Here is a 130,747-nt window from a genome sequence, read left to right on the forward strand (position 1 = left end):
AAGTACCTAAGGATCACCATCCAACTACAGGGCCAGGTAAGACACTTGCAATTCAGAGTTTTCCCATTTGGGATAACCTCTGCTCCCTTCATCTTTACAAAGATAGTGTCAGCCATGATGGTTCTATTCCGGTTACAGGGGATAAAGATCATCCCATACCTCGACGACTGGTTGATTATGGCTCAGACTCAGAATCTTCTGAATCATCAGTAGAATTATGTCCAGGACATACTTCAACAGTTAGGTTGGCTCATCAACCACGAAAAATCGGACCTAGTCCCATCCAGAACCAAGGTGTTCCTGGGATTTCTAATAGATTCTGCACAAATGAAATTATTTCTATCAACTCCCAGGGTGGAACGTATCCAGGCAGGTGCTCAATTTCTTATTCCTCCTCGTCAGGTCTCCATAAGAACCTTAATGAGATTCCTAGGACTCCTCGCTTCAGCAGCGGATGCAGTTCCTTGGGCAATGTGGCACATAAGATTCTTACAGACGGAAGTCCTATCTGCCTGGAATCGGAGACTGGTGGATCTGGACACAGTCCATTCCCTGTCTACACGAACAAGACAGTCCCTGATGTGGTGGAGGCAAGTCAAACATGGAGTTTTGATTTCAGAGCCACACTGGATCACCATAACGACGGATGCTTCAGGCACAGGATAGGGAGCCCACCTATTAGACAAGACAGTCTCTGGAGTTTGGAGCCCGCTAGAGTCCAGTCTTCCTTCCAACGTAAGAGAGCTGAGAGCAATTTATCTTGCTCTTCTCCATTTCTGTCCGATTATAATGCACAAAGCTGTAAGAATCAGGACAGACAACATTGCCTGCGTTGCCTACCTGAACAAGCAGGGAGGTACCAAATCCCCCTTGCTTCTCAAGGAAGTGGAGAAGATTTTCACATGGGCAGAAACAAGGGTGACCAGGCTATCTGCCATTCACATCAGAGGTATGCATAACACTCTGGCGGATCGACTAAGTCGAGGACTTACGGTCCCAGGGGAGTGGTCTCTCTTGAGGAGAGTGTTCACTCAAATAACACTCAGATAGGGACTTCCTCAAATCGATCTTATGGCATCAGCAAGCAATGCCAAACTGAGGAGGTTTTGCTCCCTGTATACGTCGGACAACCCGACCGTAGTCGATGCGATGACCATATCGTGGACGTTTCGACTAGCCTACATCTTTCCACCGATCGCCATGATCCCCAGGGTTCTGACGAAGATTCGGTTGGATCAAGCGACAGTAATAATTGTGACACCCTTCTGACCGAAGAGGTCGTGGTTCACACTGCTCATGAATATGAGCAGCGGAGAATTTTGGAAGCTCCCTCTGTATCCAGATCTGATATCCCAGGGACATCATCTGTGCAGGGATCTAGCCAGCCTCAGCTTAACAGCTTGGAGGCTAGAGGGACCATACTAAATACAGGGTTCTCTGAGAAAGTTTTGCAGACTCTTTCTCATGCACATAGTGGTGCTACAAATAAATCCTACCTCCGAATTTGGAAATTTTTTCAGAACTGGTGTTCTAAGGAGATTGATCCAATTAAACCATCTACTCCACAATTATTAGAATTCCTGCAGGAGGGATTCGATAAAGGTCTTAAACCCAGTTCTATTAAGGTGCAAATTGCAGCTTTATCTGCTCACCTAAATTGGCGTCTCTTTCAGATCCTGGAAATAAAAAGCTTTGTTAAGGCCGTGACCAGACTAAGACCTAATCTAGTCAAACAGGTAGACACTTGGGACTTGTCCCTAGTGTTGAGACGGTTATGCCTTCCGCCATTTGAGCCACTGGAAGAAACAGACTTCAAGTTCCTTTCATTTAAAGTTTCCTTTTTGTTGGCAATTACTTCTGCCAAGAGGGTAGGGGAGCTCCAAGCACTTGGTTCTGCCCCTCCTTATGTTGTATTTTCTCAGGATAAAGTCATTCTGAAATTTCTTCCAGGGTTCCTTCCTAAAGTGGCGTCTCACTCCAACATTAACCAGTCGGTGGTTCTTCCTGTCTTCTCTCCTACGTCTTCGACTGAAGAGGACTTAGATCTCTCGTTGTTGGACGTTTCCAGGTCTATCAGGCTATACCTGGAGTAAGTCCATTCCGTAAGGAAGAAAATTTTTTCGTTCTTTTTGCTGGAAAGAACAAAGGTAAAAAAGCCTCTAAACCTACAATATCGCGTTGGATCTGCGACTCTATTGCCCTGCGCTATACTTCAGCTGAGTTATCTCCACCTGAGTTCACTAGAGCTCATTCAACTAGGGCAGTGGCCTCTAGTTGGGCAGAACGGGCATCTGTACCCTTTGAGGACATATGCCAGGCGGCTACCTGGTCTTCAATATCCACTTTTGTCAACCACTATAGGTTGGAATCTATATGTTCAGCAAGAACTGTATTTGCGAAGTCTGTACTCTCTGCTGCTGTGATTGTTAACCCACCCAATGAGGATCATGCGTGCTAGTTCCCCATATGTTGTGATGCCAATGGGACGATAGGGAAGTGAAAATTATTATGTTAATTTGTTTTCCCTGAGACCCATTGGCATCACAAGACACCCGCCCTATTTTTTTGTATTTGTTATAATTTGACTGAGGTGTGTGGGGAGGTGGGGCTTTTTATACTTCCTGGAGGAGGGGAATAAAAGCTCTTTACTTATTTTTTCATTAAAAGTCCTTCGTCCCAGGGGCTCGCAGGGGCGATAATACCCCATATGTTGTGATGCCAATGGGTCTCAGGGAAAACAAATTAACATAATAATTTTCACTTGTCTGTGGAATTGCTCATATGAACCACTCCACCAGCAACTTGTCAGAAAAACCTGTTAGATCACTGACATAAAGAACAAAAAATGTGTGAAAACAATAGCAAGGATTTATTTACTGCAGATTTTAAAATTCACAGAATGCCCTATTTGATTTTGCTTTGCAGAGCTTGAAATTCCCCCCCTCAAAAAAAAAAAATTGCCATTCACAGAAAAATGCATATGCAAGGCTGGAGCTACACAGCAATTTTGGTCGCACAGCATTTCACCTAATGATGTGAATGATATTGTACTGCGATTGTCACATAGCGTGACTGTGACACAACTGTCCCAAAAATCCATCCTTTTTTTTTTTTTGGTCGCAGGTCGCAAGCAGACTGACTTTTTGCGAACTGGCTATTTTATTAAAGGGAATCTGTCAGCTCCCGGGCCCTACCTAAGGTGCTGACAGTGTGCTGAAGCTGCCAGTCCCCTAGTTAGCATGGTGCCTTTGGGTAAATTTCTGTGCAGTGGATTATGCACAATCTCGCATCTCCTACTGTACTGAAGAGGCAAAGAGTAATTGTATGTGCCACACTCTGGCACACCTCTCCACTCCTCCCTCCTCTTCATTAATAATCAATGCTGCCCAGCCTCCTGCTCGCGCAGCTGTAAGCCAGTGTCTCTGATTGCAGATCAGTCCTCTGTAGGCAGGTTATGTCAGAAAGAAACTGTGTAGGGGTTCTGGTCTAGGGGTAACTCACCTGTCTAGTGACATGCCAGCAGTTAGGTCTCTGGTTCTAATGCCCTGATGGACATGAAATAGAGGTCTTTGTTTTTTTCTTCTTCTCATTATTGTATCATTGTTAAGGCTATGTTCACAAACAGTATTTTTGCTCAGTATTTTGCAACCATAACCAGTAGTGGAATGAAAGCACAGAGAGGCTATGTTCACATGCTGTTGAAATTGAGTGGATGGCAGCCACTTAATGGCAAATAATTACTGTTATTTTGAAACAACGGACGATATTTGCCATTAAATTATGTCCATCTGCTCAATTTCAACAGTGTTTCTATAGCCTTTCTATGTTTTCAATCCACTCCTGGTTTTGGTTGCAAAATACTGACCAAAATACTAAACAAAAATACTGTATGTGAACATAGGCTTAACCCCTTAGTGACCGGCGCACGCATATTCACGGCGGTCACTAATGGGCTTTATTCCGATGTGTACGCCTTTTAACGGCGGCGCATCGGAATAAAGCTACGGCGCCACGGGGGTTAAAATCTCCCTGCTCTCAGCTGCCGGCGGTAGCTGAGAGCTGGGAGAAGGCATGGGGGGCCGCGGTGAGCGGTCCTCGGCAATGCGATCGCCGTTATTCACAGAATAACAGCGATCGCATTGAAATGAATGGTGGCTGTGCCATACAGCATTTTTATCGCCACTGACCGGCTATTTTCGGTCAGTGGCGATAAAAATGTCAGTCGTCCGTTGTCGGTGTCTGATATCTCCTGTCAGTCACTCCTGTCCGTTGTCAGTGTCTGATCGCCCCTGTCAGTCACTCCTGTCCGTCGCCGTCCATTGTCAGTGTCTGATAGCCCCTGTCAGTCACTCCTGTCCACCGTCACTGTCAGATCCCTCCCTGTGTGTGAAGAACCCCCACTTCACATATATATTTTATTTTATAGTTTTTTTTCTGTTGCTGGTAAAAGTAAAATGTCCAGCTCCAGATCATACAGTGCAGAGCAGGCGTACGCCATGCTATGCTCTGGGAGTGGGACTGCGTCAGATCCAGAATTTTTTCCGGATTCTGACGCCAGTGGCAGCAGTTCAGAGGAGTCTGTCCCTGCTAGACCCCGTATGGCGGCCACAGCTGCAGTGGAGGTGTCGCAGCCTGGCCCCAGTCGTGTCCCTAGGGAAAGGGGTGTCCCTAGAGCAAGTGGCGTACCTGTGAGTTTTTGGGATCCTGCCACCTCTTTCTCTCCCCAATTCCCCCCATTCACTGCCACACCTGGGATCAACAGGGATGTCGGCAATTACAACCCTGTTGATTTTTTTTATTTATTTGTGGGTGATGAGGTCCTAGGACTTATTGTCGAGCAGACAAATTTATATGCTCGGCAATACATCACCCAAAAGCCCACCTGCACCTATGCAACATCCTGGAGGCCCACAAGTGTCATTGAAATTAAACATTTTCTGGCCCTGACACTTCTGATGGGTGTAGTGAAAAAGCCCTCCATACGCAGCTACTGGAGTGGCCGGGCTGTCCAAAGCACCCCTGTATTCGCAGCAATCATGTCCTGCACCCGCTACGAGACCCTTCTGCGTTTCATGCACTTTAATGACAACGCACAGTGCCCCCCAAGAAATAACCCAAATTTTGACCGTCTCTACAAATTAAGACCCCTATTATCCCTCCTCCAACAAACCTTCCTCAGTGTATACACCCCTGACAAGCAGCTGGCAGTGGATGAGTCCCTTATGAACTTCAAAGGCCGTCTTTCCTTCCGCCAGTTCATACCATCTAAGCGGGCGCGCTATGGCATGAAGGTGTATAAGGTGTGCGAGAGCCCCACTGGCTACACCTGCAATTTTTTTATTTATGAGGGCAGGGACCGCCAGCTAAACCCCCCAGGCTGCCCAGACACAGTTGGCATCAGTGGGAAAATTGTGTGGGAGCTGATGGTGCCTTTTCTGCACAAAGGCTACCATCTCTACACTGACAATTTTTATTCTAGTGTCCCACTCTATAAATTGCTGCACGCTGCGAATACAGGGGCCTGTGGGACAGTCCGAAAAAGCAGGGTAGGACTCCCACCTGAATTGCTCTCCAGGCAGGTAGAAAGGGGGGCATCATTTGCGCTGGCAAGTAAAAACCTGCTCGCTGTCAAGTGGCATGACAGAAAAGCAGGTCTTCATGATCACCACCCTGCACGCAGACACCTCAGTGGTGGGAGGGGAGAGGGGGGCCACCACTGACAGCACTAAACCTGCCTGTGTCTGCGAGTATAATAGATTTATGGGTGTTGTGGACTTGTCAGACCAGGCGCTGCAACCATACCTGGTGAAGCGCAAAACCAGGACCTGGTATAAGAAGGTGGCAGTCTACCTTATTCAGACTGCCACCTACAACGCCTTTGTGGTATATCAGAAGGCACAGGGGGCGCTCACATTTCTGCAATTCCAGGAGGAGGTGATTGAGCGTCTCCTGTTTGATTCTCCTGCCCCTCAGCCGTCCCTAGAATGTGAGGATGCACGCAGACTCACAGAGCGCCACTTTCCACACCCTCTCCCTGCCACCCGAAGGTACCCCCCAAAATTATTGCCCCATGTGTCCATCCCACCCAGGCCTCTGTATTCACCCTTGCTTTGAAATTTACCATACTGTGTCCCAATACTAAATTTATTTCTGATGCAAAAAAGGGTGGGTGGGGGGTGATTCTTTGTACGGACAAAATTTCCTTATAAATTGTATTTCATTTTGTGGTTCATTATTTCTGGAGAGGCATTCTTTTTAAAATTTACTGTACTGGGGATAAAAAAACACCAAGAAGGTTGGGAGGGAGGGCTTCTTTCAGGGAGTCAATTTCTTTATCATTTCTGTTTTATTTTGTGGTTTATAACTTATGGAGAGGTATTCATTTTACAATTTATTCCACTTGGAAAAAATACGCCAAGAAGATTGGGAGGGAGGGCTTCTTTCAGGGAGTCAATTTCTTTATAATTTCTGTTTTATTTTGTGGTGTATTATTTCAGTAGAGGTATTATATTTTTATTGTGAATTGTAAAAAAAAAAAAAATCTATCCACTTCTACTAGACTACAAGTGCTGTCCACACAATCCTTGTACTGTCATCAGTAATCTGATCCCACGCTTTTTTTCTTTTTTAATGTACTTTAGTAATAGCTCATAGGGACCCCCAAAAAGTGACCCTGGCTATGATTGCCTACAAAAATGAAACCATTGATCACACTCTTAAATTCCTTAATTCTTACACCCCTAATGTCAGGGCACCTTTTTCATGGCACAGCCAATTATGCATATTTTATTTTTAAAATTAAAGGCAACATTACTTTGGAAAAGTAGCATTTGTGATCATTTGATCATCTTTCAACGGTTCTTATGACTATGTCCACCCACAGAAGTCTGTTATTTCCATTCCTAATACTGTATTCTCATAAGGGCATTTTTTTTTCTTTTTTTGAAGGATATCCAATAATAAAGCTGTTCAATATCAATACACTATGGGCTTAAATATAAATTCTTCACTATGGGTACTAGTGACACTTTACTGTTCAGACGAATGGTAATGGACACGGTCTCTATATATTTTGAAGGTGATTGGTTGTTTTGTGCGCCTAACGGTTCCTACTTTCCCGGGCAGGGACCTGTTACCACATTCGTTCCTCATATAGGGATTGATGTGGCTACAGAGGTGTTGTATGACCAGTCGCTATAAAATAATAAACTTGTCTTCATAGCCCTACAAGTGGTCTTTCATATTTTTTAAAAAAAGTCCAGTTTTCCACACAGTTGGATCTTCCTCAATTTTTTTATATATTGCCCTTCACTACAGAACTTTTTTTTTTCCTGCTACATTTCAGACCAGAATGTTGTTCTTGATGTCATCAAAGTGACACAAATGCGAGATATCTGCTTCTGTGGCAAGACATAGTCATATTTACAGGTAGTTACTGTTTTAGGAACATACACGATAAAATTATGGGCATAAGTTCTGAATCATTACCAAAAATATTTTATTTACCATGATTGTATTAATAACATGATAAGAACAATATAAAAAACACTTAAAAAATATATATATTTAAAAACAACCAAATCCTAATACAATTCCATATATTACTGACAACAACATAGAATGAATGGATTAACACTGGGTGCCTCACAAGGGATAGTCTAGAAAGAATGCCACTGTATTTGTTACCATGGATTAAATAAAGTGAACTACTATTAATGGTGCGTTCACACCTACAGAATCTGCAGCTGATTTTCTGCAGCAGATTTCATTTAAATAACTGAACACAGCATCAAATCTGCTGCAGATCCTGTAGGTGTGAACGCACCCTAAAGCAATATTGTAAAAAAGACAAACCACAAACCCTAATGCCCCTATTCCACGAGTCGTTTGAAGGAGCAAACGAGCGCTATTAGCGCTCGTTTGCTCCTCGTTCCCCGCTCGCTGCCGCCGCTATTCAACGCGGCGTCAGCGAGCGGGTGAGTGCGGGAGGGGCGGCGGGGAGATGCTGGGGGGGCTGCCCGGGGGATCGCTGATCGTCCGGGCAGCCCATAGAATATAGCAGCGTCTGCTGCCGATGCTCCTATTCAACGGAGCGACGGCAGCAGATCGCTGCTATATCAGTCGCTTGTTTTTCAACATGTTGAAAAACAAGCGACTGCAACGATCAGCCGACATGAACGATGTCGGCTGATCGTTGCACTCTATTCCACAGGACGAATATCGTTCGTAGCGGTCGATATCAGCCGAATATGAACGATATTGCTCCTCTAAACGACCCCTGGAATAGGGCCTTTAGTCTTATCAGCACTCACCCATTCTTACTATGAGGGTCACAGCCGTCCCTCATAGTAAGGGACGGCTGTGACCCTCATAGTGTAACGCCTGGAGTAGTGGATCCACTGGACCGTCACCAGCGATGGCACTAACCTCACCAGGGAGCGGAGTCTAAGGGGCCGCTGGTTTTCACCAGAGCCCGCCGCAAGGTGGGATGGACTTGCTGCGGCAGACGACCCCCAGGTCGCTACCCCTGGCTTGGTTGCTGGTGACGGCAGGCGAGGCGTGGCAGGAGCAATAGGCAGGAGATCGTGCAGGCAGAGGACAGAAGGTGTGCTCGCAGGTGGCGGACAGGACTCAGGAACAATGGGAAGGCAGCGGGCAAGGATTGGGGACAAGGACTAAGGACAGGAACAAGGGACAAGGACTAAGGTCAGGAACAACAGGGAGCTGGGCCAAACGCTATGGGAAGCATATAGAGGCTCCAACACAAGGGACAGGGCATGCTGGGATTTATAGGGGAGTGATTGGTGCAACTAACCAATTAAGGGCGGACTGGCCCTTTAAATCCGAGACAGCCGGCGCGCGCACGCCCTAGGAGGCGGGGACGCGCGCGCCGGCCGGCACAGACCGAGACAGGAACGGAGGAGAGGTGAGGCGCCCCAGGGGCCGAACTAGCAGCAGCGCCGGGTCCCTACACAAGGACCCCGGCGGCTGCATGGGACAGGAGGCGGTCGCGGCGGCGACCCGGAACGCGGGAAGCCGCCGCGGCCGTGACAGTACCCCCCCCCTTTGGCCTCCCCCTCTTTCTTGCCTGCAAATGGCACAGGAAGCCACAAAGTCTTTGACATCTTGGAACAAACTGGGCCACCAGTAGTGGCGGGAGATCCGTTGCCAGGTCTTTCGGACTCCAGGGTGCCCGGCCTCCAATGAGGAATGTCCCCACTTCAAAATCCCTCTTCGAAGCGCAGGGTGAACATGGGTCTTTCCGGGGGGTATTCTCTGAAGAGTAGAGGTGACGACTGGTACTAGGCGATCAGGAGGTATACTGTGGCGAGGGGATGTGGGTTTGTGGATGAGATCCTTCTCGGCAGAGAAGGCATCCGCCAAGTCTTGGTCTTCTGCCGGTAGGCCGAATAGAGGCTTGGCGGGGTCAGGTGACGACACCGAGTACTTGGTCTGAGGTGACTTGAGACACTGGTTGGAACAGTCCTGACCCCAACTGATAATCTCCCCGGTTCTCCAGTCCAGCTTAGGAGCATGTAATTGCAGCCAAGGGAGTCCCAGGAGGATGGCGGGGGAAGAATGGGGCAGGACGTAGAAGGATATCTTTTCCTGATGTAAAGGACCCACCTGGAGGACTAGAGGTGCGGTCTGGTAATATACCTGGTCGGTAAGAATCTCGCCCGTGACCGAGGAGATAGTCAGGGGCCTGGCTAGTTGGATCACGGGTAGCCGCCATCTTTGGACCAATGTTGCCACAATAAAACTGCCTGCTGACCCAGAATCGAGAAAGGCAGTAGTCTGGTGATTTTGTCCTGAGGGTGTCTGGATGGAAACCGGCACAGACAAACTTGGAAAGGTAGCATTCACACCTAGGGACACCTGTCCCACCGGACCTAGGTGCGAGCATTTCCCGGACGTTTGGGGACGTAGGGGACATCTCAGCCGAAAGTGATCCGAACCACCGCAGTAAAGGCAGAGATTCAGCTCCAGACGACGAATTCTTTCATCAGGCGTCAGGTGAGCCCGTTCCACCTGCATAGGAATCTCAGGAGAGGACTGGGACACCGGAAAGTCAGGATTCTGGAAAACCGGCGCCAGCTGGTGATGGCGACGAGGCAAGCCTAGTAGATGTTCATGCCGAACCTCCTCCTCCCTCTCCGAAAAACGAGTATCAACTCTGGTGGCCAGTAGGATGAGTTCGTTCAGGGAGGTGGGTAGGTCTCGGGCGGAAAGCACGTCTCTCACCCGACTAGACAGGCCCTTCTTGAAGGTGGCTATTAGAGCGGCTTCATTCCAGTCCAATTCAGCCGCCAGGGTACGGAACTGGATGGCGTAATCGCCAACAGAGGAGCTCCCTTGAGAGAGGTTGAGGAGAGCAGTTTCAGCTGAAGAAGCACGGGTAGGTTCCTCAAAGACGGAGCGAAACTCGAATAAGAAGGTTCGGAGATTGGCAGCAGCAGGGTCATCTCGGTCCCACAGCGGCGTGGCCCAGGCCAGAGCTCTACCCTCTAATAGGCTGATGATGAAAGCCACTTTAGAGCGCTCAGTGGGAAACTGATTGCTTAGAAGTTCGATATACATAGTGCATTGGGTCAGGAATCCTCTGCACAACTTGGAGTCACCAGAGTATTTGCTTGGGAGAGCCAGTAGAAGTCTCGAGGTAGCTGCAGGTGGTGATAGGCGCTGGGCTGTAGTATGCTGCTGTAGGGCGGCAGTCAATTGCTGGATTTGCTGCGACTGTTGCTGGATCTGTTGAGCCTGTTGAGCGACCACTCTGGCGACGTCACGGAGATCAGGCACCTCGCCGGGATCCATGGTTGGAGCCTACTGTAACACCTGGAGTAGTGGATCCACTGGACCGTCACCAGCGATGGCACTAACCTCACCAGGGAGCGGAGTCTAAGGGGCCGCTGGTTTTCACCAGAGCCCGCCGCAAGGCGGGATGGACTTGCTGCGGCAGGCGACCCCCAGGTCGCTACCCCTGGCTTGGTTGCTGGTGACGGCAGGCGAGGCGTGGCAGGAGCAATAGGCAGGAGATCGTGCAGGCAGAGGACAGAAGGCGTGCTAGCAGGTGGCGGACAGAACTCAGGAACAATGGGAAGGCAGCGGGCAAGGATTGGGGACAAGGACTAAGGACAGGAACAAGGGACAAGGACTAAGGTCAGGAACAACAGGGAGCTGGGCCAAATGCTATGGGAAGCATATAGAGGCTCCAACACAAGGGACAGGGCATGCTGGGATTTATAGGGGAGTGATTGGTGCAACTAACCAATTAAGGGCGGAGTGGCCCTTTAAATCTGAGACAGCCGGCGCGCGCGCGCCCTAGGAGGTGGGGACGCGCGCGCCGGCCGGCACAGACCGAGACAGGAACGGAGGAGAGGTGAGGCGCCCCAGGGGCCGAACTAGCAGCAGCGCCGGGTCCCTACACAAGGACCCCGGCGGCTGCATGGGACAGGAGACGGTCGCGGCGGCGACCCGGAATGCGGGAAGCCGCCGCGGCCGTGACACATAGTAAGAATGGGTGAGTGCTGATAAGACTAAGGGTTTGTGGTTTGTCTTTTTTACAATATTGCTTTAATAGTAGTTCACTTTATTTAATCCATGGTAACAAATACAGTGGCATTCTTTCTAGACTATCCCTTGTGAGGCACCCAGTGTTAATCCATTCATTCTATGTTGTTGTCAGTAATATATGGAATTGTATTAAGATTTGGTTGTTTTTAAATATATATTTTTTTAAGTGTTTTTTTATATTGTTCTTATCATGTTATTAATACAATCATGGTAAATAAAATATTTTTGGTAATGATTCAGAACTTATGCCCATAATTTTATCGTGTATCTATCCTTGTGGTGTTTTTTTTCTGTGTATATGGTAGAGTGACACCTAGGGTTACAGTTTAGGGCTGTACCATAATTATACTGAAGGTGATTTAGTCTCTCTACGGTGAACCATTTTTGTATATATTTACTGTTTTAGGAACATGCCCCCTTAGGGGTACTCTGCTTTAATTCTCTACTTTTTGTTGCCAATAGGGACTTCACAATTTTTACACCTGTTGATTTTTAAAATTTGTTTGTTAATTTACCTGCTGTGCATTGATTTTGTCCAAAATATATTCCCTATGTTTTTTTTTCCAAAATGTGGTCATTTTTGGAGGTTTCCTATTGTTCTGACAGCTCTATACCCCTCCAAGTGAACAAGAGGGGCCTAATGGGGCCTAATAGATTTTTTTGAAGAAAATGGGTGCTCTAAAATCATTGGATCCCGCTGTGTGTCCATACATTGAGTTAGGGCCACAATAGTTATATTTTTGAATGGGATGATATATTAGGGGGTGCCTTTTCTCATTGGTATGTGTGAAAGACGGATAACATGTCTTTAAAATAACACGTTGAAAGAAAAAGGAGAACATTTTGCCACTTTCACCTGCTTTGAATTAATTCTGTCCAAACACTGTGGGGTTAAAATACTCACTCTACCCCTAGATGAATTCCTTATGGGGTCTAGTTTCCAAAATGTGGTCATTTGTGGGGGTTTTCTATTGTTCCTGCAGCTCTTAACCCCTCCAAGTGAACAGTGGGGTGTAATAGATTTTTTAAAGCAAAATGGGTGCTCTAAAACCATTGGATCCCGCTGTGTGTCCAAACATTGAGTTAGGGGCACAATAGTCATATTTCTGAACTCAGAAGAAATGGGGCAATAAATTAGGGGGTGCCTTTTCTCCTTATCATGCATTTAGAAAGGATAACATGTCTTTAACCCTTAGGGGACACAGACAGTTTTGGCATTTATGACACAGCCAAATTTTTCAAATATGACATGTGTCATTTTATGCCTCTGTAACTTTGGAATGCTTTTATCAATCCTTGTGATTCCAAGATTGTTTTTTTGTGACATATTCTACTTTATGTTAGTGGTAAATTTGGATCGATACCTTTAGCATTTTTTTGTGAAAAACTCCAAAATGTTGTGAAAAATGTAAAAATTATTGCATTTCTCTAAATTTGAAAGTTTCTGCCAATAAGGAAGATAGTTATACCACATAAATTATTGATTAATTCATATCTATAACAAGTCTACTTTTTATTGGCAGCATTTGGTGAACATGCTTTAACTTTTTTGGGGGATTTTAGAGACCGTAATTGTTTAGTAGCAACTTTCAAAATGTTTGTGAAAATTTAAACTCAGATTTTTTTAGGGACCAGATCAGTTTTGAAGCATATTCTAGAGGCCTGTTTACTAGAAAACGCCCATAATTCACCCCATTTTGAAATCTTCACCCTTTCAAGTATTCAAATTGACATTCATACAGTTTTTTAACCCTTTACGCATTTCACAGGAATAACTTCAAAGAAAGTGTGGAAAGTAAAAATTTCCACTTTCTTTGCAGAGATCCCAATTCAATCCTATTTTTTTCATACCAAACCAGCTATAAAAAGTAAAATGTAATAAAACATTTATTCCTCTGAATCTGCAGTTTTTATTAATACCCCATTTGTGGACATAAAGTGCTGCACAAGCGCACAACATGGCTTAGAAGAGAGGGAGCACCCTTTGGATTTTGGAGCGTGGATTTGGCTGGAATAAATGTAGGAGACCATGTTACAGTTACAGAGCCCCCCTAGTGCTGAGACAGTGGGAACCCCCCACAAGTGACCCCATTTTGAAAACTTCACCCCTTAAGGAACGTAACAAGGGGTACAGTGGGCATTTTGACCCCACAGGTTTTTCACAGTTTTTTGCAAAAAGGGCACATGCACATTAAAAATCACATTTTTCACACTTACACGTTAGTGAAACCCCAAATTTTTCAAATTCCAAAAAGCTTGGAGAAGCAAAAGCCCCCCAAAATTTGTAAAGCAATTTCTCCTGAGTAAGAAAATACCCAATTTGTGAACGTAAAAAATTGTATGGGTGCACAACACGGCTCAGAAGAGAAGGAGCACCTCTGTCTGTGTGTGCACTCCTACTGTAGCAGTAAATGCAACGACGTTTACTGACACTAACGAAGGCTGATGTTTATTAACGGACGCTGAATTACACTAACAGACACTGACACTAACGGACGTTGATGCTTACTAACAGACACTGGCGGTTACTAACGGACGCTGACTGATGCTTACTAACAGACACTGACTGGCGCTTACTAATGCACGCTGACTGACACTTACTAACGGATGCTGACTGACGCTTACTAACGGACACTGACTAATGATTACTAACGGACACTGACTGACACTTACTAACGGACACTGACTAAAGATTACTAACGGACACTGACGCTTACTAACGGACACTGACTAACGATTACTAACGGACGCTGGCTGACGCTTACTAACAGACACTGACTGGCGCTTACTAATGCACGCTGACTGACACTAACGGACGCTGACTGACGCTTACTAACGGACACTGACTAACGATTACTAACGGACACTGACTGACGCTTACTAACAGACACTGACTGGCGCTTACTAATGCACGCTGACTGACACTAACGGACACTGACTGACGCTTACTAAAGGACACTGACTGACGCTTACTAACGGACACTGACTAACGATTACTAACGGACACTGACTGACGCTTACTAACGGACACTGACTAACGATTGCTGGCTGACGCTTACTAACAGACACTGACTGATGCTTACTAATGCACACTGACTGACACTTACTAACAGACACTGACTGACGGTTACTAACGGACACTGACTAACGATTACTAACGGACACTGACTGGCGCTTTCTAACTGACGCTGACTAAGATCTCCCTTATCAATGGGAGATCACAGGGGAGGGGGTATTTATTATGTGTGTGTGTTTTGTGTATACACTATGTGGATGCAGGTTCTGATCTCCTCACATAGCATTCAGCTAGTGGGGATCAGACCCTGCATCCAACCTCTGTGGTCCTCACTGTCAGACACTGTGATTGACAGCTCTGATCACAGAGCTGTCAATCACAGTACAGAGAAGCAATGTGACCAGCATCATTGGACAAACGCTGGTCACATGCTTCCCAGGAGGAGGCCGTCCCTGGATCCCTGAGCTCAGGGTGAGTCCCGGGACCAGGGGGCGTGGCTATCGCGGGTGGGGGCGTGGCTACCGCGGACGGGGGTGCCGATCGCGGGGGGGGGGGCGCGGGAATCGCGGGGGGAGGGGGGGCGCCGATCAAGTGCGGGGGGGGGGGCTCCGATCGTGGGGGGGGGTCATCAGAGGCAGGGGAGGAGGAGAGGGAGGGATCTCTGCCCCAGCTTCCCCCGGTCCCAGACCTCAGCAGAGACCGGGACCCGGGGGTTACTGCTGACTGTGCACCAGCATCAGTGGATCGTTACCGATCCCCTGATGCCGGTGATTGCCTTTCCTGGACCCCTGCTGGGGGTCCAGGAACGGCTTCACTAAACTGTCAGCTATCAGCTGACAGTTTAGTTTCAGCTCCCGGTCACTGTTTACATAAACAGTGAGCACCGGGAGCCGGGAAGTTATAGTACGTCCTGGTGCGGAAACTAACCTCCTGCCAGGACGTACTATAACTGCATGGTGCGGCTATGGGTTAAAGTGACACGAAGAAAAAAAAAAAAAAAAAAAGAACATTTTCTCACTTTCACCTGCTTTGTGTTCATTTTTTTCAATACACTGTGAGGTTAAAATACTCACTGTACCCCGATATGAATTTCTTAGGGGGTCTAGTTTCCAAAATAGGGTCATATGTGGGGGTTTTCTATTGTTCTGGCAGCTCTATACCCCTCCAAGTGAACAGTGGGGGCTAATAGATTTTTTAAGGCAAAATGGGTGCTCTTAACCTCTTAAGGACATATGACGTACCGGTACGTCATATGTCCTCACTTGCACTTCAAAGCGGGGCCGCGCGGCGGCCCCGCTTTGAAGTGCCGCGAGTAGCCCGGGACCGCTGCTATTAGCGGGCACGGTCGGATCGCCGTGCCCGCTAATTAGCTAATCGGAGGCAGCTGTCACAGTTGACAGCTGCCTCCGATTACCGGAGGCAACGTTTCCCTGGTGTCTAGTGGGGGAGATCGCTCCTCCAGGACCTTGTCCCGGAGGAGCGATCTCCGTTACTGATGCCGGCCGGGGACGCGTCCAAGATGGCGCCGTCCTCGGCTCGGCACTCGTTCGTATCTATGCTGCAGAGATCTCAATGAGAGATCACAGTGTATATACTAGAAGTCCCCCAGGGGGGCTTCTAGTATATGTGTAAAAAAAAAAAATAAAGTGTTGTTTATAGTAAAAAGCCCCCTCCCCTAATAAAAGTCTGAATCACCCCCCTTTTTCCCAGGTTTTAAATAAAAGTAAACAAATAAATAAATAAATAAACATGTTTGGTATCGCCGCGTGCGTAATCGCCCGAACTATTAATTAATCACATTCCTGATCTCGTACGGTAAACGGCGTCAGCGCAAAAAAAATCCCAAAGTGCAAAATTGCGCATTTTTGGTCGCATCAAATCCAGAAAAAATGTAATAAAAAGCGATCAAAAAGACATATATGGGCAATCAAGGTACCGATAGAAAGATCACATCATGGCGCAAAAAATGACACCTCGCACAGCCCCATAGACCAAAGGATAAAAGCGCTATAAGCCTGGGAATGGAGCGATTTTAACCCCTAGACGACCCTGGACGTAGGGTTACGTCATGGAAGTCTGTCCCCAGACGACCCATGACGTAACCTTACGTCATGGGTGTTATTCCCGCTATGAAGCGCGCTCCGGAGCGGAGCGCGCTTCACAGCAGGTGGGGGCCGGCTGCAGTGAGCAGCCAGGACCTCACCGTTAATGACACGCTGCAGCGATCGCGCTGCCGCGTGTCATTAACCCCTTAAACGCCGCGATCGCGGCGCGACCGCAGCGTTTAAGTGTAAGTGACAGGGGGAGTCCCCTGTCACTTACCGATCGGGACGCCCGCAGTGTGACTGCGGGGGTCCCGATCGTTGAAACGGACTGCTGGAGGTCTCTTACCTGCCTCCATGCGGTCCGATCGGCGATCTGCTACACTGAGCCTGCACAGGCAGGCTCAATGAGCAGATCGCCGATAACACTGATCAATGCTATGCCTATGGCATAGCATTCATCAGTGTATAAATCAAAGTACTGTATGTACAAGTCCCCCAAAGGGACTTCAAAAGTGTAAAAAAAAAAAGTTCAAAACACTAACACACTACCCCAAAACCCCTCCCCCAATAAAAGTCTAAATCACCCCCCTTTCCCATTATATAAATAAAACATATAAAAATGAATAAATAGATAAACATATAATATACCATAGCGTGCGTAATTGTCCGATCTATTAAAATATAACAAGCGTCATTGCGACCGGTAAACGGCGTACACGAAAAGAGGGGAAAAAGTGCGCAGATTACCGATTTTATGTTACATTATATATTAAAAAAAATCAATAAAAAGTGATCAAAACGTCCGATCTTCACAAATATGGTATTAATAAAAACTAGAGATCATGGCGGAAAAAATGACACCCCATACAGCCCCATAGGTGAAAAAATAAAACCGTTATAAGCGTCACAATAGGCCCATTTTATTTATAATTAATTGCCAAAAAAAAGGATTTCATAAAAAAAAATATATATAACATTAGAGAATCTGTGTAACCTGCATATGGTTGTGTTCGGACTGACCTATAGCATAATGGTATCATGTCGCTGTTACCATATAGTGCATTACGTAGACACAGGAACCCCCCAAACGTTACCATATTGCATTCTTTCTTACGATTTCACCTATTTATATCTTCATAAATAATATATTTGGAATTCCATCATACGTTATGGTAAAATGAATGACGCCATTACACAGTACAACTATTCCTGTAAAAAACAAGCACTTACATGGCTTGTAGATAGAAAACTGAGAGTGCTAGAGCTCTTAGAAGGGGAGGAGGGAAAAACGAAAGCACTAAGATCAAAATTTGCGCGGTCCACTGGGTCATTTTGGGCCTGGTCCTCAAAGGGTTAAGGAACGTATATTGGTTAACAACGGTTTGAATTTTTTACAGGCCATCAGATACAATATAAGTTATACATGTTATATATCGTTTTAATCGTAACAACTTGAGGAACATGCATAACAAGTCAGTTTTACCCCAGGGCGAATGGCGTAAAAACACATTTCCCCCAAATAAAAGAAATGAGTTTTAATGGCAAATATTTGCCATTAAATGACGGCCATCCACTCAATTACAACATTATGTGAACAGAGCCTTTCTGTGTTTTCAATCCACTCCTTGTTTTGGTTGCTATACAGCCTCAAATATACGTAGGTTGAACATAGCCTGGGGCTACGTTCACACTACGTAAGTTTCCGGCCGTAGCGCGTTCCGTGAATAAGCGGCCAGAAACTTACGTAGTTTGCGTACAATGGAAAGTATACGATCTACGGGCGCACAGTTCACACTACGTACGAACTTACGCCCGTATCGTATGCGGCGCCGTAAAAAATGAACCAGACCATTGTTTCGGGACGGAAATGCCGTAACTTACGCCCGTAGCGTAACACGCGGTCCCGTACGTAGTGGTGATTTCTTCATTTTGCCAGCTTTTTGTTCCGATCCAAAAGGTTCTGTGGGGTGTCCGGGGCTAGGCGAAGATTTTCAAGTAAAAGACCGCTGTTAGATCGCTACGAAGAGCGCTCGGGAAGTGTAAGTACGCTACGGGCGTAAGTTCGCGGTCCGTAAGTATCCGGCTGCAACTTGCGTAAAGTCCCGGCCGGAGTTTCATACGTATATGTCCGGCCCCGAAAAATATGCGGCCTGACATATACGTAGTGTGAACCTAGCCTAAAGCTGTATATTCTGTGTGTGGGATAATACCTCTTATCTTGCTACTACTAATTTGCGCAGTCAGTGTCCTGTGAAAGTGTTGACCAGCTATTTAATTCTATTATTTTAAAAATCAATACTATATCCAGTATACGGCTGTATACTCTGTGTGTGGGATACTACCTCTTATCTTGCTACTACTGATTTGTGCAGTCTGCATCCTGTGAAGGTGTTGACCAGCCCTTTAATTCTATTGTAAAAACCATTCTATATCAGGTATACGGCTGTACTTTGTTAGTGTGGGATAATACCTCTTATCTTGCTACTACTGATTTGCACAATCTGCGTCCTTTGAAAGAGTTAACCAGATATTTCCTTCTATTATTTTAAAAATTAATACTATATCCAGTATACGGCTGTATACTCTGTGTGTTGGATAATACCTCTTATCTTGCTACTACTGATTTGCGCAGTCCGCGTCCTGTGAAAGAGTTGACCGGCTATTTCATTCTATTATTTTAAAAATCAATACTATATCCAGTATACGGCTGTATACTCTGTGTGTGGGATAATTCCCCTTATCTTGCTACTACTGATTTGCACAGTCTGCGTCCTGTGAAGGCGTTGACCAGCCCTTTAATTCTATTGTTGTAAAAACAATTCTATATCCGGTATACGGCTGTATACTGTTAGTGTAGTATAATCCCCTTATCTTGCTACTACTGATTTGCACAGTCTGCTTCCTGTGAAGGCATTGACCAGCCCTTTATTTTTATTGTTGTAAAAACAATTCAATATCTGGTATACGGCTGTATTTTGTTAGTGTGGGATAAATTAAAAACTATCTGGAACAGCTAAATTGTATTGAAAAAAGTTAAATGGCTACTACATTGCGTAGCACAAAGCGAAGAGGACAGGGGCGCGGAAATGCTAATGGGGTTTCAAGCCGAGGTCAAGTGATTGGGGATACAGCGCATGCTTCAGAGGGACGTCCAGTATCGTACGCATCCATCATCCCTGGCTTTATAGGACAGTTGTCTCGAGGCCCGATCAGCGTGACCAAGTGTTACGATGGATGGCGGAGAGTGCTTCCAGTCATTTATCTACTAACAGTCATCCACTCACTCAAGTCTCGAGGCTAGCCTAGAGTCTGACACTCATGTCTCCAAACCTGCATAATTAGTCCATCATAATCATCCCACCCTTGCCCACTCCGAGGAGCTCTTTTCAGGTCCTTTTCCCCAACTGGACAGTGTTCAAATACTTGATGAATACCAGGAGCTACCTGAGGATTTTATCTGTAGCGATGCACAAAATCTGGAGCATTTGCCATGTCCAGTTGATTTTGCCGTTGTGGACCGGCAACCTGAAGTTGTGATGACTGACGATGAGGAGACCCAATTGCTGTTAAGCCAAACAGTTGACATGCCCACTGTGCAGGAGGAGCAGCAGAGTGAGGAGATAGAAGAGGAGGGGCTGGACGATGAAGTGAACAACCAGACCTGGCAAGGGGTGATGTCCAGTGGGGAAACTAGTGGAGGTGTGGAGGCCCGTGCAGCACCAAAAAAGGCACAAATAGGCAGAGGGATGTCAAGAGGTACAGGACCGACTAGTCATCGAAGGCAGTCCAGAGTCACCAGGGCAGAAGTTTTTCCCAAAGCAGCCAGTCACGCCAAGCTCCCTCCTCTAGGTCACACAGTTCTTTGGTGTGGAGGTTTTTTAATGTTTGCACTGGGCGCGGTGTGCATGCTATGTCACTCAAAACTAAGTAGAGGCTCGGAGAAGATCAACTTGACCACCTTGGCTATGCGGTGTCACCTGGAAGCACAGCACTGGGCTCAGTGGGAAAGAGCAAACGCAGGAGAACCTGTGCCCGGCGTTGCCACTGCTGACTCTTCCCCTGTTCTCTCTACTAGCGCTACAGTCCAGACCACCAGCTAGGACACCTCGCCATCTGCCTGTGCTTCGGCCACTTTGGGACCTTTTTCAGCTTTCCCTTTGTCTGCTCCTTTGCCTGCACCGTCATGTGCCTCTTCACAGCAATTGTCTATCACTTACGCATTTGATCGCAGGCGTATGTACGCCTACTCACCCCTCTGCCCAAGCCTTAAAGGGGTAGTCCACCCAAAAAAATTTTCTTTCAAATCAACTGGTGCAATGAAGTGCCAGAGATTTGTAATTCACTTCTATTAAAAAATCTTAAGTCTTCCAGTACTTATCAGCTGCTGTGTGTCCAGCAGGAAGTGGTGTTTTCTTTCCTGTCTGACAAAGTGCTCTCTGTTGCCTCCTTTGTCCATGTCAGGAACTGTCCAGAGCAGTAGCAAATCTCCATAGAAAACCTCTCCTGCTCTCCAGACTGGAAATAATACAACTTCCTGTTGGGCATACAGCAGCTGATAAGTACTGGAAGGCTTGAGATTTTTTAATAGAAGTAAATTACAAATCTCTGGCACTTCATGGCAGCAGTTGATTTGAAAGAAAAATTTTTTGGTTGAACTACCCCTTTAAACTGCCACATCTCCAAATTGCTGGCCATGGAGTTGTTGCTGTTAGGCTTGTAGAGACGCAAGCCTTCCGTGACCTAATGGCAGCCAGGGCTGTTTCTTGCACTGGGTGGGCAGGGCGATGGCACAGGGCGCCGACAGTTAGGGGGCACTGGTGGCACCCCCGGGACCTCACACAGCCTGGGTTGGATAGCGTGTGGAGGGGGGCAGCAGGGGGATAGTGTGTGGAGGGGGCTGCAGGGGGATAGTGTGTGGAGGGGGCTGCAGGGGTGATAGTGTGTGGAGGGGGGCTGCAGGGGTATAGTGTGTGGAGGGGGGCTGCAGGGGGGATAGTGTGTGGAGGGGGGCTGCAGGGGTGATAGTGTGTGGAGGGGGGCTGCAGAGGTGATAGTGTGTGGAGGGGTGCTGCAGAGGTGATAGTGTGTGGACGGGGGCTGCAGGGGTGATAGTGTGTGGAGGGGGGCTGCAGGGGGGATAGTGTGTGAAGGGGGGCAGCATGGGGGATAGTATGTGGAAGGGGGGCAGGTGGATAGTGTGCTGGGGGGGTGAGGGGGGATAGTGTGCGGAGGGGGGTCAGGGGATGGTGTGCGGAGGGGGGGTCAGGGGGGATAGTGTGCGGAGGGGGGTCAGGGGGGGGATAGTGGGCAGAGGGGGGGTCAGGGGGGATAGTGTGCAGAGGGGGGGTCAGGGGGGATAGTGTGCAGAGGGGGGTCAGGGGGGATAGTGTGCAGAGGGGGGCAGGGGGGATAGTGTGTGGAGGGGCGTTAGGGGTGGATAGTGTGTAATGTGTGTAGGGGGTCAAATGCAATAGTGTGTATATGGGCGGGTCAGGTGGGGTAGTGTGTGGGGGGGTCAGGTGGGGTAGTGTGTGGGGGGATGGCGGTCGGGTTAATTGCAGGCAGGAGGGGAACTTTATTACTATGGTGGGTACAGCAGGTGCATTATTACTATATAGGAGGCACAGCAGGGGACATTATTACTATATGGAGGGCACACTGGGGGCATTATTACTATATTGATGCACAGCAGGGGGCATTATTACTATATGGAGGCACAGCAGGGGACATTATTACTATGTAAGGGCACAGCAGGGGACATTATTACTATATGGAGGGCACACTGGGGGCATTATTACTATATAGGGGCACAGCAGGAGACATTACTATATGAAGGACACACTGGGGGAATTAATACTATATGGGCGCACAGCATGGGGCATTATTACTATATAGGGGGCACAGCAGGAGGCATTATTACTATATGGAGGGCACAGCAGGAGGCATTATTACTATATTGGTGCACAGCACAGGGCATTATTACTATATGGAGTGTACAGGAGACATTATTACTATATTGGCGCACAGCACGGGGCATTATTACTATATGGGGCACAGCAGGAGACATTACTATATGAAGGGCACACTGGGGGCATTATTACTATATGGGGGGTCAGCAGGGGGCATTATTACTATATGGGGTACAGAAGGAGACATTATTACTATATGGAGGACACAGCAGGGGGAATTATTACTATATGGGGGTACAGCAGGAGACATTATTACTATATTGAGGACACAGCAGGGGATCCTATATACAGGGGGCAACTCACATAGCTACTGACTTTACTGCACGTGAGACAAAAAAGTGGAAGTTGTAAAAGTGCGGAGCCTAAGATGTTTGGCAGGTTCAGAAGAGATGAAACATAGTTGCAAGAAATCATCATGGAGGCCCAGGCCAGATGGAGAGGAAAAGGGAAAGTGACGCCTCAGATCAAAGAAGACATCACCGGTGAGTTACTATATGACTTTTGAAAGGTTGGGTAACTATGCCATAATACTCACACTGCTTCTTTCTAGCAACAACCCAAATAAATCACTTGGGGGGGGGCTCTTTTATCAAGATTCGTCCTGTAGTCAAAATTACCTAGAAACTGCCCTGATGGCAGCTGCCGCACCTCGGTATTCCGTCCCTAGCCGCCACTACTTTTCCAGGTGTGCCGTCCTCGTCTTGCATAAGTACGTGTCCCGTAACATTGGACGGGCCCTGAGTTATTCGGTTAGCGCGAAGGTCCACTTGACCACCGACGTGTGGACAAGTGCTTGCGGCCAGGGAAGCGATATCTCACTGGCGGCACACTGGGTGAATGTTGTGGAGGCGGGTACCGGGTCTCAAGCAGGGACAGCCTCCCTCCTCCCCCCGCCTAAGATTGCCAGCACGGGCTCTGACAATCCCTCCCTCTCCTCCTCCTCTGTAAAATCGTCCTCAGTGGTGAGCTGGAAACGCTGCGGCACTGGCATGGGGAGACGTCAGCAGGCAATGTCAAGCTTATCAGGGTGATAAAAAGCACAGTGCCCCAGAGGTAAAGGATGCCATCTTGCAGCAGGCAGAAATTTGGCTGTCGCCACTGCAGCTGGGACCAGGCATGGTCGTGTGTGATAATGGCCGTAACCTGGTGGCAGTTTCAGGACTGCCAAGCACAGACAGGACAGAGACAGTGGGCCCTGGATCTGAACCCACCCACTGACCCTACCTAATTGCCTCGGTCGACCCTAAATAGTCGCGGACAACCACGAAGGCGTTCCCTACGCTGCGTAAGTGAAACACAGAACAATACGGACAGACAAAACACAAAATAGAATAGTGGAACAAGCCGAGTCAAACCACATGGGCAACGCAGTACAAAGTCAGTAACACAAGGGATAGTCAAAAGTCAGGCGGAGGTCAGAACACGAGTAAGTCAGGTAGAAGGAATTATGACAGGGTACGCAGGAGTAGACAAGGGGGAGCTGGGACCAAGAGAGAACCTAATAACCAGCACTGTAAGGTGATACTGACTAAACTTTATACTAGATCAGGAGCCCGGACCAAAGGCTGATTGGTCCAGCCTCCTGAATCCAAATACACTGCAGCTGGTGCACTCCAGGCTAAGCGGCAGGGAGATCTGTCACTCAGCCTGAGTGCAACAGCACTCAGCTGCTTGGCCGGGCGGATCTGACTGACGCGAGACCCGCGGCTCCCTTGGTTGCTAGGGACGCCGTCGGGTCTCTGTGACATCACCCGGCCTCGGCGAGGAGGGCGGCGCTGCGCTCCGGCCGGGACAGACGCCGCTGGATCGCGGTAAGGTAAGTTGCTGACAGGCAGCTCTGGAGCTTGGAGAACTCCCACATGTTCCATGCCTGGACCACGTTTTTGGTGGTGCAGTGCTTTTTAAAGACCTACCCCGACCTGCCGAAGCTACTGGTGGAAGTGCGGCACCTGTGTGCCCACTTTCGGAAGTCCACCGTGGTGGCTGTGAGCCTTAAAAAGCTACAAAAGCACCTGCTTTTGCCCGAACACCGGCTGTTGTGCGATGTCAACACTCGCTGGAATTCTACATATCATATGTTGTCCAGGGTGTGTGAGCAGCAGAGAGTTCTCATGGAATACCAGCTCCAAAACCCATGGGTGCCTTCAACTCAGCTCCCTCAGTTTGCCAACCATGAGTAGCCATGAATGGCAGACTTATGCAAAGTTTTAAGGATATTCGAGGAGTCCACAAAGAGGGTCAGCTGCGACGATGCCATAGTGAGCGTAACCATTCCACTCCTATATGTTGTTGAAGAACGCCTGGCTTGCACAGGAGGCCCGGATAGGAGGAGACGTGACGGAACTAGGCAGTCAAACTACACTCCTGTTAGCTTCTCAGCATTGATTCCTGGAGGAAGAAGAGGAGGAGGAGGCTGTTGGCCACACTGTCTGCAAGGCTAGCGGTGCAGTTGTGTGCGTCCCATTGGTCTAGCGAGGATGGGGCGAAGAGGAGGCAGAAGAGGAGGAAATATTGAGCGATCCTTCTGGTGGGGGCAGCAAAGTGATGCCAATTCACAGCCTGGCACACATGGCTGAATTTATGTTGGGCTGCTTTGCGAGGGACAAAAAAATACTGGGTCTTGCAATGCTGGACCCCCGGTATGAAGATAACATCTCCTCTTTCATTCCAGTAGAGGAGAGGACCACCAGATTCCTTAAATACCAGAGTGACCTGCTGCAGAATATGATGGAGACATCCTCACCTTCCGTTGCTGGTGGCAGAGAAGACAGTTCCTCCCAAAGCTGGACAACATCCATCAGGTCCACAGCCACCAGGGGAACACTCTCCAAAGTATGGGACACGTTCATGGCACCCCCTCGCCAAAGTTCCATCACTGCAGGGCCTAGTACGAACAGAAGGGACAAGTATCGGCGGATGTTGCAGGAGTACCTGGCCGACCACAACCCTGTCCTCCCCGATCCCTCGGTGCCCTACACGTATTGGGTCTCCAAGTTGGACACGTGGCTCGAACTCTCATTATACAAAGTGAAGTCGCATGTTTCAGCTCTAGGTCATTTCGTCCTGTTCCTCCTCCACTACCATAGAAATGGGCCATTTAAATTTTTTTTATCAAGGCTCACCTGAAGGGCCATGTTCACAATTTTTTTAAGGGCTCACCTCATGGGCCTAATTTCATAGGCCTCTATACAATTTTTTTGAGGGCTCACCTCATGGGCCTAAGTTCATAGGTTTCTATAAAAAAAATTTGAGGGCTCACCTCATGGGTCTAAGTACATAGGCCTCCATACATTTTTTTTTGAGGGCTCACCTCATGGGCCTCAAGCTAATTTTCCGAGGGCTAACCTCATGGGCCCTAAGCTAATTTTTCGAGGGATCACCTCATGGGCCTTGTGAGAAGATACTATTTGTCATTTTAGAGAACAGATATGTGTCACTAAGGTGCCGGGCCTTGGTGGAGCAGTCAAAGAGGCGGGTGGGACGACTGCTCCCACGTATTCCAGGCTTTTCATTGCCTCAAAAAATAAAAGGACTGCAATTTGGCTAAACAGCATGGGGAGAGAGACTCTATTGCAGTTTAAAGTAATCCCCACACCAACTTTGCTTTTTGTGATTTAAATGGCTGCATGATATATTTTCTTTTGCTCAATATTTGGCTTTCTGTCCACGCTAATGTAGAGGAAATAAGTTGTCCGAGTATTTTTTCCATTTTACAAAGCGGTTATATTGTGTTTGGAGTCTATAGTTGATAGAGTCTGTGAGAGTGGCGTAATATTGAAAGTGGATATAGATATACATATATATATATATATATATATATATATATGCAATATATTCATGTGTGCAATTCACTCACCGGCTGGGCAATATATATCTCTGCAAACAATTGTATTTCACAAGTGTACTGAATAAACGAAAAACTAACATACGCTAATACTATGCACCACCTAATATGTATGCAAGTACCGCTAGACCAAAAGGTACACTTCTACTTTACATTCATGTACCCAGGCATGCTTCCCCTGCTGTCCCATATGCATTCCAGAGGTGTTGGCATCCTGAGGTTTCATTGTGCACTTGGTGACCTCCTAGTGCTCAAATATTGATTTCCAGGTCCCAAGTATTTTCCCCCCTAGACTATAATGGGATTCAATATTCATTCGTTGGATTTTTCCACTGTTCTCCCTGAGTTCAGCGACTGTTGGTTTTTGTTGGTCTATTTGTTTGAATAGTCGAATATCAGAAGCTATTCGAATTATTGAATATTTCACTATTGGTTCATCTCTATTTATCCCTATTAAAAGGGTTATCCAGTGCTACAAAAACACGGCCACTTTTTTCAGAGACAACACGACTCTTGTCTCCAGTTCAGGTGCGGTTTGCAATTAAAGGGGTTATCCAGCGCTACAAAAACATGGCCACTTTTCCCCCTCTCTTGTCTCCAGTTCAGGTGTGGTTTGCAATTAAGCTCTATTTACTTAAATGGAACTGAGTTTGAAACCCCACACAATCTGGAGACAAGAGAGGGGGAAAAGTGGCCATGTTTTTGTAGCGCTGGATAACCCCTTTAAGCTCCATTCACTTCAATGGAACTGAGCAGCAAAACCCCACCCAAGCTGGAGACAAGAGTGGGGTTGTCTTTGGAAGAAAGTGGCCATGTTTTTCTAACGCTGGATAAGCCCTTTAGGGAACAAACACACAGGGCGGATTCGCAGCGGATTTCTCGCTGTGGATCCCTGGCCTAAAGTTTGTATGGGAAGCCATACTTACAGCAGGATGGACATCCCACTGCGAGTATGTAAGGAGAACGCCCCGTTAACCCCCTGCTGGATGGAGCATATACTGTACCTGTTCCAGGATCCTGCTTGCTTCGGGGGTTTCCGGCTTGATGTCCCGCTCACCCATCACTGCATATTGAGCACGCAAACTGTCGGGTGTCGATTTCTCTGCAGCAGGACCGGCTTCAAAGCAGGTAAGTATTGGGGACTCTACAATGGGGGTCGGGGACTTTGCATCGGGTGCTAGGTTAACTAAAATGTTTTGTTTTTTAATTGGCAGCAGTAAGGGGCTCCCCTAATGTATGGAGAAGCTGTCTGTGTCAGTAGTGCTGCTGCCGACGCTATCAATCACCACTGTCCCGCGGCTGCAGCGCTCCTGGCAGTCTTTCTTTCAGACAAAATCGTGTATCTCCTTAAAAAAAAAAAAAAAAAAAAGAGTACTTTTTTTTGCCCATAGCAACTGCAGCTTTTATTTTATTTTTTTAAGAACAGATTATGAAATGAAAGCTGAACTGAGATTGGTTGATATAGGCAGAATAGAAAGTCTGTATTTCAGACAGTCTGATAACGGTTCTAATTCTCTCATGCTGATAATGGCGTAATACACATACTAGGCATCTATGTGAATATTGTGTGTATAGCTGGTGTGTACATACACAGACATGTCACACTTATACCAGAGTACTATACCTGTATGTGTAAGGCTGGTATGTATACACACCATCGTCACACTTATACCAGAGTACTATACCTGTATGTGTAAAGCTGGTATGTATACACACCACTGTGTCACACTTATACCAGAGTACTATACCTGTATGTGTAAGGCTGGTATGTATACACACCATTGTGTCACACTTATACCAGAGTACTATACCTGTATGTGTAAGGCTGGTATGTATACACACCATTGTGTCACACTTATACCAGAGTACTATACCTGTATGTGTAAGGCTGGTATGTATACACACCATTGTGTCACACTTATACCAGAGTACTATACCTGTATGTGTAAGGGTGGTATGTATACACACCATCGTCACACTTATACCAGAGTACTATACTTGTATGTGTAAGGGTGGTATGTATACACACCATCATCACACTTATACCAGAGTACTATACCTGTATGTGTAAGGCTGGTATGTATACACACCACTGTGTCACACTTATACCAGAGTACTATACCTGTATGTGTAAGGCTGGTATGTATACACACCACTGTGTCACACTTATACCAGAGTACTATACCTGTATGTGTAAGGGTGGTATGTATACACACCATCGTCACACTTATACCAGAGTACTATACTTGTATGTGTAAGGGTGGTATGTATACACACCATCATCACACTTATACCAGAGTACAATACCTGTATGTGTAAGGGTGGTATGTATACACACCACTGTGTCACACTTATACCAGAGTACTATACCTGTATGTGTAAGGCTGGTATGTATACACACCACTGTGTCACACTTATACCAGAGTACTATACCTGTATGTGTAAGGGTGGTATGTATACACACCATCGTCACACTTATACCAGAGTACTATACTTGTATGTGTAAGGGTGGTATGTATACACACCATCATCACACTTATACCAGAGTACTATACCTGTATGTGTAAGGGTGGTATGTATACACACCACTGTGTCACACTTATACCAGAGTACTATACCTGTATGTGTAAGGGTGGTATGTATACACACCATCGTCACACTTATACCAGAGTACTATACCTGTATGTGTAAGGCTGGTATGTATACACACCACTGTGTCACACTTATACCAGAGTACTATACATACTTTGCCTATATGTGTGGAGCTGGTGTGTATATACACATTTGTGTGACACTACCACAGCTCCGTAACCTCCGTGCACCTCCCGTGTGTGTGACTGACTCCTCAGTCTACTGTAGTCCTACGTGTCGGGTTATACCATTATCTCCACACACCCCGCCCCGCGGTGAGGCTGTCACGTGATTAGGTTTTAGCGCGAAATCCGAGTTCCCCGGTGAGCGGCATCGTGTCTCGCCGGCCAATTGCAGCGCTCGGCGGCCGTGACGCCACACCCCGGACGCAGTGACCCCTGGGTCTCTTCGCGGGTTTGCACTCAGGTCAGTGGAGGATTGTGTGAAGAGAAGGGCAGACATGGCGCAGATGAGAGTTACCGACTTCTTCGGTCAGCGCAAGCGAGCTGCAGCGGGAGGAGCTGTGGAGACCAAGCGGAGGAAGGTGCAGGAGGCGCCCCCCCGCACGGTGACCCGCAGTCAGAAGTTGGAGGAGCTGTTGCGGCCGCCCAGCACTCCGGAGCGCCCTGTGCACACCGAGCCGCCCGCTTCCTCCTCTCTCCTGCCCAGCGGTAAGAAGCGGGGCCGGCAGCCCTCTGACCCGGAGGCGCAGGGCAAGAGATCTGCTCGGAAGAAGCTGAAGCTGCCGCAGGAGGAGCCCCAGGTATGTGGTGGGGAGCCGGGCCGCGCTGGTGTGTGTGCTGGGGAGCCCGGCCGGCCGGCCGCGCTGGTGTGTGTGCTGGGGAGCCCGGCCGGCCGGCCGCGCTGGTGTGTGTGCTGGGGAGCCCGGCCGGCCGGCCGCGCTGGTGTGTGTGCTGGGGAGCCCGGCCGGCCGGCCGCGCTGGTGTGTGTGCTGGGGAGCCCGGCCGGCCGGCCGCGCTGGTGTGTGTGCTGGGGAGCCCGGCCGGCCGGCCGCGCTGGTGTGTGTGCTGGGGAGCCCGGCCGGCCGGCCGCGCTGGTGTGTGTGCTGGGGAGCCCGGCTGATTGGCTGGGATGAGAATGTGCCTAGGTTATGGGACTAAGGGGTTATCCTCATCCACAGTACTCTGAGGCCCTGGCTGCACTTGTTTACTCACTACATTTGTTTGAGAAACAATTGAACTCCACTTTTTTATTGTCTTGGTGGGTGACCCAGCCCTCAGATCTCCACCAGCTCGGTCACTACCCTGTGTATAGGGAGTAACTTTGGATCTTGGTGTAATCCCTTTAAACTTATTGATCTGTAGGTTGATCACCTATCATTCCTATTGACTGCAATGGCCTGTTAGCTGGGGCTTCATGTGATCCCCTGCTGCTTACTAGAACAATGTTGCAGTGAGATTGTGCAGGTATTGTTTCACCTAGATGTGGTGCATATAGGGAGGCGTCTAGGATTTTGATTCAAAGGAGGAGCACTGGGGAAAAGGCTTCAACCATATCTGTTCTGTTAACAACTCCATTAAAGGGGTACTCTGGTGAAAATCTTCTTTCAAAGCAACTGGTTTCAGAAAGTTATATAGCTTTTGTAATTTACTTCTATTTAAAAATGTCTAGTCTTCCAATACTTATCAGCTGCTGTATGTCCTACAGGAAGTGGTGTTTTTCTTTTCACTGTCAAAGAGTAGTATCACATCCATTTAGACAACCTGTACTGCTTTGGACAGTTCCTGTCTGGGACAAAGGTGGCACCAGAGAGCTATGTCTGTCTGAAAACACCATTTACTACAGAACATACAACAGATAAGTACTGGAAGACTGGAGATGTTTAAATAGAAGTAAATTACAAGTCTGTATAACTTTCTGAAACTATTTAATTTGAAAGATTTTTGCTACAGTACCCCTTTAATGACAACACTGCAGATGTAAGAAAACTACTCATTCTCGATGTCCCTGGCCCTATGGGAACATAATAGCAGGTTGTTGTGAAATACTCACAATTCACCAGTAGCCCAAACTATGTATGTAAATGACTAAGGGTAAAGTAACAGAACTTAAAGGGGTAGTGCGGCGGTAAAGAATTATTCAGACTAACACACATTACAAAGTTATACAACTTTGTAATGTATGTTATGTCTGTGAATGGCCCCCTTCCCCGTGTACCCGGAAGTGTGGTGCGCTATACTCCTGTCATGTGCCGACACCCGTCTCCGATCTTATTCAGTGACGTCTTCTTCGGGTGGCCGGCGAACAGCTCCGTCTGTTCCGAATGCTGGCCGCCCTCTGCAGCGTCATCCGATGCTCAGCCGCAATTGGCGGAGGATAACTGTGCTCAGCCAATCGCGGCTGAGCACAGTTGTGACGCGGCGGAGGGGGGACGGGCGGCAGCGACTCGGCCATCCGTCCTAAGATGACGTTTGGCACAAAATGGCGGACGGCCCTCGACACGGATCAGGTAATGTATAATGCACCACACTTCTGGGTAGGGCTGGGCGGTATACCGCAAAAATACCGGTACCGTCACTGGCGTCGGTTAACCGACTTTAACTTAGCCAGGACGGTAATTGCGGTATTTTTGTGTTTTTATGTCCCCGCACCCGTCCTCTCAGAGCCCCCCGCACACACGAGCGGCCCGGCACGAGCGCTGCACGTCATGTGCAGGAACGCCAGTATCGGAGCGGGAGCTGGAGGAGCAACAGGGCCCAGGTGACAATGCCGCCCGCCCCGCCCCTGTCTGCTCCAAGCGATTACCCCCCCCGTGCGCGCACCTCTCCGCCCTCCCGTCCGGTCAGAGACCCCGTCCTGCCGCATCTGTCCCGTCCATGCGCCCACCACCCGTCCGGTCCGGCGTCCCAGCACACTGAGGGGAGTACAGGACAGTTGCCCCCCAAGTGCTGCTCCTCCACCTTCAGCTCCGACATGGCCGCCTTCCTGCACACACAGGACAACGTGTGCAGCGCTCGCCGGCCAGGGGGCGCTCGGACGGGACTGTGCTGGTCCCCCCTCCAGGACCAGTCTCGTCCACCCGGCCGGCAAGCGCTGCACATGTTGTCCTGTGTGTGCAGGGAGGCGGCCATGTCGGAGCTGAAGGTGGAGGAGCAGCACTTGGGAGCAGCTGACCTGTCATCTCATCCCCTCAGTACCAGTGCAGGACTGTAACATAGGAGGAATAATGTGCTGCAGCAGGCAGGATAACTTATAGCTGTGTGTGGTATCCTGCCTGCTGCAGCACATCCATTCCTCCTATGTTACAGTCCTGCACTGTTACTGAGGGGACTACAGTCATGCACCCCTGTCCGCCCCCCCTATACAGTCATGCACCCCTGTCCGCCCCCCACCGTACAGTCATGCACCCCTGTCCGCCCCCCACCCCGTGCCCCCTGTATAGTCATACACATGTATTCCTATATGACCCCCTGTGTATACACATCCAGGTCTCTGCTGAGACCCCCTAATAATGACAAATAGTAATAATGATAATTGACTAACCATGGGTTGCTGCTCAGTTCTTTTTTTACTTTTTCTAATCAAAATATCGCCAGTTTGGCATGGAAAGTGGGTGTGGTTGTACTGGTCCCCCCTCCAGGACCAGTCTCGTCCACCCGGCCGGCGAGCGCTGCACATGTTGTCCTGTGTGTGCAGGGAGGCGGCCATGTCAGAGCTGAAGGTGGAGGAGCAGCACTTGGGAGCAGCTGACCTGTCATCTCATCCCCTCAGTAACAGTACAGGACTGTAACATAGGAGGAATAATGTGCTGCAGCAGGCAGGATAACTTATAGCTGTGTGTGGTATCCTGCCTGCTGCAGCACATCCATTCCTCCTATGTTACAGTCCTGCACTGTTACTGAGGGGACTACAGTCATGCACCCCTGTCCGCCCCCCCTATACAGTCATGCACCCCTGTCCGCCCCCCCCTATACAGTCATGCACCCCTGTCCGCCCCCCCCTATACAGTCATGCACCCCTGTCCGCCCCCCCCCTATACAGTCATGCACCCCTGTCCGCCCCCCCCCTATACAGTCATGCACCCCTGTCCGCCCCCCCTATACAGTCATGCACCCCTGTCCGCCCCCCCTATACAGTCATGCACCCCTGTCCGCCCCCCCTATACAGTCATGCACCCCTGTCCGCCCCCCCTATACAGTCTTGCACCCCTGTCCGCCCCCCTATACAGTCTTGCACCCCTGTCCGCCCCCCCTATACAGTCATGCACCCCTGTCCGCCCCCCCTATACAGTCATGCACCCCTGTCCGCCCCCCCTATACAGTCATGCACCCCTGTCCGCCCCCCCTATACAGTCATGCACCCCTGTCCGCCCCCCCTATACAGTCATGCACCCCTGTCCGCCCCCCCTATACAGTCATGCACCCCTGTCCGCCCCCCCTATACAGTCATGCACCCCTGTCCGCCCCCCCTATACAGTCATGCACCCCTGTCCGCCCCCCCTATACAGTCATGCACCCCTGTCCGCCCCCCTATACAGTCATGCACCCCTGTCCGCCCCCCCTATACAGTCATGCACCCCTGTCCGCCCCCCCTATACAGTCATGCACCCCTGTCTGCCCCCCCTATACAGTCATGCACCCCTGTCTGCCCCCCCTATACAGTCATGCACCCCTGTCTGCCCCCCCTATACAGTCATGCACCCCTGTCCGCCCCCCCTATACAGTCATGCACCCCTGTCCGCCCCCCCTATACAGTCATGCACCCCTGTCCGCCCCCCCTATACAGTCATGCACCCCTGTCCGCCCCCCCTATACAGTCATGCACCCCTGTCCGCCCCCCCTATACAGTCATGCACCCCTGTCCGCCCCCCCTATACCGTCATGCACCCCTGTCCGCCCCCCCTATACAGTCATGCACCCCTGTCCGCCCCCCCTATACAGTCATGCACCCCTGTCCGCCCCCCCTATACCGTCATGCACCCCTGTCCGCCCCCCCTATACAGTCATGCACCCCTGTCCGCCCCCCCTATACAGTCATGCACCCCTGTCCGCCCCCCCTATACAGTCATGCACCCCTGTCCGCCCCCCCCTATACAGTCATGCACCCCTGTCCGCCCCCCTATACAGTCATGCACCCCTGTCCGCCCCCCCTATACAGTCATGCACCCCTGTCCGCCCCCCCTATACAGTCATGCACCCCTGTCCGCCCCCCCTATACAGTCATGCACCCCTGTCCGCCCCCCCTATACAGTCATGCACCCCTGTCCGCCCCCCCTATACAGTCATGCACCCCTGTCCGCCCCCCCTATACAGTCATGCACCCCTGTCCGCCCCCCCTATACAGTCATGCACCCCTGTCCGCCCCCCCTATACAGTCATGCACCCCTGTCCGCCCCCCCTATACAGTCATGCACCCCTGTCCGCCCCCCCTATACAGTCATGCACCCCTGTCCGCCCCCCCTATACAGTCATGCACCCCTGTCCGCCCCCCCTATACAGTCATGCACCCCTGTCCGCCCCCCCTATACAGTCATGCACCCCTGTCCGCCCCCCCTATACAGTCATGCACCCCTGTCCGCCCCCCCTATACAGTCATGCACCCCTGTCCGCCCCCCCTATACAGTCATGCACCCCTGTCCGCCCCCCCTATACAGTCATGCACCCCTGTCCGCCCCCCCTATACAGTCATGCACCCCTGTCCGCCCCCCCTATACAGTCATGCACCCCTGTCCGCCCCCCCTATACAGTCATGCACCCCTGTCCGCCCCCCCTATACAGTCATGCACCCCTGTCCGCCCCCCCTATACAGTCATGCACCCCTGTCCGCCCCCCCTATACAGTCATGCACCCCTGTCCGCCCCCCCTATACAGTCATGCACCCCTGTCCGCCCCCCCTATACAGTCATGCACCCCTGTCCGCCCCCCCTATCCAGTCATGCACCCCTGTCCGCCCCCCCTATACAGTCATGCACCCCTGTCCGCCCCCCCTATACAGTCATGCACCCCTGTCCGCCCCCCCTATACAGTCATGCACCCCTGTCCGCCCCCCCTATACAGTCATGCACCCCTGTCCGCCCCCCCCTATACAGTCATGCACCCCTGTCCGCCCCCCCCCCTATACAGTCATGCACCCCTGTCTGCCCCCCCCTATACAGTCATGCACCCCTGTCTGCCCCCCTCCGTACAGTCATGCACCCCTGTCTGCCCCCCTCCGTACAGTCATGCACCCCTGTCTGCCCCCCTCCGTACAGTCATGCACCCCTGTCTGCCCCCCTCCGTACAGTCATGCACCCCTGTCTGCCCCCCTCCGTACAGTCATGCACCCCTGTCTGCCCCCCTCCGTACAGTCATGCACCCCTGTCCGCCCCCCTCCGTACAGTCATGCACCCCTGTCCGCCCCCCACCGTACAGTCATGCACCCCTGTCCGCCCCCCACCCCGTGCCCCCTGTATAGTCATACACATGTATTCCTATATGACCCCCTGTGTATACACATCCAGGTCTCTGCTGAGACCCCCTAATAATGACGACAAATAGTAATGATAATTGACTAACCATGGGTTGCTGCTCAGTTCTTTTTTTTACTTTTTCTAATCAAAATATCGCCAGTCATGCACCCCTGTCCGCCACCCCTATACAGTCATGCACCCCTGTCCGCCCCCCCTATACAGTCATGCACCCCTGTCCGCCCCCCCTATACAGTCATGCACCCCTGTCCGCCCCCCCCTATACAGTCATGCACCCATGTCCGCCCCCCCCTATACAGTCATGCACCCCTGTCCGCCCCCCCCTATACAGTCATGCACCCCTGTCCGCCCCCCCCCTATACAGTCATGCACCCCTGTCCGCCCCCCCTATACAGTCATGCACCCCTGTCCGCCCCCCCCTATACAGTCATGCACCCCTGTCCGCCCCCCCCCTATAGTCATGCACCCCTGTCCGCCCCCCCCCTATACAGTCATGCACCCCTGTCCGCCCCCCCCCTATACAGTCATGCACCCCTGTCCGCCCCCCCCCCTATACAGTCATGCACCCCTGTCCGCCCCCCCCCCCTATACAGTCATGCACCCCTGTCCGCCCCCCCCCTATACAGTCATGCACCCCTGTCCGCCCCCCCCCCCTATACAGTCATGCACCCCTGTCCGCCCCCCCCCCTATACAGTCATGCACCCCTGTCCGCCCCCCCCCCCTATACAGTCATGCACCCCTGTCCCCCCCCCCCCCCTATACAGTCATGCACCCCTGTCCGCCCCCCCCCCTATACAGTCATGCACCCCTGTCCGCCCCCCCCTATACAGTCATGCACCCCTGTCCGCCCCCCCCCCTATACAGTCATGCACCCCTGTCCGCCCCCCACCCCGTGCCCCCTGTATAGTCATACACATCCAGGTCTCTGCTGAGACCCCCTAATAATGACAAATAGTAATGATAATTGACTAACCATGGGTTGCTGCTCAGTTCTTTTTTTTACTTTTTCTAATCAAAATATCGCCAGTTTGGCATGGAAAGTGGGTGTGGTTTGCAAAAAGGGGCGTGTCATAATTATCATTGAATTATCGTTACCGCGGCTACATGTGCGATAAACCGCGATATTGATTTAGGCCCATATCGCCCAGCCCTACTTCTGGGTACACGGGTGGGGGTGGTAGGACACGGGGAAGGGGGCTATTCAGACATAACATACGTTACAAAGTTGTATAACTTTGTAATGTGTTCTGTGAATAATTTTTTAGGGCAGCACTACCCCTTTAAAGGGACGTTACAGTATAACTAACTCCTGGCAGGTAAATTAATGCTTGCCTGCCTCTGCCCTTGTGACATTTGGTCTTTAGTGTGTAGTACTTTTCCTTTCCTGTACATAGTAGCGGTGCAAGAAATTGCAGTGTTTCCCTGCTCACTTGTTTGCACATGTTGCCTATACAAGAGTGCATCAAAACAAAGAATAGATGCTTGGGTGATATTCTTCATGAAAATAGTTACTTGAATAGACTTTTAGAGTGTCTATGTATATATCATTTTTTATTTTTAGTATATATTTTTTTTCTCACTCCAGTGTTTGACTCCATGCTCCAAAGCAGAAGTTCAGTGTGAGACTCCTCCATCTTTAGGGAAGAAGATCAAGGATTTTGTCAATGTGACCCTTTCTCCAAAGAGCAATGTACTAAAGACTAGCCCAGTTGTACCAGAGTTGAAGGTATGTTACATATTGTATGGTATTTCTGAAGGAATCGGATATACTGCAGTGTGTTAATATAGCATATAGTCTGCTTACCAATCAACATTTCTTAAAGAGCAAACCACTGGCACACCCACTCAACTCACATTACTTATCACGCAAGTTGGGCTGATATGGTTCCCTGGAGCACTGTATAATACTACTGAGCTGCTCGCAGCATGTACCGGCTGCAGCAGGAGCTTTATATGGCAGAAAGTTTTATTACCCGGGTGCGTGGCAGGCAGAGGCGGGGAGGTAGTTATCTAGGAGGGTCACAGCTCTTTGCCTGTCAGTGTGCTTTGAGGGGATGATTGATAGGCAGAGGGGCCAGTTAGTGGCCTCTCTCCCTGTCAATCATCCCGCTTGCAAACTATAAATGTATGGAAACTGGGCTGTAGTGTGCCTGCATTACTTGTTCTATAACTGAAGCCAATCTTTTCTGATACTTAAATGTGCCAATTCTTTCATCCAGGTCCCGTCTCAGGAGAGTCTTGAACTAAAATCTCGGCTTCAGCGAATACAGGAACTTGGACAGAGACTGAAAGTTCCCACTGCACCTGTCGAAAGCAAAGTTACGATCACTGACCTGAAGGCAAGGCTCAAACAAGCACAAGTGCTTGAGTGCAAGATCACAGAGAAGAAAAAAGCTGCAAATAAACAGAAGGTTGAACAGATAGAAAAGCCGAACAATGAAAGGTGATAAGTTAACTTTTTTTTTTTTTTGTGTGACTTGCACTTGTTGCATTAGCACACTTACACTAAGCCTAGGTGGTAGAGAGAACTTTATTAATAGTTTTCTATGGAAGTACAAATAATATAATTCCTTTTTCCTAAGAATTGTTTTCCCCCTCTTGCAGTGACAAGGCTCCGGCCTATGAGCGATTCCATACACTCGCCCAAGATGTTCCACCTGGACTATTGCTGCCATTTAAATACAAAGTTCTCGCTGAAATGTTCCGCAGTATGGACACAATTGTTGGAATGCTCTTCAACCGCTCTGAGACAGTCACCTTCTCAAAAGTGAAGCAGGGAGTCCAGGACATGATGCGAAAGTAAGTAGTAAGTAGTGAGTAGTATACATACTAGAGCTTTAAAGAAAAAGGCAAAACCCTACTATATCTAATTTTCACTTTACAGGCAGTTTGAGGAACGTAATGTTGGACAGATTAAAACAGTTTACCCAACAGCCTACAAATTCAGACAGGAGAAAAATATTCCCACCTTCAAGGATGGAGTAAAGAAGACAGATTATCATCTTACTGTGGAGCCAATTGTGTTAGAAGGTAAATCTATTATACTTAACTTTCTTTTGTGGTGGTTTTAAAAGGAGCAGGAAATATATAACGGCGAGACTTCGCATTGTTTATGGATTCCCATGTAAACCACAGTAATAGAGGTGCTGGAGGTGGTCCAGATGCCAAACAGCAGGCTGGCAGTTTATGCAATTTGTGTAACTTAATGGCCAGTGGAAATTTTGTGTATGTGGCTTACGTGATTTCCCAAACTACTGCTTGTCATGGTAGTTAACAGTACTCCCAATATAGTTAATGGGAGCTACACTAATTTGTGTAGGTCAGTTTGGCAGTTTGTTTCCTAACTTCAGCAGTCTGAAGGGGCCTATGAAGCCCTCTTAGAGTACGTTCACACTGAGGAAAAGAGGTGGAAATTCCAAGCGGAATCTAAAATGGAGCTAGTAAATGTCCATAGGTGTAAAAGTTTAACCCTTTTATCTTATCACTTAGTGTACATGCAGTGTTTTGACAACAAAAAGTCTGTCAAGCATTATACAGTACTGATTGATTCCCATAGCAGCCAATGCATGTCTTTGGTGCCAACTGACTTCAACCTGTTTGGTCTTGCAGATGATAAAGTGGACGGCCATCTTCAGCTCACAGCTAGTCGACTACTGGAACGCAGGAAGGTATTCCATAGAAGCCTTACAGATATTGTGAAGCAGCACCACAAAGTAAGGATTCAACCAGATGTGCAAATGTTTGCATTGTAAAACCAAGCTTGCATGATCTAATCTTGTCTTGTCTTCTATAGACTTTTCTAGCATCATTGAATCCACCTATGGTGGTGCCTGACAATGAGCTGACTCGCTGGCACCCAAGATTTAATGTAGATGAAGTTCCAGATGTAGTTCCAGCTGAACTTCCGCAGCCACCACAAGTAGAGCGACTGACCACTGCACAAGAGGTGTTGAATAAAGCAAGAGGCATGATGACACCTAAGGTGAGTCTGTGATGAGGCTTTGCATCCTTATTTAGCATAATACAGACTACTTTTTTTTAACTTTTTTTTTTTTTTTTTTTTTTTTTTTTTTTTTCTTAATCCTAGATGGAAAAAGCTTTTGCAAATTTAGCTTTAAGAACTGCAGAAAACAATCCTGGGAACAAATCTCCAGGAACCTCAGAGGAGTCTAAACCTGTTCCTGTTGCACCTAGTGCCCTTAAAGGAGTATCCCAATCCCTACTGGAAAGGGTAGGAATAGTTTGCCTAATTTAGAGGGAAGTGGAGGGGTTTGCCTAAACTGTACATCCAGACCTAGTACAAGGTTGAGTTCATAAACCTAATATGCTTTTTAGATTCGGGCCAAGGAAGCTCAGAAGCTTCAATTTATGATGACCCGCAAACCCCAGCAAGAAGAACGTCTCCTCATGATGTCCAGATTACCTGAGCTCGCCCGCATTCTGCGTAATGTGTTTGTTGCTGAGAAGAAGCCTGCTCTAACTGTGGAAGTTGTGTGCAACAGAGTAATCTCAAGTTACAGATCATCAATGGCTTTAGGTAGGCTTTCTAGGTTGGTATTCTAGGCTTTCTGCCTGGAGTATCCTATAAGTGAAATGTCATAGAAAATGTATACTGCTTATGGACTAAGTGTGGACAGTGTAAGAATGTCCACGTCTGAACTCTTCTAACTCATTCCACCTTGAAGTTGGCTTAAAGGAGAAGTCCGGCCAAAACTATTAAATATGTTACTTATGGAAAGTTAGACAAATTTCTTATGTACATTAATTATGGGAAATGCACATAGGGCTATTTCCCTTAATTTAGTAGATCAGGGAGACTTCAGTTTATCTTTAAAAAAAAGTGACGTCACGAACCGAGGGTGTAACTCCAATGGAGTGTCCAGCAGGGGAGTACCATTGACTTCTTTATATAGTGTGCCCCTGCTGGACACTCCATTGGAATTACAATGGATGTGTATGTAAATGTAATATACAGTGTGTTTTTGATTGAATACATTTATGGAATACTTTGGGGAGCAAGTGTCCTTGCTCCCCAAAGTAATCCATAAATGTATTTAACAAGTAGGTTTGGAGGACACCGAGCAGGGAGGGAGAGAAGTGCATCTACCTCCCCCCTCCCTGATCGGTGCTGCTGCTGCCACATATACACAGTACTACTCCCCCATTATCTGCTCATATTATGATGGGGGAGTAGTACCTGTGCTATCGCCGCAGCCACACAACTGCTTGTCCCAAGAGCTTCAGGATGCCCCCTCCACCACTCTCCCTCCTCCCAGCTAACAAGTTCTTACATTTATGTATTTCATAAATGTATTCAATCAAAAACAGTCTATTACATTTACATACACATCCATTGTAATTCCAATGGAGTGTCCAGCAGGGGCGCACTATATATATAGAAGTCAATGGTACTCATTGACTTCTATATGTAGTGCACCCCCTGCTGGACACTCCATTGTAATTACACCCCCGATTCGTGACGTCACTTTTTTTTATCTGCAGTGTCCATGATCTACTAAATAAAGGGAAATAGCCCTACATGTGCATTTCCCATAATGTACGTTAGAAATTTTGGCTAACATTCCATAAGTAATATATAAAAAAATAGTTTGGGCTGGAGTTGTGCTTTAATTGTAGAATTAGTGATAAGCGAATAGTGAAATATTCGAATATTCTTACGAATATCGCCCAAATATTCAATCCCATTAAAGTCTATGGGAACAAGTATTCGATTATTGAAAAACGTCTATTCGACCACTTGAAGGTAAACGGAAGCTGGGGCATATCGAATATTCGGAGAACTAGTCGATAATTGTTAGATCAAATACCTTACTATTCGATCGAACAGTATTCGCTCATCACTAGTAAGAATACATTCTTGGTACATCTTGGCCCAGCATGTCACATTCTAAGGCTATGTTTCCACACAGTATTTTTGCTCTGGTTTTGGTTGCAAAATTCTGGAGTGGATTGAAAACACTATGATTGGATTAAAAAGGCTGGATGAGTGGATTGAAAAGGCTATGTTCACACAATTGAGTGGATGGCCACCATTTAATGGCCTATAAGGGCTGTTATTTAAAAACAACGGCTGTTTTAAAATAACAGCAACTTGCCGTTAAATGACAGCTGAACTTTTTTTTTTTTTTTTTTTTTTTTTTTTTTTATTGTGGCCAAGGGTACAAATCTTATTAAAAAAAAAAAAAACCTTCATGCTGCCCAATAGATCTAGAGTGTGCGCTTTGGCTAGTTTCCAGTTACATGAATGAGAACATTGTTCAACTTGTTTTTCTAGAACTCTTGACCATGCAAGGCCCTTGAATCCAAACCAATAAATTGTAAATTTTAGTATCATAATCCAGATTTTCCACGCAGTCTGTAATTTAGCCCTTTGTTCTGACTAGAAAATAAAAATGTTTCAATAACCAAATTACAATGGGTTCCCCTAAAATTGTATAGGCAAGTGTGGTTAGACATATATAATTGAAAATGGTAAGATCTCAATCTTAATATTGGTCTCGGACAATCCCAATGGGGCTGCTCCAACCCTAAAGGAATGTGGTGAGTATTTAATTCCAGCTACTCCCACATGTTTCAAGGCCTCTAGCACCATGTTAAATGTGTCTGGTCAAGATGCAAAAAAAAAAAAACTGTTGGACTTCAGGGACCTTTGGTCTAACAGTACACCAAGCTTTAGTTTTTTTTCTTATGACACAATTATTAAACTTAACATCAGAGGGACCTACGGGATCCAGAAATGGCTAAAATAAAGGAAGACCTAAATAATGTAGCTTCATAAGCTGAATAACAAACTGCATCTAAGGAAGAACACAACTTCCCTAGTAGTAATGAGAAAATTGGTCTTTTTTGCCCAGGTACAGTTCCCTGACTAAATTGTTCACAATCTGCATTAACATTTTTTTTGTGAAGTCCCACACACCTGCCAGCTTGAAAAGACAAACCTGCCAATATTTTAATATTTGCTGCAGAAACACCACTTCAGTCAGTTTGACAACTAAGAATAAAACACTAACATAGTAGAAAATGTATCCATTGGCACCATTTTGTCCATGTGGCCTATGTATTCTTTGCAATTTAGTTCTGCGAACAGCCACAAAATATTCCCATATGATCCATAAAGAACAAGAGCATACTGTCCCATCTTGCTGACAGCCCGCCGCTAGGTCTTTGAACTTGGCAATCTGGAGAGAGTGTATCAAGTGTTATGCTACGTTTACACGGAGCAATAATTCACCCGATCGTACGATTAATGATTTCAAAGTAACTTTTTTTTAACGATCAGCGTTTAGATGGAACGATATATCGTACAGAAAATTCGTTTTGCTATCGTTTAAGCCTCACACATAGGTAAAATCAGTGAACGGCTGTTCACACGGAACGATTGGCGAAGTTTTTGCGAACGACTATTTAAGAACATGTTCAAAGATCAAAATGGAACGATTTCTCGCTCGTCATTCGATCGCTCGCTGCGTTTACACGTACGATTATCATTCAAATTCGATCGTTGTGCAAATTCGGTCCGTGTAAACGTAGCATTAGTATAACATATTAAAATGAATCAAAAAAATAAAAATTTTTGAACTTTCTGGAATCTGAGAAGAAATTTGTATGAAACTTAAAACCTGCAACCCTTTGTGGCTGCAGACGTGTAGAAAATACCCTCCTTATACGTCAAATTCTAGTACAGAACTTCAACAAACCTTAGAAATTTCTCAGACAAAACTGTTTTACTCTTACATTGTCAATAGCTAACTTTTTTTTTTCTTTATCACTTTATCATGTGGCAAACAAAACTCTATCTAACAGTCTTTAGTAATCCCTAAAAACTCTAAAACAAGGAAGTCCTTACTTCTCAGGGATGCCAAATAGTTCATGTATATTTTTGAATGTGGACAGTAATTTACCACAGTCATGTAAAAACTATGAAGACATTAAAAGGCCAATGAGCAAGCTTTTGTCATATAAATGTTCAATTTTAAAACCCAGTGAGTTATAATCTGCTGGACTAGCTGGTAATCTAAACGCAGCCTTAGGCCACATTCACACCATATAATTTGATACTTCAGGAAGATACAGGTGCCGGCACTGTCTGAATACTGCTCAATCAGTAGCTGTGCGCTGGAGTCGGATAAAGGGCTAATAAACTGCACTGGTAAGTAGCCGCGGTGCTCGAACAGAGACCGGGGCAGTACGGTGTATAAAATAAAAATAAGTCCAAGCACTCACCGGATGAAGTGATCTTTGTGCGTTTATTCAGACATCACAGGGAGGGAGCGGTGGTAGAGGGTGCGGGAGCGTGTAGCAGACAACTGTTTTGCGCCTCAGTGCTTTGTCAAGTCTTACTAAGACTTGACAAAGCGCTGAGGCGCAAAACAGTTGTCTGCTACCCGCTCCCTCCCTGTGATGTCTGAATAAGTGCACAAAGAGATCAATTATCCGGTGAGTGCTTGGACTTATTTTCTATTTTATACACCGTATAATTTGATTAAACTGCTGTTTCAGGTTTGCAACAAAGACTGTTTAATCACTGTGGCCGATCAAATTACTATGGAATCCTGGCTGCATTGTATACACTCCGGATGGGATTTACTTCGGCCACACAAAACTGACCTGTCAGTTTTGTGCAGCCGCTATTAAGTAGTGGCTACACAAACTTGACAGTGGAGACAATGTAAAGTGCGGCTCCGGGCGCACTTTACATTGACTGCTATGGGGATTTGGAATGCGGAGACACCCGAATGCACCAGCATTCCAGTTAAAAAGAAATTCATCTGGCTGGTACTTCTGTTCCAGCCTAGGTAAGCGTCACGGACAGCGGCTGTTCAGTGGCACAGCCGTGTTATAGAACAGCGCTGTCCTACCTTGTGTGAACCAGGCCTTAAAGGGGTTATCTAGCGCTACAAAAACATGGCCACTTTCCCCCTCTTGTCTCCAGTCTGACATTTTTAAAAGGTGGAAAATATAGACCGGCTAAATTGCAACAGATCAAAAGATTATCGAAAGGTACACAACCCTAAATGCCAAAGCCAGAAAAACAAGACTAAAACCAATTTAAGGTTTTATTTATGCAATTTTATCAGTACAAGTCAAACAACGACAAAACACGCAGGCATCAAGTGACATAAGAGTAGGCCAGATCACAGATCCAATCGGTTACCATATTTGGGTAAGGAGACTTAAGTCTGGAGAGTCCATATCAACACTAAAGTAGAGTGACTAAAACCATTTAATATAAACTTGCATTCCCTGTTTATGTACAGATCTATGGGCACTATGTTGTGAAGCTTCACTGGTGTCTCTGCCTTTAATCTTTTGAGGGGATCTGCTCAATTGGTCCTTATGTAGCACTTGATCATAAGGTGGCTTCTGCCACAAAAGGAATAATCATGGCAGTAACAGTTTGCTTGCCACTTACAAGAAGCCTCATTCAAGGCAAAGCAAACACCCTCACATATTACCCAAAGATGAACTAACTGGGGACCTTGTCTTTGGAACCATATCTCAATGATGGGTAAACTGCCAATTTGTCAGAATATAGTATCCTATTGATACCTTTTAAAGTAAGTTTGTTTTGTTCGGTTTCCTTAGGTGAAATGGAGAAACATCTGTCATTGCTGGCAGAGCTGCTTCCAGACTGGCTTGCAGTTCATCCAATCCGAAAGGACACATATTACAAGTTAAACAAGACAATGGACATGAATCTTATTTTGGAAAGACTGGCCAAGAAAATGAAAGAGGAGGAATCACACTGATCAAGTTTTTTTTTTTTTTTCGTGGCTTTATGGCTGTTTACTTTTTTACAGGTGTGCAATAATTTTTATAGAAATTGAATTGAGCAGTTTATCTGCAAGAGCATATTCTGATGTCTTGCTTTATAGCATATTGTATGCTGTTGGTAGGGAGCAGACCACAGGAAAACATCAATTCTACTTTCTGCCAGTATGCTAAAAGTTTGACTCCACAGTGCAATCAGTGTTTTTACAGAGATTTTAACTTTTCTTTTAAACAAGGCAAGACATCCAGGTTTAGAAGTGTTTGAGGTGTTCTATGTGAACAAAACCTTTATCATGCAAATGTCTGTATTTCCCTTTGGATTAAACAAACTTGCATTACTTTTTGTTGGTGGTTTTGCCTTTGTCACTTTTAGGTTTTCAGAAGGTTGATGAAGGCTTGTGAGCTTGCTAAAATTTTCCTGGGAAAATCACTACCAGGAGGCTTTCTGTGCACAGAAACCGATACATCCAGCACACTAGTTCCATGTGGTGTGACCATGCATTAAGATCAAGTTTACAGGGTTTTCTTTTTTTTTTTAAACTTAAAGCGTAACTATAATTTCAGTAGCAGTATGAAATTCCTCAAATAAGCCCATGTGTTACCCTTTAAAAAGAGCCCTAAACTGTTGATAGCATGTATGCTCGCTGAGAGATCCCCAGTTGTTTGGCTCAGAAGAATAAATGAATTTTTCTTCTGGCTGAGAAAGTGGGTGTGGCCTATCCCTCATCTCCCTGGCTGTGTCCCTCCATCCACTAAGCAGCACCTTAGCAGATGTATCACACATAGCAGGATTAGGTACAGCCCCAGCATACAGTATCACAATGTAAGATTAGATACAGAGCCCCAGCAGATGGTATCACACACAGTGGGATTAGATACAGTCATCTGCTCTCATTACACTGTAGGATAATATCAGCCATGGAGGTGGGGGCACCTGCTGCAGACATCTGATAGTGAATGTTATATGTACTATGGAAGGACTACAGCTGTGTTGTGCTGAGACTTTTAGTCCTCCAGTGACTCACCCACTCTCCCTCATGCAGTACATTGGAGTCATGGTGGCACTGGGTACTTGTCCCTCCATCCAGCTCCTCCCCTGCGCTGCTTCTCACACACAACACCCTCAGCTCTGCTAAGTCACCTCTGTGAGGGGAGGGGGGAGAACGTGCTGCTAGGAGGGTGGGAGGAGGTTTTGTTTCTGTGTTAGGGCTGTTATCTGATGCTGCTGTCAGTCTGTACACTAAGGGTACTATTAGACGGAACGATAATCGGCCTGATTTGGCCGATTATCGTTCCGTGTACTAAAGACAACGATCAGCCAATCGTTGTCATCGGCTGATCGTTGATATAATTTCAGACCTATAATCGCCGGGCGCCGACCGTGCATCGCTACGTGTAATAGCGGTACGCGGCTGACTATTAGCAAAGAAGAATGCATACCTAATCCATGGTCCAGGGTTCCTCTTCCTCAGAGCTTCTTACCGGGTCCTGTGCGCTCCGGCCTCTCAGCGGCCTGTGTCAGCTGACAGGCCCCTCGGCCAATCACAGGCCGGAACCGCTGCAGCCAGTGATTGGCCGAGCGGCCTGTCAGCAAAGACAAGCCGCTGTGAAGCTGAAGTGCGCAGACCCGGGGAGAAGTTAAGAGTAGGAACCCTGGACCATGGATTAGGTATGTATACAGTTTAAACAAAGGCTGCAAGGACATCGGTAACTATGTCCCTGCAGCCCTTGTTTAACGATTATCGGGCCGTGTAATAGGCCAAGTAAACGAGCAACGATCTAGCAGATCGCTGCTCGTTTACAGGTATTATCGGGCCACCATCAGCCCGTGTAATACCACCCTAAGTACGGATCTGCAGGGAGGGGACGTGTCCAGCAGAAATAACTCAGAGCCAGACAGAGCTGTAAGGGCATAATCAGCCTTATGTATTTAAAAAACTGTTCATTTTAGGTTATTAATGTATATTGCAAAAAGTCTTATGACCTAAGCTAACTAAAACTGAATGGTCAAAATATTTTATAGTTACGCTTTAAGTCTATAGGAAGATTTTATGAGTGCTGGTCTAATTTCTAAATTGTGACCCGGCGGGATCGCGTGGGTGTGGGGGGCTCTGGCGGGGGGTCGGGAGCCTGTCGCCCCGTCGCCGGGGGTGACTGGTCCTCTTTAGGGGAACCACTCTAATGGTACCTTTTTTTTACAGAGATTTTTAAAGCCTTTCCTTTATGACCTGTTCTGTTTATAGTCTGTTCCTGGCTTTGGCTTAAAAAAGCCTTCTATTACATGAATGATTAAATTCATGATTAAACAAAAACAAAAAAATCTATTTTAACCCCTTCAGTAAAATGCTTTTAATCCATTAAAAAAAAATCTCTAAATTGTACTAGAGCAATCACATGATTTTCTGACTTGAGCAGTTTTATCAGTCAGTAGGAATAAGGGGGGCATTCACATTCTCCCTAAATTAGATGTTACTGAGCATGAAGCTGTGGGCAGGCATAAGGAACTCCCAGCATTGAGGCCTGCAGCTTCAAGCTCCGTAACCCCTGTGATTAAAGGGCCTTTTACACAGGCCGATTATCAGCCAGGAGTGTTGCTAGTAACATTCCTGCAGTCAATAATAGGCCAGTGTAAAAAGTGACACTGATCACCCAAGAACTCCGAAACAGATGTGATGTTTAAACTGATGTGTTTTCAGTTTTCAGGGCTGCACAAACGTTGCAAGAATTGTTTTGTGCAGCCTGGATGCCTCGCTTTTTGTTATGCTGTGTAAAGGCACTGCAAATGAGTGATGCTTGCTGCACCCACAGCTGACAAATTGCAATATCTAAAAGGATTCCTAAGGGTGGTATTACACTGGCCGAGCAGGGCCCGATAATACCTGTAAACGAGCAGCGATCTGCTAGATCGTTGCTCGTTTACTGGGCCTATTACACGGCCCGATAATCGTTTGACAAGAGCTGCAAGGACATCGTTACCGATGTCCTTGCAGCCCTTGCTAAACTGGCATACATTACCCATCCACGTTCCAGGGCTGCTCCTGCGTCCGCTTCTCCCGGGGGTCCCGCGCGCTCTCTAGCGTCACAGCAGCCTGTCAGCTGGTAGGCCGCTCAGCCAATCACAGGCCGGGACCGCCGCGGCCTGTGATTGGCTGAGCGGCCTATCAGCTGACAGGCCTCTGTGACGCTAGAGCGCGCGCGGGACGCAGGGAGAAGCGGACGGCAGGAGCAGCCCTGGAACGTGGATGGGTAATGTATATCGTTAGTCGCCGGCCACGCACCGCTATTACACGCAGCGGTGCGCGGTCGGCGCCCGACGAAAATAGGTTCTAACCTATATCAACGATCAGCCGATGATCGTTGTCATCGGCTGATCGTTGCATTTATTACACGGAGCGATAATCGGCTGAATCGGGCCAATTCGGCCGATTATCGTTCCGTGTAATACCACCCTAAGGGTCCATTTACACAGATCATTTGACAGATTATCTGCCAAAGATTTGAAGCCAGAAACAGACTATAAACAGAGATCAGGTCATAAAGGAATTCCTGAGATTTCTCCCCCCCCCCCCCCCCCCTCCAAATCCATTCCTGGTTTTGGCTTCTAATCCTTGGCAGATAATCTCGGATAATCTTTCTGTGTAAATGAACCCTAACTACCACCATACTGTGTAATATGGTGAACTATTTTGAGGTAGCTGTTTGCAGTTGTTAGTCACTTAATATGATAGGACCCTTATGCATACCAGTTTTTTCATGTCTGTAGATCCTTCTATCACTAATACAATCTGCTAAAAACTACAGATTGGGCATCTGTAGTGTTTGTATTTCTGTAAATCTGTTCTTAGAAACAAAACCTTTCAACAAGTGAATGATGCCAAAAAGGTTACAATTAGAGATGAGCGAACCGGGTTCAAGTCCATCCGAACCTGAACTTTTGGCATTTGATTAGCGGTGGCTGCTGAAGTTGGATAAAGCCCTAAGGCTATGTGGAAAACATGGATATAGTCATTGGCTGTATCCATGTTTTCCAGACAACCTTAGAGCTTTATCCAAGGTTGTCTGGAAAACATGGCTACAGCCAATGACTATATCCATGTTTTCCACATAGCCTTAGGGCTTTATCCAACTTCAGCAGCCACCGCTAATCAAATGTCCAAAGCTTGGGTTTGGATGGACTCGAGCATGCTCCAGGTTCCCTCATTTCTAGTTACAATCCATAGAAAATAGGGTATCCCATTGATTTCTATGAGAGAATCCACAATGACATGACAATTTCTTAATTCTTTATCATATACAGTACCTCTGGCTGTATTCACATGTTTCAGGTAATGTCCCTGAAACATGGGTGGTGAATGCCTGTCCTGGTCTGTTTCTCCGCACAGCATGATGTAACCGTTTGAATTTCCGCGGCTCTGTCATTACAGTGCTAGAGATTCAAGCGGTTTCCCCGCTCCTGGCATGATATTTATACATCATGTGGCAAGTGTTTGCAGAGACTGGCTCAGAAGTTCCAACAGCGGCTGCAGGCCATGTCTCCTATGTTTCACGGACAGAACACAGAATGTGAATGCAGCCTAAGCAATGTATGTAATCACTTATTGGGCCACCAGCTAATCTCATAGCCAACATCCCTCAACCCCTCAATTTTACACCATTCACCAAGTGCATGTTAAACTCTTTGCTTTGCATCTGGCTGAAATTGTAGAATTCCTTTTTTTGATCAAATATTCTGAAAGAAATAACACAAAAAAACTAATCAGGAGCTGATCTGTCCTTCCTATGGAGCACTTAGTATACTAGCAATAGTTGTTGTTACACAGGGTGATGTAAAGAGCAAGCGAGCACCGACCTGTCAGGTCAGCACTTGATTGGTCCTCGTTCCCCCGCCCGCGCTATTACACATGCCGTGGAGCAGGTAAACTATTATCAGCCGATAATCACTTTGTGTAATAATGCCTTTACACTTGGTGAGTGGTGAAAGCGACTATAAAACTGTTTCTCATTCAGGTCTGCTGCAATCCCTCTGGTGGGCCACACTGGTCCTCCAGTATACTGATAGTTGGAGAAAAAGAAACAATGGTGAGGGGACTAAACTCTTAACTGACAATACGCATATAACACACTTAAAGCATGAATTTACTCACTCATTAGAAGGGAGTATGCGGTCTCAGGACGTCACTCAGATTACGTACTCTGCAGTTTCAAACCCTGCGATCCTCCTGTATTAATTTTGTATGTTCCTGATCCGGGGGATCCCTGATCCCTGATGAGTGAGTAAATCCATGCTTTTTTAAGTATGTTATATGCGTATTGTCAGAAGTCTAGTCCGCTCTCCATTATGTTTTTTTTTCTGCAACTTTTCTTGGTAAAACACGTCATAGGTGCCAAGATGCACTGCGAGATTTACCTCACTAGTTTGTCAATGACACAGAAATGTGGAATAGGGTCGATACACTATGGGGGAAAGTATTGGACTACCACCAAAAAAGCAGCTACTTTCTTGCAACCACAGCTTCACCCATGTCCTCAGGTTGTGTGTAGTATTACAGTTTAACTTCATTGACTTGAATGGAATTGAGCTGCAAAACCACATCCAAACTAAGGACACGAGAATGGTGCCATTTCTGGAGGAAAGTGGCCATGTTTTTCTAAGCCCGGAATACCCCTTTTAACCCTTAGGGGACACAGCCAGTTTTGGTGTTTGACACGGCCAAATTTTTCAAATATGACATGTTTCACTTTATATATTAATAACTCAGGAATGCTTTTACCGATCCTTGTGGTTCCAAGATTGTTTTTTCGTGACATGTTCCACTTTATGTTAGTGGTACATTTGGGCCACTACCTTTAAGTTTTTTTGTAAAAAACTCCAAAATGTGAAAAATTGAAAAAAATTGCATTTCTCTAAATTTGAAAGTTTCTGCCAATAAGAAAGATAGTTATACCATATAAATTATTGACTAATTCATATCTAGAACATGTCTACTTTATATTGGCAGCATTTGGTGAACATGCCTGAACTGTTTTAGGATTTTAGAGGCCGTTATTGTTTAGTAGCAATTTTCTACATTTTTGTAAAAATTTAAAACTCAGAATTCTTTAGGGACCAGTTCAGTTTTGGAGCATATTCTAGAGGCCCATATATTAGAAACCCCCATAATTCACCCCATTTTGAACTCTTCACCCTTTAAAGTATGTAAATTGACATTTAAAACTGTTTTTAACCCTTTAGGCATTTCACAGGAATAACTGCAAAATAAGTGTGAAAAGTAAAAATTTCCATTTTCTTTGTAGACATTTCAATTCAATTCTATTTCTTTCATACCGCACAGTTAAAAAAAAGTGAAATGCAATAAAATATTTATTCCTCTGAATCTGCAGTTTTTACAAATACCCCATTTGTGGATGTAAAGTGTTGTGTGGGCACACAGCACGGCTCAGAAGAGAAGGAGCACCCTTTAAATTTTGGAGTATGGATTTGGTTGGAATAAATGTAGGAGACCATGTTACAGTTACAGAGCCCCCCTAGTGTCGAGACAGTGAAACCCCCCCACTAGTGACTCCATTTTGAAAACTACACCCCATAAGGAATGTAACAAGGGGTACAGTGGGCATTTGGACCCTACGGGTTTTTCAGTTTTTTGCAAAAGTGGGCCATGAAAATGAAAAATTGCATTTTTCACACTTATACATTGGCAAAATCTCAAATTTTTCAAATTTCCAAAAGCTTGGAGGAGTAAAAGCCCCCCGATATTTGTAAAGCAATTTCTCCTGAGCACAGAAATACCCCATTTGTGAACATAAAGTATTGTATGGGCGCACAACAGGGCTCAGAAGAGAAGGAGCACCTATGTCTGTGTGTGCACAGACGTTTACTGACACTTACTAATGGACACTGACTGATGCTTACTCACTCTTACTAACGGACGCTGACTGACTCTTACTAACGGACGCTGACTGACGCTTACTAACGGACGCTGACTGACGCTTACTAACGGACGCTGACTGACGCTTACTAACAGATGCTGACTGACGCTTACTAACGGACGCTGACTGACGCTTACTAACGGACACTGACTGACGCTTACTAACTGACGCTGACTGACAGACACTAAGATCTCCCTTATTACAAGGAGGGGGCATTTTTTATTATATGTGTGTGTGTGTTTGTGTGTGTGTTTTACAGTATATGGATGCAGGCTCTGATCTCCTCACAAAGTGAGGGATCAGAGCCTGCATCCATAATCAGATACTGTGATTGACAGCTCTGATCACAGAGCTGTCACTCACAGTATATAGCAGCATGTACCAGCGTCACTACACAGACGCTGGTACATGCTGCTGCAGCAGGAGGGGGTCACAGCAGATGTCTCTCCTTCCTCCTCCTCGCAGCACTGGCTCCCGGGTCCCGGAACTCTGAGCTCCGGGATACGGGGAGCCAGTGCTGCCAGGAGGAGGGGGAAGGAGAGACATCTGCTGTGACCCTCCGGTGAGTACCGAAACAGCGGCGGCGATCCGGGGGTGGGGGGATTGCTTCATACTGGAGGCAGAGGGAGCCCGGCATCAGGGGGGGAGAGAGAGAGGTCCATGCTGCAGCAGGAGGGGGGTCACGTCAGAGATCGCTCCTTCCCCCACCTCCTTGCAGCACTGGCTCTCCGGTCCCAGAACTCATTGAGCTCTGGGACCGGGGAGCCAGTGCTGCAAGGAGGAGGGGGAAGGAGCGATCTCTGACGTGACCCCCCTCCTGCTGCAGCATGGACCTCTCTCTCTCCCCCCCCTGATGCCGGGCTCTCTCTGCCTCCAGGATGAAGCAAGTCAAAGACCGCCGACACCCCCCCCCCCCCCAACCCGTTCGCCGCTGCCGCCGGATCGCCGCTGCTGCCGGATCGCCGCCGCTGTGCTGTGGTAAGTACCGGTACAGCAGGAGCGCCGGCAGCAGCAGGCGGGGATGAAGATCGGGGGACAGCGGGGGGGCAGGGATTGTGTGGCAGCAGCTTCCCCCGGATCCCGGAACTTGACAGAGACCGGGACCGGGGGTTTACTGCTTGCTTCACCGGGATCAGTGGATCGTTACCGATCCACTGATGCCGGTGATCGCCTGTGCTGGACCCCTTCAGGGGGTCCAGCAGCAGCAACACTAAACTGTCAGCTATCAGCTGACAGTTTAGTTGCGGCTCCCGGTCACTGTTTATGTAAACAGTGAGCACCGGGAGCCGGGAAGTTATAGTACGTCCTGGTGCGGATAGTAACCTCCTGCCAGGACGTACTATAACGTCCTGGTGCGGCTAAGGGTTAACCACTGAATTTAGGTGTTTCATTCAGGTGGAATGTAGGAGACCGTGTAAAGCCACAGAAAGAGGACATGGAGTGCTGAGGCACATAATAGTATGGCATAGTCATCAAGGTTCTGCTGAATTCCAAACTTAAAGTGTAAATGTGAATTTTTTTTTTTTGTAGAAATCAATAGTACAAGCAATTTTAAGAAACTCTGTAATAGGTTTTATTAGGCAAAAAAGCCTCTTTCTGTACTCAAAAAGAAGTTTCCAAGCCTCCGCGGAGAGAGGTGGCAGCAGGGAGCACTGGGTCAGGGTGCATGCACACTACGGAATACGCGCTTAAAGGTCGCTGCGGATTCCGTTGCTGGCCCCTGCTCGTGGACACCCGCATCTCCGCTTGTGCCATAGAATCCATTCAGTTTTGCCAGTGAGCTTTGAGAAAGTCAGTGAGGTACTGACGAAACATGTTAGTATAGGTAAAATAAGGTTTTAATGTGTGGTTTAATGTTACCTGGATTTAGTCAGTTTAATGGGGGTATGCGTATACAAAATCGCATGTAGAAGCCGATATTAATTACGAGGCTTCAGTTAGCATCCGATAGACGGTGGTCACGGTGCTACATTACAATATGGGGTCTGTGGAATTCAGTGCGGTCTAGCCTGATGGTGTGTCTTGCTTATCACCACCAGCCTAGTACTGTCAAGTGATAGAACTATACGTTTATCAGTTATTGTCCAAGGCCAGGACACTGTTAGTGACCGCACTATCCGAATGACCATATTAGTATCCCTCGACACCAGAAACAATTGTAAATTTCTTATACCTCACCACACTTTTAATTCACTTAAGCACTGTGTGTTTATGTTGTGTGTTGTTTGGAGCTTGAATATTTTAGATGGCAATTAAAGGACAAGTGCCATGAAAAACTTTTTCCCAGTAATTGAAGCACATTGCAAAGTTATATAACTCTGTAATGTGCTTCAATCACCTATCTGCCTCCCTTCCCTGTCTTTTCCCCCCTCCACCAGGAAGTGTCCTGACTCACACAGACCTGATTACTGTCGTCACCAAGCTCTTCTATCAGCTCCTTCTCCTGTTACACCAGCCTCCCCCCTCCCCTGCCTTGTCAGGTGACTCAGCTTGCTCAGCTCCCATTGGCTGAACAACTGCAAGCCATCACTTGTCACATCTCACTTGCTTATCTTCCCTCAGACTTACTCGGGCACATAGGCAGCTCCCCCACCCCTCATACCCTCTCTCCTGCTGCCGTGGACTCAGTGAAGGAGTCATGTCACTAGAGAAGATAAGCTGAGCAAGCAGAGTCACCTGACAAGGCAGGGGAGGCTGGTGTAACAGGACCTAGAGCAGCCCTCCTGCTGATGACTCATCCTCACAAGAAGGAGCTGCCTGGTGACTGTGACAGTAATTAGGTCTGTGTGAATCAGGACACTTCCTGGTGGGGGGTGGAAAGACAGGGAAGGGAGGCAGATAGGTGATTAAAGCACATTACAGAGTTATATAACTTTTTAATGTGCTTCAATTACTGGGAAAAAGTTTTTCATGGCACTTGTCCTTTAAAGGTTATGTTTTAAGCCGCCAAGTAAACATAGGTATTTGGGACTTTTGCCCAATAGTATTAATAGACTCAATTCTAGGCACAGACGGATGTCAATTTTTACGACGGACGGCGGAATCCGCCCGGCCATAAAATGGTGTTTATGGCACGGGCGGAGATGCGTGCTGCTACGAGCAGGGGCCAGCAACGGAATCTGTAGCGGTCTTTATGCGCATATTCCGTAGTGTGCATGCACCCTAAGACTGGAAAGAATACAGCACTTCCAGTAGTTACAAGCTGCTGTATGTCCTGCAGGAAGGTTTAAAGAGGTTATCCAGCACTACAAAAACATGGCCACTTTCTTCTAGAGACAGCCCCACTCACGTCTCCAGTTTGGGTGGAGTTTTGCTGCTCAGTTCCATTGAAGTGAATGGAGCTTAATTGCAAACCGCACCTGAACTGGAGACAAGAGTCGTGTTGTCTCTGAAAGAAAGTGGCCATGTTTTTGTAGCACTGAATAACCCCTTTAAGTGTTGTTAAATGGAAGTAATTTACAAATCTGTAAAACTTTCTGGCACCAGTTGATTTTTCCCCCCCCCCTTTAACTATGAAACTAAATGGATGTGTGGACAAGGCCTGACCCCTTCCTCTCTTAATAGAGAACACATGAAAGTTAGGCTGTTCCAAATAATCATTTATTTGTGGGAGTTGGGAGAGGAGAGAAAATGTATGCCCAGCTTAAAGTGACACTGTCACCCCCGTTTTGCATTCTAACTTCTCTACACAGGTTTAATGGGTAAATTTAGCAGTTTTAATACCTTATTTTATATCATACGTCATACATCTTTTATCAACTACAGATTGTGCGAAAGCGCGGGGCTTACAGCAACATCTCCACTTAGCCCTGGCCACAGCACCACCTTTGGCCCCGCCCCATTCTTCAGCCACATAGACCCTGCCCCTTCGACCCCCATTGATATGGGCCGACCTAGAGGAGGTGGGGCCTAGACCTTTAGGCCAGCCTGTTCCAATAGAGGGGTGTGGCCAAGTGGAGCTGTTGCTGTGAAGCCCCACCCACTTAGAACAATCTGCAGTTGATAAAAGATCACTTTTTACTTGAACAAGCACCATGATGTATGATATAAAATAAGGTATAAAAACTGCTAGATTTACCCATTACATCTGTGTAGAGAAGTCATAATGCAAAACGGGGGGGACAGTGTCACTTTAAAGAGAAACTACCAGCAGATTTGTACACATGAACTTGCTGGCATGTACCAGCCTTTTCACACTGATTCAAATAAAACCTTTGCTGCCCAATTCGTACTGTCTTTCTATTATTTAGCAAAGTTCAAAGTTTAGCAAAGAGGCTGGTGGACAGACTAATGCACTGGGGGCTTATTTACAAATTTAGATTTTTCTAAATAGAAAAACTGTAGAATGGATCAGGCAGCAAAGGTTATTCTTTGTATTATCATTTGAATCAGCATGAAAAGGTTTAAAAGATACATGCCAGCAGGTTTGTTTTAGGGTACATTCAAACTGAGGAAAAGAGGCAGAAATTCTGAATGGAATCCCTGCCACAAACTCTGCTCGGAATTCTGCCTGCCTGAGTGTCTCAATGATAAGTATAGGGCGCCTCTGCTCTCCGTGCCTGCTGAAAGAATTTACATTTAATAAAGTGCAAATTATTTAATAACTATACAATGTGATTTTCTGGAGTTTCTTTTTCTCACAGTTGAAGTGTACCTATGATAAGACTAAGAAAACTTGTAAAATCAGCAGTGTAACATACATATTTTCCCCACTGTAGCTATTAGGTTGAGGAGGTATATGCCACTTTTCATATATCCATCTGTGCTTCCAGAACATAGAAAAAGGCTTTCGTTTATTAGTGCAAGGTGTCAGAGACTTTCCCAAGCTTCTGAGATGCAAGTGCTGAGGGCTGTAATGCCTCCCATCTCTATCCCTGCTTGACTGCCAATCAGCTGGAAGACAAAGGTCTAGATGAGAAAAACTTAATCCCGTTCAATCACAACCCATAATTTAAGATTGTTTGTAATAGGTTTCTATTACATGAATTGGTCCATGCTTGATAAAAGTGGAGTTTCCGCTAAATCGTATCTGAAGATGTTGGAATAAAGTAATTATTGTATTTGTTACCTCCTGGCTACTCTGTGACTTCACTACTACATGAATTGGTGCGTTAGTCTACAGCACATCCCGACTCCCCTGAAGCTACTGAAAATCCTCACATCCTGGTCCACTCTGTCTCCACTCCTCAGTCCTCCCCCTACCTTCTGAGACCAAGGTCACATGATCTCTGTCTCTTCTGTTGCCAGGCAAGCTGTAACACCTAATGTGCATTTTATCTTTCTATGATCACTGGAGTCCCTTTAAGCAAGGTCAGGGATGGAAGGGGAGCAATGAGGCATTCCAGCTTTTTCAACAGACCAGGGTCTTGGGAACACCTTTTTGCACCGAAGAATGAAGGCATTTTGCATTTTCTGGAAGCACAGACAGATATATGAAACGTACTGTGTATGTCCTTACTCTAATATCTATCTAACAGTGTCAGCAGTTTAAAATACAGGTTGCATCTGAGAGTTTCCCTTTAATTTTGCCAGGATGCACAATGATGGGTCAATGATTGGTAAGGACATGTGAGTCTATTAATGTCCTGCAGTTTTTAATAGTTGACAGCATTATTCTGTGACCGTCTTAGATTTTACAGTGCATTTTTATTTCTCCATATATTCAGAATACATTATCTTACAGTGAATGTGATTTGCAGGTTTTTTTTTTTGGGGGGGGGGGGGGGGGCTCTGGATCATTATGGGATATCATTACTTCCCTAAACTGGGAAATAAGATCGAGCTCACATCACATTTAGCACATACACCAGGAATGTTCTTTATTTACACACCTTATGTGTCCATAGAATTACAGTAGTCCAACAGAGGCCAAAGGAGCATTCTCTCTACCTGACTCTCCCGGAGCCTCTGAGTGAGTAACCACCAATAGAACACAATGATATCAGATCACCAGTTTTTCCTTTATGGCCTGTTCCCTGTTTATAGCCTGTTCCTGGCATGTAATAGATGTGTGGCCGATGGCTAATTACAGCAAAGGGCTTGCACGCTTATGTGTAGTCCACCCTTAAAGGGGTTATCCAGCGCTACAAAAACATGGCCACTTTTCCCCCTACTGTTGTCTTCAGTTCAGGTGTGGTTTGCAATTAAGCTCCATTTACTTCAATGGAACTGAGTTTCAAAAGCCCACCCAAACTGGAGACAACAGTAGGGGGAAAGTGGCCATGTTTTTGTAGCGCTGGATAACCCCTTTAACCAAGGTTTGTCTATACAATGTATGGGTACCTCTTTAGACTATGACAATTGACGTGTTTACATATTTTGCCATTCTTTTGAAATAGTCAGTGATTGTGGTATGCCCATATATTTCCACTTAAAGGGGTTATCCAGTGAACAAAAATGGCCGCTTTTGCACCATTCTTGTCTTCAGATTGGGTGGAGTTTGAAACTCAGTTCCGTTGAAGTAAATAGAGCTTAACTTCAAACCACACCTGAACTGGAGACAAGAGTGGGGTAAAAGTGGACATGTGTTTAGTGCTGGATAACTCTCTTTAACAGGATACATTGAGAGGATACATGGGACCATTTTTAAGATTTGCCCTTTGTTGTTCCTCGCTGTGTACAGATGCATCTTTTGATTTACAAGTTCTGGGTTCCTTCAAACCTAAAATCACATTTTATTCGTACTGCAGCAATGCATGAAAAGGGTAAGGCTTAATTTTCTCTGCCCCTTTAAGTGAGGTCAGCTCTATGACAACCAGGCACACCAGGATATCTGCATTTCTTCTCTGCAGTAGTTCACATGCTGCAGCCATTGTCCCTGCAAAGAATATAATACAGTAGATTACTATATAAGCATACAGCACTTTCTAAACAACATGACCCTGAGGCCACCAATACAATGAAATTACAAGGGCCACAGGAGCTGGATGTCTGGTGCTTTAATATGTTAGGCCTTGTTCCCATCTGCGTTGTTACTTCTGTTACTATAGGAGCAAAACAACTAAATAAAGGCAGTGCCAAGACCTAATCAATGTCAGACACTATAGAAAACCATGCACTATAAAGGGGTCCATCATAATGCCTATTATTTTAACAGACAAAATCGCTTAGCTGCATACTGTACTACTTATTAGCATATTTTATAAAATCTACAACTTGGTTGTGAACGGACATGAATTGTGTGCGGCAGTGCAGTGTACTCCATTTACTTTGGTGGATCTTAGCTGCAATATCCGATAAATACCATGTTGCACTACTTCTGAATAATGGCCATGACTAGTGATAAGTGAATTTACAGAAGCTCGTCGCTCGGCTTGTCATCCTGTTGCCGCTCCCCTTTGGGTGCCTGGAAAAGCCGGATCCAGTCCTGCGAAACTGAGATAAGTTTCCCCAAGACTGGATCCAGCTTTTCCAGGTACCTGGAGCAAATGCATCACTACTACTGTAAATTCTCTTATCCCTAGCCATGAGTAACAGCTACAGAATATATTTTAATATCACCACCATGTTCAATGGGGTCTGTGATCACTTTCTTTCTTTATTCCCTGCATTACAGATCAAATAAAGTGAGCTGGTTTACCCTCTAAAGACAATTGTAGTCTACTCACTGTATATACCATGCATTGTATAAATAATGACAGCCAAAAACAGAAGAACTGGTACTTCTGGTATCTGATACGTTAAAAAACACACACACCACTTGGGCTGTTCACAATCAATAGCAGCAGACAAATTTGAGGTTTTTTTAGACAGAGATGAGGGCTCCCTAGGGGTCTATTTACACAGAAAGATTATCTGACAGATTATCTGCCAAAAATTTGAAGCCAAAGCCAGAAACAGACTATAAACAGAGATCAGGTCATAAAGGAAAGCCTGAGATTTCTCCTCTTTGCAAATCCATTCCTGGCCTTGGCTTCAAATCTTTGGCAGATAATCTTTCTATGTAAATAGTCACCCCTGTGATATGGGATATCAGATTTAGGGCCCTATTAAACCAACAGATTTATCTGACAGATTTTTTTAAGACAAAGCCAGGAGTGGATTTGAAAAAGAGGAGAAATCTCAGCCTTCCCTTTATGACCTGATCTCTATTTATAGTCTGGTCTTGGCTGTGGCTTAAAAATCTGTCAGATAATTTGTTTGTGTAATAGGGCCCTCATTTATTTTTTTTTAAATTGTCACTCTCTGGAGTCATTACATTAAAAACATTTTATATGGAAACATGAGAGCAGACATATATACATGAAAATAGAATACCAATTACCTCCAGTTGCCAATAAATCATCAATTATCACAACTTTCTGTCCGGGGTCCACAGCATCAGTCTGAATTTCAATATCAGCCTTATGGAGACATTAAAAAGACATATAAGAAAGGAAAATACCCAATCAGTGCTACAAAGTTATTTATTTGAGCTTTAACGTCGCTCCTTAACGTAGAACTAAAAATATGGCCTTTGGACCACAACAGGCAGTGCCCCCTCATTTTTAGGCCATGTTCACATATAGTATTTAATTAGCGGTAATTCTTAATATTTTGTCACAGAATGCAGCAAAATAGTGATAATGCATGGTAATTAAACTCTATGAGGGAGATTTTTAAAACATGATGTAAAGTGAAACTGGCTCAGTTGCCCCTAGCAACCAATCAGATTCCACCTTTTATTTTCCAAAGAGTCTGTTAGGAATGAAAGTTGGAATCCGATTGGTTGCTAGGGGCAACTGAGCCTGTTCTACTTTACACCAGTTTGATAAATCTCCCCCCTATGTGTTAAGTCAGAGCAGTATAAAACCAATTAGACATTAGGTATAGTTGCCATCTGCCAGCATGGTTTGTGTCTGCGGTGCTGCCAATAATAGTGTGTTCCCATATATTGTACATACCTTTCCATACTCCAGACTATAGGACACAGAATGTGTTGGACCTGGTAACTTCCCTTTTTTTCTAATCAACACAAACCCAATTCCTAGTCTTTGTGCCAGTGCTGGACCAAAGAGAAATCCACGGGAGTCTAGACCTGAAGGAAGGGAAAGACTATTAATATGTGCATTGTACTTTACACATAAAGTAACTCATAGGGAGGGTAGGGATGGGGGCGCATGCTGTATATGCCTAAAGCTAAACTGGGCAGTGTGCAGTGCAAAGGATGCCACACACCTTAAAAAACGGTCAGCCGAACATGGCAGACATTCACATGAGTGGCCCTCTATGTAAACATGAGTGGTTCAAGTCTACTAGAATGCCTCTTTACTTTGAATCAGGGACAAGGCCCAGCAGTAGATCCCAGTTAATGATTTTTTTTAATATAAGTGGTGAGTGCCCTCATCTTTTTCTAATGAACTTGTTGATTTTTTAATATGCCTAGTATATAGGGCATATGGGCAGGGGATGTATTTGTAGAACAACAGATATGGCAAAAGCTGAGCATTATCAGGTAGTATTCAGGTAAACAGAGCCGGAGCAAACTCCGCTGAAGTCAATGAACCTTTGGATCTGGTGACGGCTGATAGAGGTCGCAGCCCTTTATGCTCAGTGCTCCCTTACCAGCAATCAGATCAATCTTCGGGAAATTTTCTCTGAGATAGCTCTCAAACAGGTCGATGGTAGCAGAAAATGCGGAAGGGTCTTTACAAACTGGAGCAATGTCCCTGGAAATCCAGAATCAGAAGACACACACATAGTAGAAGGGAACTGTAACATATCTGGGAAACACGTTACAGAACCTTCATTGCCGGGGTAGCAAGGAAGGACGGTGGAAACATTTTAGCATGTAATATGCAGATGTGAAGCCCAGTAGCATATTCATCATTACCATAATATGGATGCCCTAACATTTAAAGCCACTCTCCTGTCCTTTTTATAACAGATCCTCCATTAATCCAGCTTGTCAAACCCCCAGTGAACAGGTGTTATAGGCATGAGGGTATGTTCACACATAGCGATTAAAGTGACTGTACCACCAGGCCCAGGTTGAAGCACTGGAGGCGGGCCGACCCACCCTTAGTGGGAGGAAACCCCAACCCCTCTATGATAGTGTTCCATTAATTCTAATGAAGTCACGTCATGGAGGGGCTGGGGTTTCTTCCCACTAAGGGTGGGTCGGCTCGCCTCCAGTGCTTCAGTCTGGGCCTGGTGGTACAGTCACTTTAAGTAGCGTTATTTTTCCACAAATTGCACAATCATGGTAAAACAGCAGTATTTTTGCCTTAATTTTGTTGGAATTTCATCAAAAATATTTCTATTTTACTGTGATTGAGCAATTTGCTGCAAAAATTGCACTAATTAAGGGAGCGTTTACACAGAAAGATTTATCTGACAGATTTTGGAAGCCAAAGCCAGGAATGGATTTGAAAAGAGGATAAATCACAGTCTTTCCTTTATGACCTGATCCCTGTTTATAGTCTGTTCCTGGTTTTGGCTTCAAAGATCTGTCAGATAAATCTGCCTGTGTAAATGCACCATAATGCTATGTGTGAACACAGCCAGGATCCCCTGCTGATTAGCTGTTACTATTACCCTAAAGCCCCTATTACACGGGGCGATGGAGAGGAGCTGTCAGCGCTCCCTTGCTCCTCGTTCCCCGATGGTGCTATTACACGCCTCGGCAGGTAATCGCTAGATCGTCCGAGCAGACCAGAAGTAAATATATGCAGTCATGGTGTTACAACAGTGTCACTGTATAATTCGGAGATGTTCTATTATATACAGGCATTTGATTTTGTGATGGGACAGATTATTTGGACTGATGCAGAATGATGCATCTAAGGGTACAAAACTCATTTTAATGTAATATTCAGGGTGTTGTACTGACTTTGTATAGTACTAACTTAGTATTTTATCTAAACCTGTCCTATTCTAACAGTTTAATAGACATGTTTTTTGTTTGTTTTTGCAGGAGAGCAACATGCCTTGAGCCCCTGATCTTTGTAGCTCCTAACATTGCCTCTGGATGGGGTCTGTCAGCAGACTGAATGGGCTGTAGTGTGCCCACATACAGCAGTGTAGTCCCCAATACTTGTGCATGCCCTGGCTCTACCCTGCTGCAGAGAGGCGTCATCTCCATGATGCAAACCTACTTTCTGCAGACTATCGGTAGGAAGTCCATAGGATGTCCCCTGCAGGACTGGGAGTAGCGGTGCATCCTGGAAGGGTCAGGTTGTTATACAGAGAGGACCCGGTGTCCACTCACCTGAAGAGGATTCCGGGGCTGGGAAAGTCAGGGAACTCCCGGACAGCCCCGCGGACCACCGCCAGCTTCTCCTCATTCATGCTTACTGGCACACACGTGGCCTCCGACGTCATCCCTACGGGACCGGAGAGCCGCATGAGATCGCGGAAGCTGCCATCTTGGCTCACCCCGTAGCGACTAACATCCGTCTCACATTGGTTCCGCTATTCGTGTCAGCATTGTATATGCCGGCTGAAACCGCGGCAGGAGTAACGCCCAGCTGGGCAGTGCGGTACCGCATAATAAAATGGAGTGTTTGACATGGTAAACAGCGAAATCTGCAGAGCCCCCACGCCAGTGGCAGCTACAGTGTCCCCCACACCAGTGGCAGCTACAGTGCCCCCCCCCCCACGCCAGTGTCAGCTACAGTGCCCCCCACGCTAGAGGCAACTACAGTGTCCCCCATGCCAGTGGCAGCTACAGTGTCCCCCACACCAGTGGCAGCTACAGTGCCCCCCCCACCAGCGGCAGCTACAGTGCCCCCCACGCTAGAGGCAACTAAAGTGTCCCCCATGCCAAAGTCAGCTACAGTGCCCCCCACGCCAGAGGCAGCTACAGTGTCCCCCATGCCAGAGTCAGCTACAGTGCCCACCACGCCAGAGGCAGCTAGTGTCCCCCATGCCAGAGTCAGCTACAGTGCCCCCACACCAGTGGCAGCTACAGTGCCCCCCCACACCAGTGGCAGCTACAGTACCCCCCATACCAGTGGCAGCTACAGTACCCCCCACACCAGTGGCAGCTACAGTACCCCCCACACCAGTGGCAGCTACAGTACCCCCCACGCCAGTGGCAGCTACAGTACCGCCCACGCCAGTGGCAGCTACAGTACCGCCCACGCCAGTGGCAGCTACAGTGTCCCCCATGCCAGAGTCTGCTACAGTGCCACTGCACCAGTGGCAGCTACAGTGTCCCCCACGCCAGAGGCAGCTACAGTGTCCCCCATGTCAGTGGCAGCTACAGTGTCCCCCACGCCAGAGTCAGCTACAGTGCCCCTGCACCAGTGGCAGCTACAGTGTCCCCCATGCCAGAGGCAGCTACAGTGTCCCCCATGCCAGAGTCTACTACAGTGCCCCCACACCAGTGGCAGCTACAGTGTCCCCCATGCCACTGGTGCCAGTTTCCCAGGACTGGATCCAGCTTTTCCCAGCATTACAATTTATATAAACTACCAATACATTACACTTAAAGGGGAGGTCTGGGCAAAATAATTTTAAGATATGTTGTTGCCCAACAAAAGTTATGAAAATTACTAATAGACACTTATTATGGGAAATACGCCTATAGTGCATTTTCTCTGCACTTACTACAGCCGACTGCCGACACCTGTTGTTCCAGTCTGTCCCACCACTGCAGCAGGAGTCGGCAGTTTATGTGACGTGAGACCTGAATACGCCATACTGTAGTAAGTGCAGGGAAAATGCACTATAGGTGCATTTCCTCTAATAAGTGTCTATTAGTAATTTTCAAAACTTGTGTTGGGCAATAACATATCTTAAAATTATTTTGCCCGAACTTCCCCTTTAAGGTTCTATTACACAGAGAAATTATCTGCCAGCAAATGCTCGCTTGTCGACCGTTTACCGATTGCTGTTTTTCAACAGATAAGAAGATTAAAAGATAATATGTGCTGACTGCACATCTCTCCATGTAAAAGGTGATATGTGGTCAGCGGCTGATTAAAGGAAAGGGCTGCATGAATATTGCTAGTGATGTTAATGCGGCCCTGGCTGCACGATTATCCAGGCGTGTAATAGGCTCGGTAAGCAGATCGTCGCTCACTTACCTCGTAGGTCAGGCTGTGTAATATGGCCTTAAGACTAGGTTCACACTTCATTTTTGCTGTATATTTAACAGACACATCTTTGTAAATGTTTAAGGTTTGTTTCTATTGTATAAAAGTATGCAGTAAGAAAAAGTATACATTTTTCACTTAAATACATAAATGCAAAAAAATGTACAGTAACGCATATGTATGCAAAAACGTGGTCAGAAGGTTTGCATCCAGCATAAAAAAAATCAGTCTGAAATGTATGCAAAAAAACTCCCATTTATCCATAATTTCAAGTCACAATAACCACGTTTTAGTCCACAACCTGTCCCCTCCATACATCTCTGACCTGATATCCCACTACTGTTCCTCACGCAACCTCCAATCCTCCAGTGACCTCCTTTTGTGCTCCCCCTTGTTCGTGCCTCACACAGCCGCCTCCCCCCTATCCTGGAACCTGAACCTTGGCCAGTTCGCTCATCCCTACCCGACTCATCCACCATAAAGTCCTTCAAAAGTAAACTGGCTGCACTTCTGTCTCTCTCCCCTTAGGGTTGGTTCAAAATTAGGAATTTCTCACGGATAATATCCGCGGAATTCTGCTGTCTGTCCGCGCGCACGGCCGCGCCCCTTTCCGCCGGCTCCATAGACACCATTCTATGGGCCGGCGTATTCCGATATCCGCCGAAAGAAGTGACATGTCACTTCTGCTATCCGCTGAAAGAAGTGACATGTCACTTCTTCCGGCGGATAGCGGAATAAGCTGGACCATAGAATGGTGTCTATGGAGCTGGCGGAAAGGCGCGCGGACAGACAGCGGAATTCCGTTGATATTATCTGCGAGAATTCCTCACTATGAACCCACCCTTATCCTATAGATTGTAATCCCTCACAGGCAGGGTCCTCTTCCCCCATGTACCAGTGTGCTTTTTGATCTTGTAATGTTCCTGTTTGTTGCCCCTATCTATTGTATAGCGCTCTGGAATTAATAATTAATAAATAATTATAATAGTCTGCTTATTAAATAGAGGAAAATGTGTTATGCGTAGCACAAGAAAAGAGTGCAAACCTAGTCCATTCACACTGCGGAAAATAGGCGGAAATTACAAGCGGAATCGCCACCGCAGACTCCACTCAGAATCCAGCCTGCCTCACTTTGAGCATAGAGCCACAGAGAGCAGAGGTGCCCTATATATGAAACAATTGACACGTCGGAAATTCCGCTCAGAATCCTGCCTGCCTCAACTGTCTCATTAGGACAGTTAGGCAGGCGGGATTCCAAGCGGAGTCTGCGGCGGGGATTCCGCTCGGAATTGCCACCTGTTTCCTGCAGTGTGAAGGGGCCCTAATGCAGCAATATGGGCTCTGTCTTGTTTCACCCACTGAGACAGGCAGCTCATTTCCATAATCACTGGGGGCTTGTGTACAGTATCTTCTGCATACAAGCCTGTTACCAGATCAACACTGGAAATACACTGTGCTGCATGTGCTGCGTGTGCCCTATGTCTCAGAAACAGTGATCAGCGTCTCTGAGACAGAGAGCACACTCTTGGCATGGACAGAACAGCTTGGGCCACAGATAATCGCTATCCCTAAAACAAAGACATTTTTAGAATGGCACAGGTTATAAAGTTTATCAACAGCGATATAAGCTAGGGGCGGTAGCAGTGAGAAAAAGAGGGCATTAGGAGTTATGGTGGGGGAAGAATTCAAGGTATCTATGTAAAAATACAGGTGGTTTGCCCTGTATTTCCAGCTATGTAAGCTCCAATTTCCTAAAGTGTCCTTGTCACTTTAAAAAAAGAAAACCTTTGAAATATCCTAAAGATGTGAATGTTTAGGATTGGTCAGGGTGTGGGTGTTCGAATCCACACTGATCATTAGAGCTGGGAGAAGCGGTGGTATTCTGAACACCCAGACCCTGACAGCCTCCTATTGCTTCTTAGAAGATACTGTGATCTCTAATGAGCACATATTTAGAATGTCCATCATATAGGACCCCTGTTATTGCTCCTTGTTTAGACCCCTCTGAACTCATTACCCTTCACCCACGATAGAGAGAACAGTTTAAGGCTGCGTTTACACGTAACGATTATCGTGCGAATTTGCGCGATAACGGTCGAATTCGAACGATAATCGTACGTGTAAACGCAGCGAATGATCGAACGACGCACGATAAATTGTACATTTTGATCTTTCATCAGGTCATCAAATCGTCGTTCATCGTATGCAAAAAATTCGCAAATCGTTCCGTGTGAACAGTCGTTCGCCGATTTATGCAATGTGTGAGATAGGCTTAAACGATCGCAAAACGATCGCAGTGCGAATTTTCGTACGATATATCGTACCATCTAAACGCTGATCGTTATAAAAAAAAAATCGGAAATCCGACATCGCTAATCGTACGATCGGGCCAATAATCGTTACGTGTAAACGCAGCATTAGGGTAGCTTGAAGCTTTTATTTCACATCATTTGCATAGTTAACGCATTTCAATCCAAGCATTGCTCTGTGAACATAAAACACTATTAGGGTGGGTTCACACACAGTATATTTCAGGCAGAATTCTGTCCTCATGTCAGGTCCTCATAGCAACCAAAACCAGGAGTGGAATGAAAACACAGAAAGGCTCTGTTCACACAATGTTGAAATTGAGTGGATGGGCATCATTAAATGGCAAATATTTTCTGTTATCTTAAAACAACGGCCGTTGTATTGAAATAATGGCAGTTATTTACTGTTATATGGCAGCCGTCCAATCAATTTCAACATTGTGTGAATAGAGCCTTTCTGTGTTTTAAATCCACTCCTGGTTTTGGTTGCTATGAGGACCTGACATGAGGACCAAATACTGCCTGAAATATACTGTGTGTGAACCCAGCCTTAGGGTGCGTTCACACCTACAGGATCTGCAGCAGATTTGATGCTGTGTTCAGTTATTTAAATGAAATCTGCTGCAGAAAATCAGCTGCAGATCCTGTAGGTGTGAACGCACCATAAGGGTGCCTTCACACGTACCGTATCGCTGCGTTTTTTACATGCGCGTTTTGATTTTCACATTATTTTCATGTGAAAATCAAAACTGGCATGTAAAAAACGCAGCGTTAAAAACGCAGCGATACGGTACGTGTGAAGGCACCCTAAGGGTACAAACGCACACACCGTATACGCAGCGTATTTACTGCTGCGATACGCAGCAGATACGCAGCAGATTAGATCTAAATAACTGAACACAGCATCAAATCTGCTGCAGATCTGCTGCGTATTTGCTGCATATACGGTGTGTGGGTTTGTACCCTTACACTAACTATCAGTCTCATAATGATTCACATGAAGCTCCTGCCAGCAGGCTTACAAAAAGAGGTGCAGTGGCCTACCGCACCTGCAATGGAAACATGACAGCTGAAATCTGATTGGTTTCTTTGTAAAACATTTCTAGCTCTTGTCTGAGCCATTTCAATTTAGGATATCCTTGAAGTATATTGCCATCTGGAGGTAGAAAATGTAATATAAATATCTAGCATACAACCACAGATTTAAACATATATTTTATAACTTGTTACTTCCTTCTGTACTTTAATTATATGAACACTGAGAAAATCATCATATGGCACATAGAAATACAAAAGCAGACACACACTTATTTGGGTTGGAGTGGCTGCAGTTCTGCAAGGTGCCTGCGGGGGTTCCAAGACCTCTTGGCTACATAAGAGAACACCAGTTTTATAAATTGCAGGTATTGTTGCCCTGCCTTGGTACAGTACTTCCTAGCAGAAATGAGCAAATTTCAAGCATGCTTGGATTTGTCTGAACCCAATCAGGCGGCATTTGATTAACAGGAAGTAGTTGTATGCATGTTCGAGTTTGGACGGTCGGTCGCTCCTCTCTACTACTTAGTGCTGATGTCAGCTTGAGACATGGTGAAACAACCAATCACTGGCTGAGTTAGGATACCACTGCAGCCAGTGATTCTTAGTGTACTAACAGAGACTGTTTTTGTTGATCTTTTTTTTTAACTTTTAATTTTACTGTATATACCGTATAAGGCTTAAAACTAAAGGCCCTATTACACAAAACAATTATCATCTGTATTCGGCCAATAATTGTCTTGTGTAATAGAAGGCAACGATCAACCAACATGAACAATGTCGGCTGGTCATTGCAGTTATTTGTCTTTCAACATGTTAAAAGACAAACGACTGTGATAACAGCGATATACTGCCGTCGCTCTGTGGAATAGGACTGACCATTGCACAGGTAACATAGTGTGCTTACAAGTGTGTCCCATATAAAGAATAAAATCTGAAGATGTTCATTATATGTATGTCCATTAATTGTGTAGAAAAGTATGTCACTAAATGCTGTTAAAATAGCCAGTGTAAGATGGCTGCCCCCATAGTAATGTACCAAAAATAAAATTAACAAAATTACCATCAGAAACAAACTATGCAACAAACTATGCAAAGAACATGTTCCAGTATCTGGCTCTAAGCAGTAAAATAAAAAAATCTAAGATATACATTCCCTTTAAAGTACGTAACTAATTTGTTGCTTGGCTCAATGCATCGACTTTGCAGATTGGATCTTTGCCATTTCACATGTAAACCTCCTAATCAGATTTATGGGTCCCCTTTGTTACAGTTTACATACAATCCGTGTGGTCTGAACTTGTGGTCATACTTCTTTCCCTCTTCTTGCTATCCTCCCAAAACTATGTTACCCTGATATTTTACAGACTGAGGCTAAGTTAACACTATGCAAAAACAATGGCCGTAAATTGCACAACAATGACTGTTATGAAATACGGCCGTTATTTTTACATATTGTGAGCCTGGCTTGAGGCTATGTTCCCACACAGTATTTTTGCTCAGTATTTTGCAACCAAAACCAGGAGTGGATCGAAAACACAGAAAGGCTATGTTCACACATCCTTGAAATTGAGTGGTAAATGATAAATTATGGCCATTATTTCAAAACATCCACTCAATTCAACAGTGTGTGTGTGTTGCCTTTCTGTGTTTTCAATCCACTACTGGTTTTGGTTGCAAAATACTGACCAAATACTGTGTGGGAACATAGCCTAAATAACAAAGACTACATTTCTCTTTCACATCGTATGTTTGGCAAAATACAAGGTTGTGTGTAGGTTTTCCAGTATAGTGCATTATATAAAATAAACTGTATCAAATGAACCAATTGATTTCATGGATTTTTGTTAACTAAAGTAGAGAGCTAGCCATATATTCCAATGACCTAAATGGCAGATTCATGATAGAACATTTCCCCTGCTGGGGATGTGAGAAGGTATCCTCTAGTGATCACTGGGGTTTTCCAATGACATTGTGGAACAAGCCCTTTAATTTATACTGATGCTGGTCCCTACCACCCTGTCTTACAGTTCCTTCTAGGCATGCAGCAATCTAAGACAAAGCAGAAAGAATACAGTAAGTGTCAGGAAAGCGATGCTCTCTCTGTTCCCGGCTTTCGAGATAGGAATCAGTGTCTGACTATAAGGCACGTCTTGGAACCTGTCAATGGGGCCAGACACATTTCCAAGGCTTTGACTCTGGAGGGGTCAGGCACTTTCCGAGCTTCTCACATCCAGGAGGTGACCAGTTCTGCCAAACATGAAGAAATAGGTTATGGAAAGCAAACAAACTGAAAAGTACTGACAGAAATGATTATGGTCATTCTTCCCCTGGAGCCAATAAAAGATCTGGAAATGCAATAATACAAACTTACTGATAGAAATACAAGTGCTTCAGAGGGCAGTATATCAAACCTGTCTGATAGATGATACCAGAAAAGAACAGCTAGTACACCCACCTTCAAGCATTGTGTTAGACACAACAACCTTATGCTGGGTTTACACGGAACGATTATCGTTCGAATTTTCGTTATAACGATCACATTTGAGCGATAATCGTTCCGTGTAAACACAGCAAACGATCAGGCAATGAGCGAAAAATCGTTCATTTTGATCTTTCAACATGTTCTCAAATCGTCGTCTGTCGTTCGCTAAATATTCGCAGATCGCTTCGTGTAAACAGTCTTTCAAAGATTCACCCTATGTGAAAGATGGGCTTCAGCGATCTTAAAAACGATCGCAATAACGATTTTTCTTACAATCTTCTAACGATTTTTCTCCGTCTAAATGCTGATCGTTATGAAAATAAAATCGTTGCTTCAAAATCGTTAATCGTTCGATTGGGCGAATTATCGTTCTGTGTCAACCCAGCAGGGTAGACTATAACCACAAACTATTACACTAGTCCTGTATGTGTACATCAGTTTGGCCACTAGAGAGCGCCATCTGCTCATAAATAGTGTGCCAAATACAAAACATTACAGCTGTTAAGAAATAAATGTCAAATCTTCTCATATTGCAGCATTTTAATAGCCTCTAAACACTTAGGCGGACTTACCATAACGGCCAGGTCACACACATTGAGCTGAGGTTCCCCTGGAATCATGGAGTCCTTGTGCTGACTGACTACAGGGGAAATTTCTAGCATCGCATTCTGGTACTCAACACTCGATATTCTGTAAAATAAAGGAAGTATCAGAGGCTATGGCTTTGTGAAAGTCAATGGGGCTGTGATACCCTGAATATATACTGTATACTGGACCTGGCTGTAATCTGGTCCCTATGGTCCTGGTGTGTTATCTGGGCCAGGTGCAAATATAGAATTAACCCCTCTGCTGCCTCAGAGCTTTCACAATCTAATAGGGAGTCCACTGGGACCCAAGCACAGGTGTGCAGTGCACTTGCTTCATTTACTATAATTGACCCTTCAGCTATGTGCTGGGGCTTCTGGTGTGGGGAGCAGCTGTGCTGCAAGACACCAGGGTCACATTCCTGATACAGAGAAGACTAGTGCAAGGCATGGTATGCAAAGATTTCAGCCCCCATCTGTCTCACCTGCTTAATCTGATGAACATAAAGTGCCTAGAAGTGCTTGGCATAACTCTACCAACCATCTTTGTCTTTAAACCAGAAGAACACGATGACCAGAGGTTACTGCTCCATCTGTGTCACTGTCACTCCTAGTCAGATCAAACCATACTGCAGTCACTATTAGATCATACAGTTTATTGCATTCTTAAAAGACTACTCAGGAGAGTAATGTTTTTATACATTGCTATAACTTTATTAAAATAAATGTATATTTACTTTATTTATCTATTATACACTGAGTGGCAGCAGTAAGGGGCAATATGGGCCTCTCTGCTGCCATCAATGTTTGTATGAACTATACCAGCCCTGGTCCCTGCTCCCCCGCTACTGTACAACTCTATGGATACAGAGCCCCCCCCCCCAAGGACTGTATATTCTTATTAGAAACTACAGTACATGGGGGAGGTTGGCTATTAGTAGCACTGTGTGTGTGGCAGCTTCGGTACACAGAGGTAACAACAACCAGCCCTCCCCCAACAGTGCTAGATCAGAGTAGGGGAGTAAATAACAACCATTCTTTCAAAACAACGTCCATTGTTTTATTTTTACGTCCATGTCCGTTATTTACCATTAAGGGTGCCTTCACACGTACCGTATCGCTGCGTTTTTAACGCTGCGTTTTTGCTGCGTTTATGGTGCGTTTTTTACATGCGCGTTTTGATTTTCACATGATTTTCATGTGAAAATCAAAACTCGCATGTAAAAATCGCACCAAAAACGCAGCGATGCGGTATGTGTGAAGTTACCCTAAATGGCGGTCATCCACTCAATTTCAACAGTGTATGAACATAGCCTTTCTGTGTTTTCAATCCACTCCTGGTTTTGGCTGCAAAATACTGTGTGGGAACATAGCCTAAGGGGACAAACACACACACCGTATACGCTGCGTATTTACTGTTGCGATACGCAGCAGATTAGATCTATATAACTGAACAGAGCATCAAATCTGCTGCAGATCTGCTGCGTATACGGTGTGTGTGTCTGTACCCTAAGGGTAGCTTCACACGTACAGACTCGCAGCGTTAATAACGCTGCGAGTCGGCTGGGCTCGCTGCACGGGGTCCCGGCGCACTGCTCTCCCGCCCGGCCAATCAGTGGCTGCGGCAGGGCAACATACTGATTGACCGGGCAGAAGAGCAGTACGCCGGGACCCTGTGCAGCGAGGACAGGTAATGTATACAGAGCGGGAGCCGGGCGGCAGCTGAAGGGGTTAAGAGGTCGGCAGAATTACATACACGCAGCGGTCGTTCAGACCGCTGTGTGTATATAGTGAAAGTGATCTGCCAGGACCTAGCCAACTAGCAGCGTTATTAACTCTGCGGGTCGGTACGTGTGAAGCTACCCTTATGCTGCTTGTCAAACGACAAGCGAGAAATCGTTCATTTTGATCTTTGAACATGTTCTCAAATTGTCGTTGATCGTTCGCAAAAAATTTGCAGATCGATCCGTGTGAACAGTCGTTCGCCGATTTAACCAATGTGTGAGATAGGCTTAAGCGATCGCAAAACTAATTTTCTGTACGATATATCGTATCGTCTAAATGCTGAACGTTATGGAAAAAAAACGTTACTCCGACATCGTTAATTGTTTGATCGGGCCAATTATCTTTTCGTGTAAACGCAGCATTAGGCTTGAAAATGTTGCTAATACTGCTAATCATACACTGCATGAACACCTAGCTATGTGCTATGTGAATGAACACACATGTGAATGAGTCTATGGAAGTGTCTGAAAATTTTGAGGATCTGCAATCAGACTGTGATCCCTGCTGCAAAAAAAGCATATGTCCTAGTGTGGACCATAATTGTGGCACAGTCACACCAGTAGAAGTCTATGGGATCCATAATTTTTGCAGACGTTACCTCTGAAGATCCGCAAAAAATATGGATCTGCAGAAATATACTGTTGCGTGAATAAAGCCTTGTATCAATTTTTGTGTTGACTGGTTCCCTTTAAACTAAAGGACCCCATTTTATTAATTGGGGAATTGCATTATCTGCATCTACAACTGCAACTATCCCCTATACAACCAGGATGATTGTAAGAAATGTTATTAGGGTTCAAGTAATTTAAACATATTTACTATATAAGTAAACATTATAATACGCCACACCATTTGCAAGAGCTCCCTGTGACATTTACAGTTTTTAGCTCTTCTTTTCATTTAGCACATACAGTACATTTTGCCATACTACAGAATTTGTTTCCTATTGACTTACATTATAAGAAAACAGATTGAAACAGGTCAGTTTTCTTTTATGTACACATAGTTATCTGTATTTTTTAAACGCAGAGAAAGTGAAAAATGTAAATGGGTAGACAAATGCTGTGTGAACCTAGCCTAAGGGCCCTCTTACACACACAGATTTATCTGACAGATCATTGAAGCCAAAGCCAGGAACAGACTATAAACAGAGATCAGGTCATGAAGGAAAGGCTCAGATTTTTCCTCTTTTCAAATCCATTCCTGGATTTTCGCTTCAATAATCTGTCAGATAAATCTGTGTGTGTGTAATGGGGCCCTTATATGTTTTTTTAGGCAGAAAAAAAAATATGGAGGTCTATGGGAGATAAACACCACAAACTGTGTAAAAAAACACCACACCTCTATATCCTTTTAGTCTCTTAAGGAAAATTAATGTCTCCCTGTGGAATATGGTTTTTAGACATTTATCTTTAAGGGCCAGTTCACACTGAGGAATCAGTGCTGAATCAGCGAGGAAAGTGTTCAGGGCAGAAAGTGTTCTCGCGGAATTCTCACTAAAGTGTTCCACCTGGAATCACCTTTGACGGGATTGTGCTCAAATTCATTCATTTTTTCCAATTCCGCAAATATTCTGAATTTCCGCAAATATTCTGAGCTGATTCCGTGCTGAAAAAATTTCAGTGTGCTAGCCCACTGAGAGTGGGAAGACCTTGTGGAAGACCTTGTGCAAATCTGACTACAACTGTGACAAGATGCGGAACTACTGCACACAGCCATCCCACAAGCTCTGTCCCCTGCAATGCTCTTTCTGGGCTATTATCACATGAACAGTTAATAAGGAATACTTTCATTTAAAATTATTTATTTTACCTTATAGGGTACTTTTCACCAGGGTCTCTTCCCAAATGGAACAAGAGAGGCTTGATGTATTCCACTTGATCATGTGTTGTTACACCAGAAATATTCTGTCCTGGACAGAAATTAATACCCTGTAAAAAGATTCACGCTGTATTAGACTGCAGCTGAGATTATATGTTGAGTATTATTATTACATAAGTAAATATTAGGAAGTTTCATAGGATAACAACTAGTCATCATTATCTCTCTGTGCAAAGAAGGGGGATGTTTTTATATTAGTATATGGCCTGCTTTCACAGTCTCATATGAACAAGGTCCCAGTCATATAAAGCATTGGTCTCTCTAAAAAATAAAAATAAGTGGACTGGTAACTGGCTCTAAAGACCATAGTCTGCTGTCCCTATGTTTCCTATCATCTAACAGGGTGTCTGCTGCTCTTGTCTGGGTCAGAACATAACAAATAACTACTTACCTGGGACAGTTCCTCCCATGAGTTACTCCAGGTCCAGTAATGTGCCTTGTAGGGCCCCAACCGGACTGCCATAAGCTCATTGCCGCGATAATAGAATATTGGCCTGGGGGGAGGGCAAAAAAAAAAGTTACAACTTGCAGGGGAACAGATCCTAGGTGCTGCCTGTATCACAATCTCTGTAATTCTTCCTAGACATGTATGAAGAACTTGATAATGTAGCACTACATTTCCTTTCGCCAGGGTATGCCAGATCACAGGCTGACACCATCAGTGTCAGAGTGTATAGGAACTTGCCCCATTAACAAGGTCACTAATAAAAGGCGGTTAGCAATTTATTCTTACATTTCCAAAAAGAAGAGCAGTGGAGTGGCCTATAACAAAAGTCATAGAAAATATGTGCCAGCATTGTTATTTCATGGTAAATGCAAACCATGAAATTTACTCAGTAAATCTGGTGTGCAGCATGGGGGCGGGGATTTATGTAAGACCTGCATATAGGCACAGTACCGATAGGCCGGTCTTGATAAATTCCCCCCCAGTGAGCTTCCGCAGAGTGGCAAACGGTTGTCCAAATTCATCTGAATGTGCCATACAGCCAAAAAAAAAAAAATCCAGCAGGGTTAATTGCATTTCCTGCAATCAGCAGTCAAGAATGATGTCTAATGGAAATGGCCACAATTTATTTTTACAACCATTATCTCGTGCTCTGCAAGCTTATGGTCAAAAAGACTTTGCTGTGCACTGCTTGTAATACATAAGATCCTAACCTTTCAATTTCTTTGCCCTCCAGGATGACAGGTGATAAGTCAATGCCATCTATTTGTCGGTCGGTAGGAAGTTCCAGTCCTGCCAGGACCAAGCTTGTTGTAAACAGATCCATGATGTTGGCCAGCTGGTGGCTTACCTTGAAAGTATAAATAAATGCATTGCCAATCAAAATATAAAATAACCATGGTATCAATTCAAATTATCGCAATGTCACTACCTTGGCTATGCTGAGAATTCCTATTGTTCTATCACTGTTTATTTTTTTACTTGCTGATTAGTTATATTCCTGACTTTTGCTTCCCTAAAGAAGCCATATTCAGCACATATAGAGTCACCCAGGCTTAAAGCGACTCTGTACCCACAATCTGCCCCCCCCCAAAACCTTCGGACAGCTGCTTTTAATCCAAAATCTGTCCTGAGGTCCGTTTAGCAGGTGATGCAGTTATTGTCCTAAAAAACAACTTTTAATCTTGCAGCCCCGTGCCCAACGGCCGGGGCTTAGAATGTCTATGCATTAGGCTGGCACAACCTCTCTATCCCTCCTCCCCACCCTCCTCATCATTAGGAATGCTCCAGGCAGATTGCCTCCTATTCCCCACCTGTGTAAGCACGGCACATGGGCTGGATCGTTAAGCAGCTGTGCAATGTTCAGACAGGAGAAAATGTTCCAGTGGCATTCCTAATGATGAAGAGGGTGGGAAGGAGGGACAGAGGGGTTATGCAAAGTTAGGACACAGATATTCTAAGCCCCCGGCTGTTGGGCACGGGGCTGCAAGTTTAAAAGTTGTTTTTTAGGACAATAACTACATCACCTGCCGAACGGATCCCAGGACAGATCTTGGATTAAAAGAAGCTATCCGAAGGTACAAGCGTTTTTTTTTTTTTTGGGGGGGGGGGTCAGATTGTGGGTACACAGTTGCTTTAATAGAATAGCACAGTCCCTGCTCTTTCGTCCCATTTTCCTCTGCTACTGCAGCATGGAAATTTTACATTTATTAGTTTCAGTACCTCATATATGTCAATGTTATGGGATCTTTCAACCAATGAAGTTTGGTTTGAACACAAAAAATATTACAATACACAATCTTTATCTTCCAATCTAAAAGATTTACCTCCTAGTGTGACCACATTGAATATTTATATTAGTCGTCTGGAATCCCTACTTTACTGGAATATGCTAAAAAAATAAACATAGTTGCAAATAAGCAGGGTTTGGCTGGTGATCTGACAACCTTCATATCCGAAATTACAATTATTGCAATAGCGTAGAATAATCAAGACTGTCCATCCATCCAGCATTTTACTGGTCACAAGATTTTGGAATTTCACTCTGCGATTTGCAGAGTCCAGAATCCTTAATACAACATAACGACTGTCAGTCTTCTGCTAATGTAAGAAATAATGAATAATCTCTACTGGTCACACTGTTATCAGTAAGACACAGACATGTAGCTATTTTCCTTCTCTATTCTACTTCTCTATAACCACCTTTGCAAAACCTTTCTACTATCAAATCTACATACACAAACCAATGTATCAGAAAGTTTATGTTGATATTAAGACTTTGCTTTTCTTGCACCAACTTTGAGTTCTTTTCTATTAATATTTAATACTAAATTCAGAATTCTAATGGTTTCCTGACACCAGAGCATTGTAATGGCAAGAGTGAGGATGCTAGATTACATCTCTGATATTGTGTAAAATAGAAGCAACCATGACTTGTAATTATACTGTTTCTTAGTTTAACAGCTTTTACTGAACTTTAATTCCACGACAACAACATGAACTTTGCTTATAAGACTGGGTAGCCCAGCTCATCATTGAACACTCTGGGAGGCTCAATTTCTATTTTTAAATAGGTTGCAACAATAGCTCTGGTATCAAAATTCACCACCTGTCCCTTTAAAAGGGCTGATTGGATGAAAAAGAAAAATATTACCTCCCTGATTCCAATGCTCACTAGGCTGATCTCCATTTCCTAGTTCTATCTCGACACAGAAAATACCTGCTCAGTCAATCACTAGCTAAGGTTGGTTACCACTATGGCCAGTCATTGGCTAAGCAAGTATTTAATTACTTTTCCCGTTTACAGTTTAGGTCTATGTTCACACAACATATTCTTTTGTATTTATACGGCGATTGCATCCCTACAGGCCGGGATGATCTTTGCAGAGACCGGCTGCTCTGTGACTCGGCCAGGTGACGGAACGGTCGGTCTCTTACGCCATGTGAACATGGCCTAACTGTGTAACTGTCAATGAAGTAGTAAAGTAGCTTAAAGGTCAGTACAGCATGGGAAAAATATTTGCAATGTCCCCTCAATGGGCTACCCACTTTAGACAATCTTATTTAGCAAAAAGATCACTGATGATTAAGAGAGTTTGGGATAACTCACCCTACCAGTATCCAAACGTCCTGGCCACCAGGCAATACCAGGCACCCTCATACCACCCTCGAATGTTGTCTGCTTCCCACAAAGAAAAGGGGAGTTACTTCCACCTGGAATATATTAGTGGAACAAAAATAAAGACATGAATTTTCGTTGTGACATAAGAAATGGGATGATCTGATATCAACAGAAAATGTGTGATCTATTACCTTGGTTTGGGGCAGAGATAAGTGCAGCCCCATTGTCAGATGTGAAGAACACAAAGGTTTCCTTGGCAATTCCTATGCTCTTTAGAAGCTCCAAGATCTTCCCTACGCTGAAATCAATTTCACGAACTGCATCTCCATACCTAGAGTAGGTAAAGTCATATCAGCAATAAAATATATGGCTGTTTGGGCCACGTTTAGTGGCAAAATGTAGTGGTTTCTTATGTGAGGATGTTAATTCCTTTTATATAAGTGCCTAAAGTTATAATAAAACTTATTTACAGTAATTCACACTTTGAGTGTTAATAGCAAGAATTGATAAACAGGGTACATATCTTACAATCCTCGTCGACTTGTTCCCAGGAAATTGCTGGAGGCATAAACAGGAGCGTGAGTGGCATCAATAGCCCAGTACATAAAGAACGGCTGCTTGGAGCTCCCATACTTAGTAATAAAATGTATGGCTTCCTAATGGTAGAATAAAAAATACAAATGAATCAGCATTAATGAAAACTAGGAATCTAAAAAACACAGAAATGTTTTAGATAAGGTTTGATACTGGGTCTGACCACATATTTTTGTAAGGGACCTTGCTCCTGAATGCACCCAGGTACTCTAGATGGCACCAGAGCCACCTCCTTTGGCTATTTTTATACTAGTAGAACCAAAAACAACCCTTTTGCCAAAAACCAAATTTTTTTTTTCTTTTAGTCTACAAGGGACACCCAATAAATACTCAAAACCATAATTTATTGCATATATACCACCAAAGAAAACTTCCTTCACATGGAAGAGATATTTGCAATAGTGCAATGTGCAATAGACAGACATAACAAAGGCAAAACATGTAAGAAAAATCAGAAAATTGACATAGTTCATACAGGGTTAAAGGGTTTTTCTTACATGTTTTGCCTTTGTTATGTCTGTCTATTGCACATTGCACTATTGCACTTTGTAATGTACGCTACCAACTGGCCAAAACATGTTTTAGTCTTTTTCCAACTATTTCATGCATGAACCGTGTGGCTTCCCCTTTCCTTGTGTCTGTATTGTCGGTCTTTTGTAGTCCTCCTCCTTGTATGTTCACATTATGTAATTGTGTTTTTTTTAAATTGTGTCTGTTTATAATTGCTTCAAATAAACTTTATTAATGATCAATTTATTTGTAGTGGGCTCAAATATCTCTTCCATGTGAAGGAAGTTTTCTTTGGTGGTACATTTTTATACTAGCATTATATGGATGCACTTTAGAATCTATATTATGGGCACAAGACTCGGCCCCCACGACAGGTCTGATGACCTAGACAATCAGACCCACAGGCAGGCTGGAGCTTGTGGCTATAATAAAGATGTAAAAATGTGACTGTATAACACTAATGTAAGTCCAATTGCTCTTGCAATTACCAATGGCAACTTGGTCTGTCTGTTAGAATCGATTGTTTTTTTCACGCCTTTAATACGCATTAACATTTGTATCTGCACCACCCATGAAGACACAGTTTCACCCATGGAAACAATGACCTAATGTCAAGAATGTCTTAAACAATAAATAGAATGAATAATCCATGGTTTAAACTGATCATAACAAAGAGTTAGTACCTTTAAGTATATCTGAGTTAAGTTTGACTCCCCTGTCTTGTGATTAATGTGTATGTCTTCATAATACCTAGAGAGAAACAATGGTGGAGTATGATCAGAGCCACAGAAATGCCAAAGTAGTTACCAATGATGACTGGTGTCCTGCGGTGCTGCTTCATTCCAGTCTCATGGTGCCGATCGGATCCCGCTGGTGGTGACGTAACTTGCTCTTTTGACCCTCTTCTCGCTACAAGTCTATTGAAGTCAGTGTCTCCTATGCATCTCTATGAGATCACTGTCATGTGGGCACCAGCGGGATCCAAGTGCCATAGGACCAGAACGAAGCAGAGACACAGGACACCGATCATCATTAGTAAGTATATGTACCAGCTTGCAGTGGGGAAAGAATTTTAAAATGGGCTGCTTCTTTAAGGTACCTTGAAATCCTGCCAACAGCCAAAAAATCTTTTAGAGTAGAGTAAACCAAGCCCAATTTCCTATTCACCTACTTTGTATTAAAACTTTAATTTTTACTATCCACCTCTAAAACTATTCTTTACCGTCACTCTCCAGTGGTCGTTGATCCATTCTTCCCTTTGCGGTGAGATCTAATCAGTTTACACTTTGACTGTTTTATCAACTAAACAGTTCTAATGAATAGGTGCTAAAGGAAAGTTACAGAGTGACAGAGTAGTTGACAATTTACCTTCCAATCATCTCCCAGTCCTTGTACACGGGTATATTTGGCCGTTCTATGTTATCATAAGGTCCAAAATGACAGTTTGGAGAACCGAACCATTCATCAAAACCATGGTTTAGTGGGTGATATTTTCTTCTGTGTCCCAAATGCCTGTAAATTTAGAGGTCAAGTAAGAAAAGGAACAGTAGAGTGTGCTACAAAGAAATAGGAAGCTTCTGAATGTTACATTTATGAATAGGGTGTTTTAACAGTAAAGTATTTTAAGTCAAATGTTAAAATACCTTATTATTAATAGGTTACTTTCATATACAGTGGTGCCTTGGATTATGAGCATAATTCGTTCCGGGACTGTGCTTGTAATCCAAATCCATTCTTAAACCAAAGCACATTTTCCCATAAGAAATCACAGAAATGCAGACAATTGATTCCACACCCCAAAAATAGTTATTTTATATTCTGAATAACATGTAAAACAAATGAAACAAACATTCAGAAACAGCAGTTACTGTACAGTTATGGAGAGGATGGTAAACACAAGAGCGGACAGAGACTGCAGGGAGCATGAAGGAATGAGCAGGGCAGATGTGGGCACAGTATAGCAGCACTTACTGTCCGGGGAGAGAGGGGTTACAGCTATGAAGAGATTACCTCCACAGTCCTGTCCCCTGATGTGAGCCCCAGCCTGAAGTGGATCTGTTATGATTTGGAAGGTGAGGGAGACTTCCTGGGTCAGAGTACAGGGCTGTAGACCACGCTATGCAGACCATGCCCGTCCTTCACTCATGCTCCCACCCAGGACAGGGAGCTCTTAAACCAAAGCAATGCTCTTAAACCAAGTCACAATTTTGAAAAACTGTGAGCTCTTAAACCAAAGCGCTCTTAAACCAAGTTACTCTTTAACCAAGGTACCACTGTATATGTGCTGTACATCAAATTCTTTTGTAGAGGTCACAGAGGTTGATTTTATCTAGTCACAGCCCTAGGAGGATGCAAGTTCTCCTAGCAGAGATCCAACCAGTATAGGGAGTGTTAGGGTCCTTTTACATTTGCAGATTTCTTGGCCATGGAGGCCGCAAAAGAGTCCCAATTGGCCAGATCGGTGTTCGCTTGCAGTGCCATTACACAGCAAAATAAATTGAGCAGCCATGCTGCACAAACGATCCTTGTATCCTTCCTGCAGCCCTTGAAACTGACAGCATAGATATGTATATAGCCCTATATAGATTTTGTTTTCTTGGAAAATGTATGCAAACTGCTTCTCCTCCAGAAGGATGAAAACCAGCCCCTTTATTTTAAGGATTTATAGGGCCACAGAGTCGAAACCTATATCAATCATAAAGTGAGGACATATGTTTGCAGTACCTACTGTAACATTACCATTTTCCGATAATTTTATTGGTATATCCAGCCTTCTTCAGCAGCTCTGGTAGTAACACCTCAGAATCTGGAATCCCACCTAGTATCTCTTGTGGTGTGTAAGCTGTGAAGAGGACGACTAATTAGAATTCACAAATTTCCACCTTGTCAATGGCATTAAACCAGCAAAGTGAATGAATGAAACATCTGTATATCTCTAGATACAGACTGCATACATATACATGTATTACAGCATTCTACAGTGATCAAAGTTGTCCTTACCATTCCTGGCATGGTCATTTGTAGTATAAAAACCATTCCGAATTGGAAGGCGTCCAGTTAGTAAAGATGCTCTGGCTACAGAATAAGAGAATAGAAATACTGTGAATAAGATTGCCTATGTAATGAAAGACGTAGGTTATGTGGGTTCTCAATAAATGTTTGTATAGAGCAGCGGTGGGGAACCGAGACCTCCCACCGCTCTGGTGGGGCAGGAGCCAGCATACACAGCATCTTCCTGTGTCTGTGACGGCTGCCAGAAACAGGAGGATGCTGTGAGTGTCGTCCCCTTCCCCACCAGAGCGGTGCACAATGACGTCATTTCATCGCGCGCCGCCTGCAGGAGAAGATGGGCATGGGCTAGAGGGGAGAGAAGAGGACCTGGGCAGCGTGGGAGCGGAGGAAAGGTGATAGGATGTTTAATTTTCTATTTGGGACAGGCACTGGGGGTTAACTAGGCTACCAGGGACATCACTGGGGGGTTAACTAGGCTACCAGGAGCATGACTGGGGGGGGGGTAACTAGGCTACCAGGGACATGACTGGGGGGGGTTAACTAGGCTACCAGGGACATGACTGGGGGGGTTAACTAGGCTACCAGAGACATGACTGGGGGGTTAACTAGGCTACCAGAGACATGACTGGGGGGTCAACTAGGCTACCAGGGACAGACATGACTGGGGGGGGGGGGTTAACTAGGCTACCAGGGACATGACTGGGGGGGTTAACTAGGTGTACCAGAGGCATCACTGGGGGGGTTAACTAGGCTACCAGGGACATGACTGGGGGGGTTAACTAGGCTCCCAGGGACATGACTGGGGGGGGGGTTAACTAGGCTACCAAGGACATGACTGGGGGGTTAACTAGGTGTACCAGAGGCATCACTGGGGGGTTAACTAGGCTACCAGGGGCATGACTGGGGGGTTAACTAGGCTACCAGGGACATGACTGGGGGGTTAACTAGGTGTACCAGAGGCATCACTGGGGGGGGTTAACTAGGCTACCAGGGACATGACTGGGGGGTTAACTAGGTGTACCAGAGGCATCACTGGGGGGGGTTAACTAGGCTACCAGGGACATGACTGGGGGTTAACTAGGTGTACCAGAGGCATCACTGGGGGGGGGGGGGGGGGGGGTTAACTAGGTTACCAGGGACATGACTGGGGGGGGGGTATTAACTAGGCTACCAGAGACATGACTGGGGGGGGGTTAACTAGGCTACCAGTGACATGACTGTGGGGGTTAACTAGGCTACCAGGGACATGACTGTGGGTGTTAACTAGGCTACCAGGAACATGACTGGGGGGTTAACTAGGTATACCAGAGGCATCACTGGGGGGGGGGGGTTAACTAGGCTACCAGGGACATGACTGGGGGGTTAACTAGGTGTACCAGAGGCATCACTGGGCGGGGGGGGGGGGGTTAACTAGGCTACCAGGGACATGACTGGGGGGGGTTAACTAGGCTACCAGGGACATGACTGGGGGGGGGGGTAACTAGGCTTCCAGGGACATGACTGGGGGGGGGGGGGTTAACTAGGCATACCAGAGGCATCACTGGGGGGGGGGGGGTAACTAGGTGTACCAGAGGCATCACGGGGGGGGGGGTTAACTAGGCGTACCAGATGCATCACTGGGGGGGGGGGTTTAACTAGACTACAAGGGGCATGACTTGGGGGTTAACTAGGTGTACCAGAGGCATCACTGGGGGGGTTAACTAGGCTACCAGGGACATGACTGGGGGGTTAACTAGGTGTACCAGAGGCATCACTGGGGGGGGGGGGGTTAACTAGGCTACCAGGGACATGACTGGGGGTTAACTAGGTGTACCAGAGGCATCACTGGGGGGGGGGGGTTAGCTAGGTTATCAGGGACATGACTGGGGGGGGGGTATTGACTAGGCTACCAGAGACATGACTGGGGGGTTAACTAGGCTACCAGGGACATGACTGGGGGGGGGGGGGGTTAACTAGGCTACCAGGGACATGACTGGGGGGTTAACTAGGTATACCAGAGGCATCACTGGGGGGGGGGTTAACTAGGCTACCAGGGACATGACTGGGGGGTTAACTAGGTGTACCAGAGCTATCACTGGGGGGGGGGGGGAGGGCTCACTAGGCTACCAGGGACATGACTGGGGGTTAACTAGGTGTACCAGAGGCATCACTGGGGGGGGGGGGGTTAACTAGGCTACCAGGGACATGACTGGGGGTTAACTAGGTGTACCAGAGGCATCACTGGGGGGGGGGGGTTAACTAGGTTATCAGGGAAATGACTGGGGGGGGGGTATTGACTAGGCTACCAGAGACATGACTGGGGGGTTAACTAGGCTACCAGGGACATGACTGGGGGGTTAACTAGGTATACCAGAGGCATCACTGGGGGGGGGGGTTAACTAGGCTACCAGGGACATGACTGGGGGGTTAACTAGGTGTACCAGAGGCATCACTGGGGGGGGCTAACTAGGCTACCAGGGACATGACTGGGGGGGGGGTTAACTAGGCATATCAGAGGCATCACTGGGGGGGGTTAACTAGGCGTACCAGAGGCATCACTGGGGGGGGGGTTAACTAGGTGTACCAGAGGCATCACTGGGGGGGTTAACTAGGCGTACCAGATGCATCACTGGGGGGGGGGGTTAACTAGACTACAAGGGGCATGACTTGGGTGTTAACTAGACTATAAGAGGCATCACTGGGGGTTAACTACAATAACAGGGGCACTAGGGGAACAATACTTTGCCTTGCCTCGGGTGCTGCAAACCCACACTACTAACTGCCACGCACAGTATGCGGCCCTCAAATTATTTTATTAATGCCTGACTGGCCCTCGACATGGAAAAGGTTCCCCACCCTTGGTATAGCGCAACCCTGCAGAACATGTCCGGTAAGGTGTTAAATAAGTACCTCACATATGATTGTGCTAACACACCTCTCACAATTGTGGTGCCCCTATTTATAGTATGCACGCATCTACAATATGAGTTCACAAACACAGTAATACCAGAATTATATTCAGTATGTACAGTAACTGCAAATAAATAAGTTCACTTTTATTCACATTGTCCCTTATAGCTAGACAGTTGTTTGTAGCAGGGCTGGAGAGGCAGGATAACTTTCAATCAGCCTCATGGTGACATGAATATCCAAATACAGAGATCATGGGGGATATCTATAAGGGTATGTGCACAGTGAGGAAAATATGGGGAGGACTGGCAGCAGATTCCGCTGCTCATCCCCACGCACTCCTACTTCACTTTCCGTCTGTGTCAGAGACTCCATTCTATGGTCAGACAGATTCTGCGGAATCTGCCTGACCATAGAATGGGAGTGTATGGCACAGGTGAAGATGCACATGGCCGCAAGCAGGGGCGAGCAGCGGAATCTGTGGCGGGTGATCCGCCTGGGTTCCGTAGTGTGCACATTTCCTAAATGTATCTGGGGAACAATCATTCCTCCCCTAACTTCTATTTCATTGCACATATTACACATTCTCATTCCTTTCAGGGTAAAAAAAAACAACAACATTTCACATGACACTTATGGGCATGTTTTATCTCTCACAATAATTCATACACTTACATGGGGAGCACAGAGGATTGGCTGTGTAGAAATCTGGGAAAAGGATGCCCTCCGATGCCATCCGATCCAGATTAGGGGTTTCTTTGGAGGGTTCACCGAACACACCGAGATCTCCCCATCCCATCTGTAGGAAACCAAAAAAAAATTATATTCCATGTTTAAACATATGATTATTGATGATGATGATGATGATTATGAAATGTAGTGCTTTAACTAGCCTAACATTTAAAAACAGTAAGAAAAAAGAAGCCATAATATGTATACTGCACCAAGTATTATTACATAGGCAGCATGCAAACAGTTGGGAAAGTTTGCAAAGTTCTGCTGCCTACAAAGCAACCTCTCAACTTTTTGTCTATATAAATGATTGTGTTAGGTAGAAAACATGACCCCAGCCCGCCCAGTGCTCTCACGTCGTCCATCAGCAGCAGGATAATGTTCGGTCGAGTCCCATTAGTTGCCAGAACCGCTGTAAAAATACATAGGACCGCCACAGAGAATACAGGAAACATGACTGCTGGAGGGAAGACTGTTACTGTGGGGCCTAGGGGGTTAAAGGACATGTGATAATAATACAATCACGTGACCTGTGACTGGAGTGGGAGGTGTAAAGCAATGTGGTTTGCTGCTGCTGCTGGCAGTGGGTTGTCACATATGCATGTCCGGTGTGTTTTTAACCCCTTAAAAGCTAGACAGAATAAATTGAGTTCTTCTATATCCTGGTTTAAAGGAGTACTATACTTAACAGAATAGCATGACATGAAATAGACCACATGACAACCAGCAGTTGTGAAACTACAATTCCCATATATTTCACAAACATGAATGTAGGGTAATGAATGTAGAGATTCTCATAACATGTATGCATTATATACATATCCATATAAGAAGATAAGCCGTAACAGCTATGCCGGATACTATGGTTTACTTTCTCATTGGAACATTGAGAACAAGCAAAAATAAATCCAGTGTCTGCTAACGCTCTCCTAGGGAAAGTAAATGGAATTCCAATTCTGAGTGGCTTTTCTGCTTGTTATTGCAATACCTGACACTACCAAACTTACAGAAGTGCTGCAGTTAGTTCCATGGCCCCTTCACTCCTCCTCCTCATCGGGGTTCTCAGGTTAACGCTTCCATTATTCACATACTCATGCACCCTTACTGTCTTAGCAAATATTTGTATTCGCCATAAAATAAGAATTCTGGAATAACTTTTCTTATAGCGTGGTACCAGTAGGGGGCGTGTTCCTGACACTCCAAGCTCTGATTGGATAGAGCAGAACAATGTAAGGACACATCCCCAACAGGTAACTCCTAGTTGGATAATGCGGCACACATTTCTAGTATGAAGAACAGAGCAACACAGGGCTAGAAGAATAGGTAATCCAGAATTGCCGATTTCAGATTCCTAAATTGCTGCTTTATGGCCATGACATTTGCTACAATAGACAGGACATGAATGGTAGCAGGGCCTCTTTAAAGAGTCACTGTCGTATTTTTTTTTTTTTTTTTTTTTGCAGAAATCAATAGTCCAGGCGATTTTAAGAAACTTTGTAATTGGGTTTATTAGCCAAATCTGCCATTATCTGCATGTAAAAAGCCTTTTCCCAGGTCCCCCCCTCCTTCCTCTTTTTCATCCACTCTGAAAAATCTGAAAATTGTGACTTGTTGCAGGAGACGTACTCTGTCTGCTCTAGGGAGAGGGGAGGGGGGAGGAGGAAGGAGGGAGTTAGCCGGCAGCAGAAAGCAGATAACAGAGGATTACAGGCACGGAGCTGGGTGACAGCTGTAATCTGAGCTCAGACAGGTCACTGGTGACTGTCACAGGAGATATCCAGTGAGGGATTTGTAGATTAACTCTTTGTTGTCCTGTTTTGGTCTTTTCTTTAGCTCTCTCCATAGGAGAACAATGAAGACAGGGGGGAGAGCTTCAAACTGCTTTTTCATGATAAAAATGCATTTTTCGGATAATAAACCCAATTACAAAGTTTCTTAAAATCGCCTGGACTATTGATTTCTGCACAAAAAAAAATTCACGACAGTGACACTTTAACCTCTTAAGGACATAGGACGTACCGGTACGTCCTATGTCCTCATTAGCACTTCAAAGCGGGGCCGCGCGGCGGCCCCGCTTTGAAGTGCCGCGATCCCGGGTGCCGCGAGTAGCCCGGGACCGCCGCTATTAGCGGGCACGGTCCGATCGCCGTGCCCGCTAATTAGCTAATCGGAGGCAGCTGTCAAAGTTGACAGCTGCCTCCGATTACCGGAGGCAACGTTTCCCTGGTGTCTAGTGGGGGAGATCGCTCCTCCGGGACCTTGTCCCGGAGGAGCGATCTCCGTTACTGATGCCGGCCGGGGACGCGTCCAAGATGGCGCCGTCCTCGGCTCGGCACTCGTTTGTTTCCGGCTGCAGCAGCCGAAAGCAAACGAGTGCCGATCTCATGGATCTCTGCAGCATATCTATGCTGCAGAGATCTCTATGAGAGATCAAAGTGTATATACTAGAAGTCCCCCAGGGGGGCTTCTAGTATATGTGTAAAAAAAAAAAAAAAGTGTTGTTAATAGTAAAAATCCCCCTCCCCTAATAAAAGTCTGAATCACCCCCCTTTTCCCAGGTTTTAAATAAAAGTAAACAAATAAATAAATAAATAAACATGTTTGGTATCGCCGCGTGCGTAATCGCCCGAACTATTAATTAATCACATTCCTGATCTCGTACGGTAAACGGCGTCAGCGCAAAAAAATCCCAAAGTGCAAAATTGCGCATTTTTGGTCGCATCAAATCCAGAAAAAATGTAATAAAAAGCGATCAAAAAGTCGTATATGCGCAATCAAGGTACCGATAGAAAGATCACATCATGGCGCAAAAAAATGACACCTCGCACAGCCCCATAGACCAAAGGATAAAAGCGCTATAAGCCTGGGAATGGAGCGATTTTAAGGAATGTATATTGGTTAACAACGGTTTGAATTTTTTACAGGCCATCAGATACAATATAAGTTATACATGTTATATATCGTTTTAATCGTAACGACTTGAGGAACATGCATAACAAGTCAGTTTTACCCCAGGGCGAATGGCGTAAAAACACATTTCCCCCAAATAAAAGAAATGATTTTTTTTTTTCAATTTCACCACACTTTGAATTTTTTTCTGGTTTCGCAGTGTACTTTATGCAACAATTCAGCCTGTAATTGCAAAGTACAATTAGTGACGCAAGAAATAAGGGGTCATGTGGGTTTCTAGGTGGAAAAATGCAAGTGCTATGACCTTTTAAACACAAGGAGGAAAAACCGAAAACGTAAAAACGAAAATGGGCCATGTCCTTAAAGGGTTAAGGACTATATACAAATAAAACATGTTGATGTAGTAAAAGATAATTTGTGCAAAAAGTGTCGGGCACTGACAGTAACTGTGACATTGTCAGCCCCAGGATTAAAAACATTTTTTAAAGAAGATGCCAGATTGCAGAGCAGCATGGACAATATGTACTCACTACTCATGTGATCAGCAATGGGAAATGAGTATCCAAGCTGTCAGTTTTCCTTTAAATGATCTTAAAAAAACTGAATCAGTACTAGGCGCCACTATAACCTCACAATTCCCCACAATTCACAACAAGACACAGGTTTGTGTTCACACATTTGGCACTAGTTTTTAATTCTATGAGACACTACTGTTGATGGTCTCAGTGACATGCTGCATGGGTCTTCCAACAGTTACAGTCAGAATTCCAACTGTAACAACAATACACTGCACAGCCGTAAAGGGGTACTCCAGCTGGAAAAAATATGTCTTTAAAATCAACGGAAAGTGCCAGAGATTTGTAATTAAAAAATTTCCAGTCTTCCAGTACTTATCAACTGCTGTATGTCTTGCAGGAAGTGGTGTATCCTTTCCAGCCTGACACACTGCTCTCTGCTCCCACCTCTGTCCATGACAGGACTTTCCTGCTCTGGATAGTTCCTGAGTACCCCTTTCATGTGTACCTGTAATTTCTGATAACTTTTTAGAATAAGCTGTTATGTGCATGTACCTGAGACTCAGCAGCACTATTTTGGATCATTATTAGAATTGAGCAAACTTCAAGCACGCTCAAATGCCACACGTACAGGTGTGGACAAATGCGAGTGTGCTTGAAGTTTTCTCAATTCTAACCATTATATAGATGGTATAATGGTATTTTTCCACTAGATTTCTGCTCTGAAGGCTTCACCTCTAATTTCCAGTGATTCCAAAACTAATGATGTCTTTCATAGGCTAGGTTCACATTACGTCAAAATGACGGCCATCTTTCATAATAACGGCCGTCGTGCAAAAAATGTCTATTGTTTCAAAAATAAGGCAGTTATTTGTGCAATGACAGCCAAGGATATGAAAGACGGTCGTCATTTTTACATAGTGGGAAACTAGCCATATACTGCACACACAGAAGATGAAATTCTGCTCTATTGTCTCTTTATATTACATTATATATAAAACTTTTTATTTTACTGCTTTTAAAGAAATTAAACATAACAAAATAGTGCTTAAAATTGCCATATTCTGAATCATAATAATGTTTGTGCCTTTGGGTCTGCAGGGCTGTGTGGCGGCTCATTTTGAGCCATAATTCAAATTTTTATTGGTACTACATTTCCACTTCCATATATGCGTATATTGTAATGTAACAAAAAAATCAGCAATTTTGAACTTTTTGCAGGTTTTTGCGCTTACACCATTTACCATGCGAGATCAGGAATGTGATATTTTAATAACTTGGGCCATTAGGCACATGATGATATAAAATATATATATATTTTTTTTTCCACATTTTTCTTTAACACATTATTGTACTCCCCCTAGGGGACTTCTAGGAGCAATACCATAATCAATGCAGTACATATTTAGTGCATTGACCATGATTCTAAACTCCATTGCTGCAGACTGCTGAAGGCAGTCAGTAGCAATTGCCACTGTCAGGCAGCAGGGAAGCTCTCATAGAGGCTTTGGACTGCACTGGGAATGAATCGCCCCTCTCCCCGACGATCACCCCAACGGGCCACCAATGCAGTTATTTCAGTTATTTAAATACCTCGGTCAGTTCTGACAACAGCATCTAAATGGTTAAATATTTAGCTCAGAGAGTTGCTCCATGCTGGGTATTAGCGGCGTCCTCTGTGTGCTCATAGCAGCTGGGAGGTGCCATGAATAGATCGGGCCTGAGTCCTTGGGCCACTCTATACAATGTTGACACTAATTTACACAGGAAAGTATGCACAGGAACTACGGTAGCTAATAAACCTACTAAATGTTCATGTATGGTCAGGGGTAAACAACAGCGAGGGTACTCAAGCCTGTGGTGCTCAGAAAAAAGGGTAGAAGCAATATATAGACTCGCAAGTTCATAAAGAGAATAATGGAAGATGCGGCACTCACCATGGAAAAAATGGCGGTTTATTACTGCATAATCAGCACAGGAGATACAGGGAGAAGTGGATAATGTGCAACACAGGCCACAACCGCTTTCTGGGCACAACTGCTCCCTCTAGCCCTTACTGTGTGCAAAATGGTATGTTAAACCTCCACAATAAAGTGACTTCACGGGGGAGGGGGGGGGGGGGGAGAGACAAACAAAAGGCCGTGCAAAACTCTAACAAAAATACAATCATGAGCAAAGAGGACTGCAGCATAACTGTCAGTCGGGACTTTCCTGACGTCTTCTATTGCTTACTGTTAAGAACTGTTAGTTACAAGGCAACATAGAAAGTAAACAGGAGCAGAACGATCATAAGAATACATTTAGCTCATTGCGATCGTTCCGGCCAAGTCCTCCTAGAGCACCCATTCTCATAATCCACTTGGCCTCATTCCGCAGCAACAATTGATGTTGATTAGTACCCTGCTCACATTTATTGATGCGCTCAATCCACAAAATGCTTGCAAATGCACCTTATAGTGCAGCCGAGTTGGCGGTAAGGACAGAAGTTAGCGTACACCAAATAGTCATTACAGCAACAGATAGCCTGACGCACATTGATGCAATATCCACCCCCATTTACTGATATTGCTTGTTGAATCTTGCTGCAATACGTGCGAACACATCTCTCACTCCCCTTAGGGCTGAGATTACGCAACCAGGTACCTTGTTTCTTCGTGAGTTTGAAATCACTGCTTAGGGTACAAACCCACTTGACGTATTTGCTGCTTGAATCAGTCTTAAAAATAAGCAGGCAAAACGCAGGTTGGCTTTATACGATTGTTCTGCATTAAAATACGCAATTGCGTATTTTTGAAGCGTGAAGCTACATGCGTTTTTTGCACAGGTTGTTAACAACTGATGCTTTGCTAACAACAAGCTTCACGCTTCAAAAATACGCAATTGCGTATTTTAATGCAGAACAATCGTATAAAGCCAACCTGCATTTTGCCTGCTTATTTTTAAGTCTGATTCACGCAGCAAATACGTCAAGTGGGTTTGTACCCTTACTGTGCCTTGCTTTTTTAATGGTGATCAGTGGTTTTCTAGAGGCTTTTCTCATTAGTCCAGTAGTTGCACTATATTTAAAGGAGAAGACAGATTTTCTTGTTTAATTTTTTTATTTTCCTTTGTCGAGGTCCTCTCGTATCCTTGAGCTTGTAGATTTTTTTTTCAGGCACAATGCAACGTTCATCTCTTTGGTTGATTTTTCTCAGTCTCACAAACTGCACATATGGAACGGCTTGTCACTGCTGTTATAACCTTTAAAAATCTAAATCAACAGGGGATGTGAAATAAACCAAGTTTAGCTATCATGCTGTAAAACAAAACTGTACTTACCTGAAGTCCAGGTCCAGTCTCCTGAAGGCAGCTTTTTTTAATCTTGTGTTGGTTGAAAAAAAAGAGACTAAAAACATGAAGTCCCGGCCAGAACAGAGTGTTAAGGCTCAATGTGTCCATCAATCACATGACTACCTTCTCTGTGAACGCACAAGTGACCTGGGAAATACAGGACTTCCCGTGTTTAGACTCTGAGAAAAAAAAAAAAAAGAGAACACAGGAAGTGCCGTGTTTTCCATGATAAAAAAATAATATAATGAATGTAAATTGCAAACTGTTGATTTAGATTTTGAAAGTTATAACGACAGTGAAACTTTAAGGCTGGGTTCACACTGCATTTTGGCAATCCATTTTTTTTAGGGATGGTCCAAACCGAGTTCGGTTGGGGTTCGTACGAACCCGAACTCTCGGTAATGATTCCCGCTGTCTGCCGGCTCCGTGGAGAGGGTGGATACAGCGGGAGGACCGCCTGGAACACTGGGATACAGCCATAGCCATAGGCTGTATCCCAGTTTTCCAGGCGGTCCTCCCGCTGTATCCGCCTGCTCCACGGAGCGGGCAGACAACAGGAACCTGATGCCGAGCGTTCGGGTTCACCATCCCTCCATTTTTTCATCCATTTTATGCAAAAAACAGATAAAAAATTATTACATTTGTGTGCATCCATTTTATCCGTTTTTCCATTGACTTCTATAAAAAAAAAAAAAAAAACAACGGATCAAAACACGTTTTTTTAGTTTACACATAAAACTTTGTCGACCATATTTTTGTGTGTGCTATAAAAACGGATGCATTTTGATTCCTTTTTTTTATTTATTTATAATGGAAGTCAATTGAAAAATGGATCAAAATGGATGCACACAAATGCATCCTTTTTTTTTTTCTTTTGCCATAAAATGGGTGAAAAAAAACAGATTGCATAAAAGCAGTGTGAACCCAGCCTAATAAGGTAAGGATGAAAATTATATAAGAGCAGATAATTATCAGTAGCTGTGCCTTTCCGTTCCCTTTGCTGACTGCCTCTCTGACTTGACTCCTCTAACTAGGACCTGCATCTTCCCTTTTCTGCTTGCCTGGCTACAACTCTCTCACTGGTAAGCTTTGTCACCACACAACTATTTTCTGGTGCCTAAACATTTCATATGCCCCTCCCTCCCTGTGGAACAGCATCTTTTCATCAGTATCAGCAGGTGGATGCTTAGACCAGAGCAGATTTTGTGATGAACCTTGCTGCCATCTTTGCCCATCATACCCATGCACAATGCTAGCCTTTTCAGTTCAGTGCCATTTCTCTGTGAGTGGATGCTCTCCTGTGCTTGGCTAGAAAAGTATGGGTAAGTGCCTGTTCACACTACAGAATCGGCGCCAAAATTCCATGCAGAACCCCTGCGCACTGAATCCTGCCTGCTATCTGTTTAAATGGGAGCGCCTCCGCTCAAAGAATTGACATGTCAAAGGAAGTGTGTGTGCCGATCTTTTTTAATATTTAGAGGTGGGGTAGAAGTATAAGTCTCAGCTGGCCATTTTGGCCCATTAGGAAACTGAGGCACAAAATGGCAAATAATACATAGGAGATTTGCTTTAAAACTGTAATCCATAACCCTGGAAAGAAAATCAACCATGGTGCAGCATAAACAGCACATAATTTACATACAAGCACCAAGGGCACACCTTACAGAAGAACACGGACAATATTGAAAAGGGATGAGAGAACATAACTCAAAATTTAAGGTTTTACTACATTACATTTGATAATTTACATTATTGCATGTACAAATCTAATTATCATGTCAATCCTAATTTTAAAAAAATCCCTAATCCAGAAAGGGCAAAAATAATTATTGTTTTTATGGCAATGACTGAAATTGCCTTTAAAGAATTTAATATTCTAGCTACACCAGTAATATGTTAAAACTCAAAATTTTTGTACCCTCTATATATCGTAATCCTGCAAGGATTAAACCAGAAGTGCCCTTAATTAGGATGCTCCTCTCAGCAAACACTTGCAGGTCATAAAACATTATTTAAGTCTCTGTTGGGAATATTACATGGAACTTTCCTTTATGTGGGACATACGCAACCCCGGTGGCATCTTCCAGCCACTCACCATGACAGCCAGGTCAAACATTTGCTGACATAGGCGCCTCTAGAGAACACAGATTCCCAGTACAAGATCACAAAGGAAATCCTCTACCTGTCAACAAGATAGAACAAGAGGGAATAAGGGAGAACTGAATCCTACATATCTTCATGACTAGTTAGAAAAGCTTAAAGGGCACCTGCTGCTGTGCTTAACTAACTGTGCTGAAACAATCTGCACAAAGATCCAATGAATAGCTTGAATAGAGTAAGGCTGCCTTCCCATTGGCTGTATGAGTTTCCACATTAACATTTGTTGAGGTTAATGGAGGACATGTATAAAACAAAGGCTACGTGCACACTGAGCAAAAGTGGTGGAATTCCGCAGCAAAGAATGTCGCAAGCCTCCCTGTCATAATGACAGTCTATTGGAGGCTCGTGCGCCTCCTCTCTCCGCACTGAAGAATGAACATGTTCATTTTTCAGCGTGGAGAGAGGAGACGCGCAAGCCTCCTGTAGACTGTCATTATGACAGGGAGTCTGGCGGCATTCCGCGACAGAATTCCACTGCTTTTGCTCTGTATGTACGTAGCCAGAGACCGAGGCTTCTCCTCTTTGTAAATCCATCCTTGGAAAACTTAAACAAAGCCTAAATGCCTCCAAAATTAGCATAATGGTTTATGTTCATAAAGAAGCCATGACAGTTATTGCTGGTATGTTCTTGAAGTGTGGTGCTATGGGCAAGTCTACTTTTGGGGCAATACAGGCAGGATTATAGTCAGGGGTCCACACAGTTGTATCAGCAGCCACTTCACTCCCACCAGTCTATACCAGGAACTTATATATTCTTCTGGCTTGCTCTCTAGGGACATAAGGGTGTATAAAGATTGGCTGATCCCTCTTTCTTTTTCTTATTCTGCATAATGACCATGCTACTCTCTGTATGTAGCTAATAAGGTACTGGGCAAAAGTTTTAGGAGGAAGCATAGGACTTCAGAGGGTAAATGTTACCTATATGGTGCCTAGTTATACCATGTCTGGTTGCTCTAGTACTTTGGTGCCGATGAACGTCAGGATTAACCCTTCCACGTCACAGGAGACATTCTAATATCAGTGGTGATAGTAGCTAAACAAGAGGTTGCCTTATGTTCAGACTAGGCACATGGATTGCTCTAGAAATCTCTTACTGATGGATGAACACCCCCTCCCCTCTCTTCCCAAGACCTGCCTGTCCTGTCCCCGGGGCCCTGAGCACAGGTGTACAGTGCACTCACTTCATTTATTATAATTGCCCCTTTGGTGCGCGACTGGAGCTTCCGGTGTGGGGAGCAGCTGCATATCAAGACACCGAGGTCACATTCCTGATGCTGAAGAGACCTGTGGGACCCTAGGTCTGGTTGTGTGTCATTTGCCTTAGACTGTCTGTATAATGGTACAGGAAAACAAAGCATGTATTCACCCATCTGTCACGGCTTATTATAGACTAATTGCTTTTCTCTATAATATGGGTATCATAATAACAATACGAAGACAAGAAAGCTACAAGAACTACTTTTGTACAAAACATATTTCTAAGTTCACATCTGGGTAGTAGTGCCATTCTTGCCATCAAAAAGACTGGAACCCCAATGGAAACCTGATGGCACCATTATAGGGCATCTGTCAGGCACCTGTTTGAAAACAAATTTATCATAGATATCATGACTCCATTATGACTGTTAGCCATGATGCCAGTGTGAGCAAAGCTTAACGCTAGTAACAATAATCGGGTCACAGCTTATATATACCATGTTTCCCCAAAAATAAGGCATCCTCCTAAAATAAGACACCCCAATTAGTCTACCAAGTAGCCCAAGGTACAGCATCCCCCCCGAGAATAAGGCACCCCCACCCGGAAAGGAAGGCATCCACCGAAAGTAAGGCCATCCACCACCACCTGCCGCTGCTCACCCTCTCCCTCCACAAGATTGTCCTGTGCCGCTCACATCCTTCCCTCCCGATGCTGGTCACATCCCTACACCTGCTGCTCACATTAATCCCAGTGCCACTCACCTCTCTTCCTCCCTCCCGGTGCTGCCCACCAATCTTCCTCCCTTCCGGTGCCGCTTACCAATCTTTCTCCCTCCCCGTGTCGCTCACCAATCTCCCTTTCTCCCATTGCTGCTCACTGATCTCGCTTCCTCCCGGTGCCGCTCACCAATCTCTCTCCCTCTCTCCTCGTGCCACTCAACAATCTCCCTTTCTCCCGTTGCCGCTCACCAATCTCACTTCCTCCCGGTGACGCTCACCAATCTCACTTCCTCCCGATGACACTCATCAAGCTCCCTCCTGGGCCTGTCTGGAAAATAAGACAGACTGTCTCTTCTTGTAGGCAAATTAATGTAAGGCACTGTCTTATTTTCGAGGAAACACGGTATATAAAAGCTAAACTGCAGCCTACCAATGCTGTAAAATAAACTGCAGCATACTCACCTTACCTGTGTTTACTGCTCATGACATTTAAAACCCTCATGTTTGGAACGTCATCAGGTTCCCAACATGCATGGAGTGCAATATCAGGGTAAGTAAACGCAGACACCAAGGCGGAAAAGAGTGCTAATGCTGAACTGGGCAGGGTGAGTATGCTGCAATTTCTCATTTTTCCCAGCCCTAGCAGGCTGTGGAATGTAAATGGATGAGGAAAATATCTTCTCTGAAATTGTACTTGAAATACTCATTCTGTTCCATGCTGAAATGAAGCAGAATTAAAGGGGTCATTGACTCCTACGAGTGTATGCTAGCGGATTTTCCCTCATAAATTGACATGTAATTTCTTCAGGCAGAATTCGGATCTGCGTAGGAAATTTTCAGGCCGCTATGTGCCTTAAAATCAGATTTAATTCTGGCTGAATTTTCTCAGTGTGCCCACAAGAATGCTTGGTAAATCTCAGTGAATAGTAGATCAAGCCAGTCTGCCTCCTGTGTACTTTCTATAAAGCCTGCTAGAGAATATCAGACATGATGTGATATGAAGGCAATTGAAGAAGGCATATCTTCTTCTCTGGTTCATAGCAGAGCCAGCACTTCACTGGTAATATCCCGTTCTCAGGATGAGTGCTCAGGCCCCCAATGATCATACAACATAGTCATTCATGAGAAAAATGTCTGCAGTGTGGAAACCCCTTATGTTATTCCCATGTGCTTACAAGGAATGCAGAAAACATAGACTGCAGTACTATGTACAGGCCACTCCAAGTCCAGTAATGTACAGGGGAAAATAGTCTCAATGAGAGCCCTAGAGATAATTTGCTTCACTATGCTACAAAGATTTATCTCTGGAGAACGCCGCTTTCTCCCTTCAGCATTTTACCATTCACCTAGTAGTCCTCGTCAGACGTCTATAGACACGTCAACTAAACCATGTGATTAAATGGGCTCTATGTGCAATTTGTTACAGGGCAGTTTCTAGGTCATTTTAGCTACAGGGCGAATGTGAAAAAAAGCGCCCCCCCCCCCCCCCCCCCCAAAAAAAAAAAAAAAAAAAAAAAAAGGTTCGGATACATGTACATTTTTTAAACGTCCCTATTTCCAAATAATACAATTTAGCAAATAATACTCTGAAAGGCAAATAATGTGCCAATAAGATAAATTATAAATAAAATAAATACTGACACACAGGCTCCAAACAGGAATACAGGAGCACACAGGCTCCATACAGGAACAATACAGGAGCACTTAGGCTTCGAACAGCAGCAATACAGGAGCACACAGGCTTCAAACAGTAGTAATTCAGGAGCACACAAGGGTCTATATACTACTTGGGGAGCGCACAGGGGTCTATATACTACTAGGGGAGTGACAGGGGGTCTATATACTACTGGGGGAGTAACAGGGGGGCTATATACTACCGGGGGAGTAACAGGGGGACTATATACTACTGGGGGAGCGCACAGATGTCTATATACTACTGGGAGAGTAACAGGGGGTCTATATACTACTGGGGGAGTAACAGGGGGGCTATATACTACCGGGGGAGTAACAGGGGGACTATATACTACTGGGGGAGCGCACAGGGGTCTATATACTACTGGGGGAGTAACAGGGGTCTATATACTACTGAGGGAGTAACGGGGCTATATACTACTGAGGGAGTAACAGGGGGTCTATATACTACTGGGAGAGTAACAGGGGGGCTATATACTACTTGGGAAGCGCAACACGTTTACTATTGATGTTCAGCTCAGACCTTTACCTGACAATAGACCCCAGTAAGTGGCTCCTCACTAAGTTGTTGAATACCCCTGCCATAGATTGTGAACTACAACTCCTAGCATGCCCTGACAGCTATATACCTTCAGTAACTGCTGGGAGTTATAGATCTCCCTACAACATCCTTTTTTATTTTCACTTAATTGGGAGAACTACAACTCCCAGCAGTTCCTAAAGGTTTCTAGCTGCTAGGGCATGAAGGGAGTTGTAGTTCCCAATCTATGGGTAGGGTGTTACATAGTTCTGGAAAATTCATTTACATGATTAAAAAATGTAACACCCAACCCCATAGATTGGGAACTGCAACTCCTAGCATGCCCTGACAGCTATATACCTTCAGTAACTGCTGGGAGTTATAGTTCTCCCTACAAAATACATCTATTTTTATTTTGTTGGGAGAACTACCACTCCCAGCAGTTCCTGAAGGTTTATAAATGACAGTGTCAGGGCATGCTGGGAGGTGTAGTTCACAATTTTTCATTATAATCTATTTTTTTTTAATTCTAAGGGGACCAGCTTCCACACTTAAAGCTTACGTTACAGTTTTCTTCATTTATACTTATTTTTACTACCTGCTGCTGCTCCTGTGCAGCCTTTCTCTGCTCCTCACTACAGGCCAGGTGGGAATCTGCAAATGGCGGCCAAGAACAAGATCAGGGGCGGGGGCGGCGCTGGAGAGAAGAGGGGGGCCCTGGGAACGTGAGGGCGGCGTCTGAGTAGTAAGGGCAGCGCTAGGGATGTGAGCCGGGAACCGTGGAGGTGACGTAGGCACGTCACAGTGGGCGGGGGATGTAGCCAGGCATAGAGGGGCCGGGACCGGCCCAGGAGGCCAGCAACTTCACCTCACAGCACCCTCCGCGGCACACCTGATCGCCACAACCCCCCCCCCCCATTAGTGCTTTCGGCTGAGGGCGGCGATCACATGTGCCGTGGGGTGGCGCTGCGGCAATCAGGTGTCCCGGGAGGGGCGGATATCACATGTGCCGGGGGGCGGCGCTGCGGCGACAGGTGTGCCGGGTCGTCGGCGATCACAAGTTCCTGAGGGCGACGCTGCGCCGATCAGGTGTCCCAGGAGGGGCAGCGATCAGATGTGCCGGGGGGCGGTGATCAGATGTCAGTGCGGGTTACTGCGCCCTCCTCCCTGTCAGCGCCCCGGGCGGCCGCCCGGCGCGCACGGTGGTAGAAACGGCCCTGATTTGTTACTGTCAAATTGAACAGAAACTGAATAAAACTACTAATTTCCCATTCGGAGGTTCTAATAACTAAGGGCCCTATTACACCAAACAATTATCAGCTGAACTTGGCCGATTACTGGACAATAATTGTTTGGTGTATTAGGTGATATTAAAAGGCAACAATCAGCCAACATGCACAAAGCGATAACAATAGCGCCATGTAATAGGTGCGGTGGCAGTCGATCACTCTCCATATGGGGGGCTGAACTACTATTTGGTGCTTCAGAGGGGCCTAAAAGGGGTTATCCAGCTCTATAAAAGGTTTCCTGCAGCTCTGTCCTGGACGTTTCTGGGTCTGAGTGGGGACCTGGGGCGAGGCCTGCTCTGCCAGTCAGCGACCAAGGCGGGAGCAGGGGAGGTGAGAGCATGTTACTTCTCTCATCCTCCCCCTCCCCAGCACTTCGCCAAAAATCACCCCAGCCCAGAGTTGTCCTTTAGGGTGTGTTTCACACGTAACGGATCCGCAGCAAGATTTCTCACTGCAGATCCCTGCCCTGTACACTCAGGGCCGTTTTAATACATTGGTGGGCCCAGTGCACAGCCCTCAAGAGTGGGCCCCCCCTTCCCTTTCGGCACATTGTATAATGTACTGAATTTGCCCCCACACTGTATCAAGAGCCCCAATACATACAGTAGTTACCTTATAACACTATTTCCACCATACAGTGATTATATATTACATAAAAACTGCACTAAACAAAACAGAAAGTTATCACCAATGATACCATTACATAATACCGCCACATCATGACCCCTAACACTACAATCCTATAACAGAGTGCAGTTACATCCAGTGACTCACCGGGGGCGTCTTCTCCAATCAGAGTCTGTCACCTTTTCTTTTTCTCTCCATCCAGCCTGGGCCACCTTGAAGTCTTCCCCTGGCTGTGAATCTTCTCTCCAGAATCTGCCAGACAAATATTTTAGGCTCCAACACATACAGTAGTTAGGTCCCTTGTACCCCTACATAGTAATACCCCTCTGTGCCTCCATAGTTTTAAGGTGTCCCTGTAGTATATAGCCCCTCATGTGCTCCTCCAGTTATATACAGCCCTCCTGTGCGCTCCCCCATTAGTATATAGCCCCCCTGTGCACTCTCCCCAGTAGTATATAGCCCCCCCTGTGCTCTCCCACAATAGTATATAGCTCCCCTGTGCTCCCCCATAGTATATAGCCCCCTGTGCTCCCCCATAGTATATAGCCCCCTGTGCTCCCCCATAGTATATAGCTCCCCTGTGTTCCCCAGTAGTATATAGCCCCCTGTGCTCCCCAGTAGTATATAGCTCCCCTGTGCTCCCCAGTAATATATAGCTCCCCTGTGCTCCCCCATAGTATATAGCTTCCCTGTGCTCCCCATAGTATATAGACCCCTGTGCTCCCCAGTAGTATATAGTCCCCTGTGCTCCCAAGTAGTATATAGCTCCCCTGTGCTCCCCCATAGTATATAGCTCCCCTGTGCTCCCCATAGTATATAGACCCCCTGTGCTCCCCAATAGTATATAGACCCCTGTGCTCCCCAGTAGTATATAGACCCCTGTGCTCCCCAGTAGTATATAGCTCCCCTGTGCTCCCCAATAGTATATAGCCCCCTGTCCTCCCCCATAGTATATAGCCCCCTGTGCTCCCCCATAGTATATAGCTTCCCTGTGCTCCCCATAGTATATAGACCCCTGTGCTCCCCAGTAGTATATAGCCCCCTGTGCTCCCCAGTAGTATATAGCTCCCCTGTGCTCCCCAGTAGTATATAGCTCCCCTGTGCTCCCCCATAGTATATAGCTTCCCTGTGCTCCCCATAGTATATAGACCCCTGTGCTCCCCAGTAGTATATAGTCCCCTGTGCTCCCCCGTAGTATATAGCTCCCCTGTGCTCCCCCATAGTATATAGCCCCCTGTGCTCCCCCATAGTATATAGCCCCCTGTGCTCCCCAGTAGTATATAGCCCCCTGTGCTCCCCAGTAGTATATAGCTCCCCTGTGCTCCCCAGTAGTATATATCTCCCCTGTGCTCCCCCATAGTATATAGCTTCCCTGTGCTCCCCATAGTATATAGACCCCTGTGCTCCCCAGTAGTATATAGTCCCATATGCTCCCCCATAGTATATAGCCCCCTGTGCTCCCCAATAGTATATAGCTCCTCCTCCCATATAACATTGAAAAAAAACAAACACTGTTACTCACCTGGGTCCACGCGTTCCTCTTCTCTTCCCTCCTGTGGCCGCACTTCCTCCGGTCACAAGAGGCTGCACTCCCCTTACCCTCGCGCCGACGCTCCAGTGACGTCGGGCGCTAGAGGGAGAGTGCGGCCTCTTGTGACCGCAGGAAGTGCGGCCACAAGAGTGACTGACAGGGAGGGAGCCAATGGCTCTCTCTGTCAGTATCCCTGCTGCTGCAGCGCTGAAGCGCCGCAGCAGCAGCGGACGGGGGCAGCGGCGGACGGGGGGGGCCCTGCAGGGGGCGCCATGGAGGGGTAAGTAGATTACCCATCCATGGCGCTCCCCCCTGACAGGCTAGTGGCCGGAGCCATGTGCGACCGCATTGGTCGCACATAGCAACGGCCGGCCTGCTCGGGGGGGCCCCTTTAACCAGCGGGCCCGGTGCACGTGCACCATGTGCCCTCTGGTTAAAGCGGCCCTGTGTACACTGTATGGGCAGACAAACTCGCAGAGTGATGGACATCCCACTGTATGTCCGCAGTCCACCCCCCCACCGCCGGAGCGTATAAATCACCTCCTCCACTCTCCGGCTTGCTTCGGGTTCTGCTCAGCCAATCAGTTCGCTGTGGCGGGGCAGTGCACTGATTGGCTGAGCGCGATGTGTCGGGAGCCCCGAAGCAAGCCGGAGCGTGGAGAAGGTGATGTATACACTCCGGTGGCGGGGGGTTAACAGGGCGGGCTGCGGACATACAGTGGTATTTCCATCCCTCTGCGAGTCTGTCTGCCCATACAGTGTACAGGGCAGGGATCTGCAGCGAGAAATATGCTGTAGATCCCTTACGTGTGAACGCACCCTTAAGCTCCATTCTCTTCAATAGAACAGTTATAAAACACCACCCAAACTGGAGACAAAAGTGGTTCTGTCTGTTTTTGGAGAACTGGATAACCTCTTTAAACCGTCCACACAGGGTAAAATCAGCGGAATTCCGCTGCGGAGAATCACGCCTGCCGTCTGTTTCAATGGGACGGCTCTCCCCTCATAGAATTGACATGCTGCCGATTTTACTCTATGTGAACTGGCCTAAAACTAAATGGGGGCACATCCGGGACCTACTTACTATATATTCTGGAGCAAGAAATCTAAAATGTCTGTCTGACAGATCCTGAAGAGAAGAGCAGTGGCTTGGGCCAGATAAACAAGAAGAATTTGAAGGGCTCCAATCAGAGAAGATGTCACCTGTGAGTCACTGGATATGGCTAAGTTTGCACACGGTAAAATAAAAGCTAAATACAGTGAAACCTCTATGAGCTGACCACCACAAATAATTGTCCAGGGCTCCGAACATATAAATAAATTTATTTCAATTTGGGAACCCTGGCACACATCGCCTTAGGGTCCTATTACACTGAGTAATTTTTAACGATTAACGACTGCAAACGATCCTTAACCTGAAATTGTTCACCACAGAACGATAATTGTTAGTTACGATAGTTACTATGATCGTTTATTCCTTCTGATCCCAGCAAAACAATGAACAATGTGCTATTACACTGAACGATTAGTGAAAAAATGCGGTACTTGAACGAACGAACGAACGTGGGATTACAGCTAACAATTAACGATAACTTTAGGTTCAGATCTAAATCAACTATCAACGACATACGAACAATTTTTCGATCGTTGCCTGCAATTACACAGAACGATTATCGTTTAAACTCGAACGATTTTTCACACGATAATGTCCCGTGTAATAGGGCCCTTACTTTAATGTCTGAGGCCTACCTATCCTCTACCACGAATTAGGCTTTTACGTTTCTTGTACACAAATTCTCACTATATAAATATCACTATATAGCACCATTATATTTGGTTAACCAATATATTTCTACAGGATTGTTGGACTTAGGTGGGACTTCTAACACTGTTACATGTTAAACTGTTTCTTTTGTTTGATGCCAGGTAAAGGTATTCTGCTGGATGACGCCATTTTCGCTCATGACTGTGTAATAACATCTAAAACATGCACTTTTGTTTTTCTTTTATTTGTTTTGATGAGCAGAGAATTGTACTGTTGTAAAAATTTCTTGAAAACTCCTAATAAAAACTATTGAAAGAGAATGGAGGAGATTTATCAAACTGTTGTAAAGTAGAATTTTCTTAGTTGCCCCTAGCAACCAATCAGATTCCACTTTTCATTCCTCAGGGTCTTTGAAAAATGACCTTCTTCAAAGAGAGGAATTGTCCATAGGAAATAATGGTTACAAAATCGGTCACAGAAAAAGAAAAAAATCTGCCTGGAAGGGGGGAGGTCTTCTAAAAGAAGTTGGCTACTTGGGAGGTTTCACTGTACAACCGCAATTTTGAGTATAAATAAATCTGTGTGAACAGATTAAAAAAAGTGGCCATAGTTTGCAAAAGCAGTTTGTAAATAATGTGGATGTTTATTATTTGGATGGTTGTAATCAAATATGGCTGATATTCTTTACAGTTTGTTCTTTGCTGGCCAATTTCCTATTGACATCAATAGAGTACATTATTATGTTGACAATATGGCGTATTGTGACCTCAAAATTATGTATTTTTATTTTATGGTGTCTGAACACAACCTATTTCTACGCGTCAGATTATTTATAACAAAAAAAGTATTGCTAAAAAATGTTTTGCCAGTTGCAGCTTATAAAGATCATTTTGAATGATGCCATGTTTACAGTCCATGTTCTCAAACACAAATGTAGAAACACAACCTTAAAGGGAACCTGTCACTGGGGACGCGGGCAAAGAGCCCGCCCGACCCCCCAGTGCAGCCCCCGGATACTTACCCTTTCCGACGAGTCCCGTTCCTGGAGCCGGTCCCGGGACCAAGATATCAGAGCCCGAATCTGTACGCCGCTGAGATAAGTCCGACGCCCATAGAGAAGGAATGGAGCAGTCATTCTCTATGGACATTGGACTCACCTCAGCGGCACGTGCGCACTGCTTCGGGTGCTGATATCTTCGTCCCAGGGCCGGCTCCAGGAACGGGACTTGTTGGAAAGGGTAAGTATCCAGGGGCTGCACCGGGGGTAGGTCGGGCGGGCTCTGTGCCCGCGTCCACGGTGACAGGTTCCCTTTAAAAGGGTTATCCAGCGCTACAAAAACATGGCCACTTTCTTCCAGAGACAGCACCACTCAGTTTGGGTGAGATTTTGCAACTGAAGTGAATGGAGTTTAAAGGAGTTATCCATGGCCACTTTCTCCCTACTGTTGTCTCCAGTTTGGGTGGGGTTTTGAAACTCAGTTCCATTGAAGTAAATGGAGATTAATTGCAAACTGCACCTGAACTGGAGACAACAGTAGGGGGAAAAGTGGCCATGTTTTTGTAGCGCTGGATAACCCCTTTAATTGCAAACCCCACCTGAACTGGAGACAAGATTGGTGCTGTCTCTAGAAGAAAGTGGCCATGTTTTTGTAGTGTTGGATAACCCCTTTAAGTTACACCTCTGCATTTATCGGTCTGATAAATTAATTGCGAATTAACTTGACATGCTTTATTCTTGGCATGTATATGAATCTGTAGTTCCTATTCAGTTCTTTACAAAACTTTATTCAGCTATGCAGAGTGTAAGCTGTTCATGAATAAGTAATAATACTGCAATGGAAAAGACACTCACCTTTCTACTAGAAGACTCCTTAGAGGGAAAATGCATCATTATTATTCATAGCAGCAGGCCACCGGGGAGGACCTGTTTGGGAGTGTGCCATTCTTACAATATTCCCCTATTGCTATGAGGTCCTATGCAGCCTTTACTGACACAGTTTACTGTATTTCCTGCTAGCACTAGAGGTGTATTAACTGATGCATTAAACATGTTCTTTGTTTCTGCAAGACATCAGTATCTTATAGTTGGACATTTGTAACAGTAGGCCCTGAAATATTAGTTGGTTACAGATCCCTATCGTAAGTTGAAAAAAGGAAAATTATGTATCTCGAGACCAGAAATTAGAGGATTAAAGTAAGCAAATAACTAACACAGCTAAATCCAGTGAAAAGAGCTGCTGGAAGCTGTATATGAGTTTATACACTCACCGGCCACTTTATTAGGTACACCATGCTAGTAACGGGTTGGACCCCCTTTTGCCTTCAGAACTGCCTCAATTCTTCGTGGCATAGATTCAATAAGGTGCTGTAAGTATTCCTCTGAGATTTTGGTCCATATTGACATGATGGCATCACACAGTTGCCGCAGATTTGTCGGCTGCACATCCATAATGCCAATCTCCCATTCCACCACATCCCAAAGATGCTCTATTGGATTGAGATCTGGTGACTGTGGAGGCCATTTGAGTACAGTGAACTCATTGTCATGTTCAAGAAACCAGTCTGAGAAGATTCTAGCTTTATGACATGGCGCATTATCCTGCTGAAAGTAGCCATCAGATGTTGGGTACATTGTGGTCATAAAGTGATGGACATGGTCAGCAACAATACTCAGGTAGGCTGTGGCGTTGCAACAATGCTCAATTGGTACCAAGGGGCCCAAAGAGTGCCAAGAAAATATTCCCCATGACACCACCACCAGCCTGAACCGTTAATACAAGGCAGGATGGATCCATGCTTTCATGTTGTTGACGCCAAATTCTGACCCTACCATCCGAATGTCGTAGCAGAAATCGAGACTCATCAGACCAGGCAACGTTTTTCCAATCTTCTACTGTCCAATTGCGATGAGCTTGTGCAAATTGTAGCCTGTTTCCTGTTCTTAGCTGAAAGGAGTGGCACCCAATGTGGTCTTCTGCTGCTGTAGCCCATCTGCCTCAAAGTTCGACGTACTGTGCGTTCAGAGATGCTCTTCTGCCTACCTTGGTTGTAACGGTTGGCTATTTGAGTCACTGTTGCTTTTCTATCAGCTCAAACCAGTCTGCCCATTCTCCTCTTACCTCTGGCATCAACAAGGCATTTCCGCCCACAGAACTGCCGCTCGCTGGATGTTTTTTCTTTTTCAGACCATTCTCTGTAAACCCTAGAGATGGTTGTGCGTGAAAATCCCAGTAGATCAGCAGTTTCTGAAATACTCAGACCAGTTCTTCTGGCACCAACAACCATGCCACATTCAAAGGCACTCAAATCACCTTTCTTCCCCATACTGATGCTCGGTTTGAACTGCAGGAGATTGTCTTGACCATGTCTACATGCCTAAATGCCCTGAGTTGCCGCCATGTGATTGGCTGATTAGAAATTAAGTGGTAACGTGCAGTTGGACAGGTGAGTGTATTTTAAAGAGGATGTACCATCGGGTCCATCCTCTTTAATCTGACCCAGGGATAGATCGGTGCCGCGGCCCGGGACCCGTAGATAGAACGGCGCAGTACACGGGAACTGGGCCGCGGTTAAAAAAAATGGACCGCGGCACCGGCTTCCCCGTGATAGCACCGATCTATCCCTGGGTCAGATTAAAGAGGATGTACCTGATGGTACATTCTCTTTAAAGACAATGTAGTGGGGGGGGGAAATAAAGCCATCTTTACCTGATGTCCAAATGGGCAGCTCATCCTATCACCGGTAAAGAATAGATCACAACATGCACGCTACTGTAGAGAGGCGCTACTAACAGACAATAGGTGCACTAGTGTAATACAGGGGGTTATACCAGTCGAATCTGCTTTGTTGGATCTTCCAACCATTTTATAAAATTTCCCAAGCTTTGTGGTCCACAGCATCAGGCATTATTATATTGGGCACATTGAATGTCTCACATGAGAACACTAGTCTGGAGTAAAAGAGGCAGAATTCCACGACTGAACTCTCTGCCGCGGAATCCCGCCAGCCTCCGTGTCATAAATGCTGTCTATGGGAAGGCTCACTTGCCTCCTCTCTCCAATTGACATGTCAATTCTTTGAGCGGAGGTGCGCGAGCCTTCCCACAGACAACCTGTATGACACGGAGGCTGGCGGAATTCCGCCTTTTTACTCCGTGTGAACTGGCCCTTAGATAGGCATAGGTTCTCTCTTGTGGGTGTACAGATGCTGTCATTATTATAAAGGCACCGGCTATTTACTGTGGGCACACCGTTGCTATTATTATTATTATGGAGGTAATGACTCTCTTAAGGGAGCACTGTTGCTGTCATTATTATGGAGATTACTCTCTCTTTTGAGTGCTGTTACTGTTATTATTAAGGCACTTTGCATTGGTCTTACTCAAAAAAGGTTAAAGTGGCACTGTTGTTATAAAAAAAAAAACAACAGCTTTTGACAAGTCAAAAAGACATCCAAAAAAGAAGTGATCTGGCAGCATCCGGTGTAGTGGTTCGATTGGCCCTGGTACCCCATATATACCCTGCCTGCTCACATGTAACATAGGCTTGATAAAGACCCATAGGGGTCGAAACATTGCCATTGTGTATGTCGCTTGAATAAACTCCACTTTATTTCTGACTACTGGATGCTGCCTGATCACTTCTGTTTTGGATGTCAATGGTCTCCTATTGGGATTGGAGACCCCCAGGCATGCGTCCCACATCTACTATGTTAAAGGCTCTACATTCACACTATTGTATCTGGTGCTGTTGGACTCAGTACGGGTCTAAGCGTTCAGTCCCTGACCGATCGTGAGAACAAGCACTCTGTCAGTAGAAAGTCTGATTCATCACATAACTCGTTCACATGGCTTGTTCTCACAATCGGTCAGAGCCTGAACACTCAGACATGGACGGATCAAAATTTTTGCAATGTCTCTCTGACATGTCAAAAGTTTTTTTTTTTTTTTTTTTAATAAGGACAGTAACACTTAAAGGAGAAGTCCGGCCAAAATTAATTTTTGATATGTTGTTACTTATGAAAAGTTATACAAATTTCTAATGTACATTAATTATGGGAAATGCACATATATTTCCCTTAATTTAGTAGATCAGGAAGTGTTAGAATTCTCTCTGAAGAAGTGACGTCACGACCCAGGGTGTAATTCCTATGGAGTGTCCAGCAGGGGGCGCTCTCTATATAGAAGTCTATGGGACTTTATTGTTTCTATGGGTTTCTATGTAATGTAATGTTATGTACAGTGTGCTTTATTGAATGAATACATCTATGGAATACTTTGGGGAGCAAGTGTCCTTGCTCCCCAAAGTATTGCATAAATGTATTAATTCAATACATTCGGATATCAGGCTACGTTCACACAGAGCAAAAGGAGCGGATTACGCAAGGAAATATTTCCGCCTGAAATCAACTGACGCTGAATTCCGAGCAGAATGTAAGCAGAATCCCTGCGTATTCTGCTAGGAAAGTGTTCAGCTCGTAATCAGCTCTTGACAAATTCAGCACGGAATACTCGAGGAATCCGCGCTGAATCCGCATGCATTCAGCGCTGAAATTCAGCGAGTATTTGGTGAGTAAACTAGACTATACCAGAACATATACTAGAATCCTCCTCACCCCCCCCTTTTCCCCATTTCCGCGCTGATTCAGCGAGTAATTTCCGCTTGTATTACGCTTGTATTCCGCGCTGAAACAGAAAATCAGAGCCCCATTGATTTGTATAGGCTTCCGCTAGCGGAAGAATGAACATGTTCATTCTTCTGGCGGAAAGCGGATTAGTTCAGTGCGGAAATTCCACTGTGTGAACTGCAGAGCAGAATTTCCATTCAACACAATGGAAATTAGCTCTGCACCTATTTTAACGGCTGAAATTTCAGCGCTGATTCAGCGCAGAAATTTAGCTGCTTTTGCTCAGTGGGAACGAGCCCTCACAGTAAGCCCGCCGATCCGCCGCATGCCGATCCGCCGCATTCCTGCCGATCCGGACCATATACATTGAACTACAGCTCCCATCATCTGCTTATAGTATGAACAGGTGATGGGAGCTGCAGCTGGGTAATGGATATGACATGCCGCCGGGCGCAGGGGGGAGCCGCTCAGTACACAGCAGCTCTCCCCCCTCCTCCTCCTCCTTCCGGGATAACTTCCGCCTATAGCACTGCTGAGTCCCTGCCTGGCCGCCGCTCTCCGCTCTCATATACCGGCTCCCGGCATCAGCGCGGACACCAGGATGCATCGGGAGCCGGTATATATGGGGGGAGAGTGGAGAGCGGCGGCCAGGCAGGGACTCAGCAGTGCTATAGGCGGAAGTTATCCCGGAAGGAGGAGGAGGAGGGGGGAGAGCTGCTGTGTACTGAGCGGCTCCCCCCTGCGCCCGGCGGCATGTCATATCCATTACCCAGCTACAGCTCCCATCACCTGTTCATACTATAAGCAGATGATGGGAGCTGTAGTTCAATGTATATGGTCCGGATCGGCGGGAATGCAGCGGATCGGCGTGTGGCGGATCGGCGGAAATGCGGCGGATCGGCGGGCTTACTGTGATATCCGAATGTATTGAATGAATACATTTATGCAATACTTTGGGGAGCAGGGACACTTGCTCCCCAAAGTATTCCATAGATGTATTCATTCAATAAAGCACACTGTACATAACATTGCATTACATTAGATAGAAACCCATAGAAACAATAAAGTCCCATAGACTTCTATATAGAGAGCGCCCCCTGCTGGACACTCCATAGGAATTACACCCTGGGTCGTGACGTCACTTCTTCAGAGAGAATTCTAACACTTCCTGATCTACTAAATTAAGGGAAATAGCAGTATATGTGCATTTCCCATAATTAATGTACATTAGAAATTTGTATAACTTTTCATAAGTAACAACATATCAAAAATTAATTTTGGCCGGACTTCTCCTTTAAAATGAAAAATCTGTCACATCTAGATTTATGTATGATGTCAGAAGGTTGGAGGGGAAGATCATTCACACTGACAATAGGGAAATGAGAACATGGTGGCCTTCTTTTAGGTTAAAGGAGTACTTTCCTTTTTAAATTTACTTAGGAGAGAATTTTTTTTTTACTAATACACGCTTCAATAAAATTATTTTACTTTTACATGTAACTATTTTTTTAAATGTATAGTTTTTTTTTGTTGTTTTTTTACATTTTTATATATAACTTTCAATTGACTGGTAGCAGTAAGTAGCGACACAGCTCCGGCTGCTGCCAACAACATTTGTGTTGGGAACTGCAGGGCTATCTAAACCCTGCAGTTCCCCGATGCACAGTGCTATGCAAAGTAGGATCCCATGTAATGTATATTCTTATATACTGTACCCAGTTGGGGAGACTGCCCAACATAATCGCTGTATCTGACAGACTCTGCACAAAGAGCAGTGATTGCTATTTCTGCTCACTGTGCAAGAAGCAGTAGCAGATGCTAGGCTGCCCAGGCACTGTTTATAAGACTATAAAGTACAAGGGGGGGGGGGCATATTTCTGTGCAGCAGAGCAAGGGATGTGAAATTGCAGGGCTTAGACAGCCCTGCAGTTCCTGACACAAACAGTGGCAGCAGATTAATAAGACTCCGAAGGCAGCATGGCTATGCTATGGGAGCACAAACAGTGGCAGCAGAGAGGGCCGTATTGCCTTTTACTGCTGTCAATAAACATACGTCTATATGTACATAAAAAATATATTTATACACATTATAATAAAGTTATATGACAAAGTAGTATAACTTTATTAAAACATTGCATTAGGAACAAAAAAGAAATTCTCTGGAGCACCTCCAAATCACATGTGTGGCCTTACATGGTGCGGATACATCAGAAAAAGGCCAACACTGTATGCCAGTGGATCTATGTAAGCCATTGCCTGCGGTGCTCACTTTGAGGGACCTTTCAGCATAGACTTCTACATGTGCAGTGTCCATCATTTACGTGTGGTAGAGCAGCCTTTTAGTGTCTCATGATGGTTTCAAATACTGAACGAGCTCAAAAGAGTGGCCCTGGCTGCAGACCCTGACCCCCCCCCCCCCCACACACACACACATAGCATAATCCAGCCTCAAACCCCCCGCACACACACAGCATAATACAGCCTCATACCCCCGCACACACACAGCATAATACAGCCTCATACCCCGCGCACACACACACACACACAGCATAATACAGCCTCATACCCCCCTACACACACAGCCTTATACCCCCGCACATACAGCATACTGCAGCCTCATACCCCCCCCCACACACACAGCATACTACAGCCTTATACTCTCCGCACACACCGCATAATACAGCCTCAAACCCCCCGCACACACACAGCATACTGCAGCCTCATACCCCCCCCGAACACACACAGCATAATACAGCCTCATACCCCCCCCCCCCCGCACACACAGCATAATACAGCCTCATACCCCCCCCCCCGCACACACAGCATAACAGTCTAATACCCCCCGCACACACAGCATACTGCAGCCTCATACCCCCCCACACACAGCATACTACAGCCTCATACCCCCCGCACACACACAGCATACTGCAGCCTCATACCCCCCCAGCACACACACAGCATACTGCAGCCTCATACCCCCCCAGCACACACAGCATACTGCAGCCTCATACCCCCCCAGCACACACAGCATACTGCAGCCTCATACCCCCGCACACACAGCATAATACAGCCTCATACCCCCCCGCACACACAGCATACTGCAGCCTCATAACCCCCCCCCGCGCACACACAGCATAATACAGCCTCATACCCCCTGCACACACAGCATACTGCAGCCTCATACCCCCCCCCCCGCACACACAGCATACTGCAGCCTCATACCCCCCGCACACACAGCATACTGCAGCCTCATACCCCCCCACACACAGCATACTACAGCCTCATACCCCCCGCACACACACAGCATACTGCAGCCTCATACCCCCCCACACACAGCATACTGCAGCCTCATACCCCCCCAGCACACACAGCATACTGCAGCCTCATACCCCCGCACACACAGCATAATACAGCCTCATACCCCCCCCCCCGCACACAGCATACTGCAACCTCATACCGCCCCCCCCCCCGCACACAGCATACTGCAGCCTCATACCGCCCCCCCGCACACACAGCCTCATACCCCCCCCCCCCCACCACACACACAGCATAATATAGCCTCATACCCCCCGCACACACAGCATACTGCAGCCTATGCCCCCACACAGTAATAAGACAACTGAGGCAGCATGGCTAGGCTATGGGAGCACCGGGACAGACGGTTCAGATTCAGCACTGAAGCTTTTCTTCCAGGAGTCGGTCGCAGTCTGGTCTATGACTGACAGCTAGTTCTCCATACATTACCAATGCAGACCTAACTGAAACATGACAATACAGTAGGTGATAGATGGAGGCAGCTGCCGTGTTACTACCCCAGAGGGGCGGACAACCCATAAGTCTCACACAGACCACGCGTTGGTAGGTGTAAACAGGTGAGCGATTCCGGTCAACATTTATGTCCTGCAGGGCCTCCGTAATCCAAGGAGACCACGTGAGAGACGTATCACGTGATTGTAACTAATGGTCTGGCGGTCATGTGACCGGTAGCGGACGTCATAGTGGTGGGAGGACCAATATGGCGGTGTGTGTGGCTGTCATCGCTAAGGAGGTGAGTTAGAGCTCTGTTTTCTTCAGGGATACGTCTCAGTGGTGGATAAGTAAGATCCATAGAGTGTACAGTATAAGTGCAGTGCAGTGCCCCGGGCTCTGAGTATAGTCTTACATGATGCGCCATCTCGTCTCCCCAACTGACACCCGTTTATGATTGTGAAGCCATGATGGGCCTTGTAGTTCCCCAGTAAGGCTTCACAACTCCAGTAAGGTTTACAGCTACCAGCATCATTTTGCTATTTGCATTTGCTCTAATATGTGAGGATGTGCTGGGAATTGTAGTTCACCATGGGATTGTACAACTTCCTGCAGGCTCCAGCTCCATTCTGGCTGTGAGGATATTCTTAGACTTGTAGTTCCCTCTGTTTTTATAGGTCCCTTCATGCAACTGCTATAGTATGATTGTAAAAACCTGCTGGGACATACTAAAAAGCATCAAGAAAAAGAATAAACATTATTTCCTATGGGGAGACATGTAAAATATGGTTTTAATTTGTTTATTTAGTTAGACAGACCCGGAATGATCAGCATTTTTCTGTAGTGATCAGTGGACTGAGCGTATATACCATAAATACTGATGTGTTATACCGTACCTGTGCACGGTACGCCTGCTGTTCATTCTGGGTCTATCTTGCACGGGGAAAGAACTACACCTCTGTTTCTATGGAATATGCCTCCATTTCACTGCCTGTATCCCATTTATTCCAGGTGTACCTTCCACAGGTACGGTATAACACATCAGTGTTTATGGTGTATACGCTCAGTCCACTGATCACTACAGAAAAATGCTGCTCATTCCGGGTCTATCTAACTAATTAAACCAATTAAAACCATATTTTACATGTTTCCCCATAGGAAATAATGTTCATTCTTTTTCTTCATTCTTTTTCATCATGCTTTTTAGTATGTCCCGAACATGCTGGAAGTTCTAGTTCAGCATAGACATTTGCATTTCCCCACATGCACCTTCTACCTTGTGATTGTATGGATATGCTAGGCCATGTACATCTCCCCACATGCACCTTCTACCTTGTGATTGTATGGATATGCTAGGTCCTGTACATCTCCCCACATGCACCTTCTACCTTCTGATTGTATGGATATGCTAGGCCATGTACATCTCCCCACATGCACCTTCTACCTTCTGATTGTATGGATATGCTAGGCCCTGTACATCTCCTTGCATGCGCCTTCTACCTTGTGATTGTATGGATATGCTAGGTCCTGTACATCTCCCCACATGCACCTTCTACCTTCTGATTGTATGGATATGCTAGGCCCTGTAGCTCCATATCCCTGCATGCACCTGCTATATTCTGGATGTAAGCATATACTGGGAGTGCTTCTGTTATAGGCTATATTCACGTCTATAGCGTTGTCTGCAATCACGGGCCCGCAATTGTGAACAGTCGTAGCAATCCACAATTACGGACAAATTTTGGGGACATCTGAATGAGGCCTTATGCTGCGTTTACACGTAACGATTATCGTGCGAATTTGCGCGATAACGGTCGAATTCGAACGATAATCGTACGTGTAAACGCAGCGAACGATCGAACGACGCACGATAAATCGTACATTTTGATCTTTCATCAGGTCATCAAATCGTTGTTCATCGTACGCATAAAATTCGCAAATCGTTCCGTGTGAACAGTCGTTCGCCGATTTAACCAATGTGTGAGATAGGCTTAAACGATCGGAGTGCGAATATTCGTACGATATATCGTACCATCTAAACGCTGATAGTTATAAAAAAAAAATCGTAAATCCGACATCGCTAATCATACGATCGGGCCAATAATCGTTACGTGTAAACGCAGCATTAGTCTCTGATTGTGCGGATTAGTTTCAAGTTGTAGTTCTAGCTTAATTCATAGTTAAAGGGGTATGTTACACTGGTGAAGTAATTAACAGGCGCAGTGCATCCCACTGTGTGAGGCCATTAACAAAATGCAGTGGTGGATCATAATGTGGGCAGTTCGGCTGGCCACCTGAGGCTCCTGGGGACCCACAGCCGCCCACATCTGATTTTATCCTGCAGCTACACATCACCTGGGGGCCAGCTCGAAGATCCTCCGGTGAGCCCCTAACAGTGTGTGTGCTGTGGGAAGGTCCTGCTGCTACACATCAATTTAATTGTGCGTGTGCTGAACGCTGATGGGTGGCTGGGACTAACAGCACAGGCAGCATCTATCACACATGCTGCCTATGCCAGGAGATAGAAGAGCCATGCCCATGCGAGGACAGCAGCAGCGACAGGAGGAGCATGTTTTTTCTCTTTTATTATCATGGGGGCTATGTCCCAAAGAGGGGACATCTCCTAAAGGGTAACCTACACAGGGAGGCTAGCAAGCTTGTTGCTGTAGGATCCCATGTCAGTGCCTCTGTGCATTGAGGAGGGGTGGACAGTCAAGAGTACATTTAATCTGCCTTTGACAATGTGTTTGTCTCTGTAGAATTATCCACTCTACATCCGCAGTATTCCCACCGAAAACCAACTAAAGTTTCATTACACTGTGCACACCTCCCTGGATGTGGTGGATGAGAAGATTTCAGCCATGGGGAAGGCCCTTGTGGACCAAAGAGAGCTTTATTTGGGACTTCTGTATCCCACTGAAGACTACAAAGTGTATCCTTTATAAAAATATATATATATATATATATATATATATCTGCAGGATTGCCTACTTGCCGTTTCATCTAATTTGGCTCATCAGAACAGCCCCACTCCAAATGTCTTATTAGAGCTACAAGTGACCACTGTCTTAAAGTCAATTTTGTATTATGTGAATGGCTATTTGTTTAAATGACTGCCATGTAAGAGTATACTTTCCATGTCTGCTGCGTATTTCATGGTGTTTTTAGTCAATTAATTTACACAGCAATATAGTCCCTACCAATAAACATCCATACGCATATATACATACATACACACACAGTGGTACCTTGGTTTAAGAGTAACCTGGATTAAGAGTGTTTTGCAAGAAGAGCTCACAGTTCTTCAAAATTGTAGCTTGGTTTAAGAACATTGCTTTGGTTTAAGAGCTTCCTTTACTGGGTGGGAGGGCGAGTGGAGGAGGGGCATGGTCTGCATAGCGGGGTCTACAGCGCTGTACTCTGACCCAGGAAGTCTCCCTCACCTTCCAAATCATGGCAGATCCACTTCAGGCTGGGGCTTGCATCAGGGGACAGGACTGTGCAGATAATTTCTTCATAGCTTTAACCCCTCTCTCCCCAGACAGGGAGTTCTGCATTTATGTGCCCACATCTGCCCTGCTCATTCCTTCATGCTCCTAGCAGTCTCTGTCAGCCCTTGTGTTTCCCATCCTCTCCATTGCTGTTATAATGTGCCTGCACTTACACTTAGCTATACACACTGCTGCTATATTGTGCCTGCATGTACACTCAGCTATGCAAACTGCTGCTATAATGTGCCTGCACTCACTCAGCCATTCACACTGCTGTATAGAAGTTTCTGTCGCTGTCCTCCTGCACAGCTCTCTGATTCTCACTTACTGATTGGTCTTTACTGGACACATCCCTTCTCCATTGCTGACATGTGACCACACAGACCTCTGACAGCAGCTCTGCTTCTCTATTGTAGCCTGTTGTACTACGCTTCTGCATTATGGGGATCTGCAGTTCCATCCTCTATCTACAAACTGCTGCAGTTTTTCAGATTTATGCACTTACTATACATTATACTCCACATGTTGATTGCTATACTGTACAGTAACTGATAATATCCCATATTCTGCTGTTTCTGAATGTTTGTTTCATTAGTTTTACATGTTACGGTCCTGGAACGAATTATGCTCATAATCTAATGCACCACTATCTATATAAACCAAAAGTAACTACATGCACTACAAAATCATAGAAAAACTCATATGCATTATTAATCAAATCTTACTAAATACAGAAATAATATTAACCCCTTCAAGACCAAGCCAATTTGCACCTAAAAGACCAGGCTCATTTTTCAAAATCTGACCTGTCTCACTTTATGCTCTTATAGCTCAGTGATGCTTTAACGTATGCTAGCGATTCTGAGATTGTTTTTTTGTCACATATGGCACTTTATATTAGTGGCAAAATTTGGTCACTACTTTGTGTGTTTTTTGTGAAAAACATCAAAATATCATGAAAAATTGAAAAAATTAGCATTTTATGAACTTTAAAATTCTCTGCTTCTAAAAAAAGAAAGTTGTATTACATAAATTAGTTACTAAGTCACATTACCAATATGTCCTCTTTATTCTGGCTTCATTTCATAAACATATTTTACTTTTTTAGGGTGTTACGGGGGTTAGAAATGTATCAGCAAATTACCACATTTTTGTGAAAGTTTCCAAAACTGATTTTTTTAGGGACCAGTTCTTATTTTAAGTTGATTTAGGAGGTTTGTATACTGGAAAGCCCCATAAGTGACCCCATTTTGGAAACTAGACACCTTAAAGAATTAATCTAGGGGTATAATGAGCATTTTAACCCTACAGGGGCTGGAGGAAAGTATTCACCATTATGCCGTAAAAAAATGAAAAATTTAAATTTTCCAATAATATATACATTTAGATTAAAGTTTCTCATTTTCAAAAGGAACATGAGAGAAAAAGCACCCCAAAATTTGTAACACATGTTCTCTTGAGTACTACGGTACCCCATATGTGGGCGTAAACCACTGCATGGGCACACAGCGGGGCTCAGAAGGGAAGGAGCGCCAATTAGCTTTTACATTGCAGATTTTGCTGAAGAAGTTTCCGAGCACCAGGTGCATTTGCAGTGCCCCTGTAGTGTCAGCAGAGAGAAAAAACCCCATAAGTCACCCCATTTTGGAAAGTACACCCCTCAAAGAATTCATCTTGGGGTAGGATGAGCAATTTGACCCCACAGGTGTTAGAGGAAAGTATTCAAAATTAGACAGTAAAAATGAAAAACTCAAATTTTTTCCAATAATATGTTCCTTTAGTTTGAAATTTTTCAATTTCACGAGGAACAAGAGAAAAAAAGTACCCCAAAATTTGTAACGCAGGTTCTCATGAGTATAACGGTACCTCATGTGTGAGCATAAACCACTGCATGGGCACACAGCGGGGCTCAGAAGGGAAGGAGCGCCAATTAGCTTTTTCAATGCAGATTTTGCTGAAGAAGTTTCTGAGCGTCAGGTGTGTTTGCAGTGCCCCTGTAGTGCCAGTGGAGTAAAATCTCGCCATAAGTCACCCCATTTTGGAAAGTGCACCCCTCAAAGAATTCATTTTGGGGTGTGGTGAGCATTTTGACCCCACAGGTATTAGAGGAAAGTATTCAAAAGTAGACAGTAAAAATGAAAAACTCGAATTTTTCCAATAATATGTTCGTTTAGTTTGAAATTTCTCAATTTCACGAGGAACAAGAGAAAAAAAGTACCCCAAAATTTGTAACGCAGGTTCTCCTGAGTAGAACGGTACCCCATATGTGGGCATAAACCACTGTATGGGCACCCAGCCGGGCTCAGAAGGGAAGGAGTGCCAATTAGCATTTTCTCTGCAGATTTTTCTGAAGAAGTTTCTGAGCACCAGGTGCGTTTGCAGAGCCCCTGTAGTGTCAGCAGAATAGAATCCCCCCAAAAGTCACCCCATTTCGGAAAGTACACCCCTCAAAGAATTCATCTTGGGGTAGCATGAGCATTTTGGCCCCACAGGTATTAGAGGAAAGTATTCAAAATTGGCCAGTAAAAATGAAAAACTTGAATTTTTCCAATAATATGTTGGTTTAGTTTGAAATTTCTAAATTTCACAAGGAACAGGAGAAAAAATCTACCCCAAAATCTGTAACGCAGGTTCTCCTGAGTACAACGGTACCCCATATGTGGGCATAAACCACTGTATGGGCACACAGCCGGGCTCAGAAGGGAAGGAGCGCCAATTTGCTGGAGCAAAACCGCAGCTAGTAACAGTTATTAGAATAGCGCAGTTACTAAAATACAATAAAAAAAATTAGATTACAGGTAATGTGGGGTGGTTACGGACAGTCTGGGGTGGTTCCGGGTAATCTAGAGGTGGTTACGGGCAGTCTGAGGTGGTTACGGGCAGTCTGAGGTGGTTACGGGCAGTCTGAGGTGGTTACGGGCAGTCTGAGGTGGTTACGGGCAGTCTCGGGTGGTTACGGACAGTCTGAGGTGGTTACGGGTAATCTGGGGTGGTTACGGATAATCTGGGGTGGATACGGTCAACATGGGGTGGTCACAGGCAACCTGCTGTGGTTACGGCAACCTGGGGTGGTTAGAGGCAACCTGGTGTGGTTAGAGGCAACCTGGTGTGGTTAGAGGCAACCTGGGGTGGTTAGAGGCAACCTGGGGTGGTTATGGGCAACGTGGGGTGAATACGGACAACCTGCTGTGGTTACAGACAATCTGGTATGGTTACAGGCAACCTGCTGTGGTTACGGACAATCTGGGGTGGTTGCGGACAATCTGGGGTGGTTGCGGACAATCTGGGGTGGTTACAGGCAACCTGCTGTGGTTACGGATAAACTGAAGTGCTAATAGGTAATCTGAGGTGGGTACCTGTAATCTGGCGTGGTTACGGGCAATCTGGAGGGGGTCACTGGCAATTTGGGGTGGTCAGATGCAAGGTGCGGTGGTCATAGGCGACGTGCGGTGGTCAGAGGCGACGTGCGGTGGTCATAGGCGACGTGCGGTGGTCAGAGGCGACGTGCGGTGGTCAGAGGCGACGTGCGGTGGTCAGAGGCAAGGTGCGGTGGTTGCGTGCAATCTGGGGGGTTACATGTAATCTGGCATGATTACGGGCAATCTGGGGTGGTTATGCCCAACCTGCGGTGGTTAGGGGCAACCTGGAGGGGTTACAGACAATCTAGAATTGTTACGGATAGAGTGAAGTGCTTATAGCTAATCTGGGGTGATTACATGTAATTTGGGGTGGTTACAGGCAATCTAGGGTGATTACGGACAATCTGGAGGGGGTCACTGGCAACGTGTGGTGGTTACGGGCAACGTGCGGTGGTTATGGGCAACGTGCGGTGGTTACGGGTAATCTGGGGGGTTACGTGCAATCTGACGTGATTACGGACAACCTGGGGTGGTTACGGGCAACGTGTGGTGGTTACGGGCAACCTGCGGTGGTTACGGGTAATCTGGGGGGGGGGGGGGTTAGGGGTAATTTGGGAGTAAACTGCAATTATTACTATAATAAAAAGTGTGTGTTTTATTTTTTTGTATGTTTGTCACTTTTTGTACTTTATACATTCATTTTCACTGTATTACTATGATTACTGTGATATTTTCTATCACAGTAATCATAGTTCAGTGACAGAGACCAAATTGGTCTCTGTCACTTTAAATTTTCAGAGTTGGCTGGTTGTGGAGCACATGCGCACTTCATAACCAGCCAGGACGCCGAGGAGGAAGGAGCTCCGTGGATCCGGTGAGTATATGGGGAAGGGGGGGGGGGGGTGACTGGGGGACGGGGGTGACAGGGGGGGGTGGGGGGCGACTTGGGGGGTGGGTGGACATCACTTTTTATCCCCTGTCACCAATCATTCATGGTGACAGGGGATAAAAAGTGCCGGCGGCACATGGCACAAGCGATCAGCGGTATATAGTATATACCGCTGATCGCTTGTACCGGGACCCCACAGGGTGGGTCCCGATGACTGCCCCATGCTCTCCGCTACCTCCGGTGGCGGAGAGCATGGGGCTTTCATTCATTTTTCTTTTTTGATCACTGTGAACAGACATTAGTCTGTTCACAGTGATCGCGGCGGCCATCTTGGATCCGATGGCCGCCGCGGGAGGGGGGGTTAGTGACTGGGGCACTAGGGGGCTGATCTGGGGTCTGATTTTTACTTATTTCATCTCCCCCCACCGTGGATTCACGGTGGGGGGAGATGAAATACAGCGGCGGCACTGGCCCATTAGTGACCGCCGTTTCGGCGGTCACTAAGGGGTTAATGGGGGTCAGCTGCGGAATCGCAGCTGATCCTCATTATCTCCGGTGCTGTACACAGATGAGAGCGGGATCGCTGTCCCTGCAGTGATCCCGTTCTCATCACAAAGCCCCGTCAAAGCCGGAACGTATATGTACATTCCTACTGCACGGGGCATGTGCAAAAGGAACGTATATATACAGATGGCTGACGTGAAGGGGTTAAACACTTATACAAAGGGTTCCAAATTACAGTAAATGAAAGAAATACAATCAAATGTGACTTTCTTTTATTTACCGTTTGCCATAGCATACTTTTTATTTATTGGTTCTTTATATTTAGCATTGTACTCATAACATGTGCCATGCGTTCTAGTCAGTTTACATATTTGTATATATAATTATAACATTAGTGGCCATTATATATATATATATATATATATATACACACTAACCAGCCACTTTATTAGGTACACCTGTCCAACTGCACGTTACCACTTAAGGGCTGGTCTGAGTATTTCAGAAACTGCTGATCTACTGGGATTTTCACGCACAACCATCTCTAGGGTTTACAGAGAATGGTCCGAAAAAGAGTTCTGTGGGCGGAAATGCCATGTTGATGCCAGAGGTCAGAGAAGAATGGGCAGACTGGTTCGAGCTGATAGAAAGGCAACAGTGACTCAAATAGCCAACCGTTCCAACCAAGGTAGGCAGAAGAGCATCTCTGAACGCACAGTACGTCGAACTTTGAGGCAGATGGGCTACAGCAGCAGAAGACCACACCGGGTGCCACTCCTTTCAGCTAAGAACAGGAAACTGAGGCTACAATTTGCACAAGCTCATCGAAATTGGACAGTAGAAGATTGGAAAAACGTTGCCTGGTCTGATGAGTCTCGATTTCTGCTTGAACATGACAATGAGTTCACTGTACTCAAATGGCCTCCACAGTCACCAGATCTCAATCCAATAGAGCATCTTTGGGATGTGGTGGAACGGGAGATTCGCATCATGGATGTGCAGCCGACAAATCTGCGGCAACTGTGTGATGCCATCATGTCAATATGGACCAAAATCTCTGAGGAATGCTTCCAGCACCTTATTGAATCTATGCCACGAAGAATTGAGGCAGTTCTGAAGGCAAAAGGGGGTCCAACCCGTTACTAGCATGGTGTACCTAATAAAGTGGCCGGTGAGTGTGTATATATATATATATATATATATATATATATATATATATATATATATACATATCATAAAAATGAAAGTCTGTCTGTTTGTCTGTCTGTCCCGTATAGACTTCCAAACGCCTGAACAGTTTGACCCCAAATTTTGCACACAGATACATAGGGTGCCCGGGAAGCTTATTGCGAAGGTCCCGTCCCTGCCAGATGTAAAGGAGAGGAGGGGGAGGGGGAAGAGCGGTGCCCCATAGAGATGAATGGGAAAATCTCCACACTGCAAACACAGGTGATATAATTAGCTGCATGTCTCCAGCAGACACGGCAGTTGGGAGCCTTAGCAACCAATAGGATTACTGCTTTCATTTTCACAAGGAGCTGGAATGTGAATGGTTGCTAGGGCAGCTGCCTCACAACATCCACAGAAATAAATGGTAGATAGCACTGTCATACCAGACCTGACCAATACCACCAAACTGTGACTGGAAAAAACTGCTACACCAGACCTGACCAATACTGCCATACTGTAACTGGTTAACACCGCCACACTAGGCCTGACCAATACCACCTTACTGTGACTGGATAACACTGTCATACCACGCCTGACCAATACCGCCATACTGTGACTGGATAACACTGTCATACCAGACCTGACCAATACCGCCATACTGTGACTGGATAACACTGCCATACCAGACCTGTTCAATACCGCCATACTGTGACTGGATAACAGTGCCATACCAGACCTGTTCAATACCGCCATACTGTGACTGGGTAACAGTGCCATACCAGACCTGACCAATAAATACCACCTTACTGTGACTGGATAACACTGCCATACCAGACCTGTTCAATACCGCCATACTGTGACCGGATAACACTGCCATACCAGACCTGACCAATACCGCCATACTGTGACTGGATAACACCGCTATACCAGACCTGACCAATACCGCCATACCCCCCTCGAAAAGACACCAGATTTTCTGGCAATTCTGAGCGGGAGGGTACTGCCCCTCTGGAAGGTGCTACCCTACGCACCAGACCATGGGTGCCTAATGGTAAATACGACCCTGCAGGTATACAGGACCCCAAAACTATACACTACAGGTGCATGGGACCTCCACCAACTATATACTACAGGTAAACAGGACCCCAAACTTTACACTACAGGTATACAGGACCCCAAAACTATACACTACAGGTATACAGGATCTCCACCAACTATACACTTCAGGTATACAGGACCTCCACCAACTATATACTACAGGTATACAGGACCCCAAACTATACAATACAGGTATACAGGACCTCCACCAACTCGATACTACAGGTATACAGCACCTTCACCAACTCTATACTACAGGTATATAGGACCCCCAAACTTTACACTACAGGTATACAGGATTTCCACCAACTATATACTACAGGTATACAGGATCCCAAACTATACACTACAGGTTTACAGGAACCCAAAACTATACACTACAGGTATACAGGATCTCCACCAACTATATAATACAGGTATACAGCACCCCTACCAACTCTATACTACAGGTATACAGGACCCCAAAGTTATACACTACAGGTATTCAGGAACTCCACCAACTATATACTACAGGTATATAGGACCCCAAACTATACACTACAGGTATACAGGATCCTCAAACTATGCACTACAGGTATACAGGACCCCCGAACTATATACTACAGGTATACAAGACCTCCACCAATTATACACTACAGGTATCCAGGACCCTCAAACTATAAACTACAGGTATACAAGACCTCCACCAACTATACATTACAGGTATACAGCACCAACTATATACTACAGGTATACAGGACCCCCAAACTATACAGTACAGGTATACAGGACCTTCACCAACTGTACACTGCAGGTATACAGGACCTCTCAACTATACACTACAGGTATACAGCCCCCCAACTACACACTACAGGTATACAGGACCCCCCCAACTATACACTATAGGTATACAGCCCCCCCAACTATGCACTACAGATATGGGAGACCCCTAAAAACTATACATTGTGGGTATACAGAACCCCTCCAACTATGCACTACAAATATACACTAATTCCACTGATTAACTCAGATGAAACAATACCTTTAGCTTGGCCTCCTGGGCACCTTAGAACAAATCTAATTAACACACTGACACTTTATACCCGGGCAGCGCCGGGTACATTTTCTAGTATATATATATATATATATATATATATTCATTGTACACTATTTGATTTGGTACCATTGCGTCTACCCTCTATGGGTTTTGTATGTTTGTATGTATGTTTTTAATATTGGCTCCATATTTGGTAAGATTTAATTAGTAAAGAATGAGTTTTTCTATGATTCTGTCCTGCATGTACTGTAGTTGCTTTTGTTTTTTTTCTGTTGATTTACACAGCATAAATCCATGTGAATAAATTACATGCAAATGGACCCTGTGGGTGGGTTCACACTACGGAATTCTCGCGGATAAACTCCGCGGAATTCCGTCGGCTGTCCGCGCGCCTTTCAATGTCACTTCTTTCGGCAGATAGCGGAATACGCCGGCCCATAGAATGGTGTCTATGGAGCCGCCGGAAAGGGGCGCGGACAGACAGCGAAATTCCGCGGACGTTATCCCCGAGAATTCCTCAGTATGAACCCACCCTAATACTGCAATGGCCACTGCGTGGGAAATGCCTAGTTGGCTGTGAAAGGGGTTTGTGTGCTGGGACCACATCTTTACTAGTTATTGGGTCTTTAGTAGTGTTGCGCAGACCTGTCAAGGCTGTAAAAGTTGGACGCAGCCCTAGGGCTACCAGAAAAACATGGATACAGCCTATGGGTATGTTTCCAGGACTCCCTAGGGCGGTGTTAAACCACTGCAGCTGTGGTATCTGTCTGCAGTATCTGTTGGGCAGTGGTCTGCTGGTGTAAAACCACAACTCCCAGTATGCCTGGACAGACTGGAACTATCAAGGTATATTCAGAGTTGCAGTTCCCCACAGGTTGCAGGACACTATCGGAGGAAAACTAAAAACTAAGGGTATGTGCACTCTTTGGAAAAGCGACGTCCATGTCATAGACTCTATTCTATGCATGGGTGGATTATTTGGACGCACGACGGAATCCGCCCGTGTATAGAATGGAGTCAAGGACGCTGTGAGCGGCGGATTCTGCAATGGATTTTACGTCACTTTTCCGAAATGTGCACATACCCTAAGCTGGTATAGTGCAGGTAGACTGCAGTAAAAAGTTTGCATGATAATCATTGGGCATCCATATTGATTCATAAATCTCTCAAAATGGTGAATATGAACATGCTTAACTGGCTTTCAGATATGGCTACGTCACAAACTCCAAGGTGAAATTTGTTATGGTGGTTGACTCGTCAAATACAGCTCTCCGCGATAATGAGATCCGCAGTGTAAGTATAGGTCAAGTGCGGGTTCACTTCTATAAATCTATGATTAATCTACATATCTATATAAGATAATAACAACCAGAGATGAGCGCAACTAGAGTATGTATTTGAATACTGGTGGCTGAAGAAATTGGATGTAGCCCGGGAAAACACTGATATACTCATAGGCTGTATCCATGCTTTCCTGGACTCCCTAGGGCTGTATCAAGCTTCTTCAGCCACCGGTATTCAGATGCAGAACGATCGCACTCGAGCATGCTCGAGTTGCCGCTTATCTGTAATAGCAACATGGACAGTAATTTTATGGAAGAATTTGTGCTTTCTTTAGGTGATTTTACTTGCATTTTTTTCATTGGTGGAAAAACACAGTGGTCTGACATTAGATAAACTCAGCAGGAAAATATTAAATAGTCCGTTTAATATGGAGTCGGTAGCAGTTTTTAAAGCACAGTTTGTATTGCTTTACATGTGGTGTAAACTTTTCTCTCAGACACGTTCATTAGGTTCGTCAAGAGAAATCTTGAATCATAATCAATGGATCCCATGGTTTGTAGGAAAAGTAACAAACTTTTTAGAAAAATGCATGAAGCACACAAGTCACAAATGTTTTCAAACCTTGTTTTTTTTTTTTTTTGTTTTTTTTTTAATCCCCCCCCCCTCAAAAAAAAATCCCCAAACAAAACGGTGTGTGTTAGCAAAAACACAGTGTAAACCTAGCCTTAGAGATTAGCGAGTCTACCCTACAAATGAATGGAATCATTTTGTTAGCTCGGCAGTCTGCTTACCAGCCTGCTTCAGGTGCCTGAAAAAGCTAGATCCAGTCCTGCGAAACTTCTTCCAGCTTTTTCAGGTATGCGGTGAGTAGGGGCATGAACTTCAAAGGCAGCATTGCTGAGTTAACAAAGTGATTTGCTTTGTTTGTACTGTAAATGTGCTCATGTCTACTTAGAATATTTTCTGTTATGATTAGTGATCTGATAAATCTAGCACAGTAATGTCACTCTGCTCTTGTTCTATAAAACACCCAGTCCGTGCCAGTGGCAGTAGATAGCGCCTTGCATTTTGTTGATGTCGTCTGTGTACAACTATAGGGATTTGGGGAAAATCTACCAAGCAGCCTTACAGTAAGAATGTTCTTTCCCACAGCAACCAATCACAGCTTAGCTTTCATATATTCGTTAGCGCTGGTAAAATGAAAGTTGAGCTGTGATTAGCTGCTGTGGGCAAGACATTACTGTAAGACTGCTTGATAATTCACCTCTTTTGACTTTAGAGTCATGGCTGCTCCTCATTTGAGGAATATGTATACTGTGGAATTCTTATACTATTACATGCATTTTGCTAGTAGGATTGATGACCTTTAGATTTTTTTCATTGAATTGTCATGCTTTTACAAGTGTTTTTTTTATGTACCAGATGTTCCGGAAGCTTCATAACTCCTATACAGATGTGATGTGTAACCCTTTCTATAACCCTGGAGACCCTATTCAATCACGGTAAGTTTGAATACTAAGATTCCTGTATTAAGTTAAACTTCATATTCTCCCAGATGACCTTTTTATCTTGTCATTTCTTTTCAGGGCCTTTGATAACACAGTCACCTCTATGATGGTAGCTGCATGCTGAATTTTCTATCATTGATTAAATGGATTATGGCCAGCTCCTGTTTCCAATGATTCATGATACTTCCTTAATTTTCCACCCCAGTATCTGTTACCATGGAAGTTTGTTGATTTATCAATATGCTGGCCATGCTACCACTGACCGACCTTCTCTTTGACAGTCCTAACAAGAAAGGAATATGTGAAATATTGGACTTCAGCTCTTTGTGCTTATGTGTACATGGGATATAGGGAGGAGAGAAATAAGATGGGGGTCATTTTGTAGCAGTCCTCATATTCTAAGACCCCATGCAGTGGGTTTATATTTTGCAGTTGTGTTTGTCACAACTCCACCAAATGGTGACAATAGATGCATGTAATATGACCCTTCCCTAAGGTTCCATTCACATTGTTTTTGGAGTAAGTCTTAAATAAAATATACTGTATGAGGTATACTACAGCAGGCCTTTCCCCTTAAATGGATCACTGGCAGGAGAAGTTTGTCTGCTTCCAAAATTATTATTATTTTTTTTTTTGAAGAACTTAAACTGCATAAAGGATGGAAAACAGACTGAACAGACTTATCAATAGGCTTATTTTTTTTCAAATTGCTCTTCATCAGAATAGGGATGTAACAGCTAATGTGTCTGTCGCATGCATACAGTTATGTATCACAAGGAGAAATTGGATACATTTGTTGTGTATAGAATAATAAATGTAAAAGTAAAACATGCAGATGTGTAAGCGTCATTATTACAGTTAAAGTGCAGAACCTGAATAACATTTACTTAGCGTTACAAGTCAAACTCTTATATGTAGCTGTACATGAGATTTTAAAACATGTAATCTATCACGGGGGACAGTGGGGCTGGATCATAGGGGCAATTAGAATTAGATAGGCTGAAGCCATGAGGATGGGGCACAGGTGACTCCTGATACACAACATACATGCCACGTGAGAGCTCTGTATTACGCCAGGAGATGTAGTTTCATGGCCAGATCCATCTTTATCATAGTCCCTAATTTACAAAAGGTTCTAACAGAGGAATGGAGTGGGCTAGAACAACGGGAGAGGTGTCTAAAAAATCACGGGGGTGGAGGCAGGGGAGTGGTTTGTAAAATCAATGGGGTTTGGAAGACTTTATTTGGTCAGGGCATGGGCAGAATACCTCTCTTAGTAAGGGTGCGTGCACACTACGGAATTCCTGCGTATAACCCGCGGCGTATTCCATCGCACGTACTCGCACAAGGCAGCGCCATTCTCCGCCCGTGCCATAGAAACTATTCTATGACATGTGACACAAATTGACGTGCGTAATCCGCACGTGCATAAAATATAGTGTCTATGGCGCATGCGGGTACCAGTGACTGAATATACTGCGGGTCATCCGCGGGAATTCCGTAGTGTGCACGCAACCTAATAATGAATACATAAAGGCAGTCATCACATGTATGCTGTAAATTGAAGCTAAACCTCCAGCAAAAATAAGGCCAAATTCTCACGTGGCTGAAACCTCACCCCCACATGGTTACCAATAGCTATACCATAACTCAGTAATATTGCACAGTTATTGGCGACTATGTGGTGGCTTGGTTTTGACTGCAATCCAATGTGGTGATTGCTATAACGTCAGTTCACAAATTTATGGATCATCAAGCTCGATGTTCAGTTTAAAAACTGAAGATATCCGATGTCAGCTAGCCTTGTTTCATTTCTGATGCGGCTGAGCACATTGCATCAATTCTGCATGAATATATTAGTGTAGCTTCACACATGGTAGATTTGTTGTAAAGATTTCTACAACTGAAAAATCACCTCTGTTCATGTTAACTGGGATATTTCAGAATGGGACAGTTGCAGAAATGTCTGCAATAAATCGGTTTGATGCTCTTGTATAAGCTTAAATGTAATAAATGTCATGGCCCAGCTCATTGGGCTATATGATCTTCTAAGAACCAATGGCTCATTTGTTACCTACGGCAAAGTTGCTACACATACTCCAGCTGACAACAGCACATACAAGCCATCATCCAATGGGCAACATGTCACC

The 130,747-nt window shown here is 45.5% G+C and overlaps 4 protein-coding genes across 4 annotated transcripts; 2 read left to right on the plus strand and 2 right to left on the minus strand.

Moving 5' to 3' along the window:
* The first annotated feature begins 29,432 nt into the window (after nt 1–29,432).
* Nucleotides 29,433–45,641, plus strand: CDT1 (chromatin licensing and DNA replication factor 1). Its single transcript, XM_069968504.1, has 10 exons — nt 29,433–29,842; nt 37,093–37,233; nt 37,727–37,950; nt 38,112–38,306; nt 38,392–38,537; nt 39,117–39,220; nt 39,301–39,489; nt 39,595–39,738; nt 39,843–40,044; nt 45,117–45,641. Exons 1-10 carry the CDS (start codon nt 29,540–29,542, stop codon nt 45,278–45,280), a joined length of 1,812 nt encoding a protein of 603 aa, XP_069824605.1. The 5' UTR covers nt 29,433–29,539; the 3' UTR covers nt 45,281–45,641.
* A 12,381-nt stretch (nt 45,642–58,022) lies between these two features.
* APRT (adenine phosphoribosyltransferase) lies at nt 58,023–63,531 on the minus strand. Its single transcript, XM_069966047.1, has 5 exons — nt 63,418–63,531; nt 61,773–61,876; nt 61,112–61,245; nt 60,493–60,571; nt 58,023–59,046 (listed from the first exon to the last, which is right to left on the minus strand). The coding sequence occupies exons 1-5, from the start codon at nt 63,528–63,530 to the stop codon at nt 58,904–58,906; spliced, it is 573 nt and encodes a 190-aa protein (XP_069822148.1). The 5' UTR covers nt 63,531; the 3' UTR covers nt 58,023–58,903.
* A 4,960-nt stretch (nt 63,532–68,491) lies between these two features.
* GALNS (galactosamine (N-acetyl)-6-sulfatase) lies at nt 68,492–87,117 on the minus strand. Its single transcript, XM_069966048.1, has 14 exons — nt 86,987–87,117; nt 86,574–86,697; nt 82,998–83,072; nt 82,737–82,839; nt 81,366–81,509; nt 80,681–80,747; nt 79,422–79,549; nt 79,085–79,224; nt 78,882–78,985; nt 76,486–76,622; nt 75,719–75,821; nt 75,259–75,377; nt 71,650–71,767; nt 68,492–70,842 (listed from the first exon to the last, which is right to left on the minus strand). The coding sequence occupies exons 1-14, from the start codon at nt 87,083–87,085 to the stop codon at nt 70,756–70,758; spliced, it is 1,548 nt and encodes a 515-aa protein (XP_069822149.1). The 5' UTR covers nt 87,086–87,117; the 3' UTR covers nt 68,492–70,755.
* A 27,356-nt stretch (nt 87,118–114,473) lies between these two features.
* TRAPPC2L (trafficking protein particle complex subunit 2L) lies at nt 114,474–129,429 on the plus strand. Its single transcript, XM_069968505.1, has 5 exons — nt 114,474–114,559; nt 117,018–117,190; nt 127,011–127,098; nt 128,512–128,591; nt 128,676–129,429. Exons 1-5 carry the CDS (start codon nt 114,527–114,529, stop codon nt 128,719–128,721), a joined length of 420 nt encoding a protein of 139 aa, XP_069824606.1. The 5' UTR covers nt 114,474–114,526; the 3' UTR covers nt 128,722–129,429.
* The last annotated feature ends 1,318 nt before the right edge of the window (nt 129,430–130,747 follow it).

This window comes from Dendropsophus ebraccatus, chromosome 4 (genome assembly GCF_027789765.1).
Source record: "Dendropsophus ebraccatus isolate aDenEbr1 chromosome 4, aDenEbr1.pat, whole genome shotgun sequence".
NCBI lineage: Eukaryota > Metazoa > Chordata > Amphibia > Anura > Hylidae > Dendropsophus > Dendropsophus ebraccatus.

Excerpts from the sequence above, each read along its gene's own strand:
- GALNS (XM_069966048.1), bottom strand. The coding sequence starts at position 87,085 with ATGTTTCCTGTATTCTCTGTGGCGGTCCTATGTATTTTTACAGCGGTT. Across the intron at positions 81,510-82,736 it reads AATAAAATTATCGGAAAATG|GCATTTGGGACACAGAAGAA; the intron begins GTAATGTTACAG and ends CTAAATTTACAG. Across the intron at positions 76,623-78,881 it reads GACGTTTGGATACTGGTAGG|GTAAGCCACCAGCTGGCCAA; the intron begins GTGAGTTATCCC and ends TATACTTTCAAG.
- TRAPPC2L (XM_069968505.1), top strand. The coding sequence starts at position 114,527 with ATGGCGGTGTGTGTGGCTGTCATCGCTAAGGAG. Across the intron at positions 114,560-117,017 it reads TGGCTGTCATCGCTAAGGAG|AATTATCCACTCTACATCCG; the intron begins GTGAGTTAGAGC and ends TTGTCTCTGTAG. Across the intron at positions 128,592-128,675 it reads GGAGACCCTATTCAATCACG|GGCCTTTGATAACACAGTCA; the intron begins GTAAGTTTGAAT and ends ATTTCTTTTCAG.
- CDT1 (XM_069968504.1), top strand. The coding sequence starts at position 29,540 with ATGGCGCAGATGAGAGTTACCGACTTCTTCGGTCAGCGCAAGCGAGCT. Across the intron at positions 38,307-38,391 it reads GTCCAGGACATGATGCGAAA|GCAGTTTGAGGAACGTAATG; the intron begins GTAAGTAGTAAG and ends TTCACTTTACAG. Across the intron at positions 39,739-39,842 it reads CCCAATCCCTACTGGAAAGG|ATTCGGGCCAAGGAAGCTCA; the intron begins GTAGGAATAGTT and ends TATGCTTTTTAG.
- APRT (XM_069966047.1), bottom strand. The coding sequence starts at position 63,530 with ATGACGTCGGAGGCCACGTGTGTGCCAGTAAGCATGAATGAGGAGAAG. Across the intron at positions 61,877-63,417 it reads AGCCCCGGAATCCTCTTCAG|GGACATTGCTCCAGTTTGTA; the intron begins GTGAGTGGACAC and ends CTGGATTTCCAG. Across the intron at positions 61,246-61,772 it reads GAAGATTGATCTGATTGCTG|GTCTAGACTCCCGTGGATTT; the intron begins GTAAGGGAGCAC and ends CCCTTCCTTCAG.